Genomic DNA, 144,179 nt, shown 5'->3' with positions numbered 1-144,179 from the left:
GTATTTCAGATATTTTGTGCAGATTTTTACCATATGAGGATGACAAAATATTTTTTGTATTGAAATAAGTGAGGAAAAGCTTTTTTTTTTTAGCTTCATAGTGGCTAAAATAACAAAATATATCCAAGAAATGTTATTATTTTGGGTCTGTACAGTTGACTTAGAACATTAAAATATGCGGGTCAAATTGACCCGCGAACATCACGAACATACTTTTCTGTGAATATGTAAAAACACATCAATGTGTTGAAACTTTGCATGCATGTTCATGACCCTAAATGTGAAAAAGTAACAAAATTTAAAAAAAAAAAAACTACGTATTTGTCACTACTTGAATATTAATATTATTATTATTATCTTTATTAAGGACACAGGTGCAAACACAAGTTCCATAGATAGAAAAGTAAAGTTAAGAACACTGTAAACAAGTTACAATAATATTTACAGCATATTAATAATAGATTAGATAGAAATTAATAATACTGTAATATTTGGTATAGATGAAATTCTCTATGCAAACATTACATTTTTGTCATACAGACAGAACCTCTCTATTTAACTATTCATATTTTTTTTTAATATCATACGTAAATGTGTACATTTCTATGCACGTTTGTGAGCAGGGCTTTTATTTTGGTCAAAATATGTGATGTCATAAGGCTGCGCCGTTCTCCTGCATCTGTTATGATTCGGCTGAAGAAAGGTTTGTGGTTTTATGCATTTAAAGTGTTTAAAGCAATGCAAACTGTTCAGTTTCAATTGAATCGTTTTGCAAGCTTGTAAAGTAAAGTAATTATTTTTGAATGTAACACTATAATGCTTTATTTAACAATAACGAAAGTTGTTTTTGAGTAAAACACATTGGTGCGTCTCATTTCCCTCCTTCTATCGTGAATCAGTTCATTGTAAACACAGTTGTGACGAGAGAAACTCCGAGTCATTTGAACCGAATGCTTTGCAAAATGATTCAATGATTCGAAACGCTCGAATAACCGCATCCTGACGACACTTACATGTAATTTTTACAAACCAACTGATAATGTTTTCATGAAAGTTTAATAAAAAAAATAATATAGCTACAGATCAATTAATATCAAATCATAAGTAAATAATTGTGAATTGTCTGTGTAATGTGTACTCTTTTAGTAATTTTTAGTGCTAGTTTAGAGGGTTTTTTTGTTTTGTTTTTTTGTCTTATTTAAATCCATTAACTCTGACTCTCTTACCAGAGTACTGAATTACTGAACTAGAGCTGATTGAGACAGTCTCTCTTTCTGTTAATTATTGTTATCTTTATCATGACAGTGTCCAGGAAGACTCTTGATGAAGCAACTGAGATCCATGTGACACACTATTATAAAGATGGCATTTATTAAAGAGAACAGTGAAGACATAAAGATGGAGTTTATTAAAGAGGAGATTGAATCTGTGAACATTGAAGAAACATTCAGAATTAAACAAGAAGAAACTGAGGAACAAACAAAGATTGAGTTTATTAAAGAGGAGAGTAAAGACACGAAGATGCCGTTAATTAAAGAGGACTGTGAAGACGTAAAGATGGTGTTTATTAAAGAAGAGAGTGACGACATGAAGATTAAAGAAACAATTAGAGTGAAACAAGAAGAAACTGAGCAACAAACAGGTTGGTTTCATTCTCAAAGCTGAGAGCAGTCATTTCATCCTTATTAAAATATTGACTTCTTAAAATAAAACTGTTTGAAAACAGAAACAGGTAAGACTGAGTCCTTGTTTTGCAAGTTACAGTTAAGTCTCTGGTCGAGTCTAGAGTCAAGATGGAGAAGTCCAAGATCTTGATGAAAAATTGATGAATCTCTTGATGGAAATAACATCACAACATTTATTTCCATCAAGAGGTGCATCAATTTTTGGTTAAGATTTTGAATTGACAATGCAAGAGGTGAGCACTCTGTAAAGTCTCCTCCAGCACATCCCAAAGACTTTCAATGAGGTTAAGGTCTGGATTCAGAGGTGCCAATTCATGTGTGAAAATGATTCTTTATGCTCCCTCCCAACCATACTTTACCAAATTGAGCCTGATGAAACTTGGCATTGTCATCCTGAAACCTAGCTAACAATTTTATGTCATAAGAAAGTTTCCATAACGTTCCCATTAAGTTATCAAAACTATATTTAGGGCCCAAGCGAATTAGCGCGCAGGGCCCTCTTGTTCTTCTAAGGATTATTATTATTAGGGCCCAAGCGAAAATTCGCGCAGGGCCCTCTTGTTTTTCTAAGGATTATTATTATTTTTTTTTTTTTTTATTATTTTTTTTTTTATTTTTTTCCGTCTTCCGGGGCTTTTTGGGGGCCTTAACATGCTCAAAAACTCTTGAAAATTGGCACACACATTGGAATCCGCGGCCAACAGGGCCGGGCAGAAGCTGGTACCCGGGCGTGGCAGGGGGGCTCAACAGCGCCCCCTTGAAAAAGGTCTGAAAATTTGGTCCATATATTAAACACGCTTGCACGTATTAGTCTGAAACTCGGTACACATATAGACCTCATCGGGCCAAACAATTTTCGTGCTCTAAGTTAAACGTCACGCCAACAGGAAGTCAGCTATTAAGGGTTGTTTGAAAAACGCATGCTCTGGAATTTGATATACTCCTCCTAGACGATTAATCCGATCGCCACCAAACTCGGTCAGCATGAAGTCAAGACACTGATGATTAAAAATTGCCAGCGGATTTTTGATATCTCGAACGGTTTGGCCGTGGCGAGGCAACGAATTTATGGCGAGAAAAAGGAAACAGGAAATGTGTTATAACGTCTGCATACATATATTGATCTTTATGAAACTTCACGAGTGTGTTGGTTGTAGTAGTCTGATCACATGGATGTGACTATTGTGAGTCAAAGTTATAGCACCACCAACTGGCAGCAGGAAGTGTATCACTTTTTGAAATGCTTTGAGATCACCCTCTTATTTTTACCTGATTTGCTTCAAACTTCATCAGTGTAATGTCAATACACAGCAGATGTAGACCTATGACAGGATTTTTGATATTTGAAATATTGTTGTCATGGCAACAGGTCAAACTGTAATAATATTCTTGAGTGTTTTTGAGGCTCTTAACATGCTTCAAATTGCATGAAACTCGACACACACATCAATATTGTCAACCAGTAGACATGGACAAAGCCATAGAAATGGGCGTGGTGGAGGGGCTCAGTAGCGCCACCTTTTGACAAAAGTGGGGGGGTTAGTTTTTCCTAGAGTCACCAAACTCGGTACACATATTGTTCTCATCAAGCCGGACAATTTTCTAATTTACATTCATTAGCTCCGACCAACAGGAAGTCAGCTATTTTGGTTTGAATGTTAATTTTTTTTAAAAACAGGCTATGAATTTTATACTACTACTCCTACAGGGTTTATCCAATTTACACCAAGCTTTTTTTAACTTGTTGCTAACACATTGAAGTTGTTTAATTGCAAACGGATTTTGGATATCTCAAACGGTTTGGCCGTGGCGAGGCAACGAATTTATGGCAAGAAAAGGGAAACAAAGTGTTATAACTTCTGCATACATTGATTGATTTTGATGAAACTTCGGCTTAGTCTTCGTTGTACAAGGCTGATCACATGGATGTGACTATTGTGATTCAAAGTCATAGCGCCACCAACTGGAAGCAGAAAATGTGTCACTTTCAGCATACATTGAGATCACCCTCTTATTTTTACCTGATTTGCTTCAAAATTCATCAGAATAATGTTAAAACTTGGCACATGTAATCCTTTGAAAATGGGCAGGGAGGAGGGGCTCTATAGCGGCACCTTGTAGTGCAGTAAATGTGGAGTGAATTTGACATAGTCCTTTGATGTTTAACCGTTTTAAGTGCCTATTGCCCGCTGTGCACAGTTGCCCTGAAGCCACCGGGGTGGCGGTGCCACCGGGCTTGGGCCCGCCATCGCTGCTCGCAGCTATATTTCTGATTGTTCTAGGAACGTTTAAAGCATCCAGGTTTTTTAGACGTTGTATTAACGTTCTTGCTTGGTTAAAAGAACATTATTCAAAATATTATTAGAATTTATTATTATTACATAAATATTATTACGTTCAAGAATGTTAATCTGCACGATTCTGGATAAATTAAGAATCACTATCTTTTGGTTTCAAACAGAGATCACGATTCTCCCACAATTCTGAACAGGCCTTAACAAAACAACATAATTTACTAGAGGTTTTGACAAAATGTTAATTGCTTTAGAATGAATTATTAAAACATGCTTTGAATGATTAATTCAACGACTTATAAGTACTTTATTGTTAACTGGAATTGGCTTTTTTTGTTTGTTTTTTTGTTTTTACAAATCTCCTGAATGAATGATTCAATGCAAAAGTGAATAGACAGAGCAGTTATTTTCTGATATTGCGGTAGCCTATGCGAAAAATACATATACACCACCCAGCACTGTTCTCATGATGATAAATTTAGGTTGTATATTAGATAATGATGCTTTTCATAACATAAATAGCATTTTAAATAAAACTTACCAAGAGCACTCCTCTTTCGGTTCTTGTGGCGAGCAGATTTGAGATGCTCCAGTGCTTTCGACAGTGTGTTAACAGGCTTTAGAGAACATCACTCCCTCATCCTCATCAAAGTCGTTCACAAATTATTTTACTTAGCATACGTGTTGTTGGCTTTCTTGTTTTAATGCAGTCTTTTGATGTCTGTTGCTTTATGCCATTGAACCGCTGTTAATTTTGTGTTTGTCTTCTTTCGCTTTAGACCTGATGGCACTGAAAGAAGAGAGTCAAGAACTGAATGAAATGGAAGCGGAAGATTGTGATTTCATGACAGGAGAAAAATCCACACAGACTAAAAAAAAATCCTCTCAAAAAAGAACTCAGAAAACCATATCTGACAGTTGTTTTACCTGCCAACAGTGTGGACGCAGTTTTGCTCATAAACAAAACCTTAAAGTCCACATGAGAGGTTCACACTGGAGAGAAGCCTTTCACCTGCCAACAGTGTGGACAGAGTTTTGCACGTAAAGGAAACCTTAATACCCACATGAGAGTTCACACTGGAGAGAAGCCTTTCACCTGTTCTCAGTGTGGAAAGAGTTTCAATCATAAAGGGAACCTTTATGTCCACATGAGAAATCACACTGGAGAGAAACCCTACACGTGTCTTCGATGTGAGAAGAGTTTCACTTATCTTAGAGACCTGAAATGTCATTTGCAAACTCATTCTGGAATGCAACTGTAGTGTTCTGTATCTAGTAAAAGATTTACAAAATACAACAGTTTCAGAAATTACTTGCATATTCATTGTGGTGTAACAAATTAGCTCAAAGTGGAAATATTAAATTATTCATAACTTGTTAGTGAATATTTGAATTAATCAGATTAACTTGATGTAGCTACATTAACATTACAATAAATCAGTTCATCATGTGAACACTCAGAATTGATTATCGATTAGTTCTAAGAAAAGGGTATTTTTCATGGCCACAGAAAAATAATTCTTTCTTAGCATTTACAGTGCTTAGAGCGTGTAACAAGATCGAGGTTATTTTAGTGTCATTTCTTTGCAGGCAGGGAGTCGGTATCAAATATGTATTGTGCACAAGTTTTATTAACTAAATCACAAAAACATAACTAAACTAACAAACAGAAACTCAATCACACACATATGGTAAAATGAAAAATGGCAGAATGAAGCTTAGGCAATAGGAATAGGGAAGGAGGCTCATGGAAAAGAGTAATGAAACCATGAAAAGAAACACCAGTCTCTGATTTCAAAACACCTAGTTAAGAGGATTCTACTGCTTATCCTAAATGTGATGATAATATGATGAGATGTTGATGCAGTGACTTAAAAGATGCTGATTGTATCCTGTGTATGGCTGAACGATTTTGGAAAATAATCTAATTGCGATAATTTTTATCAATATTGCGATTTAATATGCAATCAATTTTTAAGCTCTTTATCTTCTGTATTATTTAACAAAGACAAGCAATAAATCATTGTAGGGGTGGGAAATCTAAAGCCTTGTTTACACTGCAAGCGTCTGCGGCTCGTTACGACTGGCAATGTTTTGTACCGTCCTCTGTGCGGTGTCAACTCACACCAGAAGCATTTCAGAAGCGAAGCGGCTGGATTCGCGAGACCACGAGATGTTTTTTTCCTTGATTTTTTCGTGTTTTTAATGGCTTAATGGTTATATTTTGTCTGGTTTTACTGTGTTTATTGCTATGCCATACTTTATTTTGCTGTATTCTACGGACAAAGTTAATACACTTAAAAGTCCAGTTATGGATGACAAGAACAAAATATTTTCAAGTTTTTCAACTTTGAATGTCTTGTCAGATTCTGGCCTCCTAGTTACATGAAATATGAGCGGGAGTTTACACTGGGTGATTATTTTGTATTTGAGCTGCGCATCTTAGGGTGCGTTCACACTTGTCATGTTTGGTTCGATTAAAACAAACCCTGGTGCGATTGCTCGGTTAGTGCGGTTCATTTGAACATATGTGAACGCTGCCATCCGAACCCTGGTGCGCACCAAACAAGCGGACCGAGACCGCTGAAAAGATGGGTCTCGGTCCGCTTCCAAACGAACTCTGGTGCGGTTCGAATGATATATGAACGCAACACAGACCAAAGACATGTAACCGAACCAAAAACAGGAAGACGAGACCCTAAAAAGGACAGAATCATCGCGCATGTCGGTTTTTTCTCTTCATAGTCGCGAGTTTGCCCATCACAGGCATCAGACGCGCGTCTCCATGCAGCAGATCATTTGTGTGTGTGACGGATGGATTCCCGCCGGTGTTTTGACTACTTTACACATTTTATAAGCTCTTCACGAGTTCCCAGCTGGCCAAAATACCATCACATGCAGGCTACGCACCGCTACGCACACACAACGAGTGCATTTACCTCAGCAAACAGCATTGTTTGGATGTTCGGTAAGTTCCGTCTCAAAATAGGCAATACGTCATAAAATCCGACCAATCAGGTTGTGAATGTATCCCTATGCCTTAAGGTTCGGTATCTTTTGGTTCAGTGATAAAATTGCCAATGTGAGCGCTAACCGGACCAGGACTAAATGTTTTTTTTTCTTCTTTGGTCCGGACCAAATGAACCAAACGAACCGAACTACAAGTGTGAACGCACCCTTAGACAAGGCTACTGGAGCTGATCTCCACGGCCGCTCTAGTCATTGCTCGTGTTTACATCAGACACGCCGTGGTGCGTTTTAGAAGCGTCCCAGAAGTGCCTCGCCGTGCCACTTCGCTAAATATAGGCACCTCGCCTATTTTTGACACACACCACATCCAAGACGCGCAGCTCAAATACAAAATAAAGTCAAAATAATCACCCTGTGTAAACTCCCACTCATATTTCATAACTAGGAAGCCAGAAACTGACGACAAGAGATTAGAAGTTGAGAAACTTGATTTTTTTTTTCTCTTGTTATCCATAACTTGACTTTTAAGTGTATTAACTTCGTCTGTAGGCTATAGGAAAATAAAGTATGGCATAGCAATAAGCACAACAAAACCGGACAAAATATAACCATATTAGCCATTAAAAATACGAAGAAAATCAAGGAAAACACATCAGACAGGCAAATCTTTTGGTCTCGCGAATCCAGCCGCTTCGCTTCTGAAATGCTTCTGGTGTGAGTCGACACCGCGCAGAGGACGGAACAAAACCTTGCAGGAGCCGTAACGTGCCGCAGACGCGTGCAGTGTAAACGAGGCTTTGAGAGCATCAAGCAGAGTTGAAGTCAGGGCAACTTTATGGTAATGAGCTATGACGCGGTTCAGCGGCAACCATTCGCAGTGTATGGGTCCTCGCTTGAGAGGATTCCGATTGATTGCCACAACTTGTCATTTACTTTGACCCTCCTGTCCGGCGGCTGTTTGAACGCACAGTACAGCGTTGTTGACAGCCAAGGTGAATTTTGACGCTCTCGCCAGCGGCGGTGTGAACGCACAGTAGGAAAACACCAGACAATAATCGTAGCGTGCCAAGTTGATGCTTCCTCTGCAGACTGCTTACTCTTGTATCACGTGATGAGTGTGTGGAAAGAAATGGTATCTGTGAGGATTTCCAGTCAGGATTTAGACCGTACCATAGTTCTGAGACTGCTCTCATTAGAGTTACTAATGATTTGCTCTTATCATCAGATCGTGGTTGTATCTCTCTATTAGTGTTACTGGATCTTAGTGCTGCATTTGACACTATCGACCACAATATTCTTTTTAAATAGACTAGAAAATTATGTTGGCATTAGTGGAATTGCATTGGCATGGTTCAAATCATACTTATCTGACCGTTATCAGTTTGTAGTAGTAAACGATGAGATGTCATATCGATCACAAGTTCAAATATGGAGTACCGCAAGGCTCAGTACTAGGACCGTTGCTTTTCACTCTTGTACATGCTACCCTTGGGAGATATCATTAGGAAGCATGGCGTTAGTTTTCACTGTTACGCTGATGATACTCAGCTCTATATTTCTTCACGCCCTGACGAAACTTACCAAATTCACAAAATTAACAGAAATGTATAGCTCATATAAAAAATTGGATGACCAGTAATTTCCTACTACTAAATTCAGAAAAAAAAAGATTGTAATTTTTGGACCCAAAAACTTCTTTGCATAATAACCTAGAATACTGTCTAACACTTGATGGCTGCTCTGTTAAGTCTTCGTCGTCAGCTTAGGAACCTGGGTGTGCTCTTTGATACCAATCTCTTCATTTGAAGGCCATTGTTACTAGCATCTGTAAAACCGCATTCTTCCATCTTAAAAATATATCTAAACTACGACATATGCTCTCAATGAAGAAATGCAGAACAGTTAGTTCATGCGTTCATGACCTCAAGGCTTAGATTACTGTAACGCTCTACTGGGTGGTTGTTCCTCCCGCTTGATAAATAAACTACAGCTCGTACAAAATGCAGCAGCTAGAATTCTTACTAGAACTAGGAAGTATGACCATATTAGCCCAGTTCTGTCAACACTGCATTGGCTTCCTGTTAAACATTGTATAGACTTTTTAAAATCTTGCTAATTACTTACAAAGCACTAAATGGTTTAGCTCCCCAGTACCTGAGCGAAGCTTTTAAAGCATTATAGTCCTTCACGTCTATTGCGATCTCAGAATTCAGACCAGCTGATAATACCTAGAATATCAAAATCAACCGCAGGTGGTAGATCCTTCTCCTTTTTGGCACCTAAACTCTGGAACGATCTTCCTATCACTGCTCGGGAAGCAGACACACTCTGTCAGTTTAAATCTAGATTAAAAATACATCTCTTTAACTTGGCATACACATAACACATTGTAACACAGTTCGTAAATATGGGAAGAAGGAGGCAGGAACCGGCGAACATTGAACACAACTTTAATCCCAAAATAAACAAATACAAAACGAAAGTAATGCTGGCAGACCCTCGCGGACGTCTGCCGGCCACACAAACATAATAAAACATTAAATAAAGCCCAGGCCTGGTCCTCTCTCGTCCTTCACGGTCGTCGCTCCTCCTTTTATGCTCCCGGAGCTCCTCCGTGAGAGACACAAGGCCGGTGCGCCTCCCAGGTGATGCTCGTTATCACTTGCGTCACCGGCCTCGCGCCATTCCCTCACGGCTCTCGCCCGCCCTGGTCGCCACATACCCCCATCGCCCCTCGCAGGCCGGGGGGTACTCCCGCGACTGCGCTTACTCCCCCCCGGGGCCTGTCTCGGCGGCCGCAGCACCTGGGGGTAAGGACAGACGAGACGAGAGAAAGGAGACGGAAGCAAGGGGAGCGACAGGACGAGAGAGGGGAGAGAGGAAAAAGAGAGAGAAAAAAAAATTCTGGGTCCGGCTCCCAGACACGCTGCTGCTCGGTCCTCAGCCTACCAAGAGGCTCTTCCTCGCGGTGCCATGCAGTGGCACTGGATGCTCAGTGGACGGCCCGATCCTCAACCGCCTCCTGGCGGCCGGCGATGGCTCCTCCGGTTGAGGGCAGCCGGCAGCGAGTCCCCCGTCCCCTGCTCCTCCCCTTCATGGCGGATGGCAGCAGGCTCCGGCCCACGGTGGACGGCGGCGACTCCTCCGCTCCCTCCTGGACGGCAGCCACCCCACCTCGTCCCAGGAGCACGGCATCCGGGTCTCCGTCCCACCTTTCACAAGGCTCCAGTACCACCGCCTCGGGCAGCCTCTCGCGGTCTTCACACTCCCGCGCTTCCCGAACTCCGCAGCACTGTGATCCCCCTCAGCAGCGAGGGCTCTCCGACAGCATGTCCCTCCTTCCTCCCGGGTTTCGGCACCAATGTAACACAGTTCGTAAATATGGCAAGAAGGAGGCGGGAACCGGCGAACATTGAACACAACTTTAATCCCAAAATAAACAAATACAAAACGAAAGTAATGCCGGCAGACCCTCGCGGACGTCTGCCGGCCACACAAACATAATAAAACATAAAATAAAGTCCAGGCCTGGTCCTCTCTCGTCCTTCACGGTCGTCGCTCCTCCTTTTATGCTCCCGGAGCTCCTCCGTGAGAGACTCAAGGCTGGTGCGCCTCCCAGGTGATGCTCGTTATCACTTGCGTCACCGGCCTCGCGCCGTTCCCTCACGGCTCTCGCCCGCCCTGGTCGCCACACACATTATCTACATGTAAATTGTTAGGCTGCATAGATTAGGTCAGCTGGAACCGGGAACACTTCCCATAACACCTGATGTACTCACTACATCATAAGAAGAATGGCATCTACGCTAATATTAATCTCTCTGTTTATCCCAAGGTTTGCCATAGTCTGCCAGATCCAGGCCGTACCCAGATAAGATGAAGGACCTGCATCTAGACATGACGATAATGCAGCCCTGACGTTTCAACTAAATTATCCCCTGCGAAGGCCTCCTTCCCTTTCCTGTATAGATAAAATGTTATCAAAATGATTCCAGTTTGCATAGATCCGCGTACACATCTAATTTTCCTGTATTATGTAGACCAGAAACATTATTTGGCAATATCACTTTGTAAAAAAGACCAACGCTTCTGCACACATACACATTCAAACACGCAAACATATAGACTAAACACGTAAATGAACCTCAAGAATGCATTAAATGTCTTTGGTTTTCAGTAGGAAAGGTGTCATTTAAGCGGCCCCTAAGTTAATAATTATTCATTTTTACAAAGAAACTGATCCAATCAAAAACCTACTTTAGCTCGATTATATTTTCTTAGAGTTACTGTAAAGCCAAAACAATCTCTGTCAATTTATTTTCCTAATGTCACTGTGAAACTGCTTTGAAACAATCTGTATTGTGAAAAGTGCTATATAAATGAAGATGACTTGACAGGAAGCAAAATTGAAGAGAAAAGGCAGACGGGATCCGGAAAAGTCCATGAGGCAGACTCGAACTCAGGATTTCTGGTACACAATAGCACCATATGTCAACACAATGTCCACAAGGCTTTCAGGAGACAGAATCCGATGGCAAAATATACAGCTGTCGAAATCCGTCATAGAGGAGAGATGGAATCATTGATTCATCATTGAGATCTCGTAACTAAACCAAAATGACCATCATAGAATTCTTGTAATGGAACAAAACCAACTGTCTTTAAATCTTATTAAGGAACAAAGCCGACCCTTAGGGAACAAAGCTGACCATCACTGAAATCTCATAACCGAACAAAACAGACGCCATTGAAACTGATCATTATTGAAATCTTGTAATGAAACAAAACCAACTGTCATTGAACTTGTAAAACAAAACCGGCTGTCACTGAAATCTTAATTTTATTTTTTGCCTTTCTGCCATTTATTATGATATGAAATATGTTGACAGGAAGCAAAATTTGAGAGAGAAGGCTGACGGGATCCGGAAAAGTCCACAAGGCAGGACTTGAACTCAAGATTCCTATAATAGACAAGAAATGTACGCTTTTACACCATCTTGCTGATAACATTTCTTTAGTCATTTGGCAATAGGAGCAATACAGGCCTGGGAGTGTACAGAACTGTACAGATTTGGGTCTGTACAGTTGACTTAGAACATTAAAATATGCGGATCAAATTGACCTGTGAACATCACGAACATACTTTTGTGTGAATATGTAAAAACACATCAGTGTGTTGAAACTTTGCATGCATGTTCATGACTCTAAATGTGAAAAAGTCACAAAATTTCAAGAAAAAAAAAAAAACGGTACTTGAGGGTTAACATGTATTTTTTCCTGTACACCACATTTGTCACTACTTGAATATTAATACTGTAATATTTGGTTTAAATGAAATTCTGTATCCAAACGTTACATTTTTGTCATACAGACAGAACCTCTCTATTTAACTATTAATATTTTTTTAATATTATATATAAATTTGTACATTTCTATGCACGTTTGTGAGCAGGGCTTTTATTTTGGTCAAAATATGTTATGTCATAAGGCTGCGACGCGCTCCTGCATCTGTTATGATTCGGCTGAAGAAAGGTTTGTGGTTTTATGCATTTAAAGTGTTTAAGACAATGCAAACTGTTCAGTCAATTGAATCGTTTTGCAAGCTTGTAAAGTAAATTAATTATTTTTGAATGTGACACTATAATGCTTTATCAATAACGAAAGTTGTTTTTGAGTAAAACACATTCACATGACTAACAGAAAAGGTGCGTCTCATTTCCCTCCTTCTATCGTGAATCAGTTCATTGTAAACACGAATTCTGTCACTGACAAGGTGTGACGAGAGAAACTCCGAATCATTTGAACCGAATGCTTTGCGAAACGATTCAGTGATTCGAAGCGCTCGAATATCCTGACGACAAAATATGTCATTTTTACAAACCAACTGATAATGTTTTCATGAAAGTTTAATATAAAAAAATAATATACAGATCAATTAATATCAAATCATAAGTAAATAAATATGAATTGTCTGTGTTATATGTACTCTTTTAGTCATTTTTAGTGCTAGTTTAGAGGGGGTTTTTTTGTCTTTAATCCATTAACTCTGACTGACTCTCTCTCCAGAGTACTGAATTACTGAACTAGAGCTGATTGAGTCACACCCTGAGATTTAGTTTGGATTCATTTCTCTTTATGTTAATTATTGTTATCTTTATCATGACAGTGTCCAGACACAGGAAGACTCTTGATGAAGTGACTGAGATCCACATAACACACTATTATAAAGATGGCATTTATTAAAGAGAACAGTGAAGACATAAAGATGGTGTTTATTAAAGAGGAGAGTGAAGACATAAAGATGGTGTTTATTAAAGAGGAGAGTGAAGACATAAAGATTGAAGAAACCTTCAGAGTGAAACAAGAAGAAACTGAAGAACAAACAGGTTGGTTTCATTCTCAAAGCTGAACTCAGTCATTTCATCCTTATTAAAATGTTGACTTCTTAAAATCAAACTGTTGATGTTTGTGAGCGATACAAACATCAGAAACAGGTATGTTCACTGAGTCATTGTTTTGCAAGTTACAGTTAAGTCTCGAGTCAAGACGGAGAAGTTCTTCTTCTCCAAGATCTTTTTTTTTTTATTCCAAGGACAAATGCTTTTGTTTGTACAGGGATTACCCTCCCCAACCACCCCCAAACAAAGTGCCTTAGATGATAATTAAACAGTAATAGTACAAACGATATATATGTGGTGTGAAAAACTTCCTGATTTTTTTTATTTTTTTGCATGTTTGTCACACTTTAATGTTTCAGATCATCAAACAAATTTAAATATGAATCAAAGATAATACAAGTAAACCCAACATGCAGTTTTTAAATGAAGGGAAAACAAAATCCAAACCCACATGGCCCTGTGTGGAAAAAGTGCTTGCCCCATAAACCTAATAACTGGTTGGGCCACCCTTAGCCGCAACAACTGCAATCAAGCGTTTGTGATAACTTGCAATGAGTCTGTTACAGCGCTGTGGAGGAATTTTGGCCCACTCGTCTTTTGCAGAATTGTTGTAATTCAGACATATTGGAGGGTTTTTGAGCATGAACCACCTTTTTAAGGTCATGCCACAGCATCTCAATAGGATTGAGGTCAGGACTTTAACTAGGCCACTCCAAAGTCTTCATTTTGTTTTTCTTCAGCCATTCAGAGGTGGACTTGCTGGTGTGTTTTGGATCATTGTCCTGCTGCAGAACCCAAGTTCACTTCAGCTTGAGGTCACGAACAGATGGCCGGACATTGTCCTTCAGGATTTTTTGGTAGAAAGCAGAATTCATGGTTCCATTTATCACAGCAAGTCTTTCCAGGTTCTGCAAGCACTTTTTCACACTGGGCCATGTGGGTTTGGATTTTGTTTTCCCTTCACATTAAAAACTTTCATTTAAAAACTGCATGTTGTGTTTACTTGTGTTATTATTTGATTAATATTTAAATTAGTTTGATGATCTGAAACATTAAAGTGTGACAAACATGCAAAAAAAAAAAAAAAAAATCAGGAAGGGGGCAAACTCTTTTTCACACCACTGTATATGTAAGATCTTGACCAAAAGTTGATACATCTCTTAATGGAAATAACATCACAACAATTATTTCCATCAAGAGGTGCATCAACTTTTGGTTAAGATTTTGAATTGACAATGCAAGAGGGTGAGCACTCTGTAAAGTCTCCTCCAGCACATCCCAAAGACTTTCAATGAGGTTAAGGTCTGGATTGAGAGGTGCCAATTCATGTGTGAAAATGATTCTTTATGCTCCCTCCCAACCATACTTTACCAAATTGAGCCTGATGAAACTTGGCATTGTCATCCTGAAACCTAGCTAACAATTCTTATGTTATAAGAAAGTTTCCATAACGTTCCCATTAAGTTATCAAAACTATATTTCTGATTGTTCTAGGAACGTTTAAAGCATCCAGTTTTTTGTTTTTTAGACGTTGTATTAACGTTCTTGCTTGGCTTAAAAGAACATTATTCAAAACATTATATAAATATTCTCTTAAAGGTCCCGTTTTTCGTGTTTTTTTGAAGCTTTGATTGTGTTTATAGTGTGCAATATAACATGTGTTCATGTTTCGCGTGTAAAAAAACCCCGGAATTTTTCACATAATTTACTTATCTGTATACCGCTGTTTCCACTGTCATAAAAACAGGCTGATGACTTCCTTGTTCTATGAAGTCCCTCCTTCAGAAATACGTAACGAGTTCTGATTGTGCCAGCGGTTCCTGTGTTGTGATTCGACAGCAGCTTAGCCTGTCTCTCTATGGCTCTGAGCTTAGCGAACCTTGCCCGGAAAGGTCACGCCTCTTACCATAACGTGGAGATGCATTCGCTCAGTGTTATTGTAAACATGTCTTTAATTTTACCCTATCAATTTGAGCCGGAATCAGACCCGGTGATTGGACTGCGGGATGAAAATAACAGCGTTTCGACGACATGGCGACAAACACACTCTACAAACGCAACTCTTGTGTATTCCTGTGGGCGGAGGTTAGTCAAAAAACTGTTTTAGTGACGTCATTAAAAAAGGAAGTAGAGGGATGTAGTCCAAACTGGCCGTTCGATGTAGGCGACTTCTGTTAAATAAAATATCTCACTTGGCATTGAACTTTGAGCTTTAAAATTTTACAGATTTTATTTATACTCTAACAACAACATTACACACTAACTAAAGTTTGAAACATGGGATCATGAAGAATGGGACCTTTAATGTTTTTTCTAAGATTATGAAAATGTTCTTATCATAACAAAGTTCCATTTACTTTTTTCAATGTTTTTGCATATAATGTATATAATATAATTATTTTATTGAAGTACTTTAAACAGAGAGCCATCTCCGCTAGGTCTGCCCACATGCCTTAACGTAAGAATCTTGTAACATAGCGTTATGATAACCTTAATTTAATTGCCATAAGTATCCACATGTAAAGCTTGGGACTGGTATAAGGGACGCCAGCCGCAGCGGGGCCACACCCCTCTGGGCCACGATGACCACAGTCCCGATGGCGTGCCAGTGGTGGTATATCATAACTTAAAACATATTTTCATAAAAATATTAAGATTGATACCAATGGACATTATAATAAAATATCTGCTATTGAAATCAGTGTGAACAGATGCAGTCTCTCACTATCACAACTTAAGTGGTCATATTGAATACACAGCTATGACAATAATGAACATAGGCCAACAAAGTGTGACTGAGACCACAAAAAATAAGCTTTTGGAGGAACTTGTGAGATGTGAACCATATTTTATTAACTTATTAAATTAACAGATCCATAACTTCGTAATTATAAATTAAACAAATTGTAAATTGTCATTTGTTGTGAACAAAGATTTTGGCTAAAATGTTTGTCATTGTTTGCAGTAACACCATCCAAACAGTGAAACCACACCTAAATAACTGTAAATGACATAATATCTATAAACATTTTTTATTTAAGTAAAACACTTAACAACATTTTTATTATTGGTAAGTAAATATATTTATGTATTTATTTATTCCATTTTTATATTGTCTATTGTTAATTCTATAGTATTGAATGATGCAATTATTTAAATTGGTTAAGCATAACAAATAGTTGTTTATTTTATTCACATAGGTACTATATTTTGATTAAATATGTATTAAATATATCTCTCTTATCTCTTATTAAAGTAATGCTTATGTGTCTGACTGTACAACTTAACCTTAATAAACAAATCATACCATAACATGATTAATGTACATTATTAACATTATTTCTTAATAGGCAGCATATGAAATCTAACATTATCAATCAAAAACTTGAGGTGATAAAAAAATAAAACATTACACTATCTGCCTCAGGAGAGAACCGGCGAGGCGGCGTCCCGCCCTCCTCTGACTCTGATTGGCCGTGATTCACGGCCCGTGAACCTGAAACAAACCAATCAAACCATGATGGCAGCGAGTATTACCCAATCGGGGCAGAATCAGGACGTGTCTTCACACAATGCGGGTGGGGTGATTTGCATGGGATGCTGCATAATATGGACAAATCGGAAAATACGGGACAAATCGCGTCCCGTATAGAGTGCCTCAGGGATGACGCATTTTTGTAGGCAAAATCCGGAAGCGAGTTAGCATTTTAGGACTTCCAACGCCGTAAAGTCTATGGGTTTTTTGAATGGGTTTTTTGCTAAATCGCCTGAAATAAGGTCTGTGGTTAACAAAGCCTCTAAATACTTTCACGTTTTGATCTATGACATAAAACACACCAGTTATATCCCACTTGTGATTTTTTTAAACTTTTACTGTGTCTTAAAATCGGCGGTTGCTAACAAATTGCTAAAAGGGACTACTTCCTTTGGCGGGGACCTTAGACGTCATCATTAAAAACAGGACATTTGGACAGCATTTCTCATGAAAAAGTGGATAAGTATTAATAACAGTGCAGATCATAATCAGCGAGCATGTTTTTAAATAAAGTTATTTTCTAAATAAAGTTTGAGGAAGCTTGGTGGTGACGACGTTGATCCGCGACTATAGCCCTATTCGGACAGGGACTAGTTTCACAGGGGGACGTTAGAGAAATTTCTGTTTCACAGACGTACTTTGAGATTTTAATCCCGTCCGAATCTGCCATGTCTGTCTTTTTCTCACACGACCTCTGTAAAAATTCCAGAGCAAATTACCTACTGTTTTTCGTCAAACTCGGCGGTCCTCAGAGAAATCTAATCCCGTCCGAATGCGAATGTCTGTGATTTCCGAAAATGTTTTTTCCAAAACGCTTTTTCTTGTGTGTTTTGGTCAACGTGAACTACCGTACAATCTCTCGCTATCGCGCCGGTATTCAAGTTTCTGCTTTTTGCGCACCGATAATGGATGTAGATGTGTTTGGTACACTGCGAAGAAATAAAAAAAATAAATCAACAAGAAGAGCCAAATCACGTAAACTGTTAAGACTGGCTACTGTATTATCAGTTTCAGGTAAGATTACTTTCATTTCTGCACTTAATTACATAACGTGTAAATTATATAAGTTAAAACTTTTTATTCCAGTGGGTTTATTATAAGAACCCAGTTCTATTAAATCATGATGATAAATGTATGTTTAGTTTTTTCACACTACAATTTTTATAAAATGTTTACAAAACACTAAATGTGTTAGGACGTTTTACTTTATATTTCAAAGTGCATTCTGAACACGTGATCTTCTGAAATGCCCACATGTAAAACACAGACACTCCTACCTCGGTAATAAACACAGAGATGTTAGTCCCGTCCGAATCCGTACATAAAATCACAGACGTAGGTTGATAAGAATTGTTACTCAGATGTCGTTTGGAAAACTAGTCCCGTCCGAATAGGGCTTATGGTGTGCTGTAGTCCGTTTATAGCCTACTGTTAGCCTTTTATATCTGACCACTTTATTTAGGCTTGAAAATCTATAAATGTTGTGTTAACTTGTAAAGATTATCTTGATAGACAAAACGTGTAAGTGTCATAACCCTTTGTTAAACACAGTGCTTATTTTCTGCGATTTTCCAAAAGTCTATGGGAAAAATGCATAGGCTTTCAACCGAGGGAACCCGTGCGCCGCTAACTTCCGGGTTGGCCTACAAAAACGCGTCATCCCTGGGGTAATCTATTGATTTGATACGGGATGCGTCATTTTGGCTGTAAATACGGGACGATTCCGTATTTCACGGGACGGGTGGCAACCCTAAATTAGCCTGACATAATGTTACGACCCTGGTCGAGGGTCAGGGAAGTTAACATAAATACAGTTGCTACCGTGAGCCTGTGTGTTTATTTATTTATTAATTAAGAAGTAGCTAAATGGCTTATAAGAAAACAACAGGTAACACAAAGAAATAAAGGTCTAGAGCAGGGGTTTTCAAACTTTTTTTGTCATCCGAACCCCTTTGACCAAATAATTTACTTGATATATTAGACCTGCACGATTCTGGATAAATTAAGAATCACCTTTTTTTCTTTTTTTTTTTTTGGTTTCAAACAGAGATCACGATTCTCCCACAATTCTGAACAGACTACTAGGCCTAAAGAAAACAACATAATTTACTAGAGGTTTTGACAAAATGTTAATTGCTTTAGAATGAATTATTAAAACATGCTTTGAATGAATAATTCAACGACTTATAAGTACTTTATTGTTTCATAACTGGAATTGGCTTCTTTTTTTTTAAAACAAATCTCTTGAATGAATGATTCAATGCAAAATACATTTTAAACAGTCTCTTGTTGCATAACGATGTAATTGAACAATTGTTACCTTCAAAAGGTGATTCACTCTATTTTGATCACTAATGTAGACAATAGTGTTTATATATCCAAACTATACACTTTTATCCCCGTTCTTCTATGATAAAATGAATATTTGTAATAGAAATAACTACTGTGTGGTTGACAAGACTGTTTGTGAAGCTGTTTCATCTTTCTCTGGGTCAGAGCAGCGCAAACGCAGATTTGAATGTTCCGGTGTGATTTTGCTAAAAGTTTAAAAGACAGGAGAATTGTGCGATCGCATGTGCTCAATCCTTTAATACTTTTTTAAGGCCTTTTATTGGGAAAACTTTATTTAAGACATTTTAAGACTTTTTAAGGACCCGTGGCCACCCTGATATTATTTGGGTTCGCTTTAACCTGTGAACATGAAAAACAACCTGTGACAACAGTATTAAAGTAGCCAAATTCTGTGGGAAAACCACGGACATGGGAACACTGTCCATCTGTCCTGCTGTGTTTAATTGATGGGCATGTGCACTCCAAAGCCATGTGCATCTATTACACTAAACGTAGCAATGTTGGGAATGATCAAATAAAGACATTCTCTTTCAATCTATTTGCTAAAGTTTTTATGTGTTTTTAAAGCCTTTAAGTTTATTTCCCCATAGCCTTATCTACTTTTGAAATATTGCACAATTAATATACAGTATAATAAATAATTGTGATTTGTTTGATATTGTTTATTTTATTTTTAACCACATTTATATTTGACTGTAGTTGTTGAATTATTTCCTGTTGAATATACAATTTTTTTATAATCTGCAATTTATTTGTAGATAAAAAAAACAAAAAATAGAATTTCAGTGCATTGTGTCATTAGTTGTGAAGTTGTTTATGAACTTAAATGTGCTTTTAATATACTATATCTGTATTTTAAATGTGATTAGATACTACTTACAGTACATTTGAACCCATAGTGTGCTACAAGTGGTAACTAAATATATTTTTTAAATACAGAGATAGTATATTAAAAGCACATTTAAGTTTATATTTAATGGTAAGTATGCTTAGATGTTCTTAAAATGATCTTAATATACTAAAAATTCTTCTTTAGTACTTCTTAAGTACAAAATTAGTGCATGAAAATAGAGCACTTTAAGTACATTTTATAAAAAAGTACTTTATTTTTTTTCACCCGGGCTACCCAGCACTGTTCCCTTTCGAAAGGGAACTTCAACTCTACGCTAGACTGTGCTATGGGGGAACCGTCACTCGTGACAGGTGTTCAAAATGCCAAGAATCACACAACTCCAATCCTATTGGCCGACGACAGCCTATAACGTCGAATGGTGCGAACCGTGACGTATAATGGGAGCGCCTGAAGAAGCAGTCAACATCTTCTCGTGTTTTCAGGACTGTTTTGTTCGTGCCATTGTTTCACAAACTCCGGTAGGAAATTACTCCTTTTATATCTGCAAACGTCCAGGAGGATGTGTTCATCCGTGTCCCAGGGGTTTGACACTTGATGTACACGTTTCTGGTGTTTTTACGTCTGGAGAGGAGCAAACGCATAGACGATGCTTGAGGGCGGCGTCTATGTGTGTTTGTCTGTTTGTCTGTTCACTGTGAGCGTCTCTCCTGTTGCGACACTCCATTCTCGTTTGACACTCTTCCTGAGGGTGGAGGTGTCTGCATCTGTGCCTGGTTTTTGTAGCCCCGTGTGTGCTGAGGCAATACGGCGGCTGCAAGTATAGGGCTTGCAGGTGAGCTCGTTGGGAAGAGCTAAATAGCTACCCTGTCTGTTACTCTGTTCTATTTTGCTCCTAGAACTTTAGTGGCCGCTAGCTGACGCCACGTGCGACGGGTAGGCTTTAAGGGCCTCCTTTGTAAGTATGCTAGCTTTTTCCCTGTCAGTTTTTATTTACTTTACAGTAAAGGGTCTTATGTCGCTGGCTGTCCGGGGCTTGGGCTGGCTAATGACCTTCCTTTGTAATCGGTCTGTCTAGCCTGAACCTCGATAACACTGCCACGAGCTGATGCCACGTGTCTGCTGAGGTTATAGGCCCACGGGGCCTTCTTTAGCGCGTGTTGGCGTACGTTGTACTCCTCTTGCTTAAAGAGTGAAAGGCTGCTTTTAACGAGTACACTGCTCGTCGGATTGTGTTGGATGGGCTGTCTTGTGGGCGCTGACAGCTACCTAATTACTTGGTTGGTCATGCGCTCAGCATGCTTTGTTTTCAGTTCTTTGGCCTTATGGGCCATCCTGAATACCACCTGGTGTGTTGGGTTCGTGTTGTGATGTTAGTTCATTGTAGAACTCATAGCTATGTTGTAGGCCCCTTTTGTTCAGCCTCCATGGTTATGTGCCTACAGTACAGTCTGTCTGTTAGGTTGAGCTTCGTACTTCCCTCTGGGTTGACCGCGTAATTGTGCTTAGCTCCCTAAGCTTGTCATTGGTTGTAGACTTCTATGAAGTTTCCCGCTGAGACCGGCCCTTAGGCTGGTTTGTGCTCCCTTTACCGGGGTTCAGCCACTGAGTAGATCCTAGGATGAGTAGATTATACTCCCCTCAATACGAGGGTTTATAGCGCTTAGCTGAGTTCTGCTCTCCGGGATGCCCATCTCTTAATGGCCGCTAGCTGACGCTGCGTGTAACAGGTAGGCCCTCTGGGCCTCCTTTGGGAACATGATGGCATGTACCTTTTGCTCTTCTTTTACATTGTTTTTGAAGACAGTAAAAGGAATTTTATGTTGCTGGCTGGCCAGGGCTCCGGCTGACTCATTAACCTCCTCTGTAGTCAGTTTGTTCTGCCTGGAGCTTGATAACACTGCCACGAGCTGATGCCACGTGTCTGCTGAGGTTATAGGCCCATGGGGCCTTCTTTAGCACGTGATGGTGTACGTTGTACTCCTCTTGCTTAAAGAGTAGAAGGGTGCTTTTACCGAGAACACTGCTCGTCGGATTGTGTTGGACGGGCTGTTTTGTGGGCACTCACAGCTACCTAATTACTTGGTTGGTCGTGCGCTTAGCATGCTATGTTTTTCAGTTCTTTGGCCTTATGGGCCATCCTGAATACCACCCTGTGTGTTGGGTTCATGTTGTGATATTAGTTCATTGTAAGAACTCTTAGCTATGTTGTAGGCCCCTTTTGTTCGGCCTCCATGGTTATGTGCCTACAGTACGGTCTGTCTGTTAGGTTGAGCTTCGTACTTCCCTCTGGGTTGACTGCGTAATTGTGCTTAGCTCTCTAAGTTGGTCATTGGTTGTAGACTTCTGTGAAGTCTCCCATTCAGACTGGCCCCAGGCTGGTTTGTGCTCCCCTGTATCAGGGTGCTCTAGCGCACAGCTTCCTCAGCGCTTTATCAGAAGCTGAGTAGATCCTAGGATGAGTGGTCTTACTCCCCTCAGTACGAGGGTTTATAGCGCTCAGCTGAGTTCCGCTCTCCAGGATGCCCATCTCTGCGTGTGGGTTTGAGTTGCTCACTGCTCTTTCGCAGTCGCTCTTACCTGCTCTCCTCTTTTGGAGTTTGCGCATTGGAGATTCTGTATGTCAGACAAGGTTGGCCCAGACTATGTTTGGCTTTCGCTAAATTAGTACGGCCTCCTTGGTGGCATCGGGTGAATTTATCCCCCTAGTGACTGGCCGGGATTCCTTCTGGTTCCCTGGCCACATTCCCTTTAAGTGACCACTTCCTACGGGTTGTTGGTCCCAGTTGCCTTGAGCAGCCTTGGCAGGCCTTTTACGAAAAACCTCTTTTAGGCTCAGCTTCGGGAGTTGGCCGTAAGGAATGCTGTCACTGACAGCCTTGGAGAGTTGCTCCCGGTTTTTCCCTGGAACTGCCGGACGTTTGTCCAGACTTTTTGGGCATCCACTCTCCTCCAGCGTGGCGGCGTGGGTATATCGTTCCCCATAGCGCAGTCTAGCGCAGAGTTGAAGTTCCCTTTCGAAAGGGAACGTCTCAGGTTACGCATGTAACCATGGTTCCCTGAGAACAGGGAACGAGACTCTGTGCTTCCCTGCCATGCTTTGGGATGCCTGCTGAACAGTCCCTCAAAGACGAGAAGGTGTTGACTGCTTCCTCAGGCACTCCCTTTATACGTCACATTTCGCGCCGTTCGACGTCATAGGCTGTCGCCGGCCAATAGGATTGGAGTTGATTCTTGGCATTTCGAACACCTGTCACGAGTGACGGTTCCCCCATAGCACAGTCTAGCGCAGAGTCTCATTCCCTGTTCTCAGGGAACCATGGTTACATGAGTAACCTGAGACGTTCTCATGATGATAAATTTAGGTTGTATATTAGATAATGATGCTTTTCATAATTTTTTAAAACATAAATAGCATTTTAAATAAAACTTACCAAGAGCACTCCTCTTTCGGTACTTGTGGCGAGCAGATTTGAGATGCTCCAGTGCTTTCGACAGTGTGTTGACAGGCTTTAGAGAACATCACTCCCTCATCCTCATCAAAGTCGTTCACAAATTATTTTACTTAGCATACGTGTTGTTGGCTTTCTTGTTTTAATGCAGTCTTTTGATGTCTGTTGCTTTATGCCATTGAACCGCTGTTAATTTTGTGTTTGTCTTTCGCTTTAGACCTGATGGCACTGAAAGAAGAGAGTCAAGAACTGAATGAAGTGGAAGCGAAAGATTGTGATTTCATGACAGGAGAAAAATCCACACAGACTAAAAAAAATTACTCTCAAAAAAGAACTCAGAAAACCATATCTGACAGTTGTTTTACCTGCCAACAGTGTGGACAGAGTTTTGCTCATAAACAAAACCTTAAAGTCCACATGAGGATTCACACTGGAGAGAACCCTTATATCTGCCAAGAGTGTGGACAAAGTTTCACTCAAAAACAAAACCTTAAAGTCCACATGAGGATTCACACTGGAGAGAAGCCTTTCACCTGCCAACAGTGTGGACACAGTTTTGCACGTAAAGGAAACCTTAATATCCACATGAGAGTTCACACTGGAGAGAAGCCTTTCACCTGCAAACAGTGTGAACAGAGTTTTGCACGTAAAGCAAACCTTATTATCCATGTGAGAATTCACACTGAAGAGAAGCCTTATACCTGCAAACAGTGTGGAAAGAGTTTTTCACATAAAGGAAACCTCAATCAGCACATGAAGATTCACTCGAAACAAAAACTTTTCGTGTGTCATCATTGTGGAAGGAGTTGCATAAGCGGGAATCACCTTAAGAATCATGTAATGACTCACACTGGAGAGAAGCCATTCGCCTGCTATCAGTGTGGAAAGAGTTTCAATCATAAAGGAAACCTTTATGTCCACATGAGAAATCACACTGGAGAGAAACCTTACACATGTACTCTGTGTGAGAAGAGTTTCACGTATCGAAGAGACCTGAAACGTCATTTGCAAACTCATTCTGGAATGCAACTGTAGTGTTCTGTATGTAGTAAAAGATTTATGAAATGACTTGCATATTCATTATGGTGTAACAAATTAGCTCAAAAGGGAAATGTTAAAAATTCATAACTTGTTAGTGAATATTTGAATTAGTTCATCAGATTAACTTGATGTAGCTACATTAACATTACAATAAATCAGTTCATCATGTGAACACTCAGAATTGATTATCAATTAGTTCTAAGAAAAGGGTATTTTTCATGGCCACAGAAAAATAATTCTTTCTTAGCATTTACAGCGCTTAGAGTGTGTAACAAGATCGAGGTTATTTTAGTGACATTTATTTGCAGGCAGGGAGTCGGTATCAAATATGTATGGTGCACAAGTTTTATTAACTACTTTATTAACTAACAAACACAATCACACACATGGGAAAATGGCAGAATGAAGCTGGAGATAGGAATAGGGATGGAGGCCATGGAAAAAGTAACTAAACCACGAAAAGAACCACCAGTCTCTGATTTCAAAAGACCTAGTTAAGAGGATTCTACTGCTTATCCTAAATCCCTGTTTAGCTAAAAGATTTTCATGTCTTGCAAGTTGAAGCAATCTGTTGTTCTGAACAGTTTCTACATGGTTCCATAAATTGATGATGTTCCAATCTATTTCTTCTGTCTTGAATAAAGAAATTATGATGAACTTGCATGGTTAGTTTGACTCTTGTAGTCTCTTCTAGGCAAGCACATGGCTGGAGTGCAGGTTTAGGTCTGCCGTCCTGGACCAACAAGCCACCCAATAGGAGGTGTCTTGAGTCAGTCACAGCAAGAGCAAGAGAAGGCAGTCACATTGACAGTGTCTTTTTTCACTCTGTGTGGCGGTCCCACCTCTACGAGTGAGGCCAATGTTAGCTTAAGCTCTTGGAGGGAAACTTACAATACTTTGTCTCAAGCAGATCGTTTGCATATGAAACTGGATTGGAGGCTGATAAACTATTAAAGATTCTTGCAGTACTACTATGTTGCACAGGTATCGGCATATCATATACACTATGAGGTTAACTGTTGGTTCTATCATAAAACATTCATAAAACAATACAATGCAAGCTACACTATAAAAGACCTAATAACAATAATCATACACACAATGTTCATTTATAGAACAGTTTGTCTGTAAATTAAAGCAGAAGAGTATGTTTTTACAGGCTTTGTGTCTTCCCTATGGCCTCTGCTTTTCCACGTGACATTCTTTAGAGCAATAAACCATCTCATCTGTTGGTCTTTTAAGGGATGGATCCACAGACCCCAGAGTGAGTTTTAAAGATTAGTTGTTAAATATAACAAATTATTGTGTCTGATTTGTCTTTGTCATTACAATGGACAATGACCATTTCATTTTCAAAAGTGACAAAAACAAATAAAAGTTTCAAAACAAATAAAAAAACATACATATTCTGTCATTACACTTAAGCTGGGGACACACTTAACGACTAGCTGAAACATTCTAAAGCCTGATGTTCTGACAGTTTGTTCTACCCTGTCAGATTTTGCTACCTCCCATTGAAACAGTAGGTAGCATAATTCGACAGCGAAAAATGCTTCCAGCATGTTATTAATGTGGTTTAAGGTTACATTAACATCTACACCTACCCCAAACCACAACTTACAATATTTCAAGTACAGTGGTGGTAGCACAATCTGATGTAGCGTTATTCATTAGAACAGGTACAAATAGGCAGTGAAAAATGCTACTATCAAATTGTGCTTTATTAATGTCTACATCTACCCCAACACTGAACCTACCCTTGCAACAAAGCAAATACGGTAATTTTGTGTTATTTATCATGACAAATATGATGTAATATTAATGTGCGCAACCACAGTAAGCCCAGGTAGAATGATATGTCGGGACACCAAGACATACTGCACGATTTTCGGCAGTTCTAGACAAAAAGATTGCCTTTGTGAAACAATTGTGGTGATTTCGGTGACCATGGCTCCTAATTGGTGGTCCTATGTCGTACAATGAGAGAGGCTCAATAAAGGTCATTGTCACAGTCATTGAGAAAAACTGACTGACAATGAAAACCAACTGTCATTAATCTCAAAAAGGAACAAAACTGACTGTCATTGAGATGTCATAACTGAATTCTCATAACCGAATAAAACATGTCATTAAAAACTCATGACCAAATAAAACCGACCGTCATTGAAATCTTGTAACGGAACAAAACCGACTGTCTTAGAAATCTCATAACAGAACAAAACCGACTGACACTGAAAACCAACCGTCATTGACATCTCGGAACCCAGCAAAACTGACTGTCATTGAAATCTCATATCCCAGCAAAAATGACCATTGTTGAAATCTGTTTCAGAACAAAATGTATTGATTGTTTTTGAATAAATGTACTGATGCGTTTTGAATACTGAAACACTCTGAATAAATGTATTGAGGGTTCTAAATGTATTGATTGTTTTTGAATGTATTGAGTGTTTTAAATGTTTCCAATCTTTTGACTCTTGCCATCAAATTATTCAACCCTCAGAGACAGTTGAAGATCCAAATTGCAGCTTCAAAGGGCTCTACACGATCCCAGATGAGGAATAAGAGTCTTATCTAATGAAACGGTCAGCCATTAAAAAAAAAAAAAAAAATTATAAACTTTTAAACCACAAATTCTCATCTTGCACTAGTTCTGCGATGCTCCATGCATTACTTAATCACGTTGGAAAGGTTACGTGTGACGTAGGCGGAAGTACCGTGACCTTTCCAACGTGATTAAGTAATGCATGGAGCATCGCAGAACTAGTGCAAGATGAGAATTTGTGGTTTAAAAATTTATAATTTTTATTTTTTTTTTAAATGGCTGACCGTTTCATTAGATAAGACTCTTATTCCTCATCTGGGATCGTTGCCTTATAGGCAACGGCTCTGCATGTAATGTAATGTTCAACTTGATGTTACCTATATTAATTACATGGTGTAACCTCCATAATATATTTAGTTGAGTATTTTAACAATTTTATCATATTTGCTTTTGTATATGGTTATCAGAACTATGTTGGTTTTGTTTTACAGATGCCTCATACCCAGACACTGCACCTGCTGCTAGCTGTTCTCTGGACAGACCAAGTGAAAGTGAGAAAGGTGAGATTAATGATCTAAATGACTACTCAATCAAACCTAATCTTTGATGGAAAATAAAGAGTTAGGGAACATAAACAATGAGTGATGGTCATTACTAGCTGCTTTAAGGTCATTATTAAGATTGTATATTTGCATGTGTCAATGTTAAGGACTCCAGGCAGCTGTTGAGGAATCAACGGTGCACAACCTGGTGAAGCGGATAGAAGCATTAGAGGAAGAACGTGACCGTTTCTTTGGCACACTCTTGCATCCGTCTGTGGTGAATGATGCTTAGCTATGTAAGATATAATCACAATCTTCATATGTGATGTTGCTTATTATACGTGGTTACATTTCATGAGAGTACAGGACTAATTGTACAAAATGAATACACTGCTTTGAGTGGTTACTTGCAATTACCTTAAAGAATTAAAAAATTACCTTAAAAATGCTTTCAAAATACCTTTGTTAGTGTAAGTAGTATACAATCCTTCAAGCTGTTGCGGTGCAGTCATGTCCAGTATAGACACTGTGGCATACTAATACACTTTTACATTAAATATAACTAACACCAGAGACTGCTTAGACAAATGTTCCACATGTTGAGAATGCTAACCTAACATATAAATATTATTCATTAATGTTTTAAGAATCACTTACCTCTGGGCGATTCATGATCAGGTAGAATAATGGCGACCTCTTAAACTACCACCATAATCACGCCAGAAAACTACTGCAGCTGTAATTGGGCAAAATGCCCCGTTCGACTTTTCTGAGACCCTCTACTCTTTCCTGATGATGACCTCTGACCTACTTTCTGTACGATCTGAATTTCTGCTTTTGAATTTTAGAATATTGAATTTGATGAGTAAACTTGATCTGAAAACTTGAATCTGTATTTTTTAAAAACTGAATATTTGCAAATTCAGAACAAAACAAAAAAAATCAGCTGTTTGAAAATACATGTATATACAATTTCATCATAAAAACATTTAAATCGTGGTAAGTTTCAAATGTTCAATATTCAAGATTAAATAATTCAAATTCAGAACTATGCCACATAATATGAAACTAAAACCAGTAGGTGGCAGCAAGTCACTGTCTTAAAGAATGAGTCTTTCATTAAGTGATTTGTTCAAACAGCTGATTCATTCAGTCTTTACTGAATGGGTCATTGAAGTATTCATTAAACTGATTAATTTCCCTAGTGAAAAAATAGTATACTTAAGCACAATTTATTTGTATGTACTTTAGTATAACTAAATGTATTTGTGGCACGCTATAAATTGGTATATTTAAAGTCTGCTAAATTGGAATAACTAATTTTGTACTAAAATGCATTTTAGTTGACCAAAAGCAGTGCTGAAGTTCAACTAAAGTTGTATTAAATATACTTGTTTGTGCTAAAGTGGAACTATTCCAAGTATACTTAAGTACACTTTAAATCTACTCTTGAGTTTATGTTTTGAAATGCAGAATTCACTCAGCATAAACTTCAAATGCATTTTGGTGACATTAGAATTTCAATTCAATTACATTATAAGAGTGTTGAACATACATTAATATTATACTGATAATAAACTTTTAGTGATTTTAAAACACATTGCAATGACATTCCAAGTGAACTTGTAGTGTGCTAATGGCATCATTATAGTGTGCTTCAAATAGACTACAATAAAGTCATTTTTATAAATAAAGTTACAGGTTTAGAATATGCCTTTTACAGACAGCCACAGTATACCAGTAACTTACTTATCCAGTGAACATCAGTGAGACAATTAGAACAGATATATACTTGTATATTGAATGTTGGTACATTCGCATAAGAGCTCTCACACAGATATACTCAACGTCGCATAAGAGCTCTCACGCAGATATACTCAACGTCGCATAAGAGCTCTCACGCAGATATACTCAACGTCGCATAAGAGCTCTCACGCAGATATACTCAACGTCGCATAAGAGCTCTCACGCAGATATACTCAACGCAAAACTGGGGTTACTTTGTGTTCTCTCTATACTGTTACAAGTACAGCTATAAGTAAACAGATTTTCAGATTATCAGATTAATGACAGCACAAATTATATGGATTAAAAGACTGCAAATTGCCGAGAAGTTTCAATATAGGCACAGTAACTGGTGCGTGAAATAAACATGAAACGGCCTGTATATAACAAGAAAGCTGTTGAAGAAATAAAACCAGCAGATGCAACATTAAATATCAAGAATGGTTTGCTTCCCTTTTACTTGACATTATCTGTCATCAACGCAACATGAAGCAATTGCATAAACCGGCATAACATTAGTTTTATTCTTGTGCACGCACTAAAACAGACATAAAAGTAGCATTAATGGAAAAAGTGTATTACGGTAGGTGCATTGGAATGCATTAGAAATACACTAAAGTAATAAAACTTCTGATCGGGTACATGAATTGCTTACATCATTTCAAACTATGTTGTTTTCTTTATTTGTCATAATTACAAATATTTACTTTTGTAACTACTTTCTATATATATATTGTGTGTGTATTTGCTTTGCAACCATGCAAAATTGTGAAAAGTGCTACAGAAATACATTTGAATTGAATTAAACAATAGCCTACCTGATATTCAAAGTGTGAGCAAATTATTGAAAAGGTAAAGGTCATAATTATAAAACTTACTTCATGATTATTTTTTGCAACTCAAAACACATTTCCTGTAAACTTTTATCTAGACCAATACTATTTATTATACTAAACAAGTAGAACTCAAATATACTGTTCATTGAATTGGACATTTAACCATAACAGGTCAACATAGTATTCAACAAATGAAATCATTTTATTAGCAAATTTCTCATTGTTACAATTGAGCTGTAGGCAATAGTTAGAAAATTCTGCCTTCACAGCACTTATTAGCAGAAACAAACTAGATGTTTCAGTTCATACCTCACGTTTGCTTTGGTTTGCACAAAAAGAAAGTCTCATCTAAAAAATTATATAGCATCATCTAAAAATAATTTGATTATTCTCAGATTTGAAATACATGGTGAGACTTGTGTCTTAGCTACAATGAGTTTTTTAGACTCTAAAGGTTCCCTTCTGACAAATGTGCCAAAATCTGCAACACAGATTCCCAGTAGTGTGCACTCCAGAGAGTTCAGTTGTTTAGCAAAAGTACAGCTAAACTGACTGTTGGTGAGTGTGACGGCATTGGCTTTATGGCGTGTTTGAAACATAGATCAATCAATGTGGTCTATATGTGTCAACTTTTGGTTCAACCAATAGTAGGACATTGGGGCAGGCCAGTGGGGGTCAAGGTTTAGCTTCAGCAGTTACAGTGTTTTCAAGTCATGTCAGAAAGTGTGTATTTATGAGATAAAACTCATAATTATGAGTTTAGGTAACTCTGGATTTTCTTAAGAGTTTCCGCTGCATGACAGCGAGAAAACATGTCAGAGGCAATGGATGTAGAGTCTTGCTCTAGTTAAAAACCCCTACCAAAATATATTTAAAATAGGCCTATATTCATTTCACACTAACTAAAAACCCATTAATATATTTACTGACATAAATATTCTAATTAAACTTTACTTGGAGTTCTTCTTTATATTGCACAATGCATATTTCTTAATATTAAGCCTAAAATGTGTTTAATATCACTATTAGTAAGGATAGTATAATCACTGTATAATTTGAATGCAATATATTTAGCGTATCTAAAGTATACTTGCAATAGTTCCACTTTAGCACAATAAAAAAGTATATCTTTAGTTGGACCTCAACACAAAAATACTTGTTCCAATTTAGCAGACTTTTAAGTATACCAATTTAGTATACTAAAAATACAATTGCAGGGTATTTATATTAAGTACATAAATATGTAAATTCATTTGTATACTTAGCATAAAATAAATATATTTAAAATACATTTTAGTATATGTATTTTTCACTAGAGTTAAAACTAAAAAAAAAAAAAAAACGCAGATTAAACTTAAAAAAAAAAAAAAAAAAACGCAGATTAACCACCGCTGTGTTGCTCCGAGACTTAGTTCTGCTGTACAACATTGTACACAATATTCTAGAGAGTCTACAATGTAAATTATTATTTTTAAACTGTTGTATAAAATATCACATTTGCATTTGTACTGATATTTGAGAAAATATTCTTACTCATGTGATATTGTAAAATAACTACATCATATAAGATATAAGACAAAAATTCATCACAACAAAAATATCTTGAATTTTGTCCGCATATAGGCTGACTGGATACATCAACAGTGAAAGCGTGGTCAAACACAGTGACAAACTCTATGTGAGCTTGTACATCATTAAAACAATAATTAAGATATAGACAACATATCGCACACCCCTAAGCACATGAAGAATGAACTTACAATTGAACTTACATTTACCCTATTCTCTTCCTTTTGCGTGCAGGAGTATGTAATACGCTGATGTAAATCCACAAATAAAGAATATTAAAAACCATATAATGCTAATTAGTTTTAATTTGTTAGTATCAAATTAAAAAGTATTTAGATATGTATAAGTCAGAGTAGCTAAAATTTAAGACTTCTCATAGGCAAGTATAAGATTTTTTTAAGACTTCTTATGACCTTAAATTTTAAAAATCAAATTTATTACTTTTGAACTCTTTCCCAGCCATTGACGCAATTTTCACTGTTATACAGTAATGGGCACTATTACGCATCTTCTGAAAGAGTACTGAATCTCCTTATCAAAACTTGTCTGGCTATCACCAGACCAAGCTCAATTTAAAATTGAACATTGGTCTGGGGAGTCTGTATGTATTTTCTACTGCACAAGAGGTGTGATCAACGAGCATTATTCATGCAATTGGATAGTCCTTCAACCAATCAGATCAACGATCCGGGTGACGTACTTTGCAGAGCGACGCGAAAACTCCAGATAGGTTTAGTTTGTATTGGTTTGTAGCATTGATCAGCAGTTTGCAGAAGCAGCAATGGCATCGAGCGATTTTTGCAGGTTGGGGAAAGAAAAAAAAACATGAAAGTGAGTGGTATTTACACCCACTCGAGCGATTTGTTTGCTAAACTAAAGAAGTCATTCAGCATCGTCGAGAGGTTAAAAGGAATTTGATTGATGGTCATGCTTGTCGTCGCTTCTCTATCGTCATCGTGTTATACCCGCCAATAGCAAGCAAGGTGGATAAGCCAGTCTGTGATTGGTTCCCACAAAAGTGTAACAGAAGCAGTAGAAATGAATGTACGGGTTTCCAGACTGAGTTGCTGGGCGAAATCAAATCGCCGGCAGATCAGGCTGGGTTTACCCAGTCTAGATCAAAACACATACAAAGAAGATTTTCTCAAAATGTTGCTTTTTATGAAACGTCACGTGTTAATAAAAAAAAGAATGCATGAAAAACAGGGTTTTTTCTTTAAAAGCAGAGGGTTTGTTCTTTCTTTTCATATACTGCATGTTCAGATATTCATACAACAAAATATTCTGACAAATAAACAAATTGCAAACAATAACACAAATAAATACAATAGAATAAAGAGAAAAAAAATAAATAAACATGGCTTTAAGTTTTTCAGGTGGGTCTACCAGTATATTCAGGTTAGAAATACTATAGAAATTAAAGTAATCATATGTAAAATAACTGGATAGTTTTCATTGTAAAAATTAAATTAAGAGCAACAAGTTATTTTCTTTGTCTTTTATTCTTTGATTAACATGACAGACAACAGGAGGTTTATTAGGCTGCTGTCACTTCAAGAGTTAACGCAAGGCTCCAATATACTGTTACACAACTTTTTTCTCTTTTGCTCAAAAACCAAAAATGCCATTTTCGGTGGCCGAAATTTCAGTGCATCCCTAGTAAAAATCTTGCTTAAAGGCGCTCTAAGCGAAGTCACGCGTTTTTAGGTCAAAACATTTTTTGTCACATACAGCAAACATCTCCTCACTATCCGCTAGCTGTCTGTCCCCTGAACACACTGTAAAAAGACGCGGTCTCTATAGTCGCCACAAGCTCCAAAAACGGCAACAAAAACAAACTGGTGCAGTCTGGACCATTTAACATAATAAACATGCTCCAGCCAATAACCGACAAGCAGCGTCAATACGCAAGCTACTTACATTTTAAATGCGCGTTCATGACTGTTTCAGGAAGCACGGAGGGGAGGGGCAGGAGGAGAAGGAGGGAGGGTCTAGCTAGCCTCTGTTTTGTTTGACAACACTTCGAACGTCGACAGGAAGTTACTCCACCCAGGATCGCTTAGAGAGCCTTTAAATAAAAGTGGAAACGTTAAACACAAAGTAAGAGAGAGGAAATATAGACCAGCAACTCACTTGAAAAAAAGGTAAAATTGTGGATGCACTAATTCATGGTCCAAGTCACTATTTTTATCACTCCAATCCACACCGAAGACAGAACTGCTGGCTGGTAACAACTCGCACGCCGAAGAGGCAGAATGACCATCTTCAGACAAAGATGCTGACAGGTGACCTGCTTTGGTCACTTTCTACCTAAACTAGGACCCCTGCTGTCATAGTGATAATCAGTGAAGACTTTATATGTTTATTGAGGTCTTAACCAATCAGAATCATGCTGCCTGAAGTAATGACATAGTTTAGTGATCTGTGTTAGAGTATAATTGCTGCTGTATTGAGTGTGTGAGAAAGCGGCCTACGAACTCCTTGTTGAGTGTTGAAGCTAACTTCTGATGATGAAACTTAAAACTATCTTCAGTAAAATTGTTTTCCGATTGACTGCATTTCTGACTTCTGGTCTTTATTCATCATAACTGGACCTTGGGAATTAACTGTAAATTCCTCTTACAGTTATGGTGGAGAATACGGCACCAATGGGAGACGCTGTAAATAGTTTTGGCTGGTTGCCCATAGGTTTTTCACTCTAATCTAAGTAAGGGGTGCACAGCGCATAGGGCAACCTCTGTAGGAGTGAAAAGCTGTAAGTTCTAGTGTAAAATCACAAACCTGACTCTCAACTGTTTCTTATCCAGATAGGGGATCTCCAGAATTTAGAGATCAGGAAGACAGGAATATAATTTTAGTTAAATAAGTCAACGTAAAAATAGATATAGGGTTGGTTTGTCAAGGTAGATCAAGAACATCCCCGAATATAAAATTGGGACCCTAATTGGATTGGACCAGTATATGGAAATTCTGGAGTATACAGATTTATCATGCAGAAGCCAAGCTGTTGTTAAATGATCACCGCCTCAATCTCTCACTATCATTTTTTGTGGGTTTCAACTGTGACTTTGTTTGTATAACTGGCAGAGAATACAAATATAGTATACATAAAAAGATGGGTGTATATTTTTACTTATCATTCAATGACTTCATTCACACAGCATATTATATTATATTAAATTAAATTATATTACCTTCATTAATACTTTTTTTGGTAAAGAACGTGCATGTGTAATTTCAAAGAAGTGTACGATTACAAACATCTCACCATTTATTTGTGCTTTGACTTACGGTCTTGCCTTATCTTTCTCTTTCTCATGTGCCGTTCTGACCGTTGCACAGATGAAGGACACCGTGGGAGTAAGTTTGTATGAAACTGAAAATTCTTCAGTTTTATCTCTAAATGAAATTCACAAGAAGAAAAGTCGTTACAAAGGTGTTAGGCAACACTGTACGATGTAAATCGTTGTTTTTTTTAAAGCCATGGTTTGAACTAATGTGTAAACAAAAGGAGTACGGGTGATGTGGGTCATACGTGCCAGATTTTTTAATTTGTCAGTTGTATTGTGACCTTTTAAAACAGAATATTTTGATGAGTGAAATGAGACTTTTCCAATGACATACCAATCACTGTGAAACACAAAATATTTTTTTGTTCTTGTTTAATTTTGTTATCCAAAGAAAAGAAACCCTAAGAAGACCTTCCAAACTTCTCTGTCTCAGAGAGTTCTTTTGAATGCAGTGCACAATAAAAAAAATTATATAGATAAAGTTAATTTTGGATTTCAAATGATATTCAGCTGTCTTCTTGGTTTGTTTGAAGTCAATTGAAGCTGTTTACAATCTCACAATGATCAAAATGTTGGCAAAGTATCTGCTGCTGTAGCTGAAGCTGAAATAAATCCACCAGGTGAAATAGTCTGTTTCTGATGCGAGGACAGAAATTCTGTTAAAATCTAATAAAAAAGTTTTTGATGGAAACAATGGGAGGAAAGCCAGGGTCAAAACTATATGAATGAACCAGTACAATTTGATGTACACTTAAGCCGCGCACACACTTAACGATTGTAAGGCCGATTATAAATGTAAATTGATACTTATGACTGATCACGCTCAAACACGTCCAGTCAGAGCCAGTTGCGTTCAGTCGGCGATTACGGTCGGTGTTCAAATTCCATGTGTAAGTATATAAATCTGCTTCAGTTGCAGGAAACAATCGCTGTGTGTTGAGCTCAGTCTTAGAATGCTTTAGCTAGTCGTTAAATGTGTGCCCGGCTTTAGAGAGAATATCTCTAAAAGAAGTATCTTTGAAAAAAACACACAAGTTGCAAAAATATATAAAGTATAAAGACAAAGAATAAACCAAAATGCTTTTTTGAAAATGCACATAATTTCAAGTCTTTTTTTTGAGTATTGGCCTGAGTGACGTCAATGGGGGCGGAATTCCTTGTACGGGCACTTCTCCCAGAAGAGCGCGCACACACTCAACGCGCATTCGGGTTTACGGAAGTCACCGGCAGCGCTGCACAGGTCACAGGACTGCACGAAATCAACCATGTCACCAAAGAAGTGTGTTTTTGGTTGTGGATAACCTTGATTTGTGCTCACACATTACATTGATGCACTCTTGATATTTGTTATTAAAATAACCATATAGACTGATAGTTGCAATCACGTTTGTATTGGTTAAAATGAATGGAGAATATGTTGTGTTTTTCCGTGGCTGCTCAAGCCCTCAGGATTGGCGCTTATGGTTTCATAAACAAGGCCCAGTTCAGCGCTGGATTTACAGATCGTTTGAAACTGAAAGGTGGAGCGGTCACAGTGGTAATGATCCCGGTCATGAGTCAGAACTGCAGGCGGAGTAAAACTGCTTCATATGTCTGTTTTGTTGGCAATAGGTGCCTAAGTGCATATAATGTAAACTGCACGAACGTAGTGAATTCATAAATTCATTATTCATCATTCACTATACGTTATATTCATTATAGTGATTCAAAAGTTATCTCGGGATAATGCAATGGTGTATTGTGTGTTTAAATTTAGCTGACCATTGATAGCTTGTAGACGATCTCTACACAAAAGCTATGCGTACTCGTGACTCTAGCTCCACTTACAGGATACGCCTCCAGGCGTTCGGCTGTTTTCGGAAATACTCGGTACAGTGTATGTATCTTTTATAAATATGATTAAACTAAAGACTTTTTGGAGATATGAAGGATGCACTACTACTCTATAGGTACTCAAGATTAACATGAGATTGGCAGAAGCTGTGTGTGATATTCCCCCCACCCCCCTCCTTTAAGATGGGCTATAGTTAAAAAAATGTTCCTCATGACCATCTCTCTCAAAGTCATTTAAATGCTGTTGTCTGAGCCTGTGTCATAAGCGATAACACACTGTTTATAGTAGAGCTCAGTTGAGACTCACAGAAACAGAGATGTTAAAGGAATGATACAGACATACAAATATTCTTGTATTCTATTTTAGCGGCATGGTTTTGCACCGGTTCTATTCTTATCTCTCCAATAGATCTGTCATTCATTACCTTCACTTTATTTATCATGTGGGCAACCACAAGGGTCCACTATTTTATTTTACCTGTACATGTTACCTTTGGGGTCTATCTTCTTACCTATTGTCTATGTACCACTGCTATGCTGATGACACTCAATTGTATGTCTCATTACATCTTCAAGTCCTGTTCCAACATTGTGTTTTGATGATGTAAAATGCTGGATGGCTAAGAATTTCTCTACTTAAATGAGAGCAAAACTTTTTCGCCCTCTTAGCTCTTCACCCCTTATCTCTAGCTACCTAGTTCCACTCTCCAGAAATGTTCACCCATTTGCAAAAAATCTGGGTGTATTTTTGGACTTCAAGCTGAATTTTAGTTAGTGCTGTGGTGGAAATAAGTTTCTATTACTTAAGATTAATAGCTAAAATTAAACCTATGCTCTCATCTAGAGATCTGTAGACAATCATCCAGACTGGACTACTGTAATATTGTGTATTTAGGTCTCTCTCAGTCACTGGTGAATCGATTACAGCTGGTTCAAAATGCAGCTGCCTGACTACTGACTGGTATGAGAAAGAGGGACAGAATCACCTCGATTTTGACATTTCTTGAATGATTACCCATTAGATACCAGATCGACTTCAAGGCTCTATTAAAGGTGCCGAAGAACGTTTTTTCACAAGATGTAATATAAGTCTAAGGTGTCCCCTGAATGTGTCTGTGAAGTTTCAGCTCAAAATACCCCACAGATTTTTTAAATAAATTTGCCTATTTTGGGGCATCATTAACTATGCACCGATTCAGGCTGTGGCCCCTTTAAATCTCGCGCTCCCCGCCCACGAGCTCTTGACTATAAAACGGTGCATAAACAAACTTCACACAGCTAATATAACCCTCAAAATGGATCTTTACAAAGTGTTCATTCATGCTGCATGCATGCGTCGGATCATGTGAGTATAGTATTTATTTGGATGTTTACATTTAATTCTGAATGAGTTTGATGGTGCTCTGTGGCTAACGGCTAATGCTACACTGTTGGAGAGATTTATAAAGAATGAAGTTGTGTTTATGAATTATACAGATTGCAAGTGTTTAAAAATGAAAATAACGACGGCTCTTGTCTCTGTGAATACAGCAATAAACGATGCTAGCTTTAACCACATTTAACAGTACATTAGCAACATGCTAACGAAATATTTAGAAAGACAATTCACAAATATCACTAAAAATATCATGATATCATGGATCATGTCAGTTATTATTGCTCCATCTGCCATTTTTCACTATTGTTCTTGCTTGCTTACCTAGTCTGATGATTCAGCTGTGCACAGATCCAGACGTTAATACTGGCTGCCCTTGTCTAATGCCTTGAACATGAGCTGGCATATGCAAATATTGGGGGTGTACATATTAATGATCCCGACTGTTACGTAACAGTCATTGTTATGTTGAGATTCGCCTGTTCTTCGGAGGTCTTTTAAACAAATGAGATTTATATAAGAAGGAGGAAACAATGGAGTTTGAGACTCACTGTATGTCATTTCCATGTACTGAACTCTTGTTATTCAACTATGCCAAGATAAATTCAATTTTAAATTCTATGGCACCTTTAATATTTTTTTACTTTATGTCTCGCTCCCTTGTATCTGTCAGATCTTATTATTCTATACCAGCCAGTATAGAATCTGAGATCAGCAGATAAATTATTGCTACAGGTTCCGCGGTCTTGACTTGTGCCTTTTCGATAGTTGGTCCTAGGTTATGGAATAACTTGCTGCTTGCCATGCGCTCTGTCCCCACTTTGATCACTTTTAAAATGGCTTTGAAGAAGCACTTTTATATCTTGGCATTTGACTCTGACCTATGAGAGAACTAAATATTAATTTTATGTTGTTGTTTTTGTATTCTCTGTTTGTATTCTCTGTGTACAGCACTTTGGGCTGCACTTGAGGCAGTAGGAATGTGCTTTATAATAAAAAAAACTAAACTAAACTAAACTACCCAATCACCAACAGCCGCATAACTTGATGGCTGCCAGGGAATCAGACCCTGAGGAAAAGGAGATTATTTATAAAGACGTAATGGGAGTGGGCTTTCAAGAACCATCAAAGATCATGAGGTGATGTCTGTAATTGCTGTGGAGACCACGAACAAAATTTCGTAATTTATATCAGGAACACATGACATTGGTTGCCTTATGGGTAAGAACTGTATAGAATATTCAGATTCAGCATTACAACAGATCCCTGATTCTGTGAGGCTGTGCTGATATTGAATTAATATGTCTCTATCACTCCTGTAGGTCATTAGAGATGGCATAGGATGATAACAAGACATTGTGGTGGCTAAAGGTGACGACTGATTTTGATGTTTCAAGACAAGGTCTGGATAATAAAGGTTAAGTGAATGCAGCATTTAAACTAAAGACTACTTTATAAATGGGCCTAGCAATTTTTTTTTTTTTATTATTGTTGTAATGGTTCTTTGAGAGTTAAACATTTAGAAAATTAACTTTGGTGAATAATGAATCGATCTATATTATAATACATTTAATATTACATTCTGTTAAAGTTACAGTTTGTTGAGGTTGTTGGGAAAAAAGCTCAAAAACAATTGCAAACCTTGAATATGAGCTGTTTCGTATTCATGTGTCTAGTATGTGTATAATGGCCACTGTGCTTTGCTGTCCTGTTTGTAGGTATATTGTGTCAGTAACCTCTGGAATGATTGTTTTATCTGTACAGATGGGTTAAATGAAAACGGCAAACTTTATTAAAGCTGATAATTCGTAGTGAATCTGACGAAAAGAGGATACAGAACATGGGACGAGCTTTAATTGGATTAGTTCTCCAGTCATTTATGATGTTGATTTGAATTAATCTCTGGATTAGTATGTTTATTTGTATTTATGTAAACGGAATTGTGGAATTGAAGATTGTTGTTTGTAAAACCGGCAGAGAATACAAATTTAGTATACATAAAAAGATGGGTGTATATTTTTACTTATCATTCAATGGCTTCATTCACACAGCAACAGAATAAGTGTTCTTACCAGTATTCAAAAATAACACACTTTTTATGCTTGTCTAAATTATATTACCTTTATTAAGACTTTTTGGTAAGAAAACCTTTTTTCCATACATCTGTGTATATTCGCGATTGCCTATGTAACCATGTTCTATAATGAACGATCACATTCTTTATTTTACTGAGAGTAGTTGTGTTGGACATAAAGTTCCTCTTTCTTTCTTGTGCTGTTCTGACCGTTGCAAAGATTACAAGAAAAGTTGTTTGCAAAGGAGTTAGGCAACACTGTATGACGTAAATCGTTTGTTTTTAAAGCCATGGTTTTGAACTAAAAGGAGTACAGATGCGGGTCATACGTGCCAGATTTTTGAATTTGTCAGTTGTATTGTGACCTTTTGAAACACTAGAAAAGTCACATTCATTCATCAAAATATCCAATGACTATCCGATCATTGGGCATCTGTAACAAAAAAAAAATATTTTATTTATTTAGGTTTAATTTGTTAATCCAAAGTAAAGAAGCCATCTGAAGACCTTCCGAACTTCTCTGTCTCAGAGAGTCATTTTGAATAGAAAGTTAAATCAGATTTTAAATGGTATTCAGTGTCATGCACACAGAAGTGGACAGATGAGGTGAGTGCAAAACAACAAGACTTTATTGTAGATATTAAGGAAGCAGAGTGGGAATGCAACACAGGTAAGGACGAAATGGTTGTTGATAGATTGCTGGAGACTTAGCTGGCTGCGACACTGTTTTCTCTGTGCAGGTGGTGTGTGATGCAGGTGAAAGGTGAGCAAGAGATCTAGGCAGGCAACAAAGGGGAACAGAAAAGAGGATACAGATCATGGGATGAGCTTTAATTGGATTGGTTATCCAGTCCAGTCTGCTACTGGGAATCACAACTATTTTTGTCAATTATGATGTTGATTTGAATTCGTCTCTGGATTAGTATATTTATTTATTTGTATTTATGTAAATGGAATTGTGGAATTGAAGATGTTTGTGTGTAAACAGCTGTTTGTAAAACTGGCAGAGAGTACAAATTTAGTATACATAAATAGATGGGTGTATATTTTTGCTTATCATTCAATGGCTTTGTCTAAATTGTATTACCTTTATTAAGACTTTTTGGTAAGAAAACCTTTGTGTATATTCGTGTTTGCCTTTTGTTATGCCGGTGGCTCAAAGGGACGCAACAAAATTGGGACACACACAAAGGCCGAACTTTTAAAGCAAAAATGTATTAACAAAAAGAAAATTATACAAAAGCTGTGTGATGTAACAGTCAGATGTCAGTAGTGTAATGCTAGGTGAATGCATGCAATTGTAATGTGCTGTGTAGCATTGTGAAGCATGCAAAACGAAATGCAGTCAAACAAATAACAAAAGTAAACAAATCGAGTAGGCCGCCCAATCTGCCATACATCTCGTTTCTTTTAAAGGTGAAAAGGGATGTTAGCAGCAGGTGTCACCAATGCAATCATTTGGGGTCTGTCAAGAATCCCTGCAAATTAACAATCAAAATAATTGACCCTAAAATTTAAGCCCCACAACTCCCATATTTTAAGAACCAAGGACAGCAACCAGGGAAAGCAAAAATTAATAAAGTTAAACTACGCGACAGCATGGCATGACAGTACACCTGCCCAACATTTTCAGAGCCTCTGATGTGCTGTATGTCAAGGCAATAAGCCTGCAGAAATAAGGGCCGTGTCGATCTTTGATACGGACAGTAAAGAAAATTAAAAAATGTCAGTGGGTTATGGTCTGTATAAATGACAACTGCTTGACTTGAGCAAACATAGATGTCATAGTGCTGCAATGCCAAAATCAAAGCCAAAGCCTCTTTTTACACCACAGAATAATTCAGTTGGTAAGAATTAAACTTCAGCCTGGACCACCCCCTTCTCATTAGCTTGTTGGAGGAAAGCTCCAGCTCCAACCTGACTTGCATCAGCCTGCAAAGAGAATGCTCTTTCAAAGCAAGGAACAGCAAGGACAGCAGATGAACAAAATAGAGACTTAAAGGTGCCATAGAATGTGTTTTCAAAAGATGTAATATAAGTCTAAGGTGTCCCCTGAATGTGTCTGTGAAGTTTCAGCTCAAAATACCCCATAGATTTTTTTTAAATAATTTTTTTAACTGCCTATTTTGGGGCATCATTATAAATGCGCCGATTCAGGCTGCGGCCCCTTTAATTGCTTGCGCTCTCCGCCCACGGAGCTCGCGCTTGCCTTGAACAGCATAAACAAAGTTCACACAGCTAATATAACCCCAAAATGGATCTTTACAAAGTGTTCGTCATGCAGCATGTCTAATCGCGTACGTATGGTATTTATTTGGATGTTTACATTTGATTCTGAATGAGTTTGAGGCTGTGCTCTGTGGCTAAAGCTAACATTACACATTGTTGGAAAGATTTATAAAGAATGAAGATGTGTTTATGAATTATACAGACTGCAAGTGTTTAAAAAATGAAAATAGCGACGGCTCTTGTCTCCGTGAATACAGTAAGAAACGATGGTAACTTTAACCACATTTAACAGTACATTAGCAATATGCTAACAAAACATTTAGAAAGACAATTTACAAATATCATGTAATCATGAATCATGTCAGTTATTTTTGCTCCATCTGCCATTTTTCGCTATTGTCCTTGCTTGCTTACCTAGTCTGATGATTCAGCTGTGCACAGATCCAGACGTTAATACTGGCTGCCCTTGTGTAATGCCTTGAACATGGGCTGGCATATGCAAATATTGGGGGTGTACATATTAATGATCCCGACTGTTACGTAACAGTCGGTGTTGTGTTGAGATTCGCCTGTTCTTCTGAGGTCTTTTAAACAAATGAGATTTACATAAGAAGGAGGAAGCAATGGAGTTTGAGACTCACTGTCTGTCATTGCCATATACTGAACTCTTGTTATTCAACTATGCCAAGGTAAATTCAATTTTTGATTCTAGGGCACCTTTAACATTTTCAAAAGCTAACACACAATTTGAAGACCATACAGACTTTGCCTTGGCTTTCAAAAGATCAGTAAGCAGTGTGACAAATGATGAGAAGTAACTGATGAGAAATGTCACTGAATTCAACAAGATCTTCAAAATACACAGCACACCCCTCAAGACCTGATATCATCCGCTTCATCAGACATTGAAAGGTGGCAGGCGCATTTCGCAGTCCAAAACTCATGACCTTGACGTTGAGTAAAGACCTGACATTGTGACAAAAGAAGACATTTCTTGAGCTCGCTGAGTCAAAGGCACTTAGTAGCCAGTAGCCTCTTAGCAAGTCAAGTTTAGTCATATACTTAGTTAAACCTACCTGGTTAACACAGTCCACCCGTGGGAGCGGAAAACAATCAGGTTTTTGTCACAGTATTCACTTTACGAAAATCTGTACAAAACCTTACTGACCCATCAGGTTTTACAACCAACAGACAAGGAGACGCCCAATCTGAACATGAAGGAACAGCTATATCATTTTCTTGCATGTACTTTATTTCTGCTTCCACCAAGTTCTGTTTTTCTGGTGACACGCATTATAATAGGAGAAGCATTACCCACATCAATATCGTCCGTTCGAGATGCCGTCTCTCCAAATAACTCAGGGAAACTCTGCAAAAGTGTACTCAACTCTGCTATCTGCGAAGTAGGCAAATGGGCAAGAATAACGTTTAACTTTTCCAGAGACCCCGAATGATTCAAACGTCCACATAAAACACCATCATCTGGTTCTTTACCCTCTTTCTCTCTTTCCCCAGAACAAAAGCTATCTTTAGCATCTGAAACACCAAAGAGAGCAGAATGAACAAGGTTTACCTCAGCACTAGACTTCTCATAGTACGGTTTCAGTAAATTTACATGATATAACTAGGCTGACTTTCTCCGATACAGATCTAATACTTTTTCATCACTCAGTTCACGTTTTACCACATACAGGCCTTCAAATTTTGCTTCAAAAAGAAGAAAAAAGGCGTGATGCAAAAGTAATGCTCCTTGGCTTTGTGCATAATACACATGACATGCATTATTCTTTATTTTACTGAGTAGTTGTGTTGGACAAAAAGTTACTTGTTCTTTCTTTCGTTCTCTTTCTCATGTGCCATTCTGACCGTTGCACAGATGAAGGACATTGTGGGAGTAAGTTTGTATGAAACTGGAAATTCTTCAGTTTTATCTCTAAATGAAATTCATAAGAAAAGTTGATACAAAGGTGTTAGGCAACACTGTACGATGTAAATCGCTGTTTTTAAAGACATGATTTGAACTAATGTGTAAACAAAAGGAGTACAGATGCGGGTCATACGTGCCAGACTTTTTAAATTTGTCAGTTGTATTGTGACCTTTCAAAACACTAGAAAAGTCTCATTCATTCATCAAAATATCCAATAACTATCCAATCATCGTGCATCTTTAACACAAAATATTTATTTATTTATTTAGGTTTAATTTTGTTATCCAAAGTCAAAAAACCCTATGAAGACCTTCCGAACGTCTCAGAGAGTCATTTTGAATGCAGTGCACAAAGTTAAACCAGATTTCAAATAGTATTCAGCTGGCTTCTTGGTTTGTTTTTTGGTTATATTTTTTTAAGATAGACTAATAATGCTGAGGATGTGTGGACAAACAAAACATATAGCTAGATAAAAGAAAACAAATATTTCAATAATGTTTTAAACTGTGTTTATTATGTACTTATTAAATGTGGTAAACAGTTTAGTTAGTTTTGAAAGAAACAACCTCTTATATCCAAAGTTGCTTCTCCATCTTGATGATTCTAAACTCAAAGCTCACAATATTGTAACGGCAATAATGAGGTTAATATTATTTCTGGTATAAATGAAAGAGGAGGGGAAATATTCATGTGATTCTGAACACAAACGTTTCTTGAAGTTTATGTAGCTTTATTTATTGCTGTCTTGTCCTGCGATCTACAGTTCATTAGTAAAATAATAAGCAGTCATCCAAATGTCATCTTGTAATACCTGAAATGTAATCGCAGTGTTTCTTGCAAATGTTTGTAGCTGTTTCTAATGTTTGTTTTCCAGCAACTGAACTTATTTCTGGTTACTGTAATACAGGGCATAGAAAAAAAAGATTAAAAAAATTCTTTAGAGACTTCTTGTAATGTCGAACCTATATAAAAGATGAGAAACTGTTACAGTAGTGTTTGCATAGTTTTAGACTTATAAGTCGTGTTTACACCTATTCCCGAAGTGTAAAACAAGGCAACAGATGACTAGTTTTCCCCATCAATATAAAAATATTTCTCAACATATTTTCAAATGTCAAAGCGAATATGAAATCTGTATAAGAAGGCAAATTTTGCAACAAATTTCAAACATTTGGGAGACATGAAAAAGTCAAAAATAGGTCTGTTTCAGAGAAAACATCTAGAAAGCCTCTATAAATGTCAAGTTTGGGGCCGATAAACAGCAGCTTCTGCTTTTAAAGTGGGAACTGCTTCATCTTTCAGTAAAAGCCTTTGTGCAAATCCAGCATTGAACTCGTGTTCTGGAAGATTCTGGAAGCTTCTTCAGCACCGCATCCAGTGTAGAAAATATCTCTGATTATAATGGGTTCTATATCTTTTGATGCGTCGCTCGCGTCCGGTGTACACAACTCTTCGGCTTCCACATGCTGCACCACATGGCCTCGCCCACTTTGTTGCGTGTTCCCGGGGGAAGTGTTTTGCAGGGTTTATGATGTCACCAACCCGGGAAGAAGCTCGTTGTAGTCCAAACCAGCCGTTTTTGTAGGCAATAAATTGCCATAACTTTAAAAGACAATATCTCCGTTTGCATTGAACTTTCAGCTCTGTAACTTTGCAGATACTGTTTATGCTCAAGCAGCAACATTACACACTAACTAAAGTTAAAAAAGTGAAATCACATTGAACCACCCCTTTAATGTAAATGTGTATATCAAAATGAAAACGCGAGTTTCCATGCGAGTTTAAATAATTCTTTTATTTATTTAAACTGTTATTGTGAACATGAACTGTATATATGATTATGACTCAGAATTTAAAGTGGTTTTCCTTCATCTGCCGTCCCTAAGCCAAACTGCTCTGTCTCCAAAATGTTTGTACGCATGGGTCAGAGTTTTCGTTGAAGTGCGCCAAGTATCCCGTCAAGTTTGTTTTCATAAATCACAACTTATTCGTCAGAAGTGGCGTACGCACTTTCAGGGCCTGTTTTGTGCGTACACAAAGTTTTATAAATGAGGCCCCTGATCAGCTCGCACTTTCTCCAATCTACTGCAGAAACCCACAAGCTCGTAAAATGTAAAAGTTAATGGTCATTTCGTTTTACTGACTGACATCCATCTCTTTATTGAATAATTACTTATAATTAATATAGATATGAGAGTAAATTTGATTTCAGAAAGATGCCTAACTGAAGAGAACATGATGTGAATCAAGAAATTTTCGTTTATGATCTCTCTTTTTGTATTGTACACAATCATTGTCACCATTGCCATTCTTATGAGTCATAACGGTAGTAGATATTTGTTCATAGGATTAAGTGACTCTACAACATTTACAAATTTCTATCCATCTTATGCATTACCTGTCCAGTCAAAGGATAATTTGTCTTTGTATGCATCTGTCCCTCAAATGTTGTTTTGTTATAGGTTCTTTTATTATTATTATTATTATTATTATTATTATTATTTATTATAATTATCTATTCTTTTGTTGTCTTTGTTCTGTGAAAAAGCAGAAGAAAAAAAAGAAGTTTCTCCCATTGTACAAACTGTATACTTCAGTGGTAAGAAATTAATGTACTGATATCTAACTTTAATATATATATGACTTGACTTAATGTATGTGAATAAATTTCATGTTTTAAAAAACATAGATTGTGTTGAAGTCATTGTTATTTGGTGCTAAAGGAAATGTAAAATCTAGGTACCCCGTGAAAATCTTACATATTAATGGGCAAATAACGTTATACAAACCAAAAACTAACGTTCTATTTCCATAAAGAAAACTTTCCTAGCTAACCAATAACTAACATTCTGGAAACCAAAAATTGTTAGCTGGGGTGTCATGCTTATTTGTATGGGTTAGTGCCACCTAAAGGCAGAGTAGGCAATTGCTTAGGGCCTCGGCTTTGAGGCGGGGCCTCTATAACTGTAACTACCCTATGCAGAAGTTTAACCAATCAAGACGGGCAGAATGAGACTAGACCCTTTGTCTGTTGGATATAAAAGAGTTGTCATTGTAGTTTCCTTCCTCAGAATGCATAAAGAGATTGATAAACAAAATCCAACTTTTCTGCAAATCAACACGATGGCGACAAAACGAACACATTCTTTGGCTGCTGCAGCGCGAACACCTAAACTGGCGCGCAGAGAAATTGCAGCTCCTTATGCAGGTATGTGAGTTGTCATATATTTTTTGCCTTATTCTGCCGATTAGTGCGTTTTGAATTCAAGTACAACACTTTGAATCTGAGTGTACAATGACACTGCGTCAGGGTCTGACTTTAAAAAAAAGAGAAGTATTTTGTGGATAGATGTCCGCAATATTTACATGTAAACATTTCTGTTTTTATAGCTAAATTTTTTTTTAAATATCATAAACGTGTATATATATTTTATAGATAAAAGATATAAAGATATAGATAAAAAACATTTTATAGATAAATCTTAGATCCCTAAACCCTACCCTAAACTTTAACCATTTTATAGAGAATATAAAAAGAATAAATAAAATGAAATGTGTAGAAAAATTATTATTTGAGTGATCAAAAAAAACAAGCCCCACAAGACCCATATGTAAATAATAAACCAATGCAGCAGTTATATTACGTTTTGGCCAACATCAGCATAATCTAATAAGCCGATCACGAGATATTCCTCACAGAATGACGTGCTATTAGCTATAATGTGGCATTTCTGCTTATAACTTCATGAAACATGCATAGATTGTAGAAAATGCACATCACTGCTTACAGTGGATCCTCCTCAAATCCCATCGATCACCAGTTACTCCACGTGAAAGAACGATTTTAAAAATGCCCATCAGGGGGCACCAATTTATAAACAAACACCTTACTTACTTTTTAAAACCTTATATTGTGTCAATGCCATAAGACACCAAAAACACAAATTAATTTTCACTCACATTATGCAAGACCTTTAAAGAGTATAGGAAACATTAATTTTTACAAAGGCTGACACAAAGCTCACAAAATATCGCGGGGCAAATGAAAGCGTTTACTAGACTGTGGACTAGCTTTGACTCTCCGCACAGCCGAATGTGTGGGCGACTATATATATATATATATATATATATATATATATATATATATATATATATATATATATATATATATAGGAAGGGGAGCAAATAAGAGACTCAGAAGTGAACTTCTTATAAAGTTATTAAGAATTAAACTGAGGATCAAGAGGTTGTACATATTACCTGTCCTTTCATGTAGGCACAATGGTGACCTACAAGGTGTTGCTATCTACTGGTGAAGGGGAAGTAAAGAGTTTTTACGTGACACTTCTGGACTCAAAGAATCAGAGCAGTGACAAAATCCAGGTGAAAAAACCTCTTTTGGGTTTTGGAAAGGTAAGAACTTTAAAGACTTAATTATGTTAATATAATATATAAATATTGTTTTGCCTTGTCTTGTTTGTATACTCATATATAAAAGAACAGAAAATATTAAAGTAATACTGAGCAACTATTCAGAACCATTTTTTTCTTTTCTGTAGCTCGACAAATACTCTGCTTCTGTGGGAATGGTTTAATGTGTAGACAATATCTGTTGCCTGTTGAAAATTAAAATTAAATGAAAAGAAATTAAAATTAAGTAAGATAGGGGTGTCCTAACTCGGTCCTGTAGGGCCACCGTCTTGCAGAGTTTAGCTCTTGCCTCAACACACCTGTTTGGAAGTTTTCTGTATGCCCAAAGAATATACAATAACAAGAAGCGACAGTCAATAGAACGATCCACTGAAACATCGGCGCCCAGCAGCAGCCCTGCGTTTCCGCTATTTTGTGGTGAAAGAGAGTCGGCAGTCCACTAGTTTCTATGGCAATATTAAAGTAAATAATGTACTAATATTAGTACATTAAAGCTGCAATCCAACCTGAATGACAACAACACAGAATAAAATACTATCACTAGCGAAATCCTTCTTACAGTTTATTTTACACACTTTGTGTTTAAGTCTTCCACTTTTTTCACAAAACCTTTGCTCTCTAGAAACCTGGTCAGTTTGGGTTAAAATTCTTTAAAAGGCTTATAAACACTGAATTATTACCAATATAAGAAATTAAATGAAGGACATGCATCATAAAAATTGGGAATGTTGGACAATAAATATATGAATATAACAGCTTGATTTTGCAGTGTTGTCTAATGTCCATTAAAGCAAAAGTGTCCAAAAGTGTGAATTATGCGATAACGGACACAGCAATGCATCATGTATTATAAGATCATTATGTTTGTAGCGTGATCCATTAAAACATACAATATATATATTTCAATTCAGACCTAGATATTATTACTATTACTCCACTAGGTTCAAAATATATTGTTCGCTGCAAACATGATGATCTTAAATGTATTAATTATTAATTTACTATTAATAAATGTGTAAAGTAAAATGGAAAGTAGGCTAACTATGTTACCTCAGATGGATGAATGGTTGGATTCCACAACTGGTAAAATAAACATATATAAGACAATACAACGTTTATTGTAGGATCATACAATTTACTGGTGACTTCATTTAAAAACTGTTCTATTGCGCTTCTGATTTGGCAGTGAAATTCGCAGATTTTGGGTGTGTAAGATGTGAAGGATTCAATGGTCCAGTTAGTATTTTCACCCCATAATGGCGGCCGTGCTACCGGAGCGCCATCTATTGGCTGTTACCCAAAAAGTATCGAAGTGTCGCCTCTTGGGTTATAAGCTCTTTGCTATGCCTAAGACCTTGATTAGCTGTTCAGGTGTGTTCAATCAGGGTTGGAGCTGAACTCTGCAGGACAGTGGCCCTCCAGAAGCAGGATTGGACATCCCTGAAGTTAAAGAAATTATCTTATAGGTCAGCAGTGTCGCAAAATTTAGGATTAATCCCTGTTCACTAAAGCCTGTGTGAGTGATGTTTGTTTGTTTTCCTATATAACGTGTGTCTAATAAAAGACGTTGTTACAGGAGATCTCCTTTGACATCTGTGCGAAGGACCTTGGAGACATTGTCCAGGTGAAAATTGAAAAGCCCAATTCTCAGTGGTTTTGCAGTCATATCAGAGTGAAATCATCCTCTGGAAACTGCTTTGAGTTCCCCTGTTATCGCTGGTTAGATGATAATGAAGTGATTATCAGAGAAGGCAGTGGTATGTGACACTTACTTTGTTCATTATCCAGTTGTTAATGAAGCATTATTATTAATATTATTATCATCATATGTGTGTGTTATGTATTTCTTTGTGCGTTCATTTAGCTCGACTGCCTCAGGATGACACCGAATTGCTTAAAAAGCAAAGACGAGAAGAATTGGTTTCTAGACAGGATATATTCAGGTTTGATGAAACAGTTGCAATCTTTAAAAATATTGATTTGTTGTAGTTTTTCTTCATTCTACTCTAGATTCAGTTATGGGGGGATGGGGTTACAAAACACATTTAGGTAGATGCAAAATGTAGATAACTGTCACACATTGATCAAACATGCACAAGATAAATAAGCAATATCACACAAGAAGCCGTGTGATATCGCTCTATATCAGTGTACAAGTGAGATATTGTGTTTATACAACAGTTTGACGCCACAAGTGTGTAAATAACGACAACATGTGTAAAGAAGCAACAATGGAGTCTCTTTAAAAAACATATTTTGTGCAGAACTACTTCTTTTCGGCATGGATTCAAATCTCCCATTCAGAGTAATCCGCTTTTCTATTGTTTTATTTATTGAAAAAAATTATTGTGTAATAATCTAAAATACTGGCTAGTGCTATACAGTATAAGCACATTTATGCACTGCAGCATTAACCATTTATATTAATAATTAGCTGAGATTAAATGTTATAATGCGATTGTTTCATTATTATGTTCCAAACCGTACCTCTGCGCCACCTTGTGGTGATTTATTTATTTGTATGTGTGTTTACATAGCAAGTGCCAAAACCTTTACCAAGTTTCCTACCATTCTGATGAAGTAAAAAAAAAAAAAGCAAAAAAAGCAAATATATATATATATATATATATATATATATATATATATATATATATATATATATATATATATTTTTTTTTTTTTTTTTTTAAGTTGTTTAAAAAAGTTGTTTCAACCAAGTCACCAAAATACGATGAATACACACTGAGCATAACCCAACACACAACAGTAAATCTATTAGCCTTATTACAGGTTACATATTCTTATCATAATGTTAATTGTTGTTGGTGTGGGTGACATAGTATCCAACAAGCTAGGTAACATTATAATCGCTAAAATAGCGGACTCACGGGAAAAAATCATCAGTTATCATCTTTTTTGTTGTTGTTGTTATGACTAATTACTCAGCACCGTCAGCATTAAAGAGAAAATAATCACTTCATCCGATGTTTTTGAATAAAATAGCCTTGACAGCCGACTTACTGGAACTCCTCTGTCCGTCGAACTGTTCTCTCCCGCCGAGCGGCCGACGCCACCGGACTTCTACACACAAAAGTGTGACGTGCGCGGTGGACCAAACCACTGTGAGGCAAGGGAGGGGTGACTCAAAATGTTTCAAAATGGGGGGAATCTTAGCTTCTTGGGCACTCGATTCTGGGAACTTCTTTTTTCTTTTTAGCTGGTTTCCTGAGCCATTTATGCCATATGACTAATCACTCTGAAAAAGCAAGGAAATGGCTTTCTGGCAGTGCTGACGCTTTTTAGAGCACTTCCAAAAACAGGTCACTGTTACAAAATAATTGCCTGGTTTCACAGATGAGGCTTAAAGGTGGACTCAGTATTATTTCAAAAACACTGTTTGGAAGTTAGTCGGCCGACACCAACAACAAACGTGTAACCAATCAGCATTAGGGGGTGTATGACGGTCGATGAGACAGAACGAGCAAGAGGGAGATTGGAAAATAAGAAAAAAAAAAACTGCAGAACGAGAGATGAGACACAATACAAAAGAGCTCAAAAGAATATCACTGGAATTAAGGTTTATGACTTGGCAAGATTTTTAGGACCACGTTTATATTAAAAAAGCTTTCCAGCTGGAGAGAGCTAAGAGGGAAGGCCTGAAAATGGCTTTGATTCCTTCTCATGTGAGTAACACTGGTTTTTGATTGTCTGGAGCTGCTGTGCTGTTTGCAACTAACAACAAACTCTTGTTTGTATTTACTCTTGTGTACTGTACGTTCATTTTTTGTGCTTCCTTGTCATTCGTTCATCATCTGCGCTTTATTTTTCGTGAAGCATTTTGTTGTGTGTCAGCTGTGATAAACAGACATCCACTCACATTGTGTGTGTAGCAGAGGCTAGATAGTGAGAGTTGTGCAGGTAAACCTCTGCACACTGACGGCAGCTGGAGAATGTGTTTAGCGTTATTGGTAGTGCATTCGCCTCACATGCCAGCAGCGATCGGGCCGGGGTTCAAGACTTTCTCGAAGCAGGGTGGTTAGGATTGGAGTGTGAGTTTTGGAGGCGCAGCAATGAAGAGAGGGCTGGGTTTGTTTGGGTTGATTTCAAATATCAGCAGTTCAACAACGAATTTGAAAAATCGCATTCAGCACCTTTAGGCTAGTCCAAGACTAAAATGCATGTTTGAGCCATCTTACCTGAGAATAACTTGCACTGATATATCTTGAAATATGTCAGTGCTACACTGTAAAAAATTACCGTGATTTTAACAGTAAAAGACTGTAAAAATGCTGCGGTGAAAAACTGTTAATTGGTTTACAGAAAGTTTCCGTACTATATACGGTGAATAACTGTAATAGATCTAACGGTACATTTAATGTAATTTTACGGTAAAATACCGTTAAATTCACAGTTTTTGAAAGTGAAAAATAACAATTCATTGTAAAATTTACAGTGAAAAGCGTAAAATTGTAACATTCGTAAATTGACATTCCCACAATTCCCTGTGTGACACTTCACATTTGATATATTTTTGTTGAAATAACTCTGTTTCTTCTTAGTTTTTCTCATTTTTTTCTAATCAGTTATGTACATTAGGGTTTTATGTTACATCTAATGTTGTTAAATTAATGTTTATTGCATTTTTAAATTTCATGCATGTTACCATGATGGTGTTTAGTGTGTGTGTGAATGACACTGTGTGCACCTTCTATATATTAGTGTTGTCCTCCTCAGCTTGTGGAAAAGCTGCTTGTGATGAACTTTGATTCATCATGTGACTCTTATCACCACTGTGTTTGGTGACTGTCAGTGTATTATAAAGGTACAAAACAGATATTAGTACTTCATTAGGTTGGTAAATTAACATTATATCAGTTAATGAAATATGTTATTTTACCGTCAATCTAACAGATTTTTTTTTTTTTACATTGCTACTGTATTTTTTTACGGTAAAGTTCTGGCAACCACAGCTGCCGGTTTTTTACCGTAAATTTTACTGGGATTTTTTTTACAGTGTACTGAAATCCAATGTTAAATATACATATTTAAAATGTAAAATTCACATGTAACTCCGTAAGTATGTTTACGGTTTGATGTCATTTTTACAGTATTGTTCTGGTAACCACAGCTGCCGGTATTTTTTTTACAGTGTATTGTTTTGTGTCAAGATGCATGTGTTAAATATCCTACTTTACCTAAAGCCTAATCCTGGCTTATTCTAATTCTTAGTGTAACTGCAAGTAAATGTTGTCATTTTTCTTCTTGAAGATGGAACCAGTGGCGCCCGGGCTTCCCTCGGAGCATAGATGCCACACTGGAGGAACTTCCTTTAGATGTTAAGTTTGATAAAGAGAAAAAATCAGACTTTACTTGGGATTTCGTGAAAGTGTAAGTTTGGGGGAACGTGCCATGGACATAGTCCTTGTTGATTTGATACTGAACTTTTCCTCACTTTTCCAAAATGAAATTCAGAACAAAAGCAGTCCCATGCAAATAGTGTTCATGTCTATAAATACACTGTATGTATTCTGTTTCAGGATTGCGGATTTAGGCTTGGACTGGATAATAGGTCACTTTGAATCCTGGAAAGATATAGCAGATTTTGAAAAGATATTTGAAACTTTTAACTACAAGAACACTCTACTAGGTTTGGATTATTTCTTTCTTCTTTTTTTTGTCAATGATGTTTTGTTGTTATTGTAGTTTGTTTATTTTTCCTCATTAAAACAAAAACTATATATCCAAACACAATTGTTGTGGGAAGCCAACTTTTTTCACACCTGTAAAACATTTGACAGTTGACTCAGTTTTCCTCTTTAAAAACTGGACAGAGAACGTGATGCAAGACTGGAATACGGATTACATGTTTGGCTACCAGTTTTTGAATGGCTGCAATCCTGTCATGATCAAGAAGTGTGAGAAACTTCCAGACAAATTTCCAGTCACACATGAGATGGTGGAGGGCTCTCTGCAGAGAGGCTACACACTTCAAGAGGAATTAAAGGTCAGAAACATTAATACATAAATTACTTGAAGAGTTGATCAGTGATCAAATCCAAGACTTACTGTATTGTGACATTGTTTACATCATTTAGTTTATGTAAATGACTCAATGTTATTTTAACCTACAAACCATATGTTCCAAACTATACACTAATAAAATATCTCTGTCTTTACAGGAGGGAAACATCTACATAGCGGATTATGAAATACTGGAGGGAGTAACAGCCAACAAGACAAACACCCCATACTATTTGACTGCACCCATGTGCCTACTGTACAAGAACAGATTGGACCAAATTGTGCCAATTGCCATTCAAGTATGTGTCCCATAAAGAACTGGTATCAACTGAAAACATAAATTAAGTATGTGAATTGCTGTGAATTTACTTTTTACAGCTCACTCAACACCCAGGAGAAATGAGCCCAATCTTTCTCCCAAGCGATAATGAGTATGATTGGATGCTTGCCAAGATGTGGGTAAAATCTTCTGACTTTAACGTACACCAGTTGGTCACACACCTTCTCAAGACACATCTGATATCAGAGGTTTTCGAAATGGCCATGTACAGACAGCTTGCTCCGGTCCATCCTGTATACAAGGTACCTGTCTTTCCATTCGCAGTCATGATATTTAGATTCAGTGCGAAACTGAAGATTGTGCTTTCATGTATGTTAATTTGTTGATGAAGGGAAGCTGGTTCTGATTTCCTTGCCTTTTTTTTTTCAACCACAGTTTAATGTTAACTAAAAACCTCCATGGCATGGAAAGCAATTTTCCTGTTTGAGGTTATGCTCCTTTCGAATACATTTAAAATTTTAATGCACACGTTTAAGTGGATTGTTTGCTTCTTACAGTTGCTGATACCTCATATTCGTTTCACAATTGCAATCAACGCAGAGGCCCGTGAAAAGCTCGTCAGTAAAGACGGGGTCTTCAGCAAGGTAGCTTTACACCTAATTTAATATATCCACAGATAAACAGTGTCTTGTTAGGATCCAAAGTAATTCTACTTATATTTGATTATATCATCTTTGTCTGGCAAGCTATAAATTCTGTCCTTAATATAGGATTAATGGGTTAGTTCACCTAAAAATGAAAATAATGTCATTAATTATTCACCCTCATGTCGTTCTACACCCACAAGACCTTCATTCATCTTCGGAACACAAATTAAGATATTTCTGATGAAATCTGAGGGTTTCTGATCCACACATAGGCAGCAACATCATTGCACATTTTGTGGTCCAGAAAGGTACTAAAAATATTGTGAAAATAGTCAACATGACTACAGTGGTTCAACTTTGACGAGAATATGTTTTGTGCACAAAAACAAAACAAAAATAACAACTTTATTAAAAAAAAAAAATGTTTCTCTTCACTGTCATTCTCCTGAATGCGGTGCAGCACTTCCGTGTTTACGTCCGAACGGCTTCTCATTATTGGCCGAAGCGGAAAACGTGAGCACCACAACGCATGCATGTGATGCTGACGCAAAAACCGGCCAATAACAAGTCTGCGTTCTGACGTAGAACCTGGAAGCACTGAACTGCATTCACTACGTCAACAGTGTAGGAGACTGACAGAGAAGGGAAGAAATTGTTCAATAAAGTTGTTATTTTTGTTTTGTTTTTGTACACAAAAAGTATTCTTGTCGCTTCATAACATTAAGGTTGAACCACTGCAGTCACATGAACTGTTATAAATATGTCTTTAACAGCTTTCTGGGCACTGAAAGGTGCAATGATGTTGCTGCCTATGTGTGGATCAGAAACCCTTGGATTTCAACCAAAATATCGGTAACACCTTACAAAAACTGCATGCTATGAATCATTAGTTAAGCATTAGTAAACAGTCAATTCATCATTTATAAAGCATTAATAGACATTAATAAACAGTTTATAAATACAGCTATAAATGCTTTATTCTTGATTTAGCATATCTATAATGTTTAATAATTGTATTTTCATACATTATTAATAATCAGTTTATTATTTCTAAATTAAGTATTACATTATTTACAAACAAGTTATTTAGGAGTTGTCAGTGGTTCATAAGATCATTTAGGAAATGTAAGTAAATGATTAATAAACTATTTAAATGTACATTTATACATATTATTATAGTTACTCAGTGTGTTAATAAATGCTTTATTAACACATTCCTACTGAAATTCATGATTAATTCAGGTAGTTATAAAACATTTAGTAGTATTCAGTTTACCTTTTGTGAGCTCATCTAAAGTGACGACTATTTATGCCTCTTACACTTTACAGAAATGTACTTGTATATCAGATTGCAAAGGCTTAGTTTACTATGCAGTTATGTTTTCTGTATCCTTTAAATCTCCTTTGTAAAAGCTTTACGAGGCATAAATAGTCCTTACTTTAGATGAGCTTACAGAAATAGTTAACTATGTTTTATAACGACCTGAATTACTCATGAATTACAGTAGGAATGTGTTAATAAAGCATTAACACACTGAGTAACTATTACTATATGTCTAAATAAGATGTATAAATGTACAATTTAATAGTTTATTAATCATTTATTTACACTTTTTAAATGATCTTATGAACCAATGACAACTCCTAAATAACTGGTTTGTAAATAACGTAATACACTGTAAAAAATGACCGTGATTTTAACAGTAAAAGATTAAAAATGCTACAGTGAAAAACAGTTTATCAGTTTACAAAAAGTTTCCGTATTATATACAGTGAATAACTGTAATATACCTAATGGTACATTTAATGTGATTTTACGGTACAATACTGTTAAATTTACAGTTTTTGGAAGTGAAAAATAACAAGTCATTGTATAATTTACAGTGAAAAAAAAACGTAAATTGACATTCCCACAATTCCCTGCACTTCACATTCACGTTGAAATAACTCTGTTTATTATTTTATGTTATGTACATTAGGGTTTTATGTTACATCTAATGTTGTTAAATTAATGTTTATTGCATTTTTAAATTTCATGTGCATCACCATGATGGTGTTTAGTGTTTGTGTCATTGACACTGTGTGCACCTTCTATATATTAGTGTTGTCCTTCTCAGCTTGTGGAAAGGCTGCTTGTGATGAACTTTGATTCATCATGTGACTCTCATCTATCATTTTGTGGTTGTCAATGTATTATAAAGGTACAAAACAGATATTATTACTTCAATTGATTGGTAAATTAACATCATATCAGTTAATGAAATATGTTTGTTTTTTAACAAATAAACAGTTATGAACTGTAATTATTACAATATAAACCTTTAAATTATATGGTTTTGAACTGTAAATTAGCGCTGTCCTGTTAAACCTTAAAAAGTGGTACAGTATTTTTTACAGTAAATTTCTTGCAACCACAGCTGCCATTTTTTATTGTAACTTTTACGGGAAATTGATCAATAATAAAGTATGAAAATACAATTATTAAACACATTATAGATATTCTTATAAATCAAGAACAAAGCATTTATAGCTGTATTTATAAGCTGCTATTAATGCTTTATAAATGATGAACTGACTATTTACTAACGCTTAACTAATGAATCAGCATGCAGTTATTATAAAATGTTACCAAAATATCGAATTTTGTGTTCCAGAGATTAACAAAGGTCTTACGGGTGTGGAATGACAAGAGGGAGAGTAATTAATGACAGAATTTTCATTTTTAGGTGAACTAATCCTTTAACAAATCATTATTGTATTTAGTTAGCTGTTTTTTTTTTCTCTAATATACTGCAGTATGTAATTTCTAAATATCTTTATTTATATCTTTATGAATTATCTGTATCTAAAGATCAGTAGCGTAAGTGGAGCTGGAATGGAGGAAGTGATGAAGAAAGCCATGGAGACCTTAACCTTCAAGTCCCTTTGTTTCCCTGAGGCCATAAAAGCTCGAGGAATGGAAGATGCACCCAAGTACTATTATAGAGATGATGGCATGAGGATCTGGGAGGCAATACACTGGTAAGTGGTAAGAGAACAACAGTTGAGATCCTGTACTACTAGGGCAAAAGTACAAATTAGCCCACATACACACCCTGAAAATGTTTTCAAATGTTTGAAATGTGGCATACAGTGTTTTTTTTAAATTATTATTTGTTGATTAGTCATCTCATTGATTTTCCTGTAGTTTTGTTTCTGATGTGGTCAACATCTACTATGACAGCGATGAGAAGGTTCAAAAAGATGTGGAGATTCAAGAATTTGTTAAGGATGTTTCCTGCTTTGGCATGAATGATTATGACAGTAATAGTGAGTACAGGTTCAACTTTTGCAGAATGTCCGTGTGCGTTTGTCTGTGCAAGCATGCGTGATTGTTTGTGATCTTGGATATTCTATATGAAATCTTTATATCGAGTTACCTTTATACATACACAAGGTAAATACATATTACCACTGTTTACAGACTTTCCCAAGTCTCTGACAACTCGAGTGGAGTTAGCCGAGTACCTGACTGCTGTGATATTCACAGCTTCAGCACAACATTCTGCAGTCAACTTTGGACAGGTGAGATCATATCATCGGCAAGAGCATTAAAAGTGTTAGGCAAAATTCTGGATAATATCTATTAGCTAACATCTGCAAGTAAACTTTTTCATTCCAGTTTGACTGGTATGGCTGGATCCCCAACAGTCCTTCCACTATGCGCAAACCACCTCCCATACAGAAGGGCCAAGTGGATCTGAAGTATATCATGAAGACCCTGCCTGACCGTGATTGCTCCAGTATGGTTCTAGGAACAGCTTGGGGCCTCACTCGATTCCAGGAACATGAGGTTTGACATCTGATTTGGATATACTTTCCACCTGAAATTGTAGAGGACATGGCAGAAATGTTGTCCAAATTAATATAAAAAAAAGAATAATCCTGTTACTAGCTGAGGGTATAGGGCATCAAGGTATCAGTAAAAAAAAACAAAAAAAGACTGACCCTTCGCTAAGTCCCACTTTAAAAATGTCCCTAACCAGTCGCCATGTTTGGGGAGTAACAGAGTATTTACTGATTCATTTAATGGCATTACATTTTTAAAATATTAAGAGCTGTGTTCTGTTATTGTCCAGTATAAATCATAACAATAATAACTGCTCTGTGCTGTGCACTGGCGCAGTCACCCTGTTCACTGCACACCACAATTTTACTGTGCAGGCAAAGCCTACCTACCTCAACGTGAAGGGTTAGTTCACTCAAAAATGAAAATAATGTCATTCCACACCCATAAAACCTTTGTTCATCTTCTTCGTTCAACATATTTAGTAATATTTATTTGAATATGTTCATCAGAAAGAATAAACCCTGACAGCAACATAGTGTTGGCCCAAATCCGGTCCACATCTGGTCCGTGTGTAATCCACATGTACCAGATGTGGACCGGATCTGTGCCACACTATATTGCTGTCTAAGAAGTCATACACTCCTAGGATGGCTTGAGGGTGAGTAAAGTTTGGGCTAATTTTCATTTGAAAGTGAACTGATCCTTTAAAAAACTTTGTGAAGCAAAATTTAGACAGACAGATAGAGAAGTGCCAGTTTACCATGTAAAAAGAATGAAAAAAAATTGTTCACCTCTCTGAAGAATTTACTTTTTCCCCCAGCTGTTCTTAGGCATGTATCCAGACATGTACTTTACAGAGCAACCAGCGAAGGAAGCCATCAAGTCTTTCCGCAAGAAACTAGATGAGGTGACCAACAGCATCAAGCTTCGGAATGAGAGACTGACAATGGATTATTGTTATTTGTCCCCAGACAAAATCCCTAACAGTGTTGCAATTTAAGAAAATGTTTCTAGAAACATTTTGCCAGGCCTAACCATACCTTTTATGGCCAATGGCTGCTTGACATAGAAAAATATAAGGTATAGTAAAACACAGCGTTGTGCTTTTTGGGGCAGTTTTCAGAAATTATGTTTGATTAACGCTTCTGTTGCTGTAAAGTAAGGGATGTTACTTTACTTGAGGGGTGATGGTTGGCTTGTTATAATCCATTTATTATTGTCTTTCTTTTTATTCTTTTCTGTATTCATATGAACTTGCATAATCATATATCCATACTATGGTATTCATTGACTTCTATTGATTCATTTATTCTTGTTTACATAGTCTTCATTACTCATATGATATATTGTTTGTAATCCATTTTAGATGATCATTTTACTTGTATTGAAATGATTTCTACCCTACAGTTATATTGATATCTTACATCTGCATTGATTTTGTGCTGATTATCTTTTATACACCTGTTTGTTGTTGCTGTGTGACTTCCAGCTTAATTTCTGTTGGTATGAGGGTGCCTTATCTTCAAGGTTAGCTGATAAAGAATTGCTGTCATGGATGCAAAATCTTTTTCATGAATGCTGTAATGGATTTATGAAAATTGTTTTGAGATTGTGTATTTTGAACATCTCTGACTGCAATTCAAAAGGCTGTTACATTTATTTTTCACAATAAAGTAATAACATTTTCCATTACATTATATTGCAATATTTTTTGCTTGTTTTGATTTCATGACATATGTTTTCTATTTTCCATCATAAGCATTTTCCCCCCCTGATCTTTGCTATCTTATAAATGCTACTGTGTTTGTTGTAGCTTTAGCAGTGAATTATGCTAGGCTACATCTTTGGTGTATTTCTTTTGTAACTTGAATAAAATAAAGGTGTTTTACCCCTCAATCAAAAAGTGTATTGATTTCATACTTGAAACTGTGCAAACAGGGGGTCACAGGCGCTCCGTAATTTCATTGGCCTGCTGCACACATGGTATGACAGCAAAGTTCCTTGATTATTACACTGGAATGAGAGTATAGTTCCTAGCCATATTGGCCTAGAAAATCACAACTTTTCATTTTCCGACAATGTAGCTACAGAAGAGTCAAGGTTTAAATATGAAAAATATTGAAACTCTTTGGTCATTTTTCAGCGAGATGCTAACGGTCTAATCAGATTCAATGAACTATGCTAAGCTATGCTAAAAGTGGTACCGCCAGACCCGGAGATCGGCTGAATGGATTTGAAAACGGTAAAACTCACCTGTTTAACTCGAGGGGAGTTGGAAAATTAGCCTATTTTCAAAAAAAATGGAGTGTTCCTTTAAGCCCAGGATACACTGCACAATTTTTGGCTGTCCCAGAGGAAAGATTGCCATTGTGAAACAATCGTAGTGATTTCTGTGATCGTGGCTCTTAATCGGTGGTCCTATGTCGTACAGTTAGAAAGATGCAAAGATGGCAGTTTTCGCTGTCTTGCGACCAAAGATAGCCTACGATCATTTTCTGACAGTGTCAGAAATTCAGCCTGATCAAAGCACAGTGTGTTTGCTGCTACAACCTACGTCTACTGACCAGCCAATAAAAATGTGACATGAATCAACGCGACATGCCGCTAAAACTTAAAACTGCTTATCTCAACCTCTTTTCCCTTCTTTTTTCACCACCTATTTATTTTCAGCACACATAAAAACTACAACTGCTGAAGTGTGATTCAACATAGTGTTTTGTTTACCTCTACCACATGCTGATGATGTTTTATTATTTTATAGTAACTTGCATCGTAGCTCACGAGTCAACGGGTGTCATGATCGTACAGTCTACATGCATGTCGACATACATGTAACGGCGTTACATAATCAGGATATAAAAATCCAGTAACTGTAATTCGTTACAGTTATGTCAAAAAAACGTAGTAATCAGATTACAGTTACATTTTGAAAAAAGGGGGATACCATCAGGATACAATTACTAAATAAATCATTATTTTGCCATTATAATGCATATTAAGCGCTGCTTGATTATACAGTATTTCCTGGTTCTGTTGCTAATGATTACTCACGTGAGCCACCCGCTGGTGCATGCGCAAATAACACCCGTCTACAATCTCCTCAGACTCAGATTGAATCACTGCTGCTAGTTGAAACGATGCTGGAAAATGCTTCCAATTCATGGAAATTTCGCAGCTATTTTGTTTTCAAAGAAGAAAATGCAAACAACGTGGTTGTACAGTGCAAACTCTGCCTTCCAGCTATGAAAACACTTTCTTTATCAAAGGACAAAAAAAATAATCTGTAATACCATACTGTAGCCACTAGATTATAAATAGGGTTGGGTACCGAAACGCGGTGCCAATAGGGAACCGGTTCCGACGTAAACGGTAGTAACGAGACCGAATAAGAAAGAAAATTTCGGTGCCTGATTTCGGTGCTGATTTTTTTTACCGCCCCCTGGTGTTCCGGCGTCAACTTGCATGACGTCAGTGCCGCTACTCGGCACACTTGTTGAACTGATAGCGAGAGGATTAATGAAGATGCCGAAGACAAAACGCTCCAAGGTTTGGCTGCTTTTTACGTGTAATAATGCAGACTCTGCGACATGCAACAAATGCCATGAAGCAATATCATGCAAGGGAGGTAACACTTCAAATTTAATGAAACATATGGCGACACACATGGAGTGTACTTAAAAGCCGAACAATGCACCGTGTTTGACAACCTACTAGACGCAGAGCCAAGCATGTCAACAACATCAGCAGCTAGTGTTGGCCACGCCGCCGGACAAATTGAAGAGAGTCCCAGCCCTGCCAGTGTGGTGATGGACAACACAGATGATGATAACAGCAGCCGTTCCTCTTCGGGTAAGTCAGTAATTTAATGCCAGCTGCAAATCTTGCATATCAAGAAGGCTAGCATAGCAAACACCGTTGCCATTCAACAGCGTGTGTAAAATGTTTTAACAAAGTTCAACACTTCTTTATACGAGGCTATACTGTGTGTGTTAAATTTTTCTGCATGCTAATTGTCAGATATTTCTCTGCTTAAAGTAAAAGTCATAATATGCAAAGACAAAATGTTGATCATAAGTGTTTTACATCAGTATTAAACGGCGCAATTTTTCATTTAATTAGGAGAATTGTTATGAGCTGTTGAGCAGAATAGTTTACTAGTAGTAGTAACTTGAAGAGTTAGGTGTATGTTATAAACAATTTTGATAGTAATATCTTTATTTCTGGTTTTGAAGTTACAACAGTGACTCCTTTCATCATGGCTAAGAAGGCTGCACTAACTAAAGAGAAGGTGCACGAAATCCACAGGGCAGTCACCAAATTTGTGGTGATGGGGCTTCATCCATTTTCCACGGTGGAATCGCCATCTTTCAGGTAAAAATGTGGGCTATATCAAAATAGAATTTCCTTGATGCATGTGAATGCAACCTCTGTACCATGAAGACATTCTATGTACTAATAGATATCATAATATAATCATATTTATTTTTGTATAAAGGGAGATGTGCACTGCCCTAAATCATAGATACCAACCACCATCCAGGGATGACATGTCCTGCGTGGTATTCTGTTATAAAACATAATGTCATCCAGGAGCTGGCGCATGTCAGCAAAATTGCATTTACTTGTGATGGATGGACCAGCGTGGCACAGGACCACTATCTAACAGTGATTGTCCATTACATTTACAAAGGCAGCATCCAGCAGAAAGTGCTGAGCACTGAAGCAGTTTATGAGTCCCAGACAGGGCCAGTGGTGGCACAGGAAATCCACAGCATTCTTGAGGAGTTCAAGTTGACTGGAAAAGTCATAGCTGCCACAGTAGACAATGCATACAACATGGATGTTGCCCTGAGAAACTTGAAATTTTTAAAAGTTGGGTGCTTTGCACACACACACAACCTGGCAGCACAGAAGGTGTACGGCATTCAAGCTGTGACTCGGTGGTGTGCAAAGATTCGCGCAGTGGTGGTGTGGATGAAGCGCTCCACCATGAGCAAAACTGTCCTGAGAGAGAAGCAGCGACTCCTCAGTAAATAGCATATATATAATTATAAATACATCTGGAAAAGTAATACTTTTAAATATAAGCAATTGTTTATTGTAATTCAAATTTCTGTGCTTTAGATTTGACAGAGCACAATGTTATCCTGGATGTGAGGACTCGCTGGAATTCTCTATACCTCATGGTGGAGCGGTTTGTGGAGCAGTTCCCTGCAATCCAGGCAGCTTCCCTCGATCAAAGGGTAAGGAGGCCAATGGAGAGGGACAGGTGAGGTAATGGACAAGAGGGTCACTTGCAACAATATAATTGTACCTTTTGTATTTAACATTATTGTTTATTTTCCACAGACTAGAAAGGCTTACAGAGAGTGATTTCGAGAAGGCAGAGGAATTCATGAAATGCATGAAAGTCTTGTACACCTCAACCCTCTGCGTGTCAAGTGACAAGTACCCCACTTGCAGCCAAATCATCCCGATCCTCACAAAGCTGGAGGCACACCATTCAACCTCTGATGATGACAATGTCTTTGTGGCTGCCATAAAAGAGAAGGTCTGGGGAGATCTCAAAAAAGATACCAGGTACTATCCATTTGGAGCCAGTATCTATGTTCACAAAGAAAGAAGAACTACACCATTTTCACTATTAGACACTAAACCATGTTTTCATTACAGGATCAGGACATTCAGAACTTCCTTCAGGAGGCCACATTGATGGACCCTCGCTTTAAAGGCAGGTTGGAAGCTGGTGTTGCAGAAGCTTGGGATAGGCTTGAGAAAGCAGTGATTGACAATGCCACAGCAACTCAGGTATTTTAATGCATGTTTGTCAGAGACAGTGTACTGATTGATCAATGTTACAGTTTCTGTAATTAAGTATTGCTGTTTAATGGGCACTCTGTGTCTACAGCTTCCAATAGAGGAGAACCCTCATCAGACTGAGGCAGGTGAGGAGGACCAAGCAGGCAGATGTGTAAGTTCAACCATATACTATCTATCTAGTGTACAATGAATAGTTGTTTTTTGTGCTATACTGAACTTGTTTGTATGTACAAGATGTCAGCCTTGGAGCAGTTGTTTGAGGATGAAGACCGAGAACTTCATACAAATCAGACCACAAGCAGTGCCCTCTCCATCACAGAGCAGGTCCAGAAAGAGATCGAGATCTACAAAGGCCTGCCAGCCATCCCATCTGGACAAGATTCTGTGGCCTGGTGGGGGGGTAAGAGGGATACCCTCCCTAATATGTCTGTCCTATCAGAGGTGTACTTGTGTGTGCAGGCCTCATCAACCCCATCTGAGAATAATACACAATAAAACAATAAGATTTACAGGGCCAGATTTAAGATTTAACACGTACCTTAAATAAATTAATTTATTTAATTAATTACTAAAGTAATTTATAGTAATTTCGAGTAAATACTATAGTGTTTTTAAACCATATATTGTAAAGTACCTGAATTAATTTATTGTGGTAATTCTATAGTTGCTGTGATAATATTCTAGTTATAAACAAATTACTTTACCCAATTGTACTAAGTTTTCTACAATATACACTACAGTTTACTGTAGTAAAGTATACTATGTTCTTCTTCTAAAATGAATCCGTGAGTACAGTTTTTGCAAAACCGTGGGAACGGATTGTGAAAGCGTGCGCACGGATTATGAATTTGAGGGAACGGATTGCGAAAGCGTGCGCACGGATTATGAATTTGTGGGAACGGATTTAAAAACTGAGGGTACGGTTTGCAAATTCTGAGCACACGGATTGAAAATTCGTGGGTATGGTTTATTAATCCGTAGGCACGATTTGTTAAACCGAGGGAACAGTTTAAGAATTTGTGAGTACTGTTTGTAAACTGAGAGAACGGATTGCAAAACCGTCGGCACGGATTGTTTTTTTTTTTCTCCTATGGGGGACGTACAGCTGTGCTTTCCCTTTCAAGGGAACTCGCGCTGCGTAAATCGCTATGGGAACCTTTAGGGAACTTTATGGGAACATCAGCCTCTGCGTGATGTTGTCGTGAAGCTGTGAATCTGTCCAATCAGGAGACGGAACGTCATAGGTGGGTGACGTCACTGACCAGGAACCATAAAGCCAGCCCGAAAACACTGTCATTCAGCTTCTGTGTCTTCAGCAAGCGCTCCGTGTGATCTGTCTGTCTTATTTACCGTTGTCTGTCTACTCTACGAGTTTACCATGGCGAGCGAGCAACAGTACAGGAAGTGCGTGCAACCTTGTCCGCGTTTTATCCCGGACGGGGACTCGCATGAAATGTGTATTGTTTGCATGGGAGTGCAGCATGCCCAGGCTGCTCTCGAGGGGGATTGTGATCAGCTCCCGCTGAAAACGCTGCGCTCCCGCCGAGCTCTCTTCGAGGAGAGTGGCTCGGTTCGCGTTCCCCAGGGCTTGGGTCCCGCTTCTGCCGAGGCAGGGCGGCGCCTTATGTCTTGGGGTTCGCAGATGGATGTATCAGAGGGGTTAGAGACGGGCCATGCCTTATCTCTGCCTTCACCTGGTGCATCCGGCAGTGTATCCATCCGGAGGCAGGAAGCACGCTTTGCAGTTTCTTCCGCTCCGGGGGATACGGTCACGTTAATTGCATCTAGTTCTGAGGAGCTGGATGTTGTTAGCGTGGCCACGGGAGAGTCTGAAGATTCGCCACTTTAGTCTCCCGCGAGCGAGGAGCTCATGGAGGTGCTTTCTCGTGCTGTGGCCAAGTTGAACATCGATTGGCCGGCCGAGAAGCAAGAGCAGACAGTGAGAAGCAAGCTTGATGAACGCTTCTTGCCATCCAGGTCTGCTCAGCCTCCACATCGGGCACTACCATTTTTACAGAAGCCGGTATCTACCCGTGTCTACACACCTCAAACCTCCATATACAGCAACGTGGCAGGGATGAGGAGACACGGGTATGGGGCGATGCCAAGAGCGGAAGAGACGCTTCGAGCCATCTCTCTCCGCACGCGGCGTCGTCCCTTAAACCCACGACGTTGCCCACTAAGCCGCTCAAGGCCACTTCAGCGCTAGTGGGCAAAGCATACTCGGCAGCAGGTCAGGCTGCGGCGTGCTTGCATACGATGTCCATCATGCAAGCATACCAAGCTGACCTGCTTAAGGATTTGGGGGAAAGTGATGAAGTGGGGGCGGATCTCATCCCATGAGTTGCGTCTGATAGCTGATCTCGCTCTCCGTGCCACCAAGGAAACGGTCAAGTCTGTTGGTCGTTCTATGGCTGCCCTTGTGGCCACGGAGCGGCACTTGTGGCTTAATCTCACTGAGATTAAGGACAAGGACAAGACGTTTCTCTTGGATGCCCCACTAAATCCTTCCAACTTGTTTGGTGATGCTATCTCTACTGCAGCAGTTTCTCCCTCGATGGGCCCAAATCCCCTCTGCTGCTGGGCGAGAGCAGCAGAGGCCGAGTGTGAGCTCCTCGCAGCACAGACAACATCAAAAGCAGAGTGTTGCTACCCGTACTCCCCCTCCGAGGAGTTGGGAGGCGGGGCAACACTCGCAGGCGAAGTCCTCGAAGGGCAAGACGGATCTGAGGGCCGTCATTGCTGCTAAGAGGGCTTCGTCTAAGAGATCCTGACGCCAGAAGGGCGGTCAGAGGGTGGTCCCTTCCGGAGACAAACAGTGTTCACCTTATCATACGGCGCCTGTGTGTCTTCGGTGCCCTCAGGAGGGCGCTCTGCCAACCCTGCCGCAATGCCGGGGCGCAGTAGTTCCCTGCGTGTCACTCGAGGGTGGCGCGCTTCCTCTCCAGTCATGCCAGTTGTTCCCTGCCGGTCCGCCGCTTCAGGGCACTGTGCTGGCTGCTCATGTTCCACCAGAGGCCAGCCTCGAGAGGCTGGTACCCTTAGTAGATTTTTTGTCAGAGTGGAAAAATCTGTCAAAAGTATCTCAGTGGGTCCTGTGAACTATAGAAAATGGGTATGCGATTCAGTTCAGAACACGCCCACCCCGATTCAACAGGGTTCTATCCACAGTGGTAGACCCCGAGCAGGCTCTGGTGTTGGCACAAGAGGTTCAGACGCTCTTGCGAAAGGAGGCTATAGAGAGGGTCCCTCCTCCCAGCAGGGAGTCAGGCTTTTACAGCCGTTACTTCATTGTGCCAAAGAAAGATGGGGGATTACGTCCGATTTTAGATCTACGACAGTTGAATCGAACAGTAGCAAGGCTCAAGTTCAAAATGCAATAAAGCATGTCGTGTCACAAATCAGATCCAAAGATTGGTGTGTGACGATAGATCTAAAAGACGCGTATTTCCATGTGTCAATCCTTCCACATCACAGAGAATTCCTGAGGTTTGATTTCGGCTTACGGGGGCGAAGCATACCAATATCGGCTTCTCGCCTTCGGCTTAGCATTGTCTCCCCGAACTTTTACCAAATGTGTAGATGCGGCGCTGACGCCCTTGCGTATGCAGGGCATCCGCATTCTCAACTACATAGATGATTGGTTGATTCTCGCTCAATCAGAGCAGATGGTGGTTCAACATCGAGGTGTTGTTCTCGTTCATATGGAAAAGTTGGGGTTGAGACTAAACGCAAAGAAAAATGTGCTTTCTCCAGCTCAGAGAACCACTTATCTAGGTGCGGTATGGGATTCGGTGATTATGAAAGCCCGTTTATCTCCGGCTCGAATAACATCAATCCTTAATACTGTCTCGGACATAAGGCAAGGCCAGTCACTCACTGTAAAACAGTTCCAGAGACTGTTAGGTTTGATGGCAGCAGCGTCCAACGTTATACCTTTTGGCCTGCTGAACATGAGACCACTGCAATGGTGGCTCAAAACCAAGGGGGAATCCGTTTCGTATGATCAGAGTCACGCGGCGATGCTTACGTGCTCTAGACATATGGAAGCAACCTTGGTTTCTATCCCTGGGGGCTCTCAGTCTTCGCGTCACGCTAACAGATGCATCCCTCACGGGCTGGGGGGCGATCATGAGTGGTCACTCGACACGGGGTCTGTGGCAGGACCATCATCTCACATGGCACATAAATTGTCTAGAAATGATGGCGGTATTTCTAGCTTTGAGATACTTCCTCCCAGATCTCAGAGACAAACATGTGTTAGTCCGGACAGAGAACACATCAGTAGTCTTGTACATAAATCACCAGGGGGGGTCTGAGATCACGCCCGCTTTACAAGCTGGCGAATCAGATTCTCCTGTGGTCCCAAGGGAAACTGCTATCCCTCAGAGCAGTTTACATCCCGGGGTACCTGAATGTGGGAGCAGACATCCTGTCGAGGCAGGGGCCGAGGCCCGGGGAATGGAGACTTCATCTAGATGTGGTGAAGCTCCTTTGGGAGAACTACGGCGAAGCCCAAGTGGATCTGTTTGCGTCTCGAGGGACGACTCACTGTCCACTGTGGTTCTCTATGACAAACCCAGCACCTCTTGGGCTGGATGCTATGGTACAGCCGTGGCCGAGGCTACCGCTGTATGCATTTCCCCGATCGTTCTGCTCCCAGGAGTTCTGGAGAGAGTGACGGGGTTCGCCTATTACTGGTAGCCCCGTACTGACCGGCCCGAGTTTGGTTCTCGGACCTGGTTTCTCTCCTGGACGGGTCTCCGATGGAGATTCCGGTCAGGAAGGACCTTCTCTCACAGGCGGGCGGTCTAATACTGCATCCCCGCCCGGAGTTATGGAAGTTGTGGGCGTGGCCTCTGAGGGGGCACATCTCATAGATTCCGGTCTCTCAACCGAGGTTGTTGAGACCATACTCCAGTCCAGAGCTCCATCCACGAGGAAACTGTACGCTCTGAAGTGGAGATTATTCACTTCATGGTGTGAAAATCATCAGTGGGATCCAGTTAACTGCCCGGTTAGCGCGGTGCTGGACTTCCTACAGGAAAGATTTTCTGCAGGGTTATCCCCCTCCACACTAAAGGTGACCACGCTCCTTTCAGTGGAGTCTCTTTGGGGAGACACCCGCATGTAACCCGTTTCCTTCGTGGCACTATGAGGATGAGACCTGCTGTACGCACGAGAGTTCCGACATGGGATTTGGCCATTGTATTACAGGGCCTGTCTATGGCCCCCTTCGAGCCCATAGAAGAGGTGGCAGAAAAGTTTCTAACACTAAAGACAGTGTTCCTTATCATCATCTTGTCTCTCAAGAGAATTGGGGACATTCAAGCCCTGTCGGTTGCTCCATCGTGCTTGGAATTTGCGCCTGGCAATGTAAAGGCATTTCTACATCCCAGACCGGGATACATCCCTAAGGTTCTTACTAATACTGCGAGACCTATAGTGCTGCAGGCCTTCTGTCCTCCTCCGTTTACGTCATCGGACCAGGAAAAGTTGAATCTGCTATGTCCAGTATGGGCATTGGATGCTGATGTCCACAGAGCTGCCATGTGGAGAAAGAATGAACAGCTGTTCGTATGTTTTGGTGCACCAAGAAAAGGTCTACCGGCAGAGAATGAGCAAGTGGGTGGTCGAAGGCTATCTCACTTGCTTATGAGGCAGCCGGGCAGCCTTCACCATTGGCTGTCCGGGCGCACTCTACGAGGAGTATGGCTGCCTCCAAGGCTTTTATCTCGGGTGTTTCCCTTTCGGACATTTGTGATGCGGCAGGCTGGTCCTCACCGCACACATTTGTCAGATTCTATGAAATAGACCTCGGCTCCACTCCTGGGGCACAGGTGTTACTGTGAGTTGTGCGCCTCAGCTTCACACGATCGGTCACTTGTTACTATGGCGACATTGGTATGGCGTTCCCATAGCAATTTACACAGCGCGAGTTCCCTTGAAAGGGAACTTCTCGGTTATGTATATAACCTTAGTTCCCTGAATAGGGAACGAGACGCTGCGTAACCTTGCCATACTCCCTGCATGCCCGAGAGCGACTTGCTTCAGACTTTGAGAAGCTGAATGACAGTGTTTTCGGGCTGGCTTTATAGTTCCTGGTCATCGACGTCACCCGCCTATTATGTTCCGTCTCCTGATTGGACAGATTGCATACGTGCTTCACGACGACATCACGCAGAGGCGTTCCCATAGCGATTTACGCAGCGTCTCATTCTCTATTCAGGGAACTAAGGTTATATACATAACAGACGATTTTGAGACACTATACCACTTGAACCCATACACTACAAATGCAGAGATAGTATGTTAAAAGCACATTTTAGTTCTAATTCATGGTCTCTCAAAATAGCACAGTTGAGTAAGCTACACTTAGATATTCTTAAGAAGTACTAAAGATCCGAATGGCCGATGGCCAATCTGCCCATGTGTGTGTCATAACCCTTTGTTAAACACAAAGCTTATACAAAAACAAAAACACATCATCCTTGAGGTACTCTAAAGACGCCATTATTTCCACTGAAGCACATGTAACAACTAATGGTAAGGGGCGTGGCATTTCTGGATGCTTCAGCGAATCATAAAACACTGGGCCTGCTAACCAATCTGAGCACATTCCGTATTTTGTAGGGAGCAGCTTCATAGAACCAGGAAGTCAAAAAGGTAAAATACGGCTTTTTAAAGAAACAAAGCATTAAGACATGTTAAACTGCACCCCAAAAACACAATCAAGCCTAGAAAAAAAACACTGAACCACCCCTTTAAACAATTATTTGATAAATATACAAATAATTGTGTCTGATTTGTCTCAGTCGTTACATATTCTTTTTGTTTGCTTGTTGTTTTTTTAAATTAGTGTTTTGATGTTTTGTTGCAATTTTCCTGTGTATTATTATTACTATTATTATAAATAGAACGGGATTCATTTAACATCAAGGATTTTGCTGCGTAGGTATGCTTGGGCTGTCGAATAAATCGTGGAAAATACAAATGAAATGTAAGATGAAGCAAAATGAAACTGTCCCCTGACTATGAATATGGAGAGAGAGAAATAAAAAAACATCTTAAGGTAGCTTAATATGGAGGGCCAAACCTGCAAAAACGATAAATACTCCATAGCTTAAGTTTTATGAAGCTAAATCTCAAAATATTTTGTCTCCCAAAACAAACACCTGATTGATTTCATCAGCTCATTATTATAGACTCTTTGTATAAAGCCTTTTATTTACTGAAACAGAAAGTCTCTAAATGGTGGTGTCAGATAAAGGAGACATCAATAATGTGAGCTCCAGTACCAGGGTTGGGTAAACGCTTATCTAAAAGCCTTTTTGGCAATAAGCCAGTTCATATAAAGTCTCCCATTTATCGGAACAGATAAATGAAAGTGAAAGTCTAATGCATTAAAGGGGTGGTTCAGTGTTTTTTTTCTAGGCTTGATTGTGTTTTTGGGGCACAATTTACATGTCTTAATGCGTCTTTTTTTCGACCTTAGTACCTTTATTCTACACCTCTGTTTCCATTGTCATATGAACGGGTCGTTTGAGTTCCTGTTTCTATGATACCGCTCCCTCCAAAATACGCAATGTGCTCAGATTGGTTAGCGGGCCCAGTGTATCGTGATTCACTGAAGCGTCCAGAAACGTCACGCCCCTTACCATTTTAGTTGTTACCGGTAAAGTGGGCTTCGGTGAAAATGTAAATAATGGCGTCTATATTGCTGTATCAAATTGAGCCTGAATCAGAAGAGAGCAAAGCAGAACCTCAACAATCACATTTATGAATGGTATTTCATTTAGTATTTGTGTCAAAGTGTTTAGATGCTGTCACTGCTGTTTGTTAGCTTTCAATATGCAGTTTTAATCTGATTAAAGCTTTACTGTAGCCGAATACATGACTGAGTAGTAGCACTTTTTGTTGGTGTTTGTAGAATTTAGCTACCTGGCTAGCGAAGCTAAAACGCATTGGTCTTTGTATATGTCCTTGATGCAACCAAAAAATAGCAACAGAACTATACGTTTAAAAGACATGTACAAACAATAAAACGTACTTACAGTTTGAAGCCAATAAACAGCAGCTTCTGCTTTTAAAGTGGGAACTGCTTCAACTTTCAGTAATAACCTTTGAGCAAATCCAGCATTGAACTCGTGTAGATTCTGGAAGCTTCTTCAGCGCCGCATCCAGTGTAGAAAATATCACAGATTATAATGGGTTCTATATCTTTTGATGCGTCGCTCGCGTGCCGGTGTACTCAACTCTTCCGCTTCCATTATGCTGTGTGACATGACCTCGCCTACTGTGTTGCGTGTTCCCGGGGATGTGTTTTGCAGGGTTTATGATGTCACCAACCCGGGAAGAAGCTCTTTGTAGTTCAAACCAGTTGTTTTTGTAGGCAATAAACTGCCATAACTTTAAAAGACAATATCTCCGTTTGCATTGAACTTTCAGTGCTGTAACTTTGCAGATACTGTTTATGCTCAAGCAGCAACATTACACACTAACTAAAGTTAAAAAAGTGAAATCGCATGCAACCGCCCCTTTAACACTTTAGAACCTGAGGCTACAATAGATTTTTTTTTACTGTAAAATTCTAAGACAATGTGCAATCTTCAAGTGCATTAAATTACAGATATTGATGATTGTGTGTTTGATGCGTGTGCGTGTGCGTGTGTTTAAATTACAGATATTGATGATATTGTGTGCGGTGAATATGTAAATAGAATTTAAATAGACAAATGAAAAAAAATGAATAAATTAACACTATTTTTACATTTAGAAGTAATCAGAAACATCACAAACAAAATAATCCAACACTTCAAACTTAAAAAATGAACTATAACATATACAGGTCCTTCTCAAAAAATTAGCATATTGTGATAAAAGTTCATTATTTTCCATAATGTAATGATAAAAATTAAACTTTCATATATTTTAGATTCATTGCACACCAACTGAAATATTTCAGGTCTTTTATTGTTTTAATACTGATGATTTTGGCATACAGCTCATGAACCCAAAATTCCTCTCAAAAAATTAGCATATTTCATCCGACCAATAAAAGAAAAGTGTTTTTAATACAAAAAAAGTCAACCTTCAAATAATTATGTTCAGTTATGCACTCAATACTTGGGTCGGGAATCCTTTTGCAGAAATGACTGCTTCAATGCGGCGTGGCATGGAGGCAATCAGCCTGTGGCACTGCTGAGGTGTTATGGAGGCCCAGGATGCTTCGATAGCGACCTTAAGCTCATCCAGAGTGTTGGGTCTTGCGTCTCTCAACTTTCTCTTCACAATATCCCACAGATTCTCTATGGGGTTCAGGTCAGGAGAGTTGGCAGGCCAATTGAGCATAGTAATACCATGGTCAGTAAACAATTTACCAGTGGTTTTGGCACTGTGAGCAGGTGCCAGGTCGTGCTGAAAAACGAAATCTTCATCTCCATAAAGCTTTTCAGCAGATGGAAGCATGAAGTGCTCCAAAATCTCCTGATAGCTAGCTGCATTGACCCTGCCCTTGATAAAGCACAGTGGACCAACACCAGCAGCTGACATGGCACCCCAGACCATCACTGACTATGGGTACTTGACACTGGACTTCAGGCATTTTGGCATTTCCTTCTCATTTACACTTACATTTACATTTATTCATTTGGCAGACGCTTTTATCCAAAGCGACTTACAAGTGAGGAATACAACAAGCGAGTCGTCATGACGAAGCAAATAGACGAGAAGTGCTCACAATAAGAGTTATCGGCAGTGCTCAGAGTATCATAAGCTACAATAGAGAGGAAGTGAAAGGATAGGTATAAGATTTTTTTTTTTCAAGATGAGGTTAAGTGCTCACGAAAGAGATGAGTTTTCAGCTGTTGTTTGAATGTTGCCAGGGATTCAGCATTCCGGATGGAGGCAGGAAGATCATTCCACCAGCAAGGGACAGTGAATGAGAATGTTCTGGAGAGTGATTTCGTGCCTCTCTGTGAGGGTACCACAAGCCTTCGCTCCTTTGAAGACCGAAGGCTTCTGGTAGGAGTGTAGACTCGTAAGAGTGAGTGGAAGTAGGCGGGTGCTGAGCCTGTGGTAGCTCTGTAAGCAAGCGTCAACGCCTTGAATTTGATGCGAGCTGGAAGTGGTAGCCAATGTAGAGAGATGAAAAGAGGCGTGACGTGGGCTCTTTTGGGCTCGTTAAAGACGAGACGTGCTGCAGCGTTCTGAATCATTTGTAGAGGCTTGATTGTGCATGATGGCAGTCCAGCCAGAAGTGCATTGCCGTAATCAAGCCTAGAAATGACCAGGGCCTGGACCAGAAGTTGTGTTGCATGTTCTGTTAGGAAGGGCCTGATTTTCCTGATGTTGTAAAGTGCAAATCTGCATGATTGAGCTGTCTTTGCAATGTGGTCTTTGAAGGACAGTTGGTCATCAAGGATTACTCCAAGATTTCTGGCCGAATTTGATGGGGTAATTGAGGATGTGCCAAACTGAATGCTGAAGTCATGATTTAGAGTCGGATTGGCAGGGAAGACGAGAAGCTCAGTCTTAGCTAGGTTGAGCTGTAGATGATGTTCTTTCATCCATGCCGAGATGTCCGCCAGACAGCTTGAGATTCGAGCAGCTACTGTGGGGTCGTCTGGATGGAATGAAAGGAAGAGTTGTGTGTCATCAGCATAGCAATGGTAGGAGAAACCATGTGCCTGAATGATGGGACCAAGTGATGTAGTGTAAATGGAGAAGAGGAGGGGTCCAAGAACTGAACCCTGAGGAACCCCTGTGGTCAGTTGATGAGCTTTGGACACCTCCCCTCTCCAGGCAACCCTGAAAGACCTTCCTGTGAGATAGGATTCAAACCAGAGCAGTGGAGTACCTGTGATGCCCAGTGATGAGAGGGTGGACAGAAGGATCTGATGATTCACCGTGTCAAAGGCAGCAGATAGATCAAGCAGAATGAGAACTGATGATTTGGAATTAGCTTTTGCAATTCGCAAGGATTCAGTGACCGACAGCAGTGCAGTTTCAGTGGAGTGGCCACTCTTGAAACCAGACTGATTGACATCCAATTGGTTGCTCTGTGAGAGAAAAGATGACACCTGGTTGAAAACAACTCGTTCAAGTGTTTTTGCTATGAAAGGTAGGAGAGAAACAGGTCTGTAGCTGTCTACAAGTGATGTGTTTAATGTGGGTTTCTTAAGCAGTGGGGTTACCCGGGCCTGCTTGAATGTGTTAGGGAAAGTGCCAGTGTGGAGGGATGTGTTGATAATGTGTGTAAGTGCTGGTAAAAGTGTAGGAGCGATGGATTGAAGAAGGTGTGAGGGGATGGGATCTAGAGGGCAGGTGGTGGGATGACTGGAGAGGAGAAGTTTGGATACTTCTGTCTCAGTGAGGGAGGAGAATGAAGAATTCTCCCCAGTCTTCCTCCAGACTCTGGCACCTTGATTTCCGAATGACATGCAAAACTGAGCAACAGTCCAGTGCTGCTTCTCTGTAGCCCAGGTCAGGCGCTTCTGCCGCTGTTTCTGGTTCAAAAGTGGCTTGACCTGGGGAATGCGGCACCTGTAGCCCATTTCCTGCACACACCTGTGCACGGTGGCTCTGGATGTTTCTACTCCAGACTCAGTCCACTGCTTCCGCAGGTCCCCCAAGGTCTGGAATCGGTCCTTCTCCACAATCTTCCTCAGGGTCCGGTCACCTCTTCTCGTTGTGCAGCGTTTTTTGCCACACTTTTTCCTTCCCACAGACTTCCCACTGAGGTGCCTTGATACAGCACTCTGGGAACAGCCTATTCGTTCAGAAATTTCTTTCTGTGTCTTACCCTCTCGCTTGAGGGTGTCAATGATGGCCTTCTGGACAGCAGTCAGGTCGGCAGTCTTACCCATGATTGCGGTTTTGAGTAATGAACCAGGCTGGGAGTTTTTAAAAGCCTCAGGAATCTTTTGCAGGTGTTTAGAGTTAATTAGTTGATTCAGATGATTAGGTTAATAGCTCGTTTAGAGAACCTTTTCATGATATGCTAATTTTTTGAGGGTTTTCATGAGCTGTATGCCAAAATCATCAGTATTAAAACAATAAAAGACCTGAAATATTTCAGTTGGTGTGCAATGAATCTGAAATATATGAAAGTTTAATTTTTATCATTACATTATGGAAAATAATGAACTTTTATCACAATATGCTAATTTTTTGAGAAGGACCTGTAATACAACCAGGGCCTAAAATGTAATTCACAAGCATTGTTACGGTGGGATATGGAATAAGGTTTGTGGAAAAGAAGGGAAGATACGGTAATTTCTCGTCTCCATTTAGGACATAATGCACTCAATCATTCTTTACATATAATTGGGAAACATGATACAGGCCTCGGTAATACATGTGGGCACACAGAGACAGTGGAACATGCTTTATTTCAGTGTATCATATATAATAATGAAAGGTTAATGTTAGAAAATATCAAGTCATTAGGTATAAATGGCTTATCAATTTATTAAAACATTTCTGTGCAAGTTTCCAAGGTGTTACTAAAGGGAACAAACTTTATTCCCTTTCGAAGGGAACTCAACTCTGCGTTTGCCGTAAACGCTTTGGGGAACGTCTTACGTGACTCGGTGTCTGAAAAACAACCATCCAATAACTCCAATGCTCATTGGCCGGCGACAGCCTATGACGTCATAGGGGCGCGACCCGGAAGTATAAGAGGACTGCTTGTGTCTTGCACTGTCTGTTTCTCCAAATTACAAACTGTGAGTACAAAAGTATGTCTGAGGGCAAAAGTTTTAGAAAGTGTGTGGATCCTTGTCCAAGGTTTCTGACCCCGGAGGATCCTCACACTTTGTGTGTGTTATGTCTGGGTGAAGAGCACGCACGGTCAGCGTTTGAGGACACTGGCTGTGAGTTGTGTGAGCGTTTTCCGTTGAGAACGCTCCGTTCCCGCCTGACTCTCTTCTCGAGGGGAGAGACGTCGACACCGGTTCCCGGAGGATCTGGTCCTGCTCGTGCCGAGGCCGAGCGGCGGCTGCGTTCTTGGGGTCACGGTCTCTCAATCTCAGGCGGCGGCTGGCGGGGATGAGCTCCTGGAGGACGATGGCGCTGTTTCATTGACGTCATCGGATCCGGGAGCGATTGCTCTTCTGGCTCCGAGCCCCCAAGAGCAGGTGTTGGCTATGGAGGAGGAAGAAGTGGCTGAGGCTGCCTTTTTCCCCTCCAAGCCGCCCTGTCCAGCATATGTGGAATTATTAGAGGTTGTGGAACGCGCTGCAGGCAGGCTGCAGCTGCCTTGGGAGTGCGTCAGGAGAGAGCCCGTTCGTGGCAGGTTGGACGAACGGTTTCTCTCCGACCACAACCCTATAATTCCTGCGAGCCTTCCATTCCTTCCTGACCTACATGTTGAGGTGAAGAAGGCATGGAAGAACCCATACTCGGCCAGGATTCATCAGCATCAGCGGGGGAATTTCGCTGATGTGGAGGATCTGGGCCAGCATGGGTATGTGTCGATGCCCCCCATTGACGAGACGTTTGCTAACTATCTCGTCGCGGGTAGGGCGCCAACACTGAAAGCTCCGATTCTGCCGTCTAAACCCTTAAAAATGACATCACGTTTGAACGGCAGAGCATATGCTGCTGCAGGTCAGGCTGGTGCTGCTTTGCACAGGATGGCGGTGTTGCAAGCATACCAGGCTGACTTGTTGAAGGACCTGGATCAGGGGCAGGGTTTGTCCCCTGAAGCGGTAGCTGAGCTGCGCCAAACCACGGATTTGGCTCTCCGTGCCACGAAGCAAACGGCCGCCTCGATCGGGAGATCAATGGCGGCTATGGTGGCTACGGAGAGGCACCTATGGTTGACCATGACGGACATCGGGGAGAAAGAGAAGGGCTCTCTCCTCGATGCCCCGGTCTCGGCATCTGAACTTTTCGGCGGTTCCGTTGAGGCGGCCGTTGGGAACTTTAGGGAGGCGAGGGCGCGCTCAGCGGCATTTAAGAAATGCATCCCGCTCAGGTCCGATTCTGGGCCCAGACAGCCGGGGGGATCTGGTCCGCCTCGAGCCGAGGCTCAGAGGCAGGACCAGAGATCCAGTGTCGCCGCTCGAGCGCCTCCTCCGCCACGGAGTAGGTCTCAGAAGCGGCGGGATGCTAGGAGAAGGAAGACTGATCTGAGAGAGGTGATCAACAGGCGGCGTGATCAGTACCGCTGATTGCTCCCCTCTCTCAGCGAGGGAAGGGTTTTTACTTTCCTTCGCCCCTTCTCCTCGCCCTCCCGGGACATGTTTTTAATCTAATCTGTGCACATTCAGGAGAACACCTTTGAACAGTCAGGGCCGGTGGCCGGCCCATGATGAATTTCTGAAGGCCCGCCTTCTGGCTTGATAGTGAAAAGGTCCATAGGCTTATGGAACCGGGGATATCATTCTTCTCCTTTAAAAGAGCGAGGAAGGAATCTCTGGTCTTCGAGCCGCGGGAAGGTAAGACAGGGTCTGATTTAATCGCTTAAATTTCGACCTTGTTTTTATTCCTGTATTATTTCCTGAATGTGTAACAGTAAAATGCTAGGGGGGTTTTGGGTATGGTGTTTAGCCAGGCTAGAACTGAGTGTATGTATGGTGTTCGTATAATGATTCCCATATGTATTTTAGTTTTTGGCCTTCTCCTGGGGGAGTGGCTGAACATTTTTTGCCCAGATTATCCCTTTATTTATGTAAGGAGCAATGTGAGTGTAACAGCTAGGTTTTTAGACTGCTTTGTTAGAAACCTGATGCTGTTTCTCAGGTGGTAGGCCCTTATCTTGCATAGATAAGTTATGCTACTAGTATTGCTAGGCCCCACTCTCTAGAATGTTCATGCATTAAGAAGGAAAATAAATTATTTTTCCGAGCCACTTGTTATTTACAAGTTTGAGTTGACTACGTAGCTTTTTAGCTCGGTCCTCTAGGCTTGGAACAGATTTGAGAATCTGTAACAATGATTTATTTTTCTCTCTGTCAAAATAGCATGTATTTCTAGACGTTTGCCCTGCATTTGATATGTGAGCTGGTTATGCGGCCACGGGTTGGCACCCGCTTATCATGGTAGGCCCTCTTAAAAGCGGCCTCTATGTGAGCGTGGATGAATCCTTTTTTTTTTCAGGGTTACTGAGTGCATCACCTGCTGGATTGCATACTCAGGGTAGCTAGATCACTTTTTGAGGAAAGTTAGTATCTGTCAGCTCCCTTTTTCAATTATCTGTTTTCAGCTATATTGCTTTTACGGTGATTGTAGGCTAGATTATGTCAGCCTCCTTCTAGTTAGCAATGATTTATACTGCTGTTTATAGATTACAGTCTGCTCACATACTGTTTTTTACACTGCTTCAGGCCCTGCAGCATGTTGCTTAAGGTAGCAGGCTTAAACTCGCCTCCCTTGAGCCGTGTTGGTTGTGTTTGGTTCCCTTTTAAGTCACATAACTTAGGGTACTTTGCCTGTTTGGAAAGTGTAGCCTAGCACAGTTGGCAGTTATCTTCCCATAGTTAACTGGGTTAGAACTGGTTCCCTGTAGCTTGGTTCCCTGGAATTCACGAACTGAAGCCACGTGTTATCAAATCGGCAGGCCTCTGCAGGCCTCCTTTTTAATTTACATGTTGGTACAGATTGTGTTTTTCTGTGCGACTTAGGTTGAGATGACAGTAGTAAAACCTTACTGTAGTTTGGTTTAGCCTATTGTTGCCTCTCTGAGTCTATGATTCTAGTTGAGCTAAGAGCCACCTAGCGCCTAGGTTGGATCTTTAGGCTCCTAGAAACGGCCATGACACTTACGCCATGTGTCCTGGAGGATACTAAGCCTGCGGGCAGCCTTTTTGGACACATTTGTGTTTGTTTTGGGTGTATTTCTCTCTGAGAACTAGTTATATACACTTCTCATTGGCCAGGGGCCAAAGTGGTAGATTCAACCCCCTGTTTTGCGGGTTATTTACCTGGCTTGAGACCTAAACACTACCACGAGCTGATGCCACGTGTTTGTTGAGGTTATAGGCCTTCAAAGCAGGCCTTCCTTAATACGTGTTGGCGTATGCTGTACTCCTCTTGCTTAAAGAGTAAAAGGTGCTTTTCCTGAGTACACTGCTTGTCGGATTGTGTTGGGTGGATTATCATAAGAGCACTGTGCAGCTTTCTATTGCTGTCATAGAAGTTGACTGTCTGCCTCACGCTTAGACAGATTTTCAGAATGGCTTTACCAAAGACAGGCCACTTCTGAAGTTACTTCTGTTTTCAATTATTACTGTTGCTTCCCCCTTGGGGTTGGGTTTGTAATAGTGCTTAGCTCCCTAAGCTGGTTATGATGGTTAGGCCTTGATCAGGCCCCGTCTCAAGAATCAGCCCCCAGGCTGGTTTGTGCTCCCCTTTGGGAAAAAGGGTTTTTAGCGCACAGCCTCCTCAGTGCGTTAATTAAGCACTGGGTAGATCCTAGGTGAGCGGAATATCTCCCCTCGATATGAGGGTTCATAGCATTCAGCTGAGTTCTGCTCTCCAGGATGCCCGTCTCTAAGCGCGGGCCTGAGCTGGTTTCTGCCTGTCTGCAGCCACTCTTACCGGTCTCTTCTTGAAGAATGCTTTCTAGAGGCTCTGTATTCAGACAGGGTTCGCCTGGACTAAGTCTGTTCCCCTAGAAGACTAGGTCGGCCTCCCTGGTGGCAATGAGGGTGACCCCGTTCCCCTCAAAAGTGGCTGGCCGAGGTTCCCTTTGGTTCCTTGGCCACATTCCCTTAAAGGGACCACTTTTCCTTCGGGAAAGTGGGTCCCAGACGCCTTAGCAATTTCTTTAGGCTCTATTTGTGAAAGGTTATAGATAGAAGCTTTTGGAAGTTCAGCTTAGGCTGTTGGCCAAAGGGAATGCTGTCACTGACAGCCTGGTGTGACCCAAGGGGGAATTGCTGGGCAGTTCGAGAACTGCTTTGAGACTTTTGTTTCAGCCATATTTTTTTTGGCAGGCACTCTCCTCAATCATGGCGGCGTGGGTATATCGTTCCCCAAAGCGTTTACGGCAAACGCAGAGTTGAGTTCCCTTCGAAAGGGAACGTCTCAGGTTACGTATGTAACCATAGTTCCCTGAGAACAGGGAACGAGACTCTGCGTTTCCTTGCCATGTTTCAGGCGGCCTGCTGGGCAGTCCCTTCAAGACGATGGATAATGACTGCTTCCGCGGGCGCGCTCTTATACTTCCGGGTCGCACCCCTATGACGTCATAGGCTGTCGCCGGCCAATGAGCATTGGAGTTATTGGATGGTTGTTTTTCAGACACCGAGTCACGTAAGACATTCCCCAAAGCGTTTACGGCAAACGCAGAGTCTCGTTCCCTGTTCTCAGGGAACTATGGTTACATACGTAACCTGAGACGTTTTCATTTATTTCTCTCTTTCTCTTTTTGTTCATATTCATCTTATCCCCTCCCTAAACTGACGTGGCACACCCCGATGTTAGTTCAGTTGTTAGAACATTGTTTACAGCTAGCTATAACTTTAGCGAAATGACAAATAACGTTAATGCCAATGTTTTAAATTGGGAGCACGTAGAAAACGTCATACGACGATCAGGTGGTCTCATATTGTCCCATCCATCATCATTGTTAACGTGGGTAGATGATATTAAGAAGTGGGCAGAGGTAACCTATGGGGACATATTTATACTTCGTCTTTTCAGAAGGAGTTCATGGAGCAGCAATGACAAATTATAAAAGTATTGAAGCCTACCAATATTTACATTAAAAACCAGGAAAGCATGAAATAAGTAATATTATATAGGGTGATTGTGTACACACACTGCCAACACACATTTATATCCAAACACCAGGAAAAATTTTCATGATGGAAAATGACGTCATAGGGTGTAATCGATTCACCTTGACTCAAGGAATCAGAGGAAAAAATAATTTTGTTTAGTTTCAAAAGTTATTAGCATAAACATGAGTGCAAATTTGGACAGCTGGTGGCGCTAGAGGGATTGAGTTAGAGACTCCAAATTTGCTGTGGACACAGTTCAGACTGTCCTCTAACTGTGTGCCAAATTTCACAACTTTCCCGCCAGCGGTTGTATGGGCTGCCATAGACTTCAAGAGCGGAAGAAGAAGAAAAAAAAGAACGCCAACAGATGCAATAGGTGCCTGCACAGCTTCGGTGCTTGGCCCCTAATTAATGCATAATTTGAATTGTGATGCCATTTAATAATCTCGTCTGAACACACTGTACTGCAGTATTGGTCTGCTGATGCCAGGTCGATTCTTATAAAGCCTTACAGTTACTGGAAACTAAAAATGAAAGTAAAACTTTAAGCCTAGTTGGGTTTTTTGGGGGTTTTTTACTAAGGGGTGGGCGGAGCTACAGTTAGACTTTATAAAATCAATGCCCAGACTTTCTGCAGCTACAGATGAAGAGCAGATTCAAGAGGAAACCGACACAGTAAGTAACAATAAGTCTTTTTCTCTTCATTTCACTTAACTCAGAATATAAACTTTTCCTATTCTAATTTTTTAAGTCTTAAATTCATTTCAATATGGATGACTCTCATCTTTTTGTCCTTGTTGAATTAATGGATTTTAGGATCAAATAAATATAAAACTAGTATTAACTTAAGTGAAAAATAAATTATATATTTACTAGTATAACACAAATAGATTTATGAGCTATTGCAAGTATTTTGGCAAAGCCTTGATGCAAAATGGATGTATTTTCTTCATGGATTTAACCATATGAGCCATATAAGTTGACCTTTCCTCTCCAGAGAAAAAGACTTAAGACTCATTTTGTAATGTTTGACTGAAAAAAGCGATTAAACACCTATTTACAGTGATTGCAGATATAAACTTAGATAACATAGGCTTCTGTGTTTTTAAAGATGATTAAACATAACTACTTTCTCAGCAGAAGGATTTACAATTTGATCCCCTTGTAATGTCAACAATTTGTACAAAACTACACTAATAGATTGCAAATCTTAATAATCTCATAAATATAAATGGGAGATTGTATAACTGGCATGTCATACATGGTTTAAACTGAAATGTAAAAAACAAAAAAAAACAGCTGTGTCAAATCTATAATTAACAAATAGCTTGTGTGAACTGTTGTGTTAAGGTGTGTAACAGAAGACCCAAACGCAGAGCTGCCTGACAACGAGCTACAGACTATGGCTGATCGTGGAACTGACAGCACAAGGAGAAAGAAGCAGACCTTGAGAAATAACAGCCCGGTGACTGGGACAAGAGGACAGAGACAGTCAACCCCAGGGGGATCTCCCACAAAACTTTGCTGCAAACCAGTAGCAAACGTGAGTAAAGCAGTTTCCTTAAACATAGAGTCTGCTGATTCTGCACTGATGAAAATCTGAAAAATGTCAAAATCTAAAATGTCTGAATGACATATTGTACAGTAAAGGTAAAAACACAAAATACTAAATTATTATTTTTTTTTTCACTTTAGTAGGCAGTAGGTTTAAAGGCCAAATTATAAAGTATAATCCTCTATAGTACAGTTTTGCTATCAGGCAATGGAAAAGTTTCTTAGGCCCTATGTTAGTACATTTTTCTTTAAATGATTGCAACCATTTAGAAAGGTATAGAATGATATTTTTTCAAACTTTATTCAAACGGAATTGACATAATTCAAATGCAATTACAGTTTGCTTTTTTGCTGTCGTGAATGCACAGTGACTGCCAAATTTCAAATGGAAAAGTAAAGTCCATTTGCAAATGTATTTCCTATGTCTTTCAAATTATGACCCTGTCATATTTAATTAGCAATCTCTATTACTACGTCTGCTTTTTCATTTTCTTTGCATCACGTATGTAACTTGCCAAAACTCGAATGCAATCGCAATTCATTTATCGATTGAATTTCCGATGCCTACACGGAAACCTGTCAATCAGCGTCAGAGGTGGGACTACTCTACTCTGAGCATTGTCTTATGATAATTATCTCTATGATTTTGTACTATTGTTGCACAAAAAATGTTTTATGTGCCATGAAAAAACTGCTGTGTGCGGTAGAGGGATAATATGAAATGCACAAAAAAATGTTTTTTTTTTGTTTGTTTTTTAATGCACTTTTTTAATTGTTATTTTCATAGTTTGACTAATATTAAAAACTTTTCCCATTTAATCATAATTTTTCAAGGCTAACAGTCATCAGCCGCAAAAACAAAAAAAAACAGGGCTCAGCCCAGGTGAGTATATTATCAGTTATTTTACATTTTAATAACATTTCACTATATTGCTCTTTTCAACTGTGTTTTTGATTAAATAATGCAGGCTTGCTGAATATAAGAATCTTCTTTCAAAATCATAAACTTTTTCACAGTAGCGTATATACAGCAGATGGCAGTTGTTTCAGCAAGTCTTATTATACAGTGGATATATCTTAAAGGGTTAGTTTAGCCAAAAATGACATTTCTGTCATTAATTACTCACCCTCATGTCATCCAAAACCCTTAAGACCTTCGTTCATCTTCAGAACTCAAATTAAGACATTTTTGATTCTGATCAACATAGGCACCAACATCATTGTACCTTTCAAGCTCCAGAAAGCTCCGCAACCTTCATAACATTAAAGTTAGCATGAAATCAAAATCGATTTACTTTGTTAGTGCAAGTTAATACACAGAAAAAAAATTGTTTGTCATCTTTAATCAAAATCTGAAAAGTCACTCCCCTCCAACCGTTAGTCTGTGAGCGAGAGATGGAGAGGAGGAGCGCTAAAGTAAAACTCTGCCCTCTATTCAATATTCTGTTTTACTTGGAAATACGTCACAACACTGGAGAAAAGTCGTTTGTAACTTCCGGTTCATGCAGACTTTAAGGTTGAACCACTGAAAACATATTGGTACGGGCTGGTTTGGATCGGCATGGAATGAAATGGGAAAGCAAAGATAACAGTTTGGCCCAACGGTGAAAAAGCGGCTAACGAGAAGTATAAAAAAGATACACGATGCCAGAGTTGCACTTTCATTTTCACTTTCACTTTCACAAGTAAAATGCATAGTCAACAAATCCTTTTTGCCAAATGAATCACAGAACTCTATGCACTTAATTATGTTCTTATACATTTTTTAAAAATAGCATTTTTTTATTCTTGGTAATATGTGAATGTGGATTATGGTCATTTTTGAGTAATTTTTAAGTAGTCTGTATACATGTGCAGTTTTACATATTTTCTCAGTCGCTTTGGTACATTTGACAATTGAAATTCTCAGAACTACTTGTTCAACCTCCACATCATCTAGTCTTGTGTAGGCTACATCATAAAAGCAATTTCTCATTCTCTTGAAAAAAAAAAATTAAAGTACATATGAAATCAAAATTGACCTTATTTACTTTGTTAGTACATATTACTAGTCTTGTGGTAAACAATTAATCCATGCAAGTTAAAACAGAAAAAAATAGTTTGTCGCGGTCATCTTTAATCAAAATCTGAAAAGTTACTACGGTCTGGAATGACGTTCCTTCTCTGATGATGTCAGTTTGATGGCTTGGGTTGAAAATGCTTAAACCACTCCCCTCCAACCATTAGTCTGCTATAAGCGAGAGATGGAGAGGAGGAGCGATAAAGTAAAACCCTGTCCTCTATTCAATATTCTGTTTCACTTACGTCACAACACTGGAGAAAAGACATTTGCAACTTCCGGTTCACGCAGACTTTAACTCATTTAACATTTTAGTGGTATTGCAGAGGGTTGTACTCACTGCTTTTGTATACTTTATTTATAAATGGACATACAAAAAATTATTTCCTTTTCCTTTAACCAGCAGCGGTGGAAAAGATAAAGAAGCTGCGCCAGTCTGCTGTTAACCATCCTAAAATGTCAAGAGAAAGCACAAGCGGTCAATTCATGGAAAAAGACCACAGCAATGGAAAGAGCTTAAGTCTTGCACATGTTATAAAGAACAACCGGAGCGAAAAAGTAGAAGATGGAAACAATGAAAACCTGCCCATGTTTAAACTCAACCTGGCTGAAACATGGAAGAACAGTGATGGATTCTGCAGAAGATGCACATTTGGGAAAGAGAGAGTAAAAGAGAACAAGACCATTATGATGATCGGAGCCACAGGTGCAGGAAAAACCACTCTAATTAACAGCATGATCAACTACATTCTGGGAGTGCAATGGGAAGACGACTTCCGGTTTGTGTTAATACATGAAGGGAAGCAGAAATCCCAGGCTGAAAGTCAGACAACAGCGATCACAGCATATCAAATTAATCACAAGTATGGTTTCCAGGTTCCATATTCTCTGACTATTGTGGACACACCAGGCTTCGGTGATACCAGAGGAATTTCTCAAGACCAGAAAATCACAAAGCAGATTCAGGAGTTCTTTTCTAATCCAGGAGGGATCGACAGCATTGATGCCGTGTGTTTTGTAGTACAAGCTTCACTTCCCCGTCTGACACCCACACAGAAATACATCTTTGACTCCATTCTTTCCATATTTGGGAATGATATTGCTGAAAACATCCTTGTGATGGTCACTTTTGCAGATGGGAAAAAACCTCTTGTACTTGAGGCCATCAAAGTCTCTGAGGTTCCCTGTTCAACCAATGAGTCTGAAGAGCCTCTTTACTTCAAGTTCAACAACTCTGCTCTTTTTGCTACCAATAAACAATCTGCACAGAATAAGAAGTCTGGCTGTGGAAACTTTGACCAAATGTTCTGGGATTTGGGATTTTTTAGCATGAGAGAATTCTTCACATCCCTTAACAAGATGGAAACCAAGAGCTTGTCTCTGACACGGGAGGTCCTAAAAGAGCGTCAACAGCTGGAAGTGCTCGTGGAAGGTCTCCAGCCCCAAATCAATGCTGGTCTATCAAAACTGGATGCAATCAAAAAGACAAGAGCTGCTCTGGAGCAACACAAAGCTGAAATGGATGCTAACAAGAATTTTGAATATGAAGTAGAAGAAATTGTCCCAAAACAAATTGAAAACCACTCTGACTACTTCTTGACCAACTGCCACAAGTGCCATTACACATGTCATGGGGCATGCAGTCGTGCAGACAGCAATAAGAATTTGTGCACAGTCATGAAAGATGGAAAGTGTACGGTCTGTCCTGGAAAGTGTGTTTGGAATGTGCACTTTAATCAGAAATACAAATGGAGGTATGTCACAGAAAAGAGAAAGGAAACCTATCAGGATTTGAAAAAGCGATTTGAGGAAGCACATGGAAAGGTCATGTCAAAAGAAAAGATCTTTGAAGAGCTGGAAAAGGAGTTTCAGGTTGTCCAGGATATTGTGGCTGGACTTATAGAAAAATCTCAAAAGTCCTTGGAGCGTCTGCAGGAAATCGCCCTGAAGCCCAATCCTCTGTCCACCCCTGACTACATTGATCTGATGATTGAGTCTGAGAAACAAGAAGCCAAACTTGGATTTCAAGATCGCATTCAGTCTTTAATGGCAGTCAGGAAGAAGGCTGAGCTTATCAGTCAGGTTTCCACAGGAGAAGTGCTTCCAGAGGATTGGGAAGCTTGCAAATCACAGAAAGATGAATCTTATAATCCAGGCCTCCTGTGTCGGATGAAGGAAGGTCTCAAGAAACTCAGACCAAAAAAACAGTAAATGAAACAAGCAAGTCTTTTAAATGTCACTGTCAAAACTTAAATAACAGCTTTTTGGTTTCACCTTTTATCTGTAATTACTTTACATATAGATATTAAAGGCACAGTATGCATGTTTCGCTGCTAGAACTTATGCAAAACAGTAACAAATGTGTAGCTTGATGACACTGTGAATGAGTGTGGAATCATGGGAGTTGTCATCTTCACCTCCACATCCAATGGAAAGCATCCTGATGGGACTCAGGCAGAAAACATGTTCATAAATGAGCTAATGTATTCAAGTTTTATTAATGTCATTGCGGTTTAAAGCAGGGTGGGGCAGAGAGCCTCTGGAGCGAATGCTAATAAGAGACACCTGTGTGACACACCGGTCTCGAGTCCCATGGAATGACGGCAGTGAAGGGGAGAAAGGACCAGGGTTGGGACGTTGTTGTTTTATTATGCTTATATAACAAAGTCGCTACTTTCATTTTGTTGTTTGTTTTATTTTAAGATCAAAGTTATGTTTAACATTTGCTGGTTCCTGCCTGCCTCCTAAGTTCGCTCGGTGGCTGGTATGAGACAATCGTTTCACACTGCAGTAAGCTAGATCGATTTTAGTCAATTCACCTTTATTTATATAGCGCTTTATACAACAGAGTGATTCAAAGCAGCTTTGCAGTGATACGTCATTTCAGTATTCTTACAGTTCCGCTGCATTTTTAAATGAGTTCATTTCATCTATAAAGCAGTAAAAAAATAAATACATAAAAAAAAAAAATATATATATATATATATTTTGCCATCATCTAACTCAGTTCAGTTCTCATTCAACAGTGTCAGTAAAGTCAGATCAAATATATTGTTGAATGTTAAGTGTCCTCAACTAAGCAACATTAAAATATCATATTAATAATAACTGGATGACTTGTTAAATGGCATGCAATTCATTTTAAAATATATTGTATTGTGGTAAAAATGCTCTATTACTGTTGCTTCACATAAAGCTCTATCTGATTATGTTATTGAGTATGTTAGCCACTTGACTAAATAGTGTTGTCTCTGATGTATGGTACAAACATGTTATACTTGTAGTAAATCAAGAAAACAAGATTCAAACAATAAGACTTACTGTGTTGAACTATATAACAATGATTAGTTTTCTGTCTATGAATGTATCCACCTAAACAGTTGCTCTCCTCTCTAATAAATCATATAATATAAGCATCTTTGGTGTTTACATTGTGTCTACGGAAATCAAGGAATAGAACATAAATGAAATAATTGACAGGTGACGCAATGACACGGGCCGTTACATGGATTTAAACAATGTTGGAAACATTTGGGATAATGTAAGTACACAAGTCAAGTCAACAAAATATACAACATGTTTCTAGTGGGTTTTTTTTTTTTTTTTTTTTGATATTTTAATTAAATTCACATTTATTTGTATAACGCTTTCACAATCCATATCGTTTCAAAGCAGCTCTACAGAAAATGCATGCATCTACCTTACAATCAGTGTTGGGCAAACGATTTGGAAAATGTTGTGAGCTAAGATGGCAATTACTCTATGTTAAATAAAGTTTACACTAAAGCTACCTCCATGGGAAATCTAGCAAGCTAAGCTACAGCACAATAGCAAAACTGGTTTTAATGGTCTAATCTGTTTTTTTTTAACATTTAATTTTTATATTGAGCCAACTTTAATCTAAATCAGTCAATAAAACTGTCAGTCAAACAGATAACTGTTCAGTTTACTTGTTTATTCAACAACTGTTCCAAACCAATTCAAAATCAAACGAACAAAAAACATGTAATCCACTTAATAACAAAGCCAGCTGCTGAGAGTGTGTGTATCATCTACATGTGTACGTATGCGTCATATGTGTACGCATCTGTGTTTGCATGGGTATGCTCAATTTACACCTGGGCACATTTGCAAGATAAACTGTACTCAGCTCAAACCACAGTAGCAAAAGAATTAAGACCTGGTGTCCGCTCTTTGTACATCACCAACTCATATTTGATTGATGATGATTTGGCATGATAGTTCTGAATTTCATCCATTTTTATACACTGCTGCAGATAGGAATCGTGACCTTTTTGCAGACTATCATGGGTAAGAGTAACTTCTGGTGAGCAACATAGTAAGAAAAGTGTCAGTCATGAGATATTAATGAGAAAACCACAAATACAACATCCTTCAGTCTAATTATGATAGTCAATTTTTGCTGCATCCTGAAATAAACCAGGAATCTGGTTTTGAGTTAAATCAGTGTAAATACATACATTCATTAAGCATTTATAACATGTGATTTAAAAACATCTCACTATTTGGCAGGGATTGCATTAAAGTCAGTAGCTTGGTAGATAATGCTGCTAATGAGGAGAGAAAAGGTACAGCAGAATTTGATCGTCTCTACAAAATGAAGCCACCATACATTGAGATGAGTGATACCTGCAAAATAAACTATCACTATGGCCAGGAAATGTCAATTGATGAGAGGATGATTGCCTCTAAAGCACGTACTGGGCTAAAACATTACATGAAAAATAAGCACTGGATGTTGAAGGACATCCTGTTCCACCAGCAGTGAAGGAGTACAACCGGTATGTACTATATAATCAACAATCTTTTATGCTGTTGAGATTTAAATAAAATGTGTCTCAGTGTTGTTGTTTTTTCTGTCCATACAGGTGCATGGGTGGAGTGGACCTCTCTGATGCCCTGATCAGCTACTATAAAGTCATGCACAAGACCCAGAAGTGGTATAAGACTTTTTTTTATCACTTCATGGACACTGCCGTTGTGAATGCCTTCCTGCTCTACAAGTGCCTCACAAAAGGTAAAGGAGAGGTACACATGCACCAGAAGGCATTCAGGGAGACACTTGTTGAGGAGCTGGCGGACCTGCTCCATTGCCCACTCCACACAGAGCACAACACAAGCCTGTGCATATCAGCAGAGACAGACACTGCCATCAAAGACACCAGTGAAGTGCTCCTGCTGTGACGTGCCTTTGTGCCAAATCACCATTGTTATAATGTTGACAATAACTTCTGAAAAACAGTAATTTTTGTGGTGATGCTGAGAAATACAGAATTTTAGCTTCAGTTACTATATCATGATGTGTATCATTATGGAGATTTAAAATGACTTGTGTCCTCCAAATACTGGTCATTTGCTTTAATCCCGCACTGAGCAGCCAGAGATAAATGTGGTGAGGAATGTTTTGAATGTTTTATTGCCATTTCTCATTAAATGTTCATTTGGTCCAATGACAATTTTCTTTTGCTCAGCCAGAAAGCCAGAAGTTATTAAACACTACAAAGAAGAACGGAAGACTTCCATGAAAGTGAGGACAATGTTTGCAGCCTTCCGTCGACAGAAACTACTGTATCCACTGCTTCAGTTGCAAAGCTTTCAATAGCAGATCCTGGTTTTACTCCTCTTGATTTTGCCATAAGGTGCAATACAATGACAAAGCAAAAAATAGAAGATATGATACAAATAAATGAGCTCCTGTTCTTACAGTATAGTTATCATTAAGGTTTGGCTGATGCTTGATGTCTGACCTATACCCAATTTTTCTGAGTATGTACAGTATTATTTCAGAGTAGTATTACACAACTGATTTAGTTTTTCATATTTCAACCCCTTAATAGACACCCCCATTTAGGCAAGTGGGGTATAAATGACATACCCAAAATAAAAGAGTTGCTGCTCATAAGTTATTCTGAATAGACACACAACTATAAAACTATAAAACAAGATATATTTAGAAAGATAATAACAGAGAGTTTACAGTTCAAGACTCAGAATTACTCAGACTGTTATTAATATGGAGATATACAAGCTCAAACATAAATATAAATATGATGTATTATTTTTAAATGTATAAATATTTGTGTGTGGCATAACTTCTAACCACAATTAAACTGAAGCCATAAGTGTGCTCATGCTTCATTTCAAATCTGTAAAATTGTGCATTATGAATCATTTCCTAAGACCATGTTCATGTGTCTATTTAGAGAAGACTGATAAGATGCTAATACAATATTTTATTGCCCTGTAAACACCTACTTTCAGTCTATTGTCTGTCGAGTAGAAATGCTCTATTCATGGTCTATTGTTCTCACTCGACAAACCTTTCACATCTCTGCCTATAAAAGATTTAAACTTTATTATTCTTTTATCATTATTCTTTTGTTTGTATTCAGTCATTATTAGCCTTTATTCTGGCATTATATGGCTTGTCCATCAACACCACTTTCATCCCACTATACATTAATCCACCTATTATCTGAAGTCTTTCTAGAAAACAAACAAAAATGTATTCTTGAATTTGTTTAACAAATTATATTATGTAATAGAATAGTTCCTGGCGCTACTGGTGCATTAGAGCTTCAATTAGCATCAAGCTACATACAGCTATTTAAAAGATATTACACTTTTACTCAAAACTCACTTTAAACTCCATGTTTGTGTTATCTTCCAATCACAATCTAATGTGGCTTTTAGTCATAATGATGTTGACATGTTATATTTAGTTTATTATATGTAGCTAAATGCTACATCTGCTTAGCATTTGTAATGTAAACATTCTTTATTCTTATGAAAATGCATCGAAACGCATGAAACACATACACCATCGGAATCGTGTTTTTATTTTATTATTATTATTTTAGACGTAATAATGTTTGTTTGGCTATGTTTATCAAGGAGAACGGAATGAGGAAGAGTACGCAGGCAAATTCATATTCGTGTTGATAATCTATTCAAAATATGAAAATATTAGTGACTAATTATTTTGCAATCCTGACAAAAAGAATAAATTAATGTCACCGCAACCTAGTTTTATGATAAACAGTGGTCAAATATGGAGCTTGAGTCTTTGATCTTTCTAATGATACTGTAAACAACCCAGTCGCCACTAGGGGGCACTGGCGAGCTTTGTTGTATATATGTAATATTTGTTGTATTTTGGCACTCCTGTAATCCAGTGTTGGCACTGGTAAATCTTTATTCAGTAATGTTTACACTTTACAGAAATGTATTTATATCTCAGATTGCAGAGGCTTAGTTTCATTTTACTTAAGTTGTGTTTTCTGGGGGTGTACAGGAATCTTTATTTTCTGTGACATTGCAGAGGTTTATTTTTCATGTTATATCAAGTGAACAACTGTACAGTTTCATTTTTTGCATCTTGAAATAAATATTTCAGTAACACTTTATTAAACTATCTGTAAGCAGTACATTAGTTAAATGAGTTAACTGTGTTACCAATATTTCTGTTCTTTATCACTCTGTTTTCTTTTTCTGTTTTGAAGATAACTGAGCCTTTAAATCTCCTTTATAAAAGCTTTAAGGCATAAATAGTCCTCTCTTTAGATGAACTTACAGAAATAGTTAACGGACAACTACTAAATGTTTTATAACTACCTGAATTAATCATGAATTACACTAGGAATGTGTTAATAAAGCATTTATTAACACACTGAGTAACTATTACTACATGTCTAAAAATAAGAGGAATAAATGTAGGCTACATTTGAATAGTTTATTAATCATTTACTTACACTTTCTAAATGATCTTTGAACCACTGACAACTCCTAAATAACTGGTTTGTAAATAAAGTAATACTTAATTTGGAAATAATAAATTGATTAATAAATATGAAAATACAATTATTAAACATGATTGATATGATTATAAATCAAGAATAAAGCATTTATAGCTGTATTTATAATCTGATAACTAATGTCTATTAATATCTGTTAATTCATTGTATATGATGAATTAACTATTTACTAATGATTCACAGCATGCAGTTATTGTAAAGTGTCACCATTTTTGCTTATACAGGAATTCTTCTTAAAGAGTTAGAGGATGTGTTAGCTGATACTGTAGACATTCAGAGCTCCAATCTGGCACTCGGTCAGTTCACATGGCCCAGAATAAAATGAAGTAGGCAGTTTTGAGGACAGAGATGGTGGAGTCAGGCAGTGCTATTTGTTATCTGCTGTAAAGACTGGATTACTAAACAGCTGTGCTGTGCAGACTGTGATATATTGACCCATGAAAGGAAACTTCACAACTGAGAGACAGATGTGGAGGGATTTTTTTTTTTTTTTTTTGGTAAAAGGACGATTTTCATTGGAATTGATGGCGAGTCCAGTGTTATTTTTATATTACAAATGCATCATAAATACATTGTCATTATTTCAGTAGGTCACTACATTTTCAGCTTGCCACACTTAACATACTCAAAATGTCATACGAGCAGAATGACCAGCATCCTGCTATTGATCCAGTCTGGTTACTGTCCTGCTTCAGCAAGCTGTGAAACAATATATAAAATAGATTTGTTTGTGTTTTATGACCACATGAATCTACAGTAACTGATTCTGCACTGTCTAGACAAGTGGTTCTCAAACTTTTTGTCATGAAACAGAGTTAAAACTGGTATTTGTCAGGCTTGTGTAGTGTAGAAATTGCACAACGAAGGAGAATCACCAGTTAACAGATTTTAATCTCAGGAGAATATCTTTACACACACATAACTTGTAGACATAAACAAGACACTGACTAACTGAAACAGATTCCCTTTCTCTTCCTGGAATTTCCCAATTAGTCCCCAACATTTTCACCATAGGTATTTCTTGGCTATCTTGTTCTCTTTGTAAGGGTGACCGACTGCCAACTTCTCTACATCTTTTGCTTTACTCCCTTATAGTGGAATTCTGCCAATTGATGGCCAACCCTTTCTCATAAGTGAAATGAAACATTGTATCAAAGATAATCAACACTCCTCGGAGGCAAGAAGCCTTCACGTGACACCCTTAATAATGATCTTATTCATTGTCTGGTGGAAAAATACCAGCAAAATATGCTTAGTAGCCAAGCTAACTTCTCAGATACATCTGACTCTTGTAATCACAGTCACGTAGCCCATGAGGCCTCAAAACACTTCTGGCTTTTATAGTAAGCAAACTAATCATTTTGAATGTCTTAATTCCCACCTCCATTTCCCTTTGCCTAGAGTGCAACCTCACAAGTCAGCCCTCTCATCTTCTGTCTCAGGACCAATAATGGTCCTCCTTTTCACTACAAAACGGCTGCCTCATGTGACTGCACTCCAGAAGAGGTCAGAGTCAAACATCACTGCCCACAATTTTTACTAGGGAAGTGTAAAAGGCTCTGCCTCCCTAACTAAACACTCCAGGGGGTTGACTAATTCAAAAACAAATCAACAATGTCTTGGCCTTGCCCATGGTTATGTAGAATATATCAGTGATTAAACTCATTATAGCTCATTAATTTTGGTGCACTGGTTCTCCCTCGGTGTCAGAGGAACTCTCAGGCGCTTCCGGTGGCCTGGAGCGCTATCTGGGCTGCTCCACCGTTGCCAGAGGTACCCTGGTTCTTCCTAGGGCACTGTCTGGTGTTGGGGCTGACAGCGGGTTTTTAAACCACCAGTAGAGTCTGCCCAGGCTGCCAAACACTGATGTGCTCGTCGATCCTTTCCTCTTTTGAGTTCTGTTGGACTTTTCAGTACGTTAGTAAGTACTTATTACAACTTCAGAGTGATTTTAGTAATTAAACCATTCAGTCAGTAGCTCTTTCTTTTTGTTTTCATAAGTAAAGTAATAAATGAAACTAAAAAAAAAAAAAAAATGTTCTTGTCATTTCACTCAAAATCTGGTTGCATTACCTCATAACATGTATAATCTTCAGACCCTCAGTCGTCCTCTGTCATTCATGTAGTGTAATATAAGTATAATAACTTGTACATACACAATAATAATAATGAAAGATAAAATAAAAAAACGCCAAAATAACAAACAAAACACCCACTAACTAACTCCCTACTCTACCCATGTTCTACATTGCTAACTAAATTTTTCCCAAAAGAAAATCCATGATGTGGCTAACTCCCTCTCTCACCAAAAACATCATCAAACTTTAGGCACCCCTTCCATATTTTCTTGTAAAAGGTCATCCATTTCATCCAGCCATGGACCAGTTGGATACACTCCAGAACTGGTGCATCCGATATCGACTCCAGATCTGTTTGGCAGCTGCATTGGCCATCATTGATCTGAGAAAAGGCACAATACAACAGAACAACAAAACAAAAATAGCAACAGCCACTGCTATTATTATTCCCCCTTTAGTAAACCATTTACCCCATAATTGTCAAACAAGTTCCCAATATGCTTATCTCCTTCATTTTTAGTGATTTCGTCCTTTATTATTCAGTTTCTTCATTGCCTCGTTGAATGATCCATCAGGGGCTGTATTATTTGGAACATAAGTACAACAGTTAACTTCATATACTTTACAAACACCTTTCTTCTATGAATAACCAATTTAATGTATGTTTTGCCATGTCATTTTGCTTATGGGTCCTTAACTGTTGTCCCAATGCGTCTTCAGCGTTGTTAATGAGCTTCTGTTGAATGACAATCAATATAATTCATCCACTCTGCATTTTTATCACAAATTATCCACACAACTATACACAAAATCTGATTTTACTTCATCTCTATCCTTAAATTCATTTGGTATACCCCTTGGTTGGCCATTCAAATCTATACACACACACCTTTTCTGTTATTGATTTGGACACACACAAAAAAAAATCATCAAAACCTAATCTAAAACATGTCTCCATGCAACAGTGTCTAAATGTTTGGAATAACACAGCTGGCCAGTATCAGTTGCCATGTCATAAACCACACCACAGTCATAAACCCAAAGTTTTTGAATATCTAATAGATCAAATGATCTGGTAGGTCTGGACAAGCTGCAGTTTCAGTTTCTCAAATCAAATTTGTCAATCGTTTGTTAATTTGATTTTTACTTCATAATCCCCCCCCCCCCCCCCCCCCCTTTTTTTTTTTCTTTTTTTGTTGTTCATAACCTGCTCTTTTAAATAATTGGAAATCTCAGCATTATCTCAAATTCATGACCATCAATATTAACATCACACAATCCACCATTTGTGACAGCATTGTGATATCATAATTTTGTAATTGCAGCTTTAGATCTAGCCCTTAAAAAAAATGAACTATTGACCAAGATGGAGTGACCAGCACCACAGCTCAATCATCCACATTTTAGTTCTTGAACACATTATGTCCCTTTTTTCCTGATAGTGTTCATACAAGCTGATCAGCTCTGTCATGAAAGCAGATCCTAGAATCCCTCTCTTTATTAAACAGCATCATTGTAGGAACCGTGGATGAACCAGACAAATGAATCATTCAGATGATTCTTTCAAAACATAATTCCCGAAACCCAAATCAACGTCACAGGACTCAAGCTCAGAGAATCAAATTTTCGGCTCCAGTCCGTCTACAGAACAACCCCGTTAGGTACTTTTATGGCACACATGCTTCCTAACTGAGGAGAAAGGTGGTAAATTTTAAGCCATTTGTAGAAACCAAATCAAAAAGGCAACACAATTTAGGCTGCAAGAAGATAAAGATTCTTTGATCTCAATGCAGGCCTGTTTCTCTGAGTGACACTGTTGAAACTTCACAGAAAAACCCACAGAGACACAAATAAACTGTATCATGTTGTTCCAAAACAATTATAAATTAAAATAATCTAAGAAATTAACAAAACAGGCTTAAAAACACAATGACAACAGTCTACAATATTTGAAATAGAATGAATGAATGAACCAGGCTTTTATAGACAGAGTAAATGAGGTTAATGACAAACAGCTGTGAACCATCATGGCTGATAGACGGGCAGTGGGTTATGGGTAATGGAGTCTTTCACAATAATTATAGTCTGGGCTGGAGTGCCCTCTGGTGGCACTGATGGGAGGTTGAGTGTCAAGTAAACACTCAACCTCCCCTCCTTTAATTTCTTTTCTTTTTATGCTTACGGCTGGACTGATGTCTATTGAAAGAAAGCAGATAGCAAGTGTTAGCTTAACGGAATGCATAGAACTGCTGTTAGACCAGAGAATGATCAAAATACAAATAATATGGCCAAACAATCAAATTTGAAGCGGTCTCTGTTGTGATCATTGGAAATGTTTCACCTGTGCCCACTTAGGAAAGGATAAAGTCCTTCTGCTTGTGATCAGTTGAACTGGTCGGGCTGGTGTTTGAGTGTTTCCCTCCTCATCTGATGCTTTTGCTCTGTCAGTCTGTGATGGCATTCAAGGCTCTGTTGTCATGGTGTGACAGTGGTTTGACTCTGGATGCTGTGGTCTCTCTGCCTCTCCTCAGTCTGACTTTTGTTCAAGCCATGGAGAAGGCAGTTTTCATAATGACAGCATGTTTTCTTGGTAATTTCTGCATTGACTCAGTCTTTGTCCATATCAGCCCCTCTGAAGTTTTCAACTTCCTCTTTCAGCGGGATGAACGCCCATCAGCCAATGCCTCTTCTTCTCTCTTCAGCCATATCCATTGTTTTTCTTGTCCCCTCTTGTTGCACAGTCCAGTTACTTTCATTCAGTTTGTCAAGGCAGCTGCCCCAGAAATTGACAAAGTATTTTATAGAAAACAATTGTAGATATAAAAGCCAGAAGTGGGCCTCAAAACACTGTGATTACAATGGTCAGATGTATCTGAGAAGTTAGCTTGGCTACTAAGCATATTTTGCTGGTATTTTTCCACCAGACAATGAATAAGATCGTTATTAAGGGGGTCACATGAAGGCTTCTTGCCTCCGAGGAGTGTTGATTATCTTTGATACAATGTTTCATTTCACTTATGAGAAAGGGTTGGCCATCAATTGGCAGAATTCCACTATAAGGGAGTAAAGCAAAAGATGTAGAGAAGTTGGCAGTTGGTCACCCTTACAAAGAGTACAAGATAGCCAAGAGCTATGATGAAAATGTTGGGGAGTACTTGGGAGATTCCAGGAAGAGAAAGGGAGGAGAGCACCTGCAAATGAGACTATGGGGAAAAACTGTAGAACTGAAGGGACACAGAAACATTGGATTTGCCACAGCAAAGTCATCTGGAAATCGAACACTCAGAGATCCGCATTAATCAAATTTATACATTATGAATTCTACAGAAGTCTCATCTGGTTGATAACAGCAGTTTCCCCATGCTATTTTAATAAAGCAAGTTCTTCTTTGCAGAAAAGAGCAAGCATTTTTCTTCTTTGCAGAATGCAGAAAATAGAAGCCTTTCAGTATGACTGGGTCGTCTATATACTATATTATTTTAATCACTTGTTATATTGATCCCTACTCTCTCAAACCTTTTAGGATTAAATCATTGAGTCTCATTATTGTAAAATGCCTGGTCACTCAATCTTGCTCATTCAACACAATGCACAAGTTATTTTAATTAACACAATCCAAAAATCTCAGAATCTCTGCAATGGATCAAATTTTGAATTGTCTTCCAGGGAGAATGAGATACAAATTTCAGACATCTTCATATAACAGGTCAGTGTATGATACAGTCTTTCTCTGTATGTATGTCTCTCTCTCTCTCTCTCTCTCTCTCTCTATATATATATATACATTTTATCTCTATCTATCAGATATGTTTATAATCCTTTTTGTCAGTATAAGTTGTTTTTGCAGTTCTCTGAGGAAATGCAAATAACTAAGGAGAAAACTCCAGTGGTGTTATTTGGTGGCCACCAGTTTTTGCAATCCTCCAGATCAATCCCTGTTAGCAGGTCTGCTTATTAATTTAATTCCCCTAAAGACCGGTCAATTAACATTCATGTCATTTTATTAATTTTTTTCGGATGTCAAATCAATTTTTACTAGTGTTTTCTTGGTAATTGTTCAATTGGGCCTACTTTTAATTCTAATTCTATTTTTCTTAAATTCTACATTTGTACTTGTTTTTCCAATCTTCTTAGTACTTCAGCTGTTTTTGGACACAATTTTTGAGAGGTTTGTCTATGGCTTCTCTTTTACTTTTTTATAGTATCGCTGTGTAATTGATGCCTAGACCATGGCATCTCTACAGGTGTTGATGCTATTATAATCTACATTATTATCAATGTTTTTACACCTTTTTAGTAGGCTATACCTCTCTAATCCCAGCTTGCGTCTATTCGTAATTAGTTATCACTATGATGATCAGACAATATTAAGATATTTGATTAGTCTTTCTCAGGTATTTTAAACTGGCAGCTCCTCTATTTCAGGTCCACTGGTGGGAATAATGTTGTTCAAAGTCTATGTTGGAATTTGTTCCCCACTTTCTGGTTTATAAGATAGTCAGAACTAGAAAGGGTTAAATTTTTCTCTCTGTCTTCCTGCTTCTACACACACAAGCACACCCTCACTCACTCCCTGCAGTCCTCCTTTCTCTTACAAGTTTTCTCCTCTCTCTGTCAGAGGCAGCCCCTCCTTTATCTCACATAGTTTTCACAATACAGGCGCACACTTTTACACAATCACACAGCCGGGTTTTCACTCACACAGCATACATTAAAATTTACTATACACCTTTTTTTTTTTTTGTAAAACTGGAAAAACTGTTTTTTCTTTTATCTTTTCCTTAACTGTTTTTACTTATTAAGGGCTGTGTTTCCCTGTCTGGATCACAGCGCTTACAGTCTGGAAATTGTCCAAATTAATGACAGAACAAATTTCTGGAAATGTTTTTAGTTCTTTCAACAGTTCTTATACAATCTTTTACATCGCCTTTATTATTTTGAATTTTAGTGTCCATTAACAAACTTGTTTTTCCATTTCACAAAACCTGCAGGAATATTCACATTTTTCTGAACATCACTCTCATATGCTATTCACAGCTTTTATGTACACAAAGCAACTTAAAGCAGCATGATTCATTTTAAAACAAGGTAAGCAATGGACTAGAGCTTAGATTCTCTGCCCGAGCCTGCAGTCCGGGTCGGCCCGATATTTCCCGCCACTGTCCTCGGCCCGGGTCGGGTCGGGTCGGGTGGGGTCGGGCTCTTGATAAAGCATGTCACGTGTCATGTGCAGCGTCTTGTCCACTCGCACTCGCAGTCTCGCATGTGCTGCAATTTGTACAAAAAAGAGAGTCTGTAGCAGCCTACGTGTTTTAGCCATTAAATAAGCACATTTAGTTTCAAGTTAAGTTTTGTTTTGAAGAAAGATTTTCTTTAAAGTGAATTTCATTTAGTATGAATTGTATCTTAATTTTAATACATTTTTCATCAACCAGTTGCCTGGATTTAATACATAAAAAACAATATAGCAGACAATATAATAAACACTTACACCATTTGAAACTCATAACACACGCTGTCACCGAATTTACAAATTCACATCTTGCTTGTTGCTCACACACATATTATGTTGAAAAAACATTATTAACCCCTTACCAGTCACCCCCATTTTTGGCCAGGTAGTGAAAAATGACATACCCAAAATAAAATGGTTGCTGCGAACAAGTCCTCCGGACTACACACAAAACCAAGGTATCATTTGAAAGCTGACACTTGACAGTTTACTATGAAAGACTCAGAATTACTCTAGCAATTACTAATAGAGAGAGAAAAAAGCTCAAAATCTTTTTTTTTTTCATAATAATTGTTTATGGATATTAAAAATGCAAAAGGCAGATACATAGGGGCCTGGAAACATAAGCAAACTAAAGCCATATGTCTAATCAATATATGTTTAAAATTTGAAGGTGATACAAGCAAAAATGAACTTTTTACAGCCATTTATTTCAGTGCATGTCTAGGCACCTTTCCAAAAAGGGCACTTGGAGATGCCAAAGGGACACTTGGTAACCTCCTTTTACTGTGAAGTATAAGAAGTCTATTTGATCATTTCCAAACATTTTATCATTACAATATGACAAAGCACAATTTATATACTATATCTGGTATATTTTTTTCCTCTTAAAAGTTTAGAAAAATGCAAGTATGTTCATTTTTTGAAAGAGCTCCAAAAAGACCCCAAAGTAACACTTGGTAACTTGCTAATGTAAGGAATGTAACAAAGTCTTTGTTCACTTCCAGTCTTTTAATGGTTTAGAAAGACACATTATTTAGCAAATAAAGTTTAAATACAAAAATTAAATAAAAAGTCTATAAATAAAATAAAGTCTATAAAATTAGGAACAGTTGTTCATAGCTATATACTAAGTTATAAGCAATCAACACAGTGATAAACATTTACCTAAAAATATGTATGTTTTGTATAAAACATAAAAAAATTACATTATATATATATATATATATATATATATATATATATATATATATATAAAAAATATATATATATACCTATACTTTGCATAAATGCTGTACATATACTCTGAACATAATCTGAATGCAGCGGTACAAAAAGACAGGACATGAGGGACATGAGGGACATTCAGGGCAAACAGAACAACTTAGACAAAGTGCATGTAAACATATGCATTACCATGGTGAGTCTGGGTATCAGTCTGAATGGTAAAGTGTCCAGTACGCATGGGGAAGAAGTATTACCACTGGATTAGATGGTTTCTTCAGCCCACTCATCCACCTGTACATACATGTACTCTCTTTCCTCTGCCCTGGAACTTCTGAAGGCAGCTGAAGATGCTGCAGCCAGAGAAGGACGCTTTGCCTGCTGTCCAGAGGCATGTGGTGCCCAGTCATCATCTGACATTCCATCACTGTTGAATTACACAAGTGGATTAGAAATGCACCCAACACAACTGATAATCTTGCACAAAGTATAAATATTTTTGCCTTTTCAAACCTGAAATTAAAATGATCATTCACAAAACAATGTGCTTTCATACCCACCCTGGTTGTTGCCCTGATGGCACATTTACACAATCTTACACTTTCTATTCAAATTCCAAGGATCATTTACATACAGCAATATAAAGCCAAACCCACCCTGTTGTTGCCCTGATGGCACATTTACAGTTACAGTTTACATTTATCTATTCAAACACAAAGGATCATTTACAAAGCAATTTAGCTGCTATCCAGAGGCATCATCTGAAGTTTCATCACTGTTGAATTACACAATAAGAATTAGAAATACACCTAACACAACTGATAATCTTACACACCAAAAATTACACATATTATTTCATATTTTTCCTCAGATACATTTGTCTGAACTTTGTCTTGCTTTCGACATACATAACTCAATATTCATAAAAGTAATATGATCAAGTTACGTTGCATTGTATACAGTTTGTTTATAACTCAGCAAATGAATAGGGAATTTCATAGCAATTTGATATATTCGTAAGATGAAACAGTGGAGAAACTGAAAACTAGAAAACAATGAAGAAAAAAAAAAAACACAACAATGTTTAGACACTTACCGATCTAAATCAGGGTCGAGACCTTCCAAAACAAATCCTCTGCTTCCGAGTCGACGCTGGATACAGCACTCTCCTCTGAATAATCCACATTTTCTTCATCACTTCCTCCAATGCAGCAGCAGAATAAAACAACAGGCTTGTTCGACTTGATGCAGCGCCGCAAAGACCGATCGGCGGCTGACTTGAAGCAGTGCATGCCGGTAAGAAATGTTGTCCGACTTGAGACAGCGCTGACGTCATGTGACTGTGACGTATGGCTTTAAAGTACCGCGAGAGCGATTCGAGATCAGCCGCCTGAGTTAGCCAGCGCAGTTTCTCAAGAGGAGCTGCACGAGCTGTGATGACGACACAGCTGTTTCACCATTGGCCTGATTCACCGCATGACAACGATCACGTGTGTTTCGTGTTTATTTTCACGCCTTCAGTTCCTCGAAAGCTTACAAATCTGTATTTTTATAACAGTTAAAGCTCTTTTCATGAAGTCACGATGTTATTGTGTCATGTTTATCAAAATAAAACTGATAAGAAACGTAGACCCCACAACATTGGTATTTAAATAATATATTGAACTTTATTCTTGTAAAAACAGATGCTGTAAGTGTAAGCCTCTTCAGTTCCACTCATGCTCATACACGCACTTTCAAAACAGTAGCCTACAATTCATATTTCATGTTGTTTTCATCTTAAAAAATCATGTTTACTGTTTTTTTTTTTTTTTTTTTTTTTTACATTATTGTTATTTGATTCATTTGTTTATAAAGGTTTTGTGTATAGGTTTATTTTGGACTTTCATTTTCATAAAAACTTTTACAGTATTCAGCATAAGTTTATAGCAAACGCCACATGATCAGCCATGACTGACGTAAATGCAGCAAACTACGGGAACCACAGCGTGTCCGACTTCACGTCTCCGTTTTCAGCTCCTCCCCGCCTGCACGCGGCTAATCTCGCCGATCGGTTACATCCAGCCGCAGCCGATGTCGAACACACCTAACAACTGTGCACGAGGCTAATGCATGGCTGGGGAATGCTAGCTGTGCGAGTGCTAGTGGGCAGCAGGTGTGTCCCTTGTATTTGCGTCACCCAGCGGGCGTGCGTAACTTTTCCAGGAAGCAAGATGTTACGCACACTAAACAACAATGTTTTACACGCGAGATTATGCAAATCAACACATTGTCGTAATCGTTATGGCATAGGCTAACGTTACATGACAACACAATAGTTTGTCATTAGGTGTGTTCGACATCGGCTGCGGCTGGATGTAACCGATCGGCGAGATTAGCCGCGTGCAGGCGGGGAGGAGCTGAAAACGGAGACGTGAAGTCGGACACTTTCTGCTTCCCGGAGTGAGGCTCGTGCTGCGTTTGCATCGGTTTGCATACTTTATCACAGCTGAAGTGAAATAAATGCAATATTTGACTAATACACTGATGTTTCAGAGACCTTTTCATTCAAAACTTTATGTACTGCTTACAGCGTCTGTTTTTACAAGAATAAAGTTCAACATAAGCGTATATGTTATTTAAATAACAATGTAGTTGGGTCTTTGTTTTTTATCCGTTTTATTTTGATAAACATGACACAATACAACATCGCGACTACATGAAAAGAGCTTTAACTGTTATAAAAACACAGATTTTTGAGCATTAGTGGAGCTGAAGGCGTGACAATAAACACGAAACACACGTGATCGTTGTCATGCGGTGAATCCGGCCAATCATGAAACAGCTGTGTCGTCATCAGCGCTCGTGCAGCTCCTCTTGAGAAACTGCGCTGGCTAACTCAGGCGGCTGATCTCGAATCGCTCTCGCGGTACTTTAAAGCCACACGTCACAGTCACATGACGTCAGCGCTGTCTCAAGTCGGACAACATTTCTTACCGGCATGCACTGCTTCAAGCCAGCCGCCGATCGGTCTTTGCGGCGCTGCATCAAGTCGAACAAGCCTATTGCTGTCTTTTTACTTTTTTCCCCACTTATGTTTGCCTGTGCGTAATCACACGTCACTGACAGCGCCTGTCCACTTTTTTTTATATTCATGTAGGCTATATGCGTCCAGTTTTCATCGGACATCTTCTGGGCTGTTCTCATTCATTTACAGACATTATACTAAATGCAGTGATAAGTTATATTTCATTGAATAAAGCGCTAGATGTGGACAGTTTGACGAATAAACATGACAGCGCCCCCGTGAACAGCGCTTACAGGATGTAAACAATAGAAGTTATATCGATTTTTATACCAGGGGCCTGTACCATGATGGTAGTTGAACAAACTCAGGGTTATAGGATTAGTTTTGAGTTGACAAAACCAAACCACTCCAATCCGGCTTTGTTGGTACCATGATGCTGATCATCAACTTTCTCTGTCAACTCAGGCTTTGATCGTTAAGCTATGATTACTCCTCTCGCGCGTGCACATAAAAGAGTGACGTCGGCACCGAACAACCAATCGCGTTCAATATGGAAAGAGCGAGAGCGTTGTATTTTTCAGCGGAGGAGCAGGAGATAATAATGCAGAAATATGAAGAACATAAAAATGTTTTTCAAGCGCGAAGCAACACTGTCTCTGCTGCCAAAGCAAGAGAGGACTGTTGGAGAAAGATTGCTGATAGCGTTAATGCGTAAGTTGAAGAAATCCTCTCTCTCTCTCTCTCTCTTTCTCTCTCTCTCTCTCTCTCTATTTTATATATATATATATATATATATATATATATATATATATATATATATATATATATATATATATATATATATATATATATATATATATATATATATATATATATATATATATATATATATATATATATATATATCCTAAGAAAGATTAATATTTATTGATTTTTAGATGCAACCCCAACTCCAAACGTTCTTGGCAGCAGATCAAGACAAAATATAAAAATATAATACAGAGTGGTGAGTATTTATCACAACTTTTTATTATTTTTTGTAAATATTTTATCACAAATGCTTGCTTGCAGCCAATAGAAAAAAGTGTGAAATCCGTAAAACTGGGGGAGGGCCACCTCCTCCAGAATATACTGTGGCAGAGGAGTTGGCCCTGAGTTTTAATAAGGAACGGCCCATTATGGATGGGGTTACAGGGGCTGTACAATCAGACCCTGGTGCTGGCTCCTCTAAGCAAGTGACGCTTGGTATGTATGCAATACACATTATTTTTATTTTTTCAGTATAGGAGTTTTAAATGTGAATGACTTGTTTATTCTGCAGTAGAGGGAAATACAGTGTCCTTGATAAAGCCAGCACACATGCACACAGTCTCTCACACAGAGGTCAGTATACAGCAGACAGAACACTGAACACAACCTGCTTCACAACAGTTATGCTTTACATTGGCCTACTTTTATTTATTAGGGTGAAGTAAATGATGAGGACACTCTGTCTGTGTGTTCTGAGACTGTTGCTGAGGTGAACACTTTGGGCTTTTTATAGCACACACTTTTTTGTTTGGCAAGTGACTGGCCCTCATCATTATTTTTTTTTATTTTTTTTTATTTTTTAGGATTTTGCACAACCTGCCACTGAAACTGAGGCCTCTACCTCAATGGGCTTCAGAAGAAATGTGAACAAAGTAAAACCTTTACATAAATAGGAAGACATGCCATTTTGTGATTTCATTAACCTCCAGAAAACTTGTAATGATTGTTTGTGGTGGAATTATGTTTCAGGTAGAAACGGACTCTGTCAGGGCCCTTTACAAAAGGAGCCTTGAATTGGACTGCACACTGAAGGAGCTAGACTGTGAGCTTAGGAGACTCCAAATTAAAAAAATTAAACTGGAGATCAAACAGCTTGAAACGAATATCTCAGTATGTGAACTTTATTAACCATGTTACACTTTATGAACACAATATATGAATATTTATTCATGCAACTTTCTTGCTCTTTTTCCCTCCCATAGCCACAAAACCAATAAAACACCTACACAAAAGACCTATGTCTTTCAATGTGAGTTTCAATGTGCTTTTATTAAGTGAAATATTGTATGGTAATTGCATCTCTGACAGCTGCGCCAGCTGGGTGGTCAAGTGTGATTGGGTCAATTTCATCGGGGAGATGTTGGTTCTGTGGTGGTAATCGCTCCTTTCTGATTGTAGCTATATTATGCAGAATGGCACATGCAGCTACAATCTGTGATGCTCTCTCTGGTGACACTCTTAAACGCCGAAGGCAGTTGAAACGTGCCTTTAGGATGCCAAAGGTCATCTCGATCTTGACCCTGGTTTTACTGAGGGCCACATTGAAGCGGTTTTGTGGCCCTGGCTGAGGGTCAGGATAGGGGGTTAGCAAAAACCTCTGGCATGCATAACCCCTGTCTCCTACCAACAGGCCATCAAAAAGCCCTGTCATAGAACATAAAATGGGAAAATTGTGTAGGATTTGCTGTCACAATTTAAATGGACACTTTAAGTGTACTGTACTGTACTAAATGTAGCTTACCTTCCTCAAAGCGCTGACACAACACAGACTCACGGAAAATTCTTGAGTCATGCACTGAGCCAGGCCATTTGGCATCCAAGCTTGTGATCATACATTCATGATCACAAGTCATCTGCCGATTAAATGTACAGTACATCATTTTCATATGTTAATGTTACTATTCATTTAAAGATTCATCTCACTGAAAATAAAGTCATCTCACATGTAGGCCTACCTGAACATTAAGGCTGTGAAAGGATTTTCTATTCACATAATCTGCCTCATGTTCTCCTAGAGCTGTGGAGATTGCAACATGTGTGCAGTCTAGTGCTCCTATGACTCTAGGGAATCCTACCATAAGATTAAAATAATAATCAACATTTAAAATCATTAACATGTACTTTTTTTGTACAATACGTTTAGGTAGCTACTCAAAGTGATTTTTTTTTTAAATGTAAAAGGTTAAATTTGTTAATGTGATGTCACTCTATCAATAACCTATATCTTACCGGCAATTTTATAAAAGCCCTCTTTTAAGGACATGGTCGATAAATGTCCGGGGAACACAATGAAGCTGTTAATGTACCCCTGCAGCGCGAGGACCAACCTTGCGAATGGTTCGACAAACCGTGTTTTTCCCTAGGTTCTCCGCATCACCGACTGCATACAAGTATGTACCACTCGCAAAAAAACGCAACGCAATACATACCATTTGCGGTACAGTAAGGGCATGGCTTCGACGTGTCACATTTCTTATGTGAGGCTCAAGAAGTTCGCAAATGTAAGAGATTCCTTCCGCGGAAAATCTATATCTTTCATACAAATAAGTCTCAGGGAAAGCAAGGGGATTTTGTCTGTCCCTAAAAACTCTTTCTCTACGAAGTGCTCGTCTAACAATTTGCGCGGAGATGTCTACAGGATTCGGAAGAAAAGGTGAAGCCATTGCAACAGACGCTGTGGATTAGTTACGTCACCTATATTTCTTTGCTCACAGCTGATTGGTCAAACTTCAGTCTGAGATCTCGAATCCAGAACATAACCTGCCCCGGAGCAGGTTAGCCGTGCAGCGTCAGATACCATGGCAACGAAGACTGATTTAAGACGAGCAACTTTCATAGTACCTAAAACCCAGGATTGGCGCAAACTAATCTGAAACTTACCTGGCTAGCCAGCTAATCCAGCTTCATGGTACAGGCCCCAGTTCAGTGACCGTTTGCTCCGCATCCATCTACCTGTTCACTGCGCTGCACACCGGAAAAAGTCATGACATGACCATGCGCGCCACACGTGCCACTGCTTAAACTGAAACTGACTGGTCTTCTTTTGTTAGCTTGTACAGGGAATCGCATTCTTGTATCTTTCACACAATTGATAAATTTCCAACTTGATCATTTTATTGATAAAATGCAGCATATTGCGTAAAATCCACAAGCTTGATTGCACTTGCGATATGAACAATCGTGCAGCTAATAATTAATGCTTTAAGAATATTGTCAGATTACAGAAATGCTGTTGACATGTTGTGCTTGCTCAATTTAATATGAAGGTTCTGATTTGAATTCTACTTTACTTTAAGTATTATAATTAGCAAATAATTGAATATTTAATATTGAGTGGCCAATGTTCAGAAATGCTCATTTATTAATAGGTATTTATGATCCCAATATATGGATATAACTGAGCAGCTTTCTTGACCTTTCCCTTGTAGCCTTTAAAGAAAATGATAAACTAGGGCTTACAAGCAGTTCACCTGCGTTAAAAAAAAAAATGTCATGGTGCTCGCCCCATGCCGTTCCATAACGTAAGACCCGTTACATATTCGGAACTCAAATTGTTAAGATGGACCTTTTGTCACATTTCCGATGGCTTGAGGCTCCATAGAAGCAGAACATTTCCTCTCTCAAGATCCATGGATATTTAAATCAGTCTGTGAGTACAGTGGTTCAATATTAATATTATAAAGCGACGAAATATTTTTTGTTTCCATTTGCTCAAAGCAAAATGAAAAACTCCCCAAAAGTGTTTTCACAGCTTTCAAAAATAGGAAAAAAATGAGGTTTTTACCGTCACTCCCATAGCCACTGTATTAGAAACACTCTCACAGCAGCATTAACTATTTTTTTGTAATTTGATGCAAAGGTAATATAATACTAAGTATAGTGTTATAAATGTACCTACGTTTTTTTTTTTTATGAAAATATAAAAAACTTTGCAGGATTTACAATATTGATGACCATTAAAACGCATCATCAAATCAGTCTGTGAAAAGGGTCTATTATTATTTTAAAGTCTGCGATCTTATTTCTTCAAACTACTACAGCACTATATGCACTAACTAAGTTTTTAATTCTAGGTTGCCCACTTTTCACAAGGCTGTCCCTTTTCTAAAACGAACAGCTCTTGATCTGTTGGGAGCCAGCCAGGAGCCCCCACTCAGTGCCGGTTTCTCCTGGCTGCTCTGGCTATCACACATACTTCAACTATAACGCACTTTTTGCGTATATATACTTCAATATGCCCCACTCGGGCAAACAAACACACTTCATGCGTATAAATACTTCTGCGTGCCCCACTCAGGAAAAACACACTTTATGCGTTAATACTACTAAAAACTTTGTTACAATCATGCGTCCAGTCCTGGTTGACCTGGAAATGTTTTATAATGTTTTTTTTATTATAATTTATTTAAAGCCACTTAAGAACAAGAGGTATTACATATTCACATTATCATATTAACATTAGCTGCCAGGGAAAAAAAGAAAGAAGGGGGGAAAAAAGAAAAGAAGGGGGAAAAAGAAAGAAAGAAAGAAAGCTTACCTTATTTGAAAAAGCGTAAAAGTTTTGTGAAGCCTTACCATACATTTCAGTGGTTTCAGAGCATTAAATGTTTAGCTCAGTGCTCGCCAATTTTTGTTAAATTCGGTGTTGGTTCCAAAAGATTTACATATCGAATTAAAGTCCCAGGAGTTTTATTTAAAATGTGAAAAAATTGGTTTACATTGAGCTGCACTTCTTCTTATGCGACTCACACTTTCCTAATAAAATTTAACCACATGTACAATATGTAGTTCTCTTACATTTCTCTAAATTTTCAGAAAATGTTTTATAGAACAGATGCTTTAAAAAATTGCTGTCCCTCGGAAAAAAATTTGACGTCATTTAGCCTTTTTTGGCCTATCAGATCCATTTTTGGGCCATTTTTAAATAAGTGTTTACATTAATTTGTTTGACACTACAGGAAGGAACAACAGTGTCAGCGAAGATCACGTTTGAGATTAAATTTGAGCGTTCATTGACCCACCCAAGAATGTGTGGAGAAAACAAAGAAAAAATTCTGCTTAGCATTTAGTTTATGAAAATGAACTACTATTTTTAATTTTTTCATAAAAAAACACCTATGGCATTATGTAAACAAACCAGCATTTAAAGGGTTAAAGTTTTAAAATTATGAATGTGCCATGTATGGATCCAACAGGCTGTAAAAAATTGTCATCAGTTAAAGCATAAAAATATTAATAAAGAAAATTTCAATGAAGTCTTTTGACATGGACATTTTTCAAATGTCATTTGCACCGTCAAGTTTCCACAGTTTCAAGAGTGCCATAGTTGAAGAAATCATGGTGGAATTAATTAATTCAGGTACATTCTAGTTCAGTCTCGTGTGTGATGATTAGTTCCTACATTGTAGTCAAATGAATCCACATGCATTGTTAAAAATTTAACAATTTATAAAAATGATAAAATGATTAGATCAGTGGTTCCCACCACGTCCTGGAGGCAACCATTGACTGCACATTTTGCACGTCTCCTCAATCAAACACACTAAGATTATCAGCTCATTAGTAGTGACTCAGAGATCTAAAATGGGCGTGTCAGACAAAGGATATGTTTGTATGAACGTTAATATTATAAAATATTAGATAAGATATCAGTCACATATTATTTTGACATGAATTCATTGGGATTTACCATGGATTTCTGTTCTTTGCTCACTAGTTCATTTTCCGGTGCCCTTTAGTAACTATTTCTGTAAATTGGAAATGCTGGTACAACACTGTGTTAAACACACTGAACTGTGTGGCATTTACCGAGAAGTTGGTCAAGGTCTCAAATAAAGCTTTAAAACGAGAAACCTCTAAGGGGAGCTTAAGAACAATTCTACAGCTTTTTAACATATTAGTTCATTAACTTATAAAGTCCATAAACAGTCACACAATAAAATAGGTTGTTATTTCAACATTTATTTTGTCTCTCACACACTGTACTTAAACCCCCAGTTTTGACATTGACGAGGCTTAAATTGAGTCCTAGACTAAAATGCATGTTTATGAAAGTTTTAACTGAAAGTAATACCTTGTACTGACATATCTTTAGAAGTATCTTTTGTTCTTATTACTTTTGCATTAATATGCACATAGTAATGATTTTAATTCATAGGGTATGTCCTAATAAGCTACTTATACACAGTACAGTCCAAAAGTTTGGAACCACTAAGATTTTTAATGTTTTTAAAAGAAGTTTCGTCTGCTCACCAAGGCTACATTTATTTAATTAAAAATACAGTAAAAAACAGTAATATTGTGAAATATTATTACAATTTAAAATAACTGTTGTAACTATTTAAATATATTTGACAAAAGTAATTTATTCCTGTGATGCAAAGCTGGAAATTTTCAGCATCGTTACTCCAGTCTTCAGTGTCACATGATCCTTCAGAAATCATTCTAATATGCTGATTTGCTGCTCAATAAACATTTATGATTATTTTCAATGTTGAAAACAGTTGTGTACTTTTTTTTTTCAGGATTCCTTGATAAATGCTGTTCTTTTGAACTTTCTATTCATCTGAAATACAAAGCTTCTGTAGCATTATACACTACCGTTCAAAAGTTTGGGGTCAGTAAGAATTTTTATTTTTATTTTTTTTGAAAAGAAATTAAAGAAATGAATACTTTTATTCAGCAAGGATGCATTAAATCAATCAAAAGTGGCAGTAAAGTCATTTATAATGTTACAAAAGATTATATTTCAGATAAACACTGTTCTTTTGAACTTTCTATTCATCAAATAATCCTGAAAAATATTTTGTACAATTGTACACATTAAATGTTTCTTGAGCAGCAGATCAGCATATTAGAATGATTTCAGCTTTGCATCACAGGAATAAATTACTTTGTGAAATATATTCAAATAGAAAACAGTTATTTTAAATTGTAATAATATTTCACAATATTACTGTTTTTTACTGTATTTTTAAATGTAGCCTTGGTGAGCAGACGAAACTTCTTTTAAAAACATTAAAAATCTTAGTGGTTCCAAACTTTTGGACTGTACTGTACCTTAATTGAAATAAAGCCTAATCCTGTCTTAGCCTGTGAAACCGGGCCAAAATCTGTCTGTGCGTGATGAAAAGCAGTCTGCGCTGCTGGCTATGGTAGATTACTGTTTCTTACACGCACATTCCATCATTCCACACTTTCCATCAAGTCATCATTCCACATGTTTCGGGTATTTAAAAAATTATTTGTCAATAAAACAAATATCAGTTGACCCTGTTTGCTTTCTTCACTGAGTCACTGACACAGACTTCTCAGGACTACGCCCCTTATATCTTCATAACAAGTAGTTAAGACAACATATACTTGTAATTTGGGGACAAAACATGTTTTTTTTTTTTTTTTTTGCCTCAACACTTCCTTGAATCATAAATCAACAGGTTCATTTATCAAAACAATGTAATAGAAACAAGTTTGAACAGTGTTCCTTTATGTTTATAGTAATCAAATTAACCCCTTAACCAAGCCTTAATCTACTGTACACTGTAAAAAGTAATACATTATATCTACTCCATAAAATTTTGGCAACAGATTACAAGCAATATTATTAATTAAATTATACAAATAGAATTGAGTTAGAATTAATCAAATTAAATTAAGTTAAAATTTAAACAAAATTATCTGAATAACAGACAGACGACAAAGATGAATTAAGAACTCTTTGTTTTTTATTGCCAACATTGAAAACACCTGATGATAACAAGCAGAATCACTGAAGGAAAGAGAAACACACAAATTAACAGAAGTTTAGATGGTGATTTTATTGAAAATGTTTGGTTGCCATTATGGGGATCAGTGTGTCATTTAGTTGGGCAGTTTTGATTTTTGTAGTGATGTTTGCTAATTTTACACATTCTAAATGGTTGACTTTTAAGGAATTAATTTGATTAATTTAATTATATTATTATATGTTGTATTTAATTAATAATATTGCTTGTAATCTATTTTATTATATAGAGCATATTACTATTTACAGTGCAGGCATACCTTTAAACCTGTCCCTAACCTTATTCATATCACTCCTCAATAGCAGCACAAGTGTTTTGCAATAGAACATGAACACAATAAGTACCTTGTACCTAACAATTACTTTTATTATTATTATTTTGACACAAGTATGCAGATAAAGACGCCTTATATAAAGTAAGTCATTAAGTCATGTTTATATTGTTAAACATTCAGATCACTTATAGCTACCAAAGGCCTTTTTGGATTTGTACATTTTTAAATACAAAAAAGAGAAATGTTAAATAATACCTTTTTAAGTGCAGCTTGTCACTGATCCTTGAAATATATCTCTTTATCTTACATATATAAGAGAATAAAGAGACATTGTGGCATTTTCTTTTCCTCATATTTTTTCATAAATATTCCCCCAACAATGCTTGCTTTGAAGCACTCATGATTCATAATTTATCAGTCCCACCTGGATTTTGCAAAAAAAAAAAAGAAGAAAAAAAAAGTGTTTTTTTAGTTTTGTCTGTGATTTTTTTTGCATTCAAAATGACTGATTTTGTGGTGGCAATTTCCAGAAATTTATGAAAAATTTGCAATGTTTTATTTATAATCAAAACCAGATTATTTATTATGTTACATGCACAATAGTCAAACATGGCTCAAATGACAAATAGAATGCATAAATCTTGTTTATTTTGATCTTTTACCAATTTCTGATACATTTTAACTTTTAAAACAACCTATGGACATTTTTAGCCTTACTACACACATCTTCACATATCTGAAATTATAATATACACTGATCAACATTATTAGCACTGACAGGTGAAGTGAATAACACTGATTATCTCTTCATCACGGCGCCTGTTAGTGGGTGGATATATTAGGCAGCAAGTGAACATTTTGTCCTCAAAGTTGATGTTAGAAGCAGGAAAAATGGGCAAGCGATTTGAGCGAGTTTGACAAGGACCAAATTGTGATGGCTAGATGACTGGGTCAGAACATCTCCAAAACTGCAGCTCTTGTGGGGTGTTCCCGGTCTGCAGTGGTCAGTATCTATCAAAAGTGCTCCAAGGAAGGAACAGTGGAGAACCGGCGACAGGGTCATGGGCGACCGAGGCTCATTGATGCACGTGGGGAGCGAAGGCTGGCCCGTGTGGTCCGATCCAACAGACGAGCTCCTGTAGCTCAAATTGCTCAAGAACTTAATGCTGGTTCTGATAGAAAGGTGTCAGAATACACAGCTGCATAGCTGCAGACAGTCAGGGGGCCCATGGTGACCCCTGTCCACGACCGAAAGAGCCAACAGTGAACACATGAGCATCAGAACTGGACCATGGAGCAATGGAAGAAGGTGGCCTGGTCTGATGAATCATGTCTTCTTTTACATCACGTGGATGGCCGGGTGCGTGTGTCACTTACCTGGGGAACACATGGCACCAGGATGCACTATGGGAAGAAGGCAAGCTGGTGGAGGCAGTGTGATGCTTTGGGCAATGTTCTGCTGGGAAACCTTGGGTCCTGCCATCGATTTCTCTTTTGTTTTGTTAATCTGTTAATTATCTCAGTGAAATATATTTTGTGTAGTCCTATTATTTAATTTTTTTATTATTATTCTGTTTTTTTCTCATTCTCTAATTCTCTAATTATTCAGCTTTTTTTCTAATTTAATTTTAATTTGACATTTTAATCATGTCATTTAATGGTTAATGATCGGTTAGTGAGTGATTGTCGGTCAGGAAAATAAACTAAATGTTCTCATAACAATTCTCAACCAGATTTACTATGCTGCATGCAAGTTCCCGCTGACTCAAAAACGTTCGTACACGAGCTGAGACCTGACGTGAGATTTGATCATAGCCACCGCTCATACCCTTTTGATAAATGCCAAATTTTTTGTGGAAATGACTGTATTAAAATAAACCCAGTCAAACTTGGATGTACATTTTTGAGGTAATCATTCCTCACATGTCACACAGCCTGTTTTATTAAATTAGGTTTAGCATTATTAAAGTGAGATTTTAACCTGATCCGGCAACAATCCAATCATGAGACTGGAGGTCTATCTGTAATTATCCCTCCTCAACCAATAAAGATGCTGACCGCTGATCTATAATTATAGGCTATATTAACAATAAATAAATAAATACATATATTTTGAGTCAAAGTTTTTATGAACACGCACACCATTTCCAGTGTGAGAGGACGCTGACGCGGTGTGGTTGCCGCTTCTCTACCAGAAATAGAAATTGACATAGAAATAGACTTTGTCAAACAATCGATTGCTGATTAGCTGTTTTTATTGTTTGGACTGAAATGGCGACTATGATTTACTAACCTGGCGATAATCTGACTCCCAGCTCACCTGGATTAACCTGTTGGCAACATGCTGTTTCAATGTTTTTCAGTTATATTTTTTATTGTAATTTTAATTGGACTCACGGCAAGAAATTCTCGAACACCTGGACTTTACTATGGTAAAATACCTTCCAGCTGAACTGTTAAACTTTCAGCACTGTCTACCTCCTCCTACTTGTGTTTTGCAAACGTTGCGATCACTGCATCTTCTCCGCCGACCCAAATATGTACAGCGGGGATCCCGCCGGAGTCTTCATTCAGGTGGTACCGGAGTAAATGCAGTTTGGTCGGAGAGGCGCTTGGATCGCCGTCATAAAACGGCCCGTGGAGTTTGTTCTGCTAATCTCTCCTATCCTCATAAATCTACTGCCCTGAATGGAGGTGTCCGTCTTGAGGAAATCAGGTTTGCAGGTTTGCGCACTTGAACACTCGCTCTATAAACAATAAATCGGCTCTATCTGTGACATTATTGTGGATAAGAATTTGGATTTTCTTTGTCTCTGTGAAACGTGGCATCAGCCAAATGACTATTTGAATCTTAATATGTGTGTCTTACCAGGCTATACTTATATTGATCAACCACGAATCACTGGTAAAGGTGGCGGTCTTGCTGTTATTTATAAGATCTGATGTCTTTCTGTCACTGAAGTTACATTGCCTTGCTTTTCTTCATTTGAATGTTTGGCATTCAAATTGAATTCACCAATTCTTGTCTTAAATATCTACCGCCCTCCGAAACGCAACCCTGCAATTTTTCTCTGGAACTTAGTGAGCTTTTGACACTTGTCAGCGCAAATTGTTCAGCTATTGTTCTAACTGGTGATTTTAATATTCATATGGACAATCAAAATTGTAATAATACTGTTTGTTTTATGGAAACATTAGAGTGTTTTAATCTCACTCAATATGTCAACTTCCCAACACATAAGTATGGTCATATATTAGATCTGGTTTGTGCTACAGGTGTGACTATTGACCAGCTTGAGTGTACTGATGTATCATGTATAAGTGATCACAAACTTATTACTTTTACTGTGTTTCATCCTTCTCCGCAAAAAACCAAGGAGCATGTAATCTGCTTTAGAAAAATTAGAGACATTGACCTAGATGCTTTTATACATACTATTGGTGAACTACTAGTTGTGACCTTGCATTGACCAATATAATGCTGTTCTTCTCATCTATTCTGGATGAGTTTGCTCCCTGTGAAGAAACGTGTTGTCTCTTTTAAGAGGCCTTCTCTCCATGGTATACGCCTGAGGTACGTAAGCTTAAGGCAGCTGGGAGGCAGTTGGAACGACAGTATAGGAAATCTAGCTTAACAGTTCACAAACTTGTGTATGACCTGCATCAGATGGAATATCACAACTCTCTAAAAATTACAAAAATGGAGTTTTATTCAACAATCATTAGTCCTGGGGCTTCTAATCCACGAGTATTGTTTAATACAATTAATAATCTAACCCAACCAATTACTAGGGTTTAATCACCTCTCCACAGAGCAATGCAATGATTTTCTTAAGTATTTCTTGTGTAAAATTGAGAACATTTATAATACTATTGCATCTGTCTCTACTTCATCTGAGCTATTAGATCTGCATCCTCTTATTTCCCCTCCTGTTTTCAAGTTTTACTGCTGTTAGTTCTGACGTTATTTCAAAATTGGTTTTGTCAATGAATTCTTCATCTTCCTTACTCGATCCGCTTCCAACTACAGTTTTGAAAAAGTGCTTGCCAGCTATTGTTCCTCATATTTAATGTGATTGTTAACACTTCACTTACTTTAGGGATTGTTCCCCCAGCACTTAAAGTAGCAGCAGTCAAACCAGTTCTTAAAAAATCTGGGAGTGATACTACCGACATGTCTAATTATAGGCCTATCTCAAACTTGCCATTTGTTGCCAAGGTTCTTGAACGGGTGGTAGTTGGTCAGCTACAAAATCACTTTCTCTGCGAACAGACTTACTAGAACCTTTTCAGTCAGGGTTTAGGGCTGGACATAGTATGGAGACTGCCCTTTTGAGAGGTAATGAATTGATCTCCTTGGTTGCAGCAGACTCTGGGGCTTGTGGCATTTTGGTCCTATTAGATCTCAGTGCGGCATTTGATACCATCTGCCACGCTATACTGCTGGACAGGTTACATAAGTGGATTGGTCTCTCTAGGTATTGGCTTTAAAGTGGTTTGAATCATATCTTTCAGAACGTACTCAATTTGTTTATTCTGGTACTAAACAGATCTCAGACTGTTCCATTGCGGCAGGGCGTCCCTCAGGGGTCAGTACTGGGTCCTACTCTTTTTAGCATCTATATGTTGCCTCTTGGGCAGATTATTCAAAAGTATGGACTGGGCTATCACTTGCTATGCAGATGATACCCAGATTTACATTAGCACTCAACCTGATGTTACATCAGCACTCTTCAATTTTAACTGATTGTCCTACTGGAGAATACAGGTCTGGATGAAACAGAACTTCCTACAGTTAAACTGCGCAAAAACTGAAGTTCTTTTGGTTGGCACTCCAACTGCTCTAAATAGATGCAATAATCTTAAACTTACAGTACATGATTGCCAGATTCTCCCTTCTGTACAGGTGCGGAACTTAGGTGTGAGTTTTGAATGCGCAGCTGACCTTTAACACCCATTTTAAGAATGTTACTAAAGTAGCTTTTTATCATCTTCAGAATATTGCACGCATAAGACCATTTCTTTCTATGTCTGATGCAGAAAGGATTATTCACGCCTTTATAACTTCCAGGCTTGACTACTGCAATTCTCTTTTTGCAGGGTTACCTGCAAGTACTATTAAGAGACTGCAATATGTGCAAAATTCAGCTGCTCCTGTTTTAACTCACACATCATCCCACAGTCATATTACTCCTGTGCTTTCTAAATTACACTGGTTACCAGTTCAGTCACGTATTGATTTTAAAGTTCTTATCTTAACTTATAAAGCAGTCCATGGGATGGCCCCCGATTACATTTGTAATCTGGTGACAGTGCCCACGCCATCTCGGTCTCTCCGCTCCGCTCCGCTGGTTCTCTTACTCTGTACCAGCCTCGTTGTAAACTCAAAACTATGGGTGGGAGGTCTTTCTCTTGTATTGCTCCCAGGTTGTGGAATTCTCTGCCTTTTCCTATTAGGAATGCTCCATCTTTTGATTGTTTTAAGAATTTACTCAACGTATCTTTTTACTGAAGCTTTTAAGTAATAATTTTACAGTATTTGTTGCCATTGTTGTTGTTTTTTGTGTTATGATTGTGTTTGTCATTGTTTCTTATTGTAGCGCCTTGAGTGTAAGAAAGACGCAATACAAATACTATTTATTATTATTGTTATTATTATAAAGTTATTTTCTGTGGACATGAACATGCCTCATTGTTACATGTGCCCTGGGTCCATGCTCTATTCTGATTATATGGACTCCATTTCCCACAATTCCCCACCTAGGAACTAATCACACACTCACACCTGTTTCCCATCAGTGACACTTTATAAGCTGTCCTCAAACACACACTCATGGCTGAGTATTGTTTAGCTTTGTTTTCAACCTTGTTTCCATGTTCCTTGTTTCTTGCCTTGCCTGTGATCATTTGCTGCCTGCCTTGACCATAGCCTGTGTTTGGATTACTCTTTTGCCTTGCCTTCTTGTTACTGTTTGCTGGTGTTTGACCTACTGCCTGTACGACTACGCTCTTATTAATAAAGCCGGCACATGGATCTCCAACTCCGTTGTCCCGTCCCAATACGTTACAGAATACTCAGCCACACCAAGATCCAGTGGCATTTATGAGCGTTTCCAGCCACTATGGATCCAGCAGTTAGACTCGTCAGCCTATGCCAAGGCAATCGAACCCTTAAGGACCACATCCAACAATATTTAGACATTGTATATTTATCAGACCTGCCTGACTTTGCACTCATCGACTTCTTTTGTCATGGATTAAATAAACCTCCGATGCTCCGCAAACTCCGATGGCCACGGAGCTTGGCCCATCTTGGTCACCAGCATGTCCGGTTCACTCCATGCCAGTCAGGTCAGTGTCTTCTATGCCACAGACTGTTCACATCCTGCCTGCCCAGCCGCAGACTATTCACACCATTCCAGAGCCCTCAGCCAAGATGGCTGCCACGCCTGAGCCCTCAGCAAAGATGGCTGCCACACCTGAGCCCTCAGAGATTGCAGCACTGGCCATTATGGCCACAGCCATTTGGTGTGTGTGGGCTGCACACACATCAGCTCCAGTCCCTGAGCCTGCTCCAGTCCATGAATCCGCTCCAGAGCTCCCACTAGTCCTTGAATCCGCTTCAGAGCCTGATCCAGCCCATGAGTTCACTCCTGAGCCTTATTCAACTTATGAGTCCACTGCAGTCCATGAGTCCACTCCAGAGTTTGCTGTGGTCCCAGAACCCAGCCTCGTAAGCTATGATCTTCCTGTCTGCCTTGACACGACTATGGAGGTCTCTGAGTTTCCTGTTTGCCTCGACATGACCGCAGAGGTCATACCAGAACTGTCCTTTTTTCCCAACGCAACCGCAGAGGTTTTTTCCTGAACTGTCTGCTCTGCCGTGGGGGTCTTCAAGCATGTCTGAGCTGCAGTGGTATTCATCTGCTCTGCCGTGGTGGTCTTCAAGCCTGTCTCCCTGGCCAACTTCCTTTCCATGGACCTGGACCTCCATCCCACCCCCTGGTCCGCCTCCACTCCACCTCCCTCCGAGACTGTTCAAGAGTGTCTGGAAGCCACTCCTTTGAGGGGGGGCTCTGTTACATGTGCCCTGGGTCCATGCTCTATTCTGATTATATGGACTCCAATTGGACTTTCCCACAATTCCCCACCTAGGAACTAATCACACACACACTTGTTACTGTTTGCTGGTGTTTGACCTACTGCCTGTACGACTACGCTCTTATTAATAAAGCCTGCATGTGGATCTCCAACTCCGTTGTCCCGTTCCCATACGTTACACATATGTTGTAAATAGAGATAAACATCTACTGAGCCTGGAACATTCCACTAATTATGATTAACAATTAACTTGAACTACTTATTTATCTGAAGCAATATAAATCAAGTACAAAAGACAGTAAATCAGGACACTATAAAGGGAACATGAGAGGCTGTGAGGATGACAGAGCAAGAGCTGGAAACAAACATCAGTGAAGAATGAAGGCTTTAGTATGTATACTGCTGCTGTTGGAAACCTTTGTGTTTGTCGTCCAGCAGCAGGTAGATGGAGGACTCAATGAGAATGAGATCAGTCAACAGATCAGCTCTGAGGATGGAAGACAGAATCCACCTCAAACAGACACTTTGAGAGTTGAAGCTTCAACTGACAGCCAACAATACTGCCTTTTGGGCTTCCCTGACATCTATGCATCATTGAGAGAACTGACCGCCACCGTTACAGAGCAGAAAGAAAAGAACAGAGAACTGACCGCCACCGTTACAGAGCTGAAAGAAAACAACAGAGAACTGACCGCCACCGTTACAGAGCAGAAAGAAAACATCAGAGCTTTAGAGACGCAACTGAGGGATGAGATGAGCAAGAAAAATGAAGGTACTTCACCAAAACATTCACTTTTTTATCAATGATCCTCAAAGTAAAACACCTGCAATACATTGTAAAGTGTAAATGTTAGTGTAGAGTTGAGTGTATACTGTGTAAATTGTGTTATCTATTACAATAATCAGTGTAAATGTCATGTAACAGAATCTTTATTCCTTCACAGAAATTTTAAGTCTTACTCTGGGTCAAGAGGAGTTGAGAAAGGAAAATAGAGGTGAAAGTGTGCTTAAATGATGTTAAATTCAGTGTATTAATTCTCAGTGTAATACAGTAATAAATCACAATATTGCTTATGTTTTTCAATAACAGACAGAGAAATAGCTTTTTCAGCTTCACTGGTGGAATCTGGAAGTGAATATATTGGTCCTTTTACCACTCACATCACACTAACCTACAAGAACGTCCTCACAAACACAGGGAATGCCTACAACCCAATTACAGGTAATGTAATTGTAATAATTGTAATTGTCAATGTAATGGAGTCATAAAACTCAGTTTATAGTAATGAAAATCTTCTGCTCCATTCAGACCTCTCTGCAGTTGTGTAATGTGTATAAGCGAATTATGAGCTGTTTACACGACAGCAGTTTCAACTAAAAATGGTAAACTGAGTTCTGTGTTTTGGCCATTCAATCACAGGACAACAGTGTTTTGGGGACCTGAAAATGCAAACATTTCAAAAAGTTATTTACAAACTCTTTCAATGTACAAGTTTTTGGAAACAATACTGTTATCGTCTCTGTGTGAACTACAAAAATGTGAATTTGTGAAAACTGTGATGTCATGTGCATCCGTATTACATGTTCAGTCTCTAGGTTATTGGGCCCTATCTTGCACCCAGCGCAATTGACTTTGTACACCGACGCATGTGTCATTCCTATTTTGCACCCGCGGAAAGCGCGCTTTTCCCTCCACAGAAGCACGTCGCTAAACTAGTGAATGAACTTGCGCTCCCTGGGCGGTTCAGCGCAAAAAAGGAGGCGTGTTCCGGCGCAAACAATCCCTGGTGCTATTTTGCTGTTCCATTAAACAATTGCGCCACTGACCAGAAAAAACCTAGTCTAAAGTCAGTGGCGCGTTGCGCGTTGTTCATTATGCTATTTTAAGGGCGCATGCTTGACCATGTATAGCGTGCACAACGCGCATACACTTTGCTCATGTAATCTACACAGATGCAACAGTTATTTTTGCAAATCATAAATTGTTACACTAAAAAAATATTAACACATGAGATGACGGAAATCATTGTGGTGTGCCACGAAGATGTGAAAAAATAGGCATAAATCTAGCTTACAAATTATTCAGGCTAATTGTAGTAATTAAGGATCAGACCTGTTTGCCCAATAGTGGCAAGACATATACTATGTATATAAGGACATCTGACAAATTGGTTTGTCCGCCTGGTAAATACGCCATAATAATAGCAATCCATAATGGAACTTGCGCACCTGCTTTTAAAGGGAATGTTGGATGACGGTCTGATTGGTTTATTTCACGTTACGCCCAAACCACACCTATGAATAATGAAGCTACTTCAGACCAACCCATTTTAGATTTGCGCCGGGCGCAAGAGCCATTTATCCCGCCGGGAAAATAGCAACAGCGCCGAGACCCGCCCACAAAGTTACTTGCGCTTCGCGCTTTGACACTTGCGTTTCAGATCGTTAAAATAGGGCCCCTAGTGTTTCTTTATAAAGTGACATCGCCAACTACTGGCCTGGGAGCATAATACGGCATTTTCAATTGTTTCCACTGATCTGTGTGAACGAGGATAGTTTTGACAATGTTGTTGTCATTACATGAAAACGCAAAGAAAAAAAAGAGTCTGTTTTTAGGACATTGTTGTGATGATGATCTGCCATTATTCAAAACTATTACAGAGTGTGTTTGGTAATTGAGTAATAAAGGAAACAGCTGACTCTGTATCTCTTGTTATTTGATTTAGGTATTTTCACAGCCCCACTGAAAGGAGCGTACATGTTCACAATCAAAGTCTTTGGTCGTCTTGGAACTGCAGCAGGTGCAGCCATTTATAAGAATGGAAAGCTTGTGGTTGTAGCATATGATGATCACGCTCAGAATGAGTTAAACTCCTCAAATGGAGCTGTGTTGATTCTGGAGGTTGGAGATGTTGTCTATGTTAAACTTTGGCATAACACTAAGATATTTGATGACCAGTATAACCACAACACTTTCAGTGGTTTCCTGCTGTTTCCCTTACAATAACAGGAGCTTTGAAGAATGTAATTCCAATAATTCTGAACCTTCAGCGCATGATTTAAGATGAAGAATCATTAACATATGAATCTGTATTAATGAGGACTAATGTGTGTTTGAAATTTGAAATAGATAACTGTATAAAAACCTGAGCTGTCTATACATGCAACATTGTATAAAGAGTTTCAGCACTGAGACAGACAAGATCAGAATATCACATGTGACTCAAAAGTAGGGCTGTCGCGATTCCTCGATTAAATACGAGTACTCTATTTATTTATTTATTTTTAAATCTTTGATTGCAATTTAATATCGAGTAATGCAATATTTACACTATGTGATATTCAGTTCATAATTCATCACTGTTCTTTTCACACTGCACCACTATCTGTGCTGTGTGCTCATTGCTCGATGGATCGGTGACAGAGGGTTTCACATTGCTAACTTTACAATTGGAAGAATCGCCAACAACTCTGCTTCACAACTAAACCTGTAAATCTGTCAAAGATTTGTCTGCGCAGTGTGAACTCGGCATAACTGGCAAAATACCAGAAGTGGCGCATTCCACGGATGAGAATCCATGAAACGCATTATTAGACTGTTATATAAGACTGTTATCTCAGATCTCTACAAATTATTCGATCATAATGTACACTTGTTTATTGTGATTTTAACTGTGTAAGAGAGACAAGGCTGCATGCTTTGCCGTTTTTTTTTTTTTTTTTTTGATATACGGTTTTATGAGCACACATACCATGCACAGAAAAGCAGCTGTCACAGTGCATGTACTAAACTGAATTATCTGTACCATCTTATTGCTTTTAAAGTGTCAAAACACTCCAGGTTCACATAAATAGACTTTGTCTTAAGTAAATGTATCTGGGAAAGAAATGGTATGTTTATCATATGTTTACCGTATATTGTATCAGTGCATTACTGTAGTTCTTAAAGTGACAACCTAATAAACAATCAGTAGAATCAGTATGTTTTATTCATACAGTGAAGAATTTGCAGTTTATTTTTTCATTTGAATATTCACTTTTCTCACTTGAATGCTGCTTTTAGGTATACCTGCTTTACATGTTCTTTTATTGTATTTGTCCTTTATTTTTTCTATGCTGATGTTATCATACCTTCTGTAATAAAAAACATGATTCAAGGAAAACAGTTCAAAATAAATTTTATTTACAAACATGGATGTGTGATATAGTGCAAGAATACGGATGTAATATTGCAACAAAATATAGATTTTTGTGCAAAAGATAAACAACTTCAAGAGAATTTGTAGCAATGTTGTTTTATAAAATAATAATAATAATTATTTCAAACAAATTGCTTGGTAAGTGAAGCACACACAATGTAAGTGAATGGGATGAAATTCTGAAGGCCATAGGGTCAGTCATCAAACACTGAACTGGACTAGATCCAAAAAGCAACAGTATGAACACAAAGAGGTCTGAGACCACATTCCTACTTGAGTGGACCAAAAAAAGGATCCAAGTCCTCTTTCAGGGACAGGGACAGTGTGAACGTAAAGAGAGCTGGGTCCTTTTTCACTTGGTTCACCTATTGGTCCACTTAAAGGGGTCTGGGTTTGGTTCTTTTAGGGTGCTTTCACACTTGGTTCGATTGCCTGGACCGAACCCGAGTTCGATTGCTCCCCCCTCCCCCTGCCCCCACTGGACTGTGTTCACATTATATTATTTGGGTCCAACCCGCAGTTCGTTTGCGTCATCAAACCAGCAGCTGTTTACTACGTTGCTTAGTAACGATGGCACAGGAGAAGGCGGCAAAATGCATAACGTTGCTCTCCTCACTTTTATATTTTTTGGGGGTTTTTTAACCGTTTTTTTGAAACAAGCTACAAATTCAGACATTTCAGTCTAGTAGATATCATTGTACACATTATCAAAAGTGCAGATTCTTCCACTTACCCATAACTTAGGATATTCTTGAATGTGAAGGAAAATCACACATATAATTATTAACTCAGTGTAAGCAAGGCTGGAAGCCTTGTAACACTTTATAAGCCTTGTAACACTTTATAATAAATTCATTAATAAATCATTAACAAACATTACATAATGCTTAAAAGATTATTAGTTAATATATGTTCACATAGCTAGAGATACAAGATAATGTGCTTGTTAATATTTACTATTAAACTTATTAAATTACATAACGATAAGCAGATCATTATTTAAAGTAAATTGAAATGCTTACAAATGTTGTTAAACTGTCAAATCATATGAACTCATTCATCATACTTTTATGCATTTACAAATAATGTATTGTCAAAAGCCCCTGATCTTTTGGAATATATAGAATTTTCACTTCATAAATAAAACAGGTTATATAACATTTTGTAACACAGTTCGTAGATACGGAAAGGAGGCGGGAACTGGCGAACATTCAAACAGATTTAATATAAAAAATAAACAAATACAAAACGAAAGTAAATGTAAGGGTCTGCTGGCCACACAAAAATAATAAAACATAACATAAAATCCCGTCCTTCACTGTCGTGGCTCCCCTTTTTATGCTTCTGGAGCTCCTCCGTGAGAGATTCGAGACCGGTGCAACGAGCAGCTGACGCTCGTGCCGTTCCCTCACGGCTTGTTGCCTGCCCTGCTTGTCACATACCCCATCGCCCAGGCCGGGGGGTACTCCCGAGACTTCACTCTACTCCCCCCCGGGGGCCAGTCTCGGCGGCCGCAGAACCTGGGGGTAAGGACAGACGAGACGAGAGAAAAGGAGATGGAAGCACTAGGAGCAACAAAGATGAGAGAGGGAAGAGAGTGAAAAGGGAAAAAAAAAATTCTTGGTCCCGTTTCAGGACACACTGCCGTTGGGTCCTCAGCCAGCCAAGAGGCACTTGCAGTGCCATGCAATGGTACTGGACACTCGTTGGGTGGCTCAATTCTCCTCCGCCTCTTGGCGGCCGGCGATGACTCCTCCGGCTGAGGGCAGCCGGCAGTGAGTCCCCCGTTCCCTGCTCCTCCCCTTCATGGTGGACAGTAGCACGACTCGGCGGCGACTCCTCCGCTCCTTCTTGGATGGCAGCCATCCCACCTCGACCCAAGAGCACAGCAGCGAGTTCTCTGTCCCATCTGTTGATCAATCTTTCCAGCACCACCGCCTCGGGCAGCCACTCACGGTCTTCACACTCCTGCACTGCCCCTCAGCAGCGAGGGGTGTCCAACAGTATGTCCCTCCCTACTCCCAGGTTTCGGCAATGTAACACAGTTTGTAGATACGGGAAGACAGGAAATGGTGAATGTTCAAACAGATTTAATATATAAAATAAACAAATACAAAAACAAAAGTAAATGCCACACAAACATAATAAAACATAACGTAAAATCCTGGCCTGGTCCTCTCCCATCCTTTACTGTAGTTGCTCCCCTTTTATGCTTCCAGGGCTCCTCCGTGAGAGATTCGAGACTTGTTATTACTTGTGTCACCGGCCTCGTGCCGTTCTCTCATGGCTCTCACCCGCCCTGCTTGTCACACATTTATTTTGTTATCCAAGTTAAAATCTGTCTGTCCATGATAAAAAGCAGTCTGTGCTGCTGACTGTGGTAGATTACCGTTTCTTACACACACATTCCAGTAAACACAGCTTTTGTGTTGGGTATTTAAATAGTCATCTATTAAACATTACTTGTTTCTACCCGAAGGTGGGACTGTTGTCAGACGGCCCTGACCCGTCGTCATTCATTCATTATTAGAAGAGCAGTTGAGGTAATAACAGTACAACTGTTCCATGAAATTGAGAAGTTCTAATACTAACTAAGCATAATAATACAAAGTATACAATATGTGTGTTGTTAATTTTTGTCAATACAATGTGCGTCATAATTACGTAAACACATGGCCGTGGACAGCTATGAGGTCACAGAGGTCCAGACCAAGGTGTATATTTATAAATTTGTGAAATTAATTATTAACTTTAATCTATTGCTGTAAGAATATTGCACAGCATCTTTTCATCTGAGCTGTCTCTTTCACCACTCGTCAATGTCAAAACACTGAGATGACCAATCAAATCAAAGTAGGCAGGCTTTATGCTCACAGAAGCTGCTGAGCATTAATTCCAGTGTGCAACTCGGTGCTTCAGTAAACAGTCATAAAAAGTGTAAGATAAGATATAAGTAGCAAACTAAAGATTTAATTTTGACAGGTGTTTTAAGATAGAATTGACCACCATATAAATAATAAATAATCAGGGATGCTAACTAATAAAGTTTTGTCTAATTTCATCATTTTTATTTGAAAATAGGCCTATACTTTACATGATAATGTAATAATTAATAACTGTCAATGTGAGGGGAAAAGAAACATTAACAAAGCTGTTTTCATCATACTACGTTAATAATGAATTTGCACATATTGTGAATGAATTTAATAAGCTAGTTACCTTAATTAAACTAACTTGTCTATAAAAATAATTTGTAAATAAAACATAAATATCAGTTACTGACACAGACTTCTCAGGGGTTAAGCCCCTTATATCTTCTGACCCTTAGTCAAGTAGTTAAGACGACAAATAATTATAATATGGGGACAAAACATGCTTTTATTGCCTCAACACTTAGTATACTAAATCCTTCAACAGGATATTCCTTGTATCATACATCAACAGGAGAAAACTTGTTCATTTATCAAAACAATGTAATATATAAACAAATTTGAACATTGCTCCTTTATAGTAATCAAATTGATCCCTTAACCTAGCCATACCATTAAACCTGTCCCTAAACTTACCCGTATCACTCCTCAATAGCAGCACAAGCGTTTTGCAAAAGAAAATGAACACAATAAGTACATTGCACCTAACAATTATTTTTATTATTATTTTGATGCAAGTATGCAGATTAAGACATCTCATATAATGTAAGTAAGTCATTCTTCGGTTCACTCATTGCTACACCTTTTTGCATTTGTACATTTGTAAATACAAAAAAAAAAAAGACGAAAAAAGAAAGTGGATTAGGTTAAATGAGAACTGATGTTTAATGACATTTGTATATTTTCAATAAATGCATGATCATATGAATTGAAAGTTTAATAATGTTTTTAAACAATTTAGTTTACATTAAATAATTATCTGTTAATCAATGTAATATTTAATTAGTTCATTAGTAAACATTAAGAAGCACATTATCTCATATTTCTAGCTATGTGAATTTATATTAACTAATGATCCGTTAATCACCATATAACGTTTAATGATTTATAAATTATTACCAAACGTAGGCTTTAACCTGAATTCTTAGATAATGAACGTTACAATCACTTGAGCTTTCAGTATTATCAGTGGTAAAAGGAAAGATTATCAAAGCATTTAATGCAGGCAAAGTTATTTATTAAGCTACATGTTTAAAGAATGGGAAAAAACACACAGCATAGAAAAACTTAACTGTAACAAATAATGCACTGCTGTAAAGAAGAGGCCATAAAAAGCCTTTCTTGTAGTATGGGTTAAAGCTTTGCTCTGAGATCAATAGTTATGGCAAATGGCTGGAGATCAAGAGGGGAGAATACATTAACATATTCTCCTCAATGCATGCAATGCAATGCAAAGATAAATTATTTTCTAGCCCTTGCATTAGCTCTAATAATAGATATATTTATGGAGATGAGAAAAAAATCCCGCCCTGTACAGCTATGATAAGTGCCTGGAAAAAGCTGCAACCGTCTCACTTCTATTATGAGTGTGCTTGCCGTGTGCTTACATTGAAAATAAAAAAATTGAGCACGCAAAATAAGCAATTGTGAAAAAATAGAGACACCAGCCACCATAGTCACATGTTTTCTGGGAGCCAGAGTGCCTGACATCAAAGCGAATTGTTTAATTGTTAAAGTGAATGCTTAATTCTGTTAATTTAGTGCTTATTGGTTGATTTGCTAAAAAAAAAGGGTGAATATATTGAGAAATATGAAAAGTGAATTACAAAGAATTTAAGACTGATGTATTTTTAGATAAAATATTTACTTGTACCAGTTTGTACCAGACTTGTACTTGTACCATTGTTTGTACCAGATATTTCTAAAATGTAATAATATATATTAATCTATTGATGTATTATTGTTTATAAATAACTAAAGATTATATATAATTAACAGCTTATATTACCAATTGATAAATATGTGTGAAATGAAGAGAGAAGTTCATTGATGCTGTTTTGGAAAGTTTACTGTCATTGTTACAAATGATTCCACATTAAGGGCCCGTCCACACGGAGACAAGTTTAGCTGTATACGCAAAAATTTTGTATCATATAGGCGTTTTTGTCCAGAAGGATCTGCCGTTTCAGATGGTGAAACCGCCATTTTTTTTTAACCGGGTCCCAGAGTGGATAAATCTTAAAACGACGCCCATGCGTTTTTGTGTGTACAGCCAATCTGTATATTTTGTGAAACGATGATGTCATCATCCCACGTGTTGACACCACTAACAGCACAAAACAGCAACAACAGCGGTCTACATGCTTGTGTTCATGCTGCAGAAGCTACTGAGCAAATTGGCTTTACTAAAATAAAGCCTTATTTCTAAGCTTTACTAAAGTTTGTATACAGTGTGCAAGGTTTATGCACATGCTCCAAGTCTTATTCTCCATTTTTAGTGTATCCCTTTGACAGAATTACAGTGCCACATACTGATCTGGCATGTATACTACATCGTTTTGAGTCGGTTTCAGTGGTTTAGTGTGTATGCAGATGTTTCTTGAGACAAGGATTGGATAGGTAAAGCTTTGGCTTCATGTGGATGTAGCCTAAGTTTGGAGTGGGGAAATTTTAGCGAGTTTTGTGATTTTCATCTCACCCTTTTCAGAGGTATAATGTGAACTCATAAATATGATGTTAGACACTGTAATTTGCTCTGGTCCCTGTTCACCAGAGTGATGATACACTTAGCAGACTATCATCACTCAATAGCTGGCTGTTGAAGTGGTGTCCACGGAATAATATAGAATATAAAATATAAAAGAATATAAAAATATAAAAGATTTTGGGGCAGACCTGATGAAAACAGATGGTATTCTTCCCTCCTGGAGTGGTGACACACTTCTCTCTAGTAATATGGCACATATTAGAGCTGAAACATGACAAACTGGGGCCCAGGTCAGGAAGCAGACAGATTGGCTAAACTGACTGTCTGTTAGCTGTCTCACGTCACAGAAGTCACATAAATCCCACAAATTCTTTCACCTAGATATCATCACATAGAGACTGTGTCTGTACCCTGAATTAGTAAATACAAAACACTCTCTAACCACACAATCACCGGAGTACTAATCACCGCCACCTGCACGTCATCAACTCAGCAATCACCACCACCATATAAACCACACACTCACACACAGTCTTTGTCCGGTCTCGTTCATACAACAGACTCATGTGTACTTACCTCAAGGACTCCAATCTGCTACTTACCTGCTTCCAACATCTCCTGTGTCTCCAGTCTTCCTCGTGTGCTTATCCAACTGTGTGTGAGTGTTCCCAGTCTACAGTCATCCGTGTGTTCATCCAGATTCCTCCTACGATCAACAAAAGGACAGTATCATTCTTCTATCAACACTTCAAGCTCAGTAATTGCCATATACTCACCCTTTATCTGCTGATATCAATAAAGAAACCTAACTTGCTTTTACATCTGCCTCCGAGCCGTCTGTATTGTAGCAGGGATGTTTTACCGCCAGATTTTGTTTGTTTTTGTATAGTATGTAATGTAATATTCCTGTAATATTCTTGCAGCACTGTGTGGAATTACTCTCATATTTGTTATATTATTACTGTCAGTTTGTTCCAATAATACTACAGCTACCATGCCTTCCCAGCCAGCAATGACATGTGGGGCCCAGATGAGGGCTTCATGGGCGGCAAATGTGGGCCCCATTATGGGCTTGCACCCGGGATCCACATTGGGGCAAGCCGTGGAAGCCCAGACATACTAAAAGTGGGACCTGTAAGGGTACTGCATGGGTCTTAATTGGGCAATTCATGTCAGACCCACCTGCCCAAAGGGGTCCAAAGTGGGCTTTGCAACATGGCTACACAGATGGGCTTTAAATGGGATCTGTAAGAGTCTTATGTGGGTCCTAACTGGGCAATTCATGCCAAACCCATTTGGGCCCCACCTGCCCAAAGGGGTTTAAAGTGGGTTTGCAACCGGGATCCACATGGGGGCCAGCCGTGGATGCCCAGATGGGTTTTAAGTGGGATCTGTAAGGGACTTATGTCCGTCTTAACTGGGCAATTCATGTCAGACCCATTTGGGGCCCACCAATCTGAAGGGGTTTAAAGTGGGCTTGCACCCGGGATCCACATGGGGGCCAGCCATGGATGCCCAGGTGGGTTTTAAGTGGGATCTGTAAGGGTCTTATGTGGGTCTTAACCGGGCAATTTTTGTCACACCCATTTGGGCCCCACCTGCCTAAAGGGGTTTAAAGTGGGCTTGCACCAGGATTCAACCGTGAATGCCCATATGGGCTTAAAGTGGGCTCTGTAAGGATCTTATGTTGGTCCTAACTGGGCAATTCATAATTAATGGTAATTCATAATTAAATTCATAATTGGGTAAGCCCAACCATTAATTTAAGGAAACAATCTAAGAAAAATTAAAAACGAAGAATGAATGTAAGTACAAGATAAATACAAGACACTTGATGCTTTGAACTGCAAGAAATATATTAAATTGAACAACAAAAATGATCTTTAATAATAATTAATAATAATATATTCCAATATCCAAAGATCGTGACACATCCCTAATCTGTGATAGTCTGTTAAAGGAGTCATATGTAAGATTGTGGCCAGAACTGATACTACAATCATGTTTAATTGAGCAATATCAGGGTTTTTCCTTGGCCAAAAAAGGAGAGTGGCGGTAACCCCTCGCGGAGCGATCATAGCTACGACGGTGGGGGGGTGCTAGCGTAACTGTAAGATCCAGAAATAGCATGGGTCGCGCAGCCGCAGAATAAGAAAAACCAGCGCACCCGACAGACAGCGCTTGAAGTATTTATTTTTGGATTTCCTCATCGTGAGGCGGTGGCGGCAAGAAATAACGTGGTGGCGGCCGCCACCGAAATCTCTATGGAGGAAAAACCCTTCGTGTAAGAAATTGATAAAAATGGGCAAAATGGGTTAAATAAAATATCCACCCAAATTCTGAATACTTTAGAGCCCTCCTCTCCCTGATTGGGAACTTTCATCAAATATCAAATGTAATATCAGTTGTGGGCTGCACCTCTGCTTTTGAAATGAGAATATCCTGGTTAAACTACTGTGATATAAGTCATAAGCATTTGAAATTAACATAATTTGTCAACGTCTTGTAACATATCAGGAGCATTTAAAGGAAACTTTAAGGTCGATGTATGGAAACTTACGCCATATTTATGAACTACAGGGTACACCTCCTCCTGTCTGGTTGGCTCCTGTCTTCTGGCTGGCAAGACCTTAATGAAATTAGACAAAAATTGAGCAAATCAGTGTTCAACAGGAGCTTTCAATAAAAAGATAAGTAACCATTTAACATCAAATAACCAGCTTACATGACACTAAGTGTGTGTGTGTGTGTGTGTGTGTGTGTGCGTGCGTCTGTGTGCATGTGTATGCGTGCAGAGCACACAGGGACATTAGTGTGTGCAAGCGTCCACGATAAGCAAGGCTCACGTGTCACTCAGCAATATGCGTATTATTCAAATGTGTATATTCAAACCCATGCCCACTTGGCCCATAAAATTTCTATGCAGGACCCATATGTGCATTCCCAGTTCAAATCCATGTCAACTTGGCCCATAAATATGCCATTCAAGACCCATATATGTGTTCCCAGTTCAAACCCATGCCCACTTGGCCCATAAATATGTCATGCAAGACCCATATATGTGTTCCCAGTTCAAACCCATGCCCACTTGGCCCATAAATATGCCATTCAAGACCCATATATGTGTTCCCAGTTCAAACCCATGCCCACTTGGCCCATAAATATGTCATGCAAGACCCATATATGTTTTCCCAGTTCAAACCCATGCCCACTTGGCCCATAAATATGCCATTCAAGACCCATATATGTGTTCCCAGTTCAAACCCATGCCCACTTGGCCCATAAATATGTCATGCAAGACCCATATATGTGTTCCCAGTTCAAATCCATGCCCACTTGGCCCATAAATATGCCATTCAAGACCCATATATGTGTTCTCAGTTCAAACCCATGCCCACTTGGCCCATAAATATGTCATGCAAGACCCATATATGTGTTCCCAGATCAAACCCATGCCCACTTGGCCCATGCCTGTCCCTTATGGGGCCCATGTAATCAGCTCATATGGGCTTCCTATGTGGGACTCATACTACAAAACCTACATGGGACCCGCTGATTTCACCCAGCCAAAGCCCATGCCCACACAGTACCCACGGAACCCGTAGTTAACCCATCTGGGCCCCACGTGTCATTGCTGGCTGGGTTAAGACATTTTTACGTTTATGTCGAAACTTTTTTTTTTTCTAGGTTTTTGTCCCTAAAATGCTTTTCCGGTATATGACAATACAGATTCTTGACAATTCCTACCCCTCACTGATATATAATTAGTTACAGTAAAAATTTGCGGTATGAAGGGATGAATTCTGATTTAAGTTATTAATCAACATTTATCTTTCTGTTAAATTATTTGAATGACTTTCAAACACTAGAAAATAATTTTGAATAATGTCTGTACCTCTCACTGAGAAAAAAGAACATCCAGTACCTAAATCCAGAGTCCCCTCATCAGCATCGTGACGAAGGGAGATATGCTTCTGACTATCTGTCCATGTGTGGAAGATTACCAAATTTGAGTATAATTGTTGTGGAAATGTGAATGTACGCAGAGCGGCCTACGGACTCCTTGTGAGACTTGAAGCTGGTTTCTGCTGATGAAACTGCAAATTATTCTTTTTCATAAAATTCTGGTGTGGGACAGGAGTTGGCGCTAGTGAGCATCCAATAATGCCTTGCCACTTTTCACGAGAAGAATCACACAGTACTGTTCCAACATGCTCTGAAGTGAAAATTTGAGTTTACTGATTTGAAGGGTGAGCTAACTGAGGTGAAATCGCAGACTGTGTTTTTCTAGTGTTTATATTATATGAGTAATTACTGTGTTAGTTTGTAGTTATCTTAATAAATAACCTCCCGCGCAGGTACTGTAAGTGCGGATGACCAAATACTCAAGTTACTGTGGCCTTTATCATGATATCAAAAATAATTATTGAGTGCATATTAATATGCTAATGTTCTGTAACTGTGCATTCGGTCATTAATTTAATGATTTACACAACTGTTAAATAAAATAATACATATTTAGGTGCCTTTATTCAGCTTGTATCAAATATGTTTGACTTATAGGTGATGTTCATTATCTTTTTTGGAATACTTGATTGTTGTGATGTTGTATAAAAAGAATGAAAACAAAAGCTAACTCCAAACGGTCGACTTTAATGTAGGAAACACCAGTAACATTGCCATAGCAAATCAACAACTCAACTTCTTCATCACCTTTCTTGGTTTCTTATTAGGTTTTACTGCCCTCTAGCGACCATACTTAGTATCACAATTATTCATAGAACACAACATCTTCCCTCTCTTTTAAGAACACCACTTCAGTAACTGAACACGTTTCGTATTATGAAATTATTGCAATAAAGAAGGTGACATCTGTTTTTACATAACTAACATATGGCAGTCAAAAGTCTTCACATTCATGAAACTCAGAACACTTTTTTAAAGTACATTTCTTTTATAGCTTGGTTCAACTAAAAAACGTTCCTAACCCTTCAAATATCAATCAGTTACATTACGTAGTCTTTGTGCCACTTAGGTTTGAATCTAATACGTGGCTGTTTCGGAGAAGTATCCTGAATGGGTTGTGTGCAAGTTGGTGTATCAACTTGACCTCCACTTATGGGTGCAGAGTGAGAACGAGCCAAGTGTGTGACATTCCATCTCTTCCCATCACTTAGCAGAAAGGTGTTTGGACTCACTCGCTTTTCCACTGTTAACGGAGCAGAGAATCTGGAGTGTGCTTTAGGAACTAAGCGAGGAATTCTGACCCTCACTCTCTCCCCTTGAGCAAAAGACGGGGTACGTGCATGCCGCTTAATGTCAGTGTACTGTTTCATCTTGGCTTGTTTCCTTTCCACAGTGTCATGGATGTCAGATGAATTCGACATAGGGGCAATGGGCAAAATGTCCAGTCTGGTTCGCATTTTACATCCATAGAGCAGTTCATAAGGTGAGGTTGAGGTAGTGGCATGAGGTGTCGCACGATACACTTGAAGCCAGTTGGTCACAGCTTCCTTCCAAGGCTGTGACTGCAGGATGGCTGTCTGTATGCAGCCCTTCAGAGAACGGTGGAACCTCTCAATAGCTCCATTGGCTGCAGGGTAGTACACAGATGTCCTGTTATGGTGTATACCCCTGGTCTTAAGAAATTCAGCAAAGGCAGCTGATGTGAACTGCGTCCCGTTATCAGTGACAATGCTTTCCGGATTTCCATGACGACTGAAAACGGTGGTCAGAAAATCTATGACACCGTCAGTTGTGGCGGATGGGCAAAAGGCAAGTTCAGGCCACTTTGAATAGTAGTCGGTCAACGTCACAGCAAACCGACAAGAAGGAATGGCAGTCTCGAATGGCCCAACAATATCGAGGCCTAATTTCTTCCAGGGACCGTCAGGGAGTGAAATAGGTTGTAGAGGCGCTGGATGAGTGAGAGCTGTTTTGTCATTAGACTGACAAGGGGCACAGGCAGATATACAGGTCTGAACCTGAGAGTCCATACAAGGCCACCAGTAAAGGTCACGCAGCCGCTGTTTAGTGCGTACAATCCCCTGGTGGTTTTCATGGGCCAGGGTGATCAGTGTGTGACGCAATGAGACAGGCACCACTAATCTGGAACCACGGAAGATGTAATGACCCTGCACTGAGAGTTCATCCCTAATTTTGTAGTAGGGCATTAGATTCTGGGCAACAGCCCGTATAGATGGAGGCCAGCCACGGCTAATCTGTTCACGAAGAGCCACCATTTCTAAGCATGAGGAACAAGCACTGTCAAAGTCAGAGACTGGAAGAGAACTCAGTGTGGAAGAAATCAGAGCCACAAGTTCAGGTTCCACATCTGTAGAAGGATCCGCTGGCACATGCAGAGGGAGACGTGAAAGGCAGTCTGCAGTATGGTTTTGTGAACCTGGTTTGTAAATGACATCATAGGCAAAACAAAGCAGACGTGCCGACCAGCGGGCAATGCGCAATCCAGCCCTGTTCATTCCTTTGGTAGTGAGTAAGGTTGTGAGTGCCTGGTGGTCCGTGCGCAAGGTAAAGCGCCTGCCCCACAAATACGTACGCCACTTTTCTGTAGCCCACACACAAGCAAGTGCCTCTTTTTCCACGATTGAGTATTTACGCTCTGCCATTGTAAGTGTACGTGAAGCAAAAGCTACTGGTTTCTCTGTACCATCAGGCTGAATTTGGGCGAACACAGCACCCAGTCCATAATCACAGGCATCGGTCGAAATCACTGAGCGTAGGTAGGGGTCGAACAGAGCTAGGGCAGAGCTGGACACCAAGAGCTGCTTAACCTCATCAAAACTGGTCTGGGCAGCTGAAGACCATGTGAAAGTCTCTTTATCTTTGACACATTCACGCATGGGAGCCACCACCGTTGCAAAATTCGGAATAAACTTAGAGTACCATGAAGCAAGGCCCAAGAAGGATCGTAAGGCAGTGGCATCAGATGGTGCGGGAGCTTGAAGTATTGCATTAACATGCTCTTGGTCAGGCAAAATACCATCTACGGTAATGACATGGCCAAGGAAGCGGAGTGTGGTCTTTCTGAAATGGCACTTTTCATCATTCAGAACCAGTCCAGCCTCTTTGAGTTTTAGCAGGACCGTATGGAGAGTCTGATCGTGTTCATCAGCAGTGGCACCGTAAACTATTAAATCGTCCAAATAGTTCTGGACACCAGGTACTCCTTCCAGAATGGTTGCCATCATCTTTTGAAAAGCTGACGGAGCCGATGCCAGGCCATATGGAACCCGGCAAAATCTAAATAGGCCCTTGTGTGTAATGAAGGCCGTAATGTCTCTACTGTCCTTGTGAAGTGGCACCTGGTAGTACGCATTGGCCAGGTCGATAGTAGAGAAAAGAGTAGCACCTCGCAGGCTGGAGAGAAGCTCATCGACATGTGGAAGAGGATAACAGTCGGTGACCACAGCCTTGTTTGGTTCACGAAGGTCTGTGCACATTCGTATGCCTCCATTCTTTTTTCTTGTAACTACAATGGGAGAAACCCAAGCAGAGGCATCAATTTCTTCTATAATGCCAGCCTGCAGTAGACGATCGAGTTCAGTCGAGACAGCATCCCTAACTGCGAATGGTAAACGCCGCAGTTTCTGGCACACAGGTTGGACTGTAGGATCAACTTTGACCTTATGTACAAACTGTTTCACACACCCAATCTCAGGTGGAGGAGTAATGAGAGGTTCAGTAGTGGTTGTGGACAGAACAGGAGTAGCTGGTGTCGCATCTGAGGTGGTAATCATATCAGCATTTATGCAGAGATGCAAGCTGCTAATTAAGTCCATACCTAACAATGCAGTACCTTCCTGTACCACAAAGAATGTGCCTGGAGTGCTCGAATCCGCTACATACACTTGGGCATGGAGACATCCAAGTACTGGAATGTGTGTCTGTGTGTAGGTCACCAGTCTAGCAGAAGGTGGAGACAAGGGGGTGGAGCTGAAATATTGTTTATAGACATGGTGTGGTAGTATAGAGACAGCAGAGCCTGTATCTACAGTAAGTCGTATCTCCTGGGCAGCAGAGGCAGGTGTATGAATGGTGGCATTGCAAAACAGTCTCTTTGGAGCATGTTCATCAGTGTTGCCCGTATACAATATAGTCACGTCAGGTAACTGCACCATCTGTGTTGCAAGAGTTACTGCTGTGTCCAGTGTTAGGTCTGACTCCAGTAACAGCCTTTCTCTAATACTGTCACTCAACAAGCGTTCCAGTAGTTGATCACGAATCATGTCATCAGATTTGTCCTCAAAACCACAGGTAGTTGCAAGAGCACGCAAGGCAGCTACATATTGTGCAATAGTCTCATGTGGAAATTGAGCTCGCTTTCTGAATGCATAACGTTCAACAACAACGTTGACTTTTGGAGTAAAATGTTTCTCTAGTGCACTGACAGCAGAAGCATAAGTGTCACCTGTTTCTGGTAGAGCGTAAAATATCCGCTGTCCCTCCGTTCCCAAACAATGGAGTAATGTGGCTCTTTTACGGACATCCGGCCAAGCATCCCCTGTCGCATTAATCACTAGCAAGTAGTTGTTAAAAATATGCAGCCACATGTCAAAAGGCATTGCTGGTTCCCCCGGACAGGGCAAAAACATTGCTGGTGCAGGAACATTAACAGACATTCTGAGAGCAACAGTAAAACAAAACTGCAGTGCGGGGTATCCTCGTCGCCAATTTGTGATGTTGTAAGTTGTATAAAAAGAATGAAAACAAAAGCTAACTCCAAATGGTCGACTTTAATGTAGGAAACACCAGTAACATTGCCATAGCAAATCAACAACTCAACTTCTTCATCACCTTTCTTGGTTTCTTATTAGGTTTTACTGCCCTCTAGCGACCATACTTAGTATCACAATTATTCATAGAACACAACAATTGTTTCTCTGAATGTTTTAATTTAAGTTTACTTGCATAAGCCACTTTTCAAGAGAAGTCAAGCTCTGTGATTTTGTGCTGTAAAAGAAAAGTTTAAACTTTTTTTGTTTCAAGCTTAAAGTTGTTTACTAAAACATGCATCAAAAATAAAATATTTCATCATAAAAAATACTATCTTCTGTGTGTACTTTAATAATTAATAAATACATGATTCATATGTTCACTTAACATTAAGGTTCACTTTCACAGGTTATTATTGTTTATAACTCATTAATAAATGGTTCAAAGGTTTCCACTTTTGGCCAATGAATCAGTCCTCCAATTTGATCAAAGGAAGATTTTAAATCAGAAATCAGAAGAACCGCACACTCATGCTGTACAGCTTAGAGAACTTTGTATAATTAAAAAAAATAATAATCATCATCAATGTTTGAAAAGCTTTTGGGCAAATTTATTGAATATTTGAATAATTTGGATGTTATATTGACCGAAAATGCTGATGTGATCATTTTAACGTATTTGTTGTGAGTCATCACTCGACATAGGATCCATTTGCAAGCTTTAATGAAGTATACAGGGTCGTACAGGCGATGGTCAGAAACAGCAAACAAGAGCAACGGAGAACAGACAATATCGTGGTCAGAGACAGGCAGGAAGTCAGGGTAACAGGCAAGTATCACAGTCCAGGTAAACAGGCGGGGGTCAATAGGCAGGCAGCGGAGAAACAGTAAACGGTAAACAGACAAGAATGGCAACAGGAAGGCAAACTGGGAAATAACGCTTAGTAATGACAGCCGGAGCAATGATCAAGACTTCGCGTCAGTCTGTGTGAACTGGCAGCTTAAATGGTAGTCCTAACCAGCTGCAGCTGGCGGATGATCAGAGTCCAAGGTATGGGGCTGATGGGAAATGTAGTGCGCGTCAGTGTAAGTGAGTGAGTGGATGCATGAATGTCAGTATTCCGGAGATGGGGCCCTCTGCTGGCCAGCGGAGGGGATCACGGGGTTCATCTCCGTGACAGTATTTAGATATTTATTTTATTATTATTAAAATTTTTATCTTGCACGTCAGCTCAAGGCCTTGTAATAATGTCATGCAAGTGTTCTGTCTCTTGAGGGGTGGGACAGGGGTGAGAGGGTATTTAAAAAAAAATTGTTTACTGAACTGATTCTGTAAATTGTTAAAAAAACAATTTAATTTTTTTTGTAAAAATAATATATAATATATATATAATATAAATATATATTTTTCAAATATAATATATTTCAAAAAAAGGTTCAATTTCATCTTGATAAACAAGCTGTAGATGGACATCATGACCTTTTTGGAGAGTATCATGGGTAAGACAGAAACTTCTGGTAAGCAACATAGTAAGAAAAGTGGCAGTCATGAGATATTAATAAGAAAAGCACAAATACAACACCCTTCAGTTTAAATTTTTGCTGCATCATGAAATAAACCAGGAATCTGGTTTTGAGTTAAATAAGTGTTAATAAATACAGCAGCATTTGAGTATGGCAGTTGTCATACCCTATCAGTCAGAGTTCAGACGCACATCATCAGAGAATGATGATACTGGTTAAAGATAAGCTGTCTTCTTTAAAGGAGCTGTCTTCTGCGCCGAATCCAGTGTAGAAAATATCACAGATTATTATTATAATGGGTTCTATTATCTTTTGACGCGTCGCTCGCGTCCGGTGCACACAACTCTTCCACTTCCATTATACAAGCTGCTTGTAGTCCAAACCAGGCGTTTTTGTAGGCATTAAACTGCCATAACTTTAAAAGACAATATCTCTGTTTGCATTGAACTTTCAGCGCTGTAACTTTGCAGATACTGTTTATGCTCAAGCAGCAACATTACACACTAACTAAAGTTAAAAAAGTAAAATCACAATGAACCACCCCTTTAAGCAAAAAGCAAATATTAATGTCCTTAATAATGCTGTTATTGTTACTATTATTCTTTTCAAAATCTAATTTTAATATCTAATTTCAGCAGATAATTTGATAGTTGTGTATTATTTGGATGTGTAACCAGTACTTAGTAGATGACCCCTATCCTGCATCCTTGCATTATAAAATATATGGGTTGTGATACACATAGGTAGATTAAAACATTTAGGCCTACACTATGTTCTCTTATACATTTTAAAATAATTTAGACAAAACATGTTTTATGCCATTATGCTAAATCATTTATGATTTCTTAAAGTTTTTTGAAGCTAATGTCTGACAAATGTCAAGGGAACTTTATCTCAGTAAACATTTTTGACAGACTCAAGCACATTTGTAGATAAGCAAGTAAGAACCATGTGCTAATGTTTTCTTTTAAGGGCTTCCAGATTCTAATCCAAGCCAAATATATATAATTTTTCATGACTTTTTTATAACTCTACAAAATTTGAGCAGTGTCTGATTGGCATTTATGAAAACCTGTGTACTTGGATAGTTCGTACGTTTAACTCCAAAAAAAAGAAGGTGACATGAGAAGGATGAGTGGCACACTCATGTACCTGCTGTTGGCCAATCACAGCCCTCTGCTGTCAGAATAGACCAATCACACTCGCGATAATGCTTGCTATTTGATCATTCAGTCACAGTAATAGAAAACGAAACCAAAAGTTTGCATTTGTAAGACGCCATTTCAGATTGCTGCACAAAAGTCTACAGGTTCTATCATATTTATTGGTAAGTCCGGTAATGTCCTTCTCATAACTTCCATGAAGTTTTCATATAAATATCTTGACGTGTGTGTGTGTGTGTGTGTGTGTGTGTGTGGTATTTATATTTATGATCAAACTCGATTGAGAGTTTACTACAGGGTATACTCGAGGCGCGAGGCAAAAGTAACTAATAATGTTTATCATATAATACATTTCTGCAAAATATGAATAAATCCAGGTTTTAATGAGATTTTATCAACATTCACATCGAGGTCAACATTTGTTATATTTTTATTTACACCATTGTCATAGCCACGGGTTGGGCTGGGCCTTCCTAGGAAACGTACATAGATACTGTTGTCTCTAACTTCAAATCCCAATCTGTAATTGTTTTTTGTGTTATTAATACAGCATCATCTGTCCTGCTTAGTAGTGCATAGTACAAGGTTATTGTTTACAAAGAAATGCTCAATGATGGCA

At 38.7% G+C, this 144,179-nt stretch overlaps 7 protein-coding genes and 1 pseudogene across 12 annotated transcripts in view; 7 read left to right on the top strand and 1 right to left on the bottom strand.

Moving 5' to 3' along the window:
- The first annotated feature begins 302 nt into the window (after positions 1–302).
- LOC125256659 (probable inactive protein kinase DDB_G0270444) lies at positions 303–5,287 on the top strand. Of its 2 annotated transcripts, XM_048172832.1 has the most exons (3): positions 303–703; positions 1,306–1,642; positions 4,759–5,286. In XM_048172832.1, exons 2-3 carry the CDS (start codon positions 1,363–1,365, stop codon positions 5,022–5,024), a joined length of 546 nt encoding a protein of 181 aa, XP_048028789.1. In that variant the 5' UTR covers positions 303–703; positions 1,306–1,362; the 3' UTR covers positions 5,025–5,286. The 2 variants fall into 2 exon arrangements, with proteins under 2 accessions (XP_048028789.1, XP_048028790.1); XM_048172833.1 differs by lacking the exon at positions 303–703 and having other exon boundaries at positions 741–1,642; positions 4,759–5,287.
- A 6,763-nt stretch (positions 5,288–12,050) lies between these two features.
- Positions 12,051–24,602, top strand: LOC125257081 (gastrula zinc finger protein XlCGF8.2DB-like). Its single transcript, XM_048173518.1, has 3 exons — positions 12,051–12,481; positions 13,116–13,335; positions 23,754–24,602. Exons 2-3 carry the CDS (start codon positions 13,179–13,181, stop codon positions 24,569–24,571), a joined length of 975 nt encoding a protein of 324 aa, XP_048029475.1. The 5' UTR covers positions 12,051–12,481; positions 13,116–13,178; the 3' UTR covers positions 24,572–24,602.
- A 24,219-nt stretch (positions 24,603–48,821) lies between these two features.
- LOC125257159 (arachidonate 12-lipoxygenase, 12R-type-like) lies at positions 48,822–51,488 on the top strand. The gene is made up of 2 exons (XM_048173632.1): positions 48,822–48,996; positions 50,591–51,488. Exons 1-2 carry the CDS (start codon positions 48,865–48,867, stop codon positions 50,777–50,779), a joined length of 321 nt encoding a protein of 106 aa, XP_048029589.1. The 5' UTR covers positions 48,822–48,864; the 3' UTR covers positions 50,780–51,488.
- A 682-nt stretch (positions 51,489–52,170) lies between these two features.
- On the top strand, positions 52,171–61,674 carry LOC125257158 (polyunsaturated fatty acid 5-lipoxygenase-like). The gene is made up of 12 exons (XM_048173631.1): positions 52,171–52,697; positions 54,283–54,402; positions 54,552–54,661; positions 54,846–55,018; positions 55,194–55,334; positions 55,414–55,617; positions 55,873–55,959; positions 58,814–58,983; positions 59,150–59,271; positions 59,426–59,526; positions 59,624–59,794; positions 60,612–61,674. The coding sequence occupies exons 4-12, from the start codon at positions 54,854–54,856 to the stop codon at positions 60,789–60,791; spliced, it is 1,341 nt and encodes a 446-aa protein (XP_048029588.1). The 5' UTR covers positions 52,171–52,697; positions 54,283–54,402; positions 54,552–54,661; positions 54,846–54,853; the 3' UTR covers positions 60,792–61,674.
- A 22,258-nt stretch (positions 61,675–83,932) lies between these two features.
- On the top strand, positions 83,933–90,369 carry LOC125257035. Of its 3 annotated transcripts, none has more exons than XM_048173447.1 (4): positions 83,933–84,018; positions 84,694–84,886; positions 85,732–85,780; positions 87,363–90,369. In XM_048173447.1, the coding sequence occupies exons 1-4, from the start codon at positions 83,987–83,989 to the stop codon at positions 89,165–89,167; spliced, it is 2,079 nt and encodes a 692-aa protein (XP_048029404.1). In that variant the 5' UTR covers positions 83,933–83,986; the 3' UTR covers positions 89,168–90,369. The 3 variants fall into 3 exon arrangements, with proteins under 3 accessions (XP_048029404.1, XP_048029403.1, XP_048029406.1); XM_048173446.1 differs by having other exon boundaries at positions 87,360–90,369; XM_048173449.1 differs by lacking the exons at positions 83,933–84,018; positions 85,732–85,780 and having other exon boundaries at positions 84,748–84,886.
- Positions 90,370–108,248: 17,879 nt separating this feature from the next.
- LOC125257241 lies at positions 108,249–110,045 on the bottom strand (annotated as a pseudogene).
- Positions 110,046–122,604: 12,559 nt separating this feature from the next.
- LOC125256110 lies at positions 122,605–126,445 on the top strand. Its single transcript, XM_048171723.1, has 4 exons — positions 122,605–123,074; positions 123,247–123,297; positions 123,393–123,524; positions 125,029–126,445. The coding sequence occupies exons 1-4, from the start codon at positions 122,681–122,683 to the stop codon at positions 125,307–125,309; spliced, it is 858 nt and encodes a 285-aa protein (XP_048027680.1). The 5' UTR covers positions 122,605–122,680; the 3' UTR covers positions 125,310–126,445.
- A 17,195-nt stretch (positions 126,446–143,640) lies between these two features.
- Positions 143,641–144,179, top strand: part of LOC125256716 (NACHT, LRR and PYD domains-containing protein 3-like) — a 21,742-nt gene continuing 21,203 nt past the window's right edge. For all 3 annotated transcript variants that reach the window (XM_048172916.1, XM_048172917.1, XM_048172915.1), the window contains exon 1: positions 143,641–143,724. The gene's annotated coding sequence lies outside the window, so the exon portion shown is untranslated. The remainder of the gene's footprint in view (positions 143,725–144,179) is intronic.

Source organism: Megalobrama amblycephala, linkage group LG21, assembly GCF_018812025.1.
Source record: "Megalobrama amblycephala isolate DHTTF-2021 linkage group LG21, ASM1881202v1, whole genome shotgun sequence".
In the NCBI taxonomy this organism is placed as follows: Eukaryota; Metazoa; Chordata; class Actinopteri; order Cypriniformes; family Xenocyprididae; genus Megalobrama; species Megalobrama amblycephala.
This window is presented reverse-complemented; position numbering and strand designations above follow the sequence as displayed.

Bases quoted from the DNA above. Each gene is read 5' to 3' on its own strand.
- LOC125256659 (XM_048172833.1), top strand. From the start codon at position 1,363: ATGGCATTTATTAAAGAGAACAGTGAAGACATAAAGATGGAGTTTATT. The intron at 1,643-4,758 runs GTTGGTTTCATT...CTTTCGCTTTAG, and splicing joins AGAAACTGAGCAACAAACAG to ACCTGATGGCACTGAAAGAA.
- LOC125257081 (XM_048173518.1), top strand. From the start codon at position 13,179: ATGGCATTTATTAAAGAGAACAGTGAAGACATAAAGATGGTGTTTATT. The intron at 13,336-23,753 runs GTTGGTTTCATT...CTTTCGCTTTAG, and splicing joins AGAAACTGAAGAACAAACAG to ACCTGATGGCACTGAAAGAA.
- LOC125257159 (XM_048173632.1), top strand. From the start codon at position 48,865: ATGGTGACCTACAAGGTGTTGCTATCTACTGGTGAAGGGGAAGTAAAG. The intron at 48,997-50,590 runs GTAAGAACTTTA...ACGTTGTTACAG, and splicing joins CTCTTTTGGGTTTTGGAAAG to GAGATCTCCTTTGACATCTG.
- LOC125257158 (XM_048173631.1), top strand. From the start codon at position 54,854: ATGCAAGACTGGAATACGGATTACATGTTTGGCTACCAGTTTTTGAAT. The intron at 55,019-55,193 runs GTCAGAAACATT...CTGTCTTTACAG, and splicing joins CACTTCAAGAGGAATTAAAG to GAGGGAAACATCTACATAGC. The intron at 55,960-58,813 runs GTAGCTTTACAC...CTGTATCTAAAG, and splicing joins AAGACGGGGTCTTCAGCAAG to ATCAGTAGCGTAAGTGGAGC.
- LOC125257035 (XM_048173446.1), top strand. From the start codon at position 83,987: ATGAAGAGCAGATTCAAGAGGAAACCGACACA. The intron at 84,019-84,693 runs GTAAGTAACAAT...TGTTGTGTTAAG, and splicing joins TTCAAGAGGAAACCGACACA to GTGTGTAACAGAAGACCCAA. The intron at 84,887-85,731 runs GTGAGTAAAGCA...TAATTTTTCAAG, and splicing joins GCTGCAAACCAGTAGCAAAC to GCTAACAGTCATCAGCCGCA.
- LOC125256110 (XM_048171723.1), top strand. From the start codon at position 122,681: ATGAAGGCTTTAGTATGTATACTGCTGCTGTTGGAAACCTTTGTGTTT. The intron at 123,298-123,392 runs GTGAAAGTGTGC...TTTCAATAACAG, and splicing joins GTTGAGAAAGGAAAATAGAG to ACAGAGAAATAGCTTTTTCA. The intron at 123,525-125,028 runs GTAATGTAATTG...TATTTGATTTAG, and splicing joins TGCCTACAACCCAATTACAG to GTATTTTCACAGCCCCACTG.